The sequence below is a fragment of the Nerophis lumbriciformis genome, linkage group LG21 (assembly GCF_033978685.3).
Source record: "Nerophis lumbriciformis linkage group LG21, RoL_Nlum_v2.1, whole genome shotgun sequence".
NCBI classification, from domain to species: domain Eukaryota; kingdom Metazoa; phylum Chordata; class Actinopteri; order Syngnathiformes; family Syngnathidae; genus Nerophis; species Nerophis lumbriciformis.
The window spans coordinates 20,864,411-20,982,973 of NC_084568.2; the positions used below are offsets into that span (position 1 = coordinate 20,864,411).

The window sequence follows — 118,563 nt, forward strand, 5'->3', positions numbered from 1 at the left end:
ATACATGTTTGTTTTACATGTGTTCATACCTTTGCTTTTAAGTACACATAAGTCCCTCTTAGTTCATATTCACTGGTTCACATCTGAAGCATCTTCTGGAAGCACATTATTATTTTTGTACATCATTTGAGCAGTTGTATTTTATACAAGATCATTTATTTTTAAATAGGTGACTTTGTGAATCATCGGTTGGGTCTTGATAATACATTCTATTAATTATCTTTATTACTCTGTATGAAAACAATTTTGTTTTTTGTTTGTTTGTTTTTCATGTCCCCAGACCTTAATGTAATAAACAATGTATACTTTAACAATACAATTACAATTAAAATAAATGTAGTTAATAATTGTGAGTATGTATTTTGTTCTATTTAACATAGTAGTCATTTTGGGTATTTCTTCTTTATATGATATTTATATAGTGTCCAGCTTAGTTAATCTATAATAACAAATATTATATATTTAATTTTATTGAAGTTAAGTGACAGTTTATTAATGTTAGCCATCTTTTTATGGTCAAGTTCTCTCTGGATAAAATAAAATGGAAGCTAAATCAAGCAGTAATGAAGATGAAGAATGGAAGGTTATTATATACATAATTATATATACCGGTAATTACACTCAGTAGCGGCAATTAAAGACCACTTTCATCCAGTTCTTTGGATGAAAGTGAGCAAAGTAAAATATGCTAAACAATAGAAGAATATTAATATCAGCAGCCAATATTCAAACATTGTGAATGTACTTGTAGAAATGTCAATGGATGAAGTGAAAAAAGAGGAAAGGTGTAAAAATAATATTCATTAGCTTCTCCTCTAAGGTGGTCAGGCTGACAGTAGCCTCGCGCAGCAGTCCCAGCTGCAGTCAGAGAGGAGAGCCCCATTAGTTGAACATGGTTCATGTTAATGAACGTGGCGTGGCGAGAAAAAAACGTTCAGCTGAGTGACCATAATTTTTGTTGACCGCTGTAACACGCTGTATTGCACAGTTACAGATGCTTTATAGGAGACTTTGGACGTTATTAAACGCATTGTTGAGCACAATTGGACGCTATTGAAAGCTTTGGACACTTGAACTTCATGCTGTCTATTGACGAACCAAGTAAGTTTATTTTTGTACTGAAGTGTATTAATTAACTCCTATTATGTTCTACATATGGTGAATGTTCATATTCATCTTGGAGAAAGCAAATCTTCAAGTTTGAGTACAGATTATGGTCAGGGTGCGCTCTCCTGACCCAGCACACACACACACAGACAGGAGGTAGGAATATAGAAGCTGATGTTTTGGCATCTCCAAGGTAGGAGTGCCTAATTTTTGACCTGACCTCCTCCAGAAACTGCGGTCCTGTATAATGACACTCGCTTGTAATAAAGCAACTTTTGGTTCAGTAAAGCGTCTCTGACGTCTCTTTTGATCCAGCCACACTGCCGTGTCACCCCTCTATCTGGACGAGGATGACAAGACCAGAAATACACTACATAACTCACCAACTTGGGTTAAATCAACACTTTGTGAGTTGTTATTAATACTATGTCAGAGTTTCTTCTTTAACTCACCAACTTGGGTTAAATCAAAACTTGGTGTGTTGTCATTAACACTATGTCAGAGTTCCTTCTTTAACTCACCAAACTGGGTGTAACTACTATGGACAAGTAGTTTTGCAATGCATGTTAATGCTAAAACTAGCTCTCCAATCAGCTAAACAGACTCAAAAACTCCACGGTGACGTTTTGGTGAATTTACCTAGGAATTTGTGAGAAACAAAAAAAAAATCATTGCTTGGAGAGAACAATGACGAAATCATGCGAGAAAAAAATAAAGCTATTGACGACAAGGAAATGGAACGAAACTTTTACATTTGGTTCAAAGCACGAAGCAAAAGGAAATTCCCGATTAACCTGCAACACTTGTAGTGAGCAAACTCGACCACAAGATGTCGCCATAGCATAAAAGACAATATGGACTATAGAACCATACTTTACAACCTGTCGCTCATCCTATAAGGTTCTGGATCATCATTTGTCCCAAAGTAGTCTTCCTTATCCCTCATGAAGTCTGCCATGATTAATAGTGTTGTTGTTTAAGTAAACAAACGTTTTGAAATTAATACGCCTCCTTACGGTTAAGATGACTAAAATCTGTAAATATTATACAATATTATGAATGTGCCTGTTACATTACACTTGTATATAAAACATTGATGGATGTTTTTTCTTTTTTACAGTGCTTTATTGGCTAAATAGGGCAAAACCCACTTGTGCCAATGTTAGCTGACTCTTGCTAACATTTATTTATGAGTTAGAATGCATAAACAACTGAAGAACGTGTGTTGTCTCACGTAAGTATTGTTAATGATAGTGCAGGTCTCCTTTAACACAACAGGCAACAGTCCATGTCCTTGCAGCTGTACAGTTTCCCTTGAGAAGGCCAAATTATACGCAAACTTACACATATAGGAACAGGGACCAGACTATGACTGGAGGTAAACTGCTTTGTAGACTCAGATATATATGAAATGTTCATTAAGGTAAGTAACACCTTTTTTAGTTTATTGTTGAAACAGTGAGAAACAACTCCTTGCCCACTATCTCACCAAGAATCTGAGTGACGAAGCCCAAGAAAGACTAAAACAGTTTGAGGACAATTTTCAACAAGCTGGGCAGTTGGAGTTTTTAAATAGACTGTGATTGTTAATTAAAATACATTTGGCCAAAACTTTATTTTTTTTTTTACTACAGAACACATTTTACATGCACACACACACTGCCAGGGTGCTTATGGGTGTTTTTTTCCTTTTCAATGATGGTTATTACTAACTTGAGTATTATTGATTGAGACTGTATTAGTAGACTGCACAGTACAGTACATATTCCGTACAATTGACCACTAAATGGTAACACCCAAATAAGTTTTTCAACTTGTTTAAGTCGGGGTCCACGTTAATCAATTCAGGCTCACGGGATTTATGACATTTTGACACATTGATTCTAGTATCTTACCAACTTTATTCAAGAGTACTTTACAGTAAAGCGCTCCAATACAACAGTTCTTTAAAAAAAATTGAGTGGTTGGAAAAAAATAAGTCTGAATCATTGGAGCCAGGATGTGAAAGGTAAAATATTCAGAGGCTATAAAAGTTAGCATTTTAATGTTAGCATACTAGGAGGCCAACAGCTTTCATGTGTCAACTAGTTGTATTACTCTGAGGTAAATTTGAGTTAACTCGTAGCTTTGGGAGAAACGTGGGTGTACTAACCCAAAACCAGTGAAGTTGCCACGTTGTGTAAATCGTAAATAAAAACAATACAATGATTTGCAAATCCTTTTCAACATATATTCAATTGAATAGACTGCAAAGACAATATATTTAATGTTCGAACTGAGAAACTTAATTTTTTTTTGCAAATATTAATTAATATTTTTACCACTGTGTTACATGGCCTTTCCTTTTAACAACACCCAGTAAACATTTTGGGAACTGAGGAGACCAATTTGTGAAGCTTTTCAGGTAGAATTATTTCCCATTCTTGCTTGATGTACAGCTTAAGTTGTTCAACAGTTCGGAGGTCTCGGTTGTCGTATTTTAGGCTTCATACTGCGCCACACATTTTCAATGGGAGACAGGTCTCGACCACAGGCAGGCCAGTCTAGTACCCGCACTCTTTCACTATGAAGCCACGGTGTTGTAACACGTGGCTTGGCATTGTCTTGCTGAAATAAGCAGGGGCGTCCATGATAACATTGCTTGGATGGCAACATATGTTGCTCCAAAACCTGTATGTACTTTTCAGTATTAAATGTGAGTTACCCATGCCTTGGGCACTAATACACCCCCATAACATCACAGATACTGGCTTTTGAACTTTGCGCCTAGAACAATCCGGATGGTTCTTTTCCTCTTTGTTCCGGAGGACACGATGTCCACGTTTCCAAAAACAATTTGAAATGTGGACTCGTCAGACCGCAGAACACTTTTCCACTTTGCATCAGTCCATCTTAGATGAGCTCGGGCCCAGCGAAGCCAGCGGCGTTTCTGGGTGTTGTTGATAAATGGCTTTGGCTTTGCATAGTGCGTTTTAACTTGCACTTCCAGATGTAGCAACAAATTACAGTTACTGACAGTGGTTTTCTGAAGTGTTCTGTGGTGATATCCTTCACACACTGATGTCGCTTTTCGATGCAGTACCGCCTGAGGGATCGAAGGTCCGTAATATCATCGCTTACGTGCAGTGATTTCTCCAGATTCTCTGAACCTTTTGATATTACGGACCATAGATGGTGAAATCCCTAAATTCCTTGCAATAGCTTGTTGAGAAATGTTGTTCACGCATTTGTTCACAAAGTGGTGAACCTCGCCCCATCCTTGTTTGTGAATGACTGGGCATTTCGTGGAAGCTGTTTTTATACCCAATCATGGCACCCACTTGTTCCCAATTAGCCTGTTCACCTGTGGGATATTCCAAGTAAGTGTTTGGTGAGCATTCCTCAACTTTCTTAGTCTTTTTTGCCACTTGTGTCAGCTTTTTTGAAACATGTTGCAGGCATCAAATTCCAAATGATAACGATTTTGTCGAGCAACACATTTTGGTACCAGGAGTGGGGTTCTGCTACTTTGGTTTAACTGGCATTGTGGCAGTAATTTAGAGAAAATAGATCAATAAAATAACTGCAGTGGCTTTTTTGGCAGTCATCCATTTTCCTCAGCCTTCCCGGTAAGGTCTATTCAGGTGTAGTGGAGAGGAGGCTACGCTGGATAGTCGAACCTCGGACTCAGGAGGAACAGTGTAGTTTTTGTCCTGGTAGTGGAACTGTGGACCAGCTCTATACTCTTGGCAGGGTCCTTGAGGGTGCATGGGAGTTAGCCCAACCAGTCTACATGTGCTTTGTGGACTTGGAGAAGGCTTTCGACCGTGTACCCCGGGAAGTCCTGTGGGGCGTGCTCAGAGATTATGGGGTAACGGACTGTCTGATTGTGGTGGTCCGCTCCCTGTATGATCAGTGTCAGAGCTTGGTCAGCATTGCCGGCAGTAAGTCGGACACGTTTCCAGTGAGGGTTGGACTCCGCCAAGGCTGCCCTTTGTCACCGATTCTGTTCATACTTTTATGGACAGAATTTCTAGGCACAGTCAGGGCGTTGAGGGTATCTGGTTTGGTGGCTGCAGGATTAGGTCTCTGCTTTTTGCAGATGATGTGGTCCTGATGGCTTCATCTGGCCAAGATCTTCAGCTCTCACTGGATCGGTTCGCAGCCGAGTGTGAAGCGACTGGGATGGGAATCAGCACCTCCAAGTCCGAGTTCATGGTTCTTGCCCGGAAAAGGGTGGAGTGCCATCTCCGGGCTGGGGAGGAGATCTTGCCCCAAGTGGAGGAGTTCAATTACCTCGGAGTATTGTTCACGAGTGATGGAAGAGCGGATCGTGAGATTGACAGGCGGATCGGTGCGGCGTCTTCAGTAATGCGGACGCTGTATCAATCCGTTCTGGTGAAGAAGGAGCTGAGCCGGAAGGCAAAGCTCTAAATTTACCGTTCGATCTACGTTCCCATCCTCACCTATGGTCATGAGCTTTGGGTTATGACCGAAAGGACAAGATCACGGGTACAAGCGGCCGAAATGAGTTTCTTCAGCCGGGTGGCGGGGCTCTCACTTAGAGATAGGGTGAGAAGCCCTGTCATCCGGGAGGGGCTCAAAGTAAAGCCTCTGCGCCTCCACATCGAGAGGAGCCAGATGAGGTGGTTCGGGCATCTGGTCAGGATGCCACCCGAACGCCTCCCTAGGGAGGTGTTTCGGGCACGTCCGACCGGTAGGAGGCCACGGGGAAGACCCAGGACACGTTGGGAAGACTATCTCCACCGGCTGGCCTGGGAACGCCTCGGGATCCCCTGGGAGGAGCTGGACAAAGTGGCTGGGGAGAGGGAAGTCTGGGCTTCCCTGCTTAGGCTGCTGCCCCCGTGACCCGACCTTGGATAAGCGGAAGAAGATGGATGGATACATTTTCTACCGTTTGTCCCTTTCGGGGTCGTGGTGCGTGCTGGAGCCTATCTCAGCTGCCTTTGGACGGAAGGCGGGGTACACCCTGGACAAGTCGACACCTATTTGTCCAAAATCTCCCGAATGACCTTCGAAGTAACAACAAAAGTATACACACGTTCCTCCCAAAGCTACGAGTTCAAACACAACTTCCTTTTTCTTGGCTCTCATCCAACGCTCACTTATTCACAGTCTTATGCCTTTGCAAAGTTGCAAACACACCAGATGCCACACTGACCCCTAGTGGAGTCCTCTCGGAAATACATTGTAAAATTCCTTTTTTCCTACCTGGCTACATACATTTCAGAAAAATAGCTAAAAAAGTTGTTAGCATACTAATGTTAACATGCTAGCATAGTAATGTTAGCAAATTCCAAACGGCTCATTTGGAGGAAGTATAAAAGAAGGCAAGATTAATTTATAAATTTATCTGGAGACGAAGTTCTGCTGGGATCATCGGTCTCCCTCCCACACACAGTTGCATTCCCTTAGAGGGTTTCTCTGGCGCATGGCGGTGACTACGGTAATCCTATTGGCCGACATCCCCCGCAGCTGGTTGATGAGCTCTTGCACGGAGGGGCCAGGCCACGGGTGTCCGTTCAGGTAGCCCCTCAGGATTAAGGAGCGCTCCACCAGCAGCTCCAGGCGCTCCAAGTGCCGCAGGCGGTGAAGGTTCAGCAAGTCCTTCTCCGGCTCCCGATGGAAGAACCTGGAAGGCGAGAGAGAAGCGCTCAGAACGCGATGTAAAAAGTCTGATCCCGCTGACTCAAAGGGGTGGGGGCTAACCTTATGCGCAGCGTCCTGAGTTGAGGGAACAACGTGGGGATGCAGCGACACAGGCTGCCGTTGGAGCGGTTCTGCCCAATGTCCAGGTGCTCCAGAGACAGGCCTTTTGGAGCGATGGAGTCCAAGTCCTTGAGAGTGATGGCCACACGCAGCGTCAGGCTAGTCACGCTGGCGGGAATGGTGGTCGTGTAGACGGCCAGAGAGTTCGGGCCTGTCTTGGGAACCACAAAACATTGGTGAGAACGTCCCACAAGGAGGACTCAAATGTAATAAGCACTTATTCATCTGTTGCTTCCGGATGCTCTGTATACTACTATTATAGGTATCGATCCGATACCAAGTAGTTACAGAGGCATATCAGTCATACCAATGCTGATACTGATACCTGAGGATTTTCAAGATCAATAAAACACTGGATAGCGATGAAACAATATCTTGAAACAATATACAGAGTATAGGTTCGCCACCTCCTCTCTGAGCTGCCACCTTATCGTGGTAGAGGAGTTTGCGTGTCTCAATGATCCTAGGAGCTATGATTTCCGGGGGCTTTATGCCCCCTGGTAGGGTCTCCCAAGACAAACTAGTCCTAGGTGAGGGATCAGACAAAGAGCAGCTTGAAGACCTCCATGAAAAATAAAAACAAAAGGACCCAGATTTCCCTCGCCCGGACGCGGGTCACCGGGGCCCCCCTCTGGAGCCAGGCCCGGAGGTGGGGCACGATGGCGAGCGCCTGGTGGCCGGGCCTGTCCCTATGAGGCCCGGCCGGGCACAGCCCGAAGAGGCAACGTGGGTCCCCCCTCCAATGGGCTCACCACCCATAGCAGGGGTCATAGAGGTCGGGTGCAATGTGAGCTGGTCCTGTGGGGCAGCCGAAGGCAGGGCACTTGGCGGTCTGATCCTCGGCTACAGAAGCTAGCTCTTGAGACGTGGAACGTCACCTCGCTGAAGGGGAAGGAGCCTGAGCTAGTGCGGGAGGTGGAGAAGTTCCGGCTAGATATAGTCGGACTCACTTTGACGCACAGCAAGGGCTCTGGAACCAGTTCTCTCGAGAGGGGCTGGACTCTCTTCCACTTTGGCGTTGCCGGCAATGAGAGGCGACAGGCTGGGGTGGCAATTCTTGTTTCCCCCCGGCTCAAAGCCTGCACGTTGGAGTTCAAACCGGTGGACGAGAGGGTAGCTTCCCTCCGCCTTCGGGTGGGGGAACGGGTCCTGACTGTGGTTTGCGCTTACGCGCCAAACCGCAACTCAGAGTACCCACCCTTTTTGGATTCACTCGAGGGAGTACTTGAGAGTGCTCCCCCGGGTGATTCCCTCGTTCTGCTGTGGGACTTCAATGCTCATGTTGGCAGCGACAGTGAAACCTGGAGAGGCGTGATTGGGAAGAATGGCCGCCCGGATCTGAACCCGAGCGGTGTTTTGTTATTAGACTTTTGTGCCCGTTACAGATTGTCCATAACGAACACCATGTTCAAACATAAGAGTGTCCATATGTGCACTTGGCACCAGGACACCCTAGGCCGCGGTTCCATGATCGACTTTGTAGTTGTGTCATCGGATTTGCGGCCTCATGTTTTGGACACTCGGGTGAAGAGAGGGGCGGAGCTTTCTACCGATCACCACCTGGTGGTGAGTTGGCTGCGATGGTAGGGGAGGATGCCGGACAGACCTGGCAGGCCCAAACGCATTGTGAGGGTTTGCTGGGAACGTCTGGCAGAGTCTCCTGTCAGAGAGAGTTTCAATTCCCACCTCCGAAAGAACTTTGAACATGTCACGAGGGAGGTGCTGGACATTGAGTCCGAATGGACCATGTTCCGCACCTCTATTGTCGAGGCGGCTGATTGAAGCTGTGGTCGCAAGGTAGTTGGTGCCTGTCGTGGCGGTAATCCTAGAACCCGTTGGTGGACACAGGCGGTGAAGGATGCCGTCAAGCTGAAGAAGGAGTCCTATCGGGTTCTTTAGGCTCATAGGACTCCTGAGGCAGCGGACAGGTACCGACAGGCCAAGCGGTGTGCGGCTTCAGCGGTCGCGGAGGCAAAAACTCGGACATGGGACGAGTTCGGGGCAGCCATGGAAAATAGACTTCCGGGCGGCTTCGAAGCAATTCTGGACCACCATCCGCCGCCTCAGGAAGGGGAAGCAGTGCACTATCAACACCATGTATGGTGAGGATGGTGTTTTGCTGACCTCGACTGTGGATGTTGTGGAGGGAATACTTCGAAGACCTCCTCAATCCCACCAACACGTCTTCCTATGAGGAAGCAGTGCCTGGGGAATCTGTGGTGGGCTCTCCTATTTCTGGGGCTGAGGTTGCTGAGGTAGTTAAAAAGCTCCTCTGTGGCAAGGCCCCGGGGGTAGATGAGATCCGCCCGGAGTTCCTTAAGGCTCTGGATGCTGTGGGGCTGTCTTGGTTGACACGACTCTGCAGCATCGCGTGGACATCGGGGGCGGTACCTCTGGATTGGCAGACCGGGGTGGTGGTTCCTCTCTTTAAGAAGGGGAACCGGAGGGTGTGTTCTAACTATCGTGGGATCACACTCCTCAGCCTTCCCGGTAAGGTCTATTCAGGTGTACTGGAGAGGAGGCTACGCCGGATAGTCGAACCTCGGATTCAGGAGGAACAGTGTGGTTTTCGTCCTGGTTGTGGAACTGTGGACCAGCTGTATACTCTCGGCAGGGTCCTTGAGGGTGCATGGGAGTTTGCCCAACCAGATTACATGTGTTTTGTGGACTTGGAGAAAGCATTCGACCGTGTCCCTCGGGAAGTCCTGTGGGGAGTGCTCAGAGAGTATGGGGTATCGGACTGTCTGATTGTGGTGGTCCGCTCCCTGTATGATCAGTGCCAGAGCTTGGTCCGCATTACAGAATTTCTAGGCGCAGTCAAGGCGTTGAGGGTATCTGGTTTGGTGGCTGCAGGATTAGGTCTCTGCTTTTTGGAGATGATGTGGTCCTGATGGCTTCATCTGGCCAGGATCTTCAGCTCTCACTGGATCGGTTCGCAGCTGAGTGTGAAGCGACTGGGATGAGAATCAGCACCTCCAAGTCCGAGTCCATGGTTCTCGCCCGGAAAAGGATGGAGTGCCATCTCCGGGTTGCGGAGGAGACCCTGCCCCAAGTGGAGGAGTTCAAGTACCTCGGAGTCTTGTTCACGAGTGAGGGAAGAGTGGATCGTGAGATCGACAGGCGGATCGGTGCGGCGTCTTCAGTAATGCGGATGCTGTATCGATCCGTTGTGGTGAAGAAGGAGCTGAGCCGGAAGGCAAAGCTCTCAATTTACCGGTCGATCTACGTTCCCATCCTCACCTATGGTCATGAGCTTTGGGTTATGACCGAAAGGACAAGATCACGGGTACAAGCGGCCGAAATGAGTTTCCTCCGCCGGGTGGCGGGGCTCTCCCTTAGACATAGGGTGAGAAGATCTGCCATCCGGGAGGAGCTCAAAGTAAAGCCGCTGCTCCTCCACATCGAGAGGAGCCAGATGAGGTGGTTTGGGCATCTGGTCAGGATGCCACCCGAACGCCTCCCTAGGGAAGTGTTTAGGGCACGTCCGACCGGTAGGAGGCCACGGGGAAGACCCAGGACACGTTGGGAAGACTATGTCTCCCGGCTGGCCTGGGAACGCCTCGGGATCCCCCGGGAAGATCTGGATGAAGTGGCTGGGGAGAGGGAAGTCTGGGCTTCCCTGCTTAGACTGCTGCCCCCGCGACCCGACCTCGGATAAGCGGAAGAAGATGGATGGAGGGATGGAGGTTCACCACCACAAGCCAAGGGAGTAGGGATGTATACAGAGTACTGTACTTTTTTTGGAACGTTGCCTATTGTTCACAATCATTATGAAAGACATGACGGATATATTTTTTTAATGCATTCTAAATATTAAATAAATGCGATCAAAAGTCAGCTTACTGTGGAGCCTATTAGAGTCGCTCTATTCTGCCTATAAAACCAGTAAAAAACATCGAAACACCTCATTTAAGTTTTTATATACATGATGTAAGTATTTATGTAATGTAGTAACATTTATAATAACATTTAACATTTACCTATTTTGATCATGTAACGCATACGCAGCGCATTAATTTAAAAAACGCATCACGACAGTCGCTTTTTTTTTAACAACATGACTGATTACTCACTGCAGACTTCGTGAGAGTCAACAAACATAATAAAACATCACTTACTGTACAATGTCTGCTGTCATTGTGATGCTGACTGCTTGGATGCTCATATATTCCCATTTACCGTATTTTCCGCACTATAAGGCGCACCGGATTATAAGGCGCAACTTCAATGAATGGCATATTTCAAAACTTTGTTCATATATAAGGCGCACCTATGCATCCATTAGATGGAGCTGCGCTAAAGGGAATGTCAACAAAACAGTCAGATAGGTCAGTCAAACTTTATTAATAGATTACAAACCAGCTTTCTGACAACTCTGTTCACTCCCAAAATGAATAAACAGCTGTTTTATTATTTTCCCCGAGGTAAAGTCAGTGACGTGGTGTTTTGTTTATCTTTTAACAGCAGCAAGGTATAACATGTAGTGCAACATTTATATCACATAGTGGAGGGGAACTTTTCCCTGATTCAATAAACACGTAAAAAACAGTGATACTGTTACGGTAAATCAAACGTTAGTGCAATTACAATATAGTAACACTCGAAATAGTGCAGAGCAATAACAATATATCAATAACTCAACGTTGCTCAAACGTTAATGTCACACAACACAACACACAAAATAAACATGTAAGGCTCACTTTATGAAGTTATTCCTCATCCACGAATCCCTCGAATTCTTCTTCTTCAGTGTCCGAATTAAACAGTTGGGCAGATACGGCATCTCGTCGAAGTCGTCATTAATCGAGTCAGTGTCGCTGCTGCTCTATTCCCGTGTTCTACTGCGTGACTGATCGTCTTAAGTTTAAACTCTGCGTCGTAAGCATGTCTCATAATAGGAGCCATTTTGGGGTCTTTACATAAACAAACAAATGGAAATCAAAACTGCACGCCGCGCGCAGTCATATATCCCGGCATGCACCGCGCGCTTCTTCTTCTTCTTCTTCTTCTTCTTCTACGGGGGCGGCTGCTTACCGTAGAAGAAGAACTTCTTTTTCTACGGGGGAAAATTAAGTTGGCGGCAGCTTACCGTAGTTGCGAGACCTACATTTTATGAAAATGAAGTTTAGGTTTGTTGTGGCTCAATATTGGTCCATATATAAGGCGCACTGTCAGCTTTTGACAAAATTGGAGGTTTTTAGGTGCGCCTTATAGTGCAGAAAATACGGTAGATGAAGAATGACTCATAATCCTCGCCAAAACGTCTTTTCGTGTCGTTTTCGCCAGTTCCAGGTCCTAAATGGCTGTCACCGTACTAACTTGTCAGAATATGTCCTCATCCTTCTACTGTCCAGGTGAGATGCATTATTTATGATCTACAAAAAAAACTTCCAGGGCGAACGGAAGCGACAGAGCAGCAGACAGCTTGATGATCTAAACATAGCGACACACGGGAAGTGATCAAGTTGCCGCTATAAATAGTTTGTCTGCGTTAGCGCTTATAATAACAATATCACTAATACTTGTTAATATTCAAGTCGCCACATGTAAATGGAGTTTTGTTGGCGCTTTTTGAATGGTTACTTATTTGGTTTTATGGGCGCAAAAGAGGACCTCCCTGTAAGCTGACTTTTATTTACGAGTTCGAATGCTTTAAAAAAATACATCCGTCGTGATGTCTTTCATGATAGTGAACGATTGGCAAAATTACAAAAAAAAGTGCAATTCCCCTTTAAATATGACCAATGTATGATCCTGTAAGTCATTGGTATTGGATCCATACCAAAATGTGTGGTATCATCGAAAACTAATGTAAAGTATCAAACAAGAGAAGAATAACTGATTATTACATTTGAACAGAAGTGTAGATAGAACATGTTAAAACAGAAATTAAGCAGATATTAACAGCAAATGAACAAGTACCGGTAGATAAAAATTTGACAAAATAATAGAATGAGAAATGACACAATGTTAGTGCATACGTCAGCAGACCAAATAGGAGCCTTTGTTTGCTTACTTACTATTAAAAGACAAATTGTCTAGAGTCTTATTTCATGCATAAATTATTTGATTGCAATAGGAAATGCAAGATTTAGGAGGAAACACGATCATTTCAGCTGCTATGTAATTACTGATCACTTATTTGAATACAAAAATACTTATGACCACTAAGTTACTGCTAAAACATGAACTTTTATCATTTTGAGTGGCTGCAAGGCGCTGACGAGCGGTGAGTATAAGGAAATGCATGGGCATTTACACAAATCTGTACAGAAAGACAAGTCGTAGAAGTGGCGCTAAATTCACGTGTAAAAAAACATCTAGTAGAGGATTCCCGCTTCACACACATCTAAATACGCACAGACGCCGATTGAAATACGGACATTTTTTTTAAACACGGACAAATCAGAATAGGGATAGACTAGGGATGTCCCGATCCAGGTTTTTGCACTTCCGATCCGATACCGATATTGTTTTTGCACTTCCGATCCGATACCGATACTGGCCTATCTGCGCATGTATTAAAGTTTAAAGTTATTTAGCCTACTTAGTTGTCAGAATCATGTTGAAAAGGGTTTTAGTACTCTTGATAACAACTAGCCAGCTGAATTAGGTGAGTTTGAATAATACACAATGGTTGGTAACAAGAAACTGACCTGTTTATTCAAGGATAAACACAAAATAGACAAAATTATACATGACAAACAGAAATGGCATCATTGAACTAGGGCTGGGATATATGGCCTTTTTTAATATTGCGATATTTTAAGGCCATATTGCGATACACGATATATATCTCGATATTTTGCCTTAGCCTTGAATGAACACTTGATGCATATAATCACAGCAGTATGATGATTCTATGTGTCTACATTAAAACATTCTTCTTCATACTGCATTAATATATGCTACTTTTAAACTTTCATGCAGAGAAGGAAATCACAACTAAAAAAAAAAAAATCACAATTTTTTTCATACGGTGTTGATCTGGAAATGTTTGCCTCGGCATTTTGATGGTGTGGGCGTGTGGCACCGAATGGAGATAAGCGTCTCGACAGACATTACAATATTTGAACAATGATGACGAAAACTGTTTTCTCTGTCGTGTCCATGTGTCGGAAATTGTTATGCGCTTATTTTTTTATTTGATTTTGTGCGTGGCATAGATTTGCCTTGCGCAGAGGACGCTTGAGCAGTGCGCAATTGCACAGGTGCGCACCTTAGAGAGAAGGTTGCTCGCACGGCTGCGCTAGCATCACAGCTAACGTTAGCCATGCTGCTACCTCTTTGCTCGGAGAGGACGTATGACGTGACAGTATGTGACGTGTGTAAGAAGGTGCGCTTGCTGTCTGTAAGAGGGAGACACAGGAAAGAGTGACAAGAGACTGTAGTGTAATGCCAGCAGCTAAAAGCAACTGCGTGAGAATCCACAGACCTGTGGATGTGTTGAAGGTGTGCTGGAAAATGCGGAACGGAAATTAGGGAGCAGCAGAAAAGTGGAATGTATTATTTAAATCGGTGCGTTGGAAAACACGGACCGGAGTTTTTTTTTTTAAACTGGATCTGGATCGGCATTTTCCCATGCCTTGCCGATACGCATTTTTTTGCAAATATCGGCGGCCGATCCGATCCAAATATCGGATCGGGACATCCCTAGGATAGACTACTTAAAACACGCACGCAGATTTGATTGATCACACACACACACACACCATCAAGTACACACGCATGTGAATTGGATTACACACACACACAGATTGAGATGCACATTTGCAAATAATAGTGCTACAATAATACTTCCAATAGAGGCAAAAAGGGAAATCATGTTTACTAGCCAGTCAGGGGCCAGCACCGGCAGCCATGCATCCTTCTGGGGCCATCTCTCTCTGCTTGCCTCCAAGACACACGGCCATTTCAAACTACCAAACTTACTCCAAAATGCAGACCCCAACAGTTCCCAAATGACTTCTACGTGTCAGGTGATATGCTTCTTTTGCGAATTTGATGACTACCGGTCGTCCAAAAGCCGTGTGAAAAACACAGTGCTAACTAATGTCGGTGCTAGGAAGTTGGTAAGTTGATGACTTCATAGCCTCTAATGCTACAGTTGGACCGCAAGTGTTGAAAAAACATTTGATGCATCGTTGTGTGTGCTTTGTTTTACTGGTAAACAAGTCAACTCAAATGTATTGGTACATTATGTTATTGTGCTTTTTAAAGTGAGTTGATTTATTGTATTGACTTTGTTTTTTGTATTGACTTTGTTTTTTGTACAGACGCTTTAAAGCTGGCAGGTTAAAAACAATATAAAAAAATGGTGATATTAACCGATTAATAATATTTTTTTGCCATATCGCTAGGCCGTACGATCTGACAATCAGCTTGAAATAACCACAAATACGGAAGCAATAATAAAGAAAATAATAAATTGAATAAAAACAGTAATAAAAATGCATATTTTCACATCTCTATTTACACTACATATATTACCGATAAGAGTAGCGATGAAAACTGGTATTGATAAGAATATCGATATCAGTATGGATAAAATCCTTACGATATACATCCCGACCAGGGAGTGTTCATCTTCATCAATGTGCTTCCCTCCTGACAACAACTCACCGATGATGCTGAGAGACTCCAAGTTCTTGAGGGGTCTCAGCCAGGAGTTTAGGCGACAATCCACGCCATCTTGAAAGTATCTGTAGCGCACAGTCAGTGACTTGAGTGAGGTCAAGTTCCACAGGGCTGTCTCGGGCAGGATGGTCTCGGGGTAGACCTCCAGCTCCAAGGTGGTCAGAGCTGGGCCGCTGTACTGAGATCCTGAGGAAGGTAAAGTCAGTTAACTGCTTATCTCTGCCTTGAAATCAGTGTCCGTGATCACATGAGGATTGTGTTTACCTGGGTGCCGAGGATCTGGTGGGCTCGGCCAGTTGTCAGGCAGAGGATCCTGCGGCTTGCCCCTCATTCCCCATGAGAGGTGTTTGAGCTTCTTCAGGTGCATCATCATGTGGTGGAAGTCTTCCAGGGGCACAGGACGAACCTCGTCCAGGTCGTAGCCCTGTTGGTGGAAGAGCAGGTACCGCAGGTTGCTGAGCTGCGACACGGCCTGAATGAAGGAGACGGTGCACGTCAGGCTGACGTTGCACACGCTCATGTGTGTCAGCCGATCCCTCAAGTGGGCGATCAGGCTGGTGCCCAGCACAGGCTCCGTCCAGGTGGTGTCCCGTACGCCCAAGTCTCTGATGTTTGGGAACTGCATCAGGGGGTGCAGGTACTTCTGCTTGTACACATGCCCTCCGCCCACGAACACGATGGCGGTGAGCGCCGGGAGGAACTTGACAAGCCGCTGCCATTCTTTCCGTCGAAGGTGACGCACGGCCACCCGGGTCAGCTTGCGCTGGTGCAGAGTTTCCCAGAAGCCAAAGGTGTAGCGGTCGAGGTCCCTCAGCACCACCGTGTACCTCCTCCACAGGTACGGGTGGTCGACCAGCTTTTTGAAGGCCCTGCAGCAGCAACGAACGGCGTGCTTTTCCTCCGTGCTCAGGTAACCGAACACGGACACCCAGAGCTCTGGTGGAAGACCCAACATCTTCTCCCCGGCCAATCACGGCTCAGTCAGTGGCGGGAATGCGGCTCCCTCATGTGAGCTAGACGTCTAGCGTAATGACAGCGGTAGAATTTACCATTAAGTGCCGTTGTCACGTGATCAAATACTGTCTGAACGTTCCACTGCTGCTCCTTTTAGAATGTGGAATGGTTGACTTTTGTTATTTATAAGCATAATTTTAAACACAGTATTGTACGCCTGCACTACTTCAGCTTCCCTGGCTAGGTCATTTTAGCTAGCCTAGCATGCATTGCCCACTACTATATTCTACACGTAACTTAACTGCTTTTTTCTCTTTTCAGACTACACACAACAATCAACAAAACAAAGTTTCGCAAGCGAGGGCTAAATAACGTTTTTATTTTATTGTAGCAAAGGTCTGGCTTTGTCGCCATCAAGCAATGACAACGTCAGAGGCCTACTGTGGTTGTCACCATAGACATCATACATGAATAGACGCCGCATTGGCGCCTACAGCGCAGGAACTTCAGCCGCTATATTTTATACTTTATAAAGAATCTTAATTTCCTCTCGGGGATTAATAAAATATTTCTGATTCTGATTGTAAATACAGTGGGTAATAAAATGTGTGTTGCAGTGCCTGCTGGTCACCTAACCCTGCAGGAATGTAGCAACAAAATTCACGAAATAAAAACATGTTTTACTGTAAGTTTATGAGCTGGTGTATGTTTAGAACTATAGACAGACATTATTTTGGTTTGTTTCGTCAGAAAAACTAACGTCAAAACGACAGCACACGTCCTTGGTAGCAAACATGGCGCCTCATGTTTAGTTGGCCATACTCTCTTTATACACCACTCTGGCAGTTACCATGAATTGATTTGCGTGGACCCCGACTTAAACAAGTTGAAAAACTTATTCGGGTGTTACCATTTAGTGGTCAATTGTACGGAATACGTACTGTACTGTGCAATCTACAAATAAAAGTTTCAATCAATCAATCAAAAGTTATGTTTGTGTCCGCCGTTACAGTTACCATGTTTTTTGTGATCTTTGTATTACTAACAATGCCATATAAAAGATAACAGACAAAACAAGCGTTATCTAAAAAAATACAGTGTTTTGAAACCGGATGGATGCATATTCAGCAGCCTTAAATTGCAAACAAAACATTTGTTTAAGACTTTTTTTACATTAAATATTTACAATTTAAACGTTTATGTTTTTAAGGATGCAGATAAATATTTGAGTTATAGTAAATGCCTCGTTTAAAAAAAAAATCAACATTTAAGAAAATAAACTATGGGGTGGGAGTCAGTAGCGCCCCCATGCGTCATTCTTTACAATAGCAGCAGTGTGGAAGTGTTTTTTAAATCTACCCCTTGCTCATTTTTATATTCTTTTTTCTTTATACAATACATTCAAATACCAGAGAGCGTGACGTCGCAAAAGCCCCGTCGTTAAATATTGCAAGTCCAAGAAGTGACAATCTTCGCGCATGCGTGTACCGATCGGGATTTTGTACTAGTGACGCTGGTCGCTGTGCTAAAGATGGCGACGTCGGACAGCCTCGCGCACAGCTACCTACGGTTGCTACTTTGAGTAGCGACCCTGCAACTTCTAAAATGGTCTATTTGTTGAACTCAACAGCGGGAAATGGTCAAATGTTAAATAAATTACCACAGGGCCTCTCCCGTCGAGTATGATGTCATCCTCACGTCAGCCGAACATGAGCAGAGTCTGCATCCTTCGCAGTGCACGTTTGTGGGCACTGACGTAAATTCAAAAACGCGTCCTTTGAATAATGTTCTTCCTTAGCTATTTAGTATACATAATATTGAATACTTAAAGTAAATAGTTTTACTTTAAAGACTGCACGTTAACTATCTCGCTCTGCGGTTCACACTCCTCTACCTTGTTTCTATTTCTTCTCCTTTTTCCGGTGTACTTATGAGTCGCATACTTAGCTTGCAAGGTGCGCACCGCCACCTAGTGTGCTGGGGGTATGTACTGCAGCATGTGACGAGTTGCAATCACGTGACCGAGAGGCGCTGGTCGATGGTCTTTTTTCCCCAAAACTTTATTTTAATAACAGTATAATGCAATCATTGAACAAATTAAAGTAACGATTATCAAGTATTTAACAAATTAACAGGAAGTTGGAACACACAAACATAAAGGAAAAACAAATAACAGAAAAAAAACAAGAAACATAACGTGCGACGGATAATACTACAATAAAATAAAAGCAAATAAAAGTATCGGGCTATACACTTACATTTTCTTTGGTTTTGTGATTTTTAGAACGTGGGAAGTTATGGCCTTTTTGTTTTCCTTTGTAATTATTAGTGAGCAGTACATTTGTTTTTAATTCAGAAGAAAACAGATTTGGTTTGTATGCTAATACTCTGGATATATGAATATAACATTTACCTAAAAGACATAATAACAGTTTGATCGCATTCTCCACCTCTTAATGAAGTTTTCAATGTAAAAACAAAACCATTTCTCTTTTTAACTCAAAAATTGTATGCCAACTACTAAACAGAACAAATGAGAGAAGGGACAATCAAAAACAAATCTGTATTTGATTATTTTTCAATATGATGAAATGTGCATTCTGGAGAAACATCCTGCATACATTTGGACAGATATGAGTTACATGGGTAATATGTATGAATAATTTTGATGTGTACTTCTTTAATTTTATTTGGGATGACAAATCTGTTATGTCCAAATGTTCCTGAAATCAGTATAAGGGAAGGACTTCCTCCAGAATGCAACAGCCTTTGATGGACAATTTTTATCTAAATCCAGAGAGTTCCTTCTGTGTTTGTTGTTACATTTGTGATCCGGGAAGTTTATTCCAGCTATCATTAAGCCTGGTAAAACACCTTCTAGCTGTTTATCCTGTAGAGATGATTTAACAAGTTGAAGAAGCTGGACGGGGATGCCATTGAACCATTTTTATAGGCAATAAGACCAATGTCAATAAAAAGTAATATAATCAAATAATTCCTATCAATGAGAAAAAAACATTTTTTCAACCCATTGTTTGTGAAACAACGTTTTGTCTCTGTGTAAAATGTAGTTGTTATTCCAAAGAATGCACTTATGCAGGGAGAAGTTATGTTTATAGGCCAACCTCCATGAATCCAGAGCTTGTTCATAAAAATTAGATAACTTCATGGGTAATTTAGAAGACTTCTAATCAACTTGGTAGAAACTTGAGACCACCACATTTTTCAAATATGCCCATCCATCCATCCATCCATCTTCTTCCGCTTATCCAAAGTCAGGACACGGGGCAGCAGCCTAAGCAGTGAAGCCCAGACTTCCCTCTCCCTAGCCACTTCATCAATCTCCTCCCTCACCCTATCTCTAGGGAGAGCCCCGCTGCACCTGACAAATGAAACTCATTTAGGCCGCTTGTACCCGTGATCTTGCCCTTTTGGTCATAACCCAAAGTTCATGATCATAGGTGAGGATAGGGAACGTAGATAGACCGATAAGTTGAGAGCTTTGCCTACCGGCTCAGCTCCTTTTTCACCACAACGGAACAATGCAGGGTCCGCATCACTGCAGACGCCGCACCAAAACCCCCGTCGATCTCACGATCCACTCTTCCCTCACTCGTGAACGAGACCCCAAGGTACTTGAACTACTCCACTTGGGAAAGGATCTCCTCCCACCCTTTTCCAGGTGAGAACCATGCACTCGGACTTGGAGGTGCTAATTCTCATCCCAGTCAAATATAAGGTTGGGAAAAACTAACCTTGGTTTTTTTTATTGCATGCATATCAGCCATTTTTTGATCCATTTGATTTTGAATACATGATTAAGCGTTTCAAAGTCTATAGCAGGACTATTTAACTATATCATGAAGAGATCCGCAGTTTCGAGAGTCCAAGGGCTCAGGGGCCGTACATCAAAATGTGGATGTTTCGTCAGAAAGTGCCTTCGCAGGTTATATTCCTTTGTAAAATGCGTTTACCTGATTGCAAAGTAAACACAATGTCCATTGTGTATTTTACATTAAAAAAAAGTTAAAAGTTAAAGTACCAATGATTGTCACACACACACTAGGTGTGGCGAGATTATTCTCTGCATTTGACCCATCACCCTTGATCACCCCCTGGGAGGTGAGATGGAGCAGTGGGCAGCAGCGGTGGCCGCGCCCGGGAATCATTTTGGTGATTTAACCCCCAATTCCAACCCTTGATGCTGAGTGCCAAGCAGGGAGGTAATGGGTCCCATTTTTATAGTCTTTGGTATGACTCGGCCGGGGTTTGAACTCACAACCTACCGATCTCAGGGTGGACACTCTAACCACTAGGCCATTGAGTAGGTCCATTGTCCATAATGTCCATTGTGTATATTACACAAATGAAATAGAACGTTTTGTGTTGATACATTCACACAATAAACTACAAATCTTTACGCATATTGAAATTAAACAACATCCACAGCAAACATTGCACACCATCAATGGCTCAAAACAATTAAAATGTAATATGTAGCATTATCGCCCTCTACTGGACAATTTTAGCGCTACATGCATTAAACATACTTTGATTGCCGGAGTTACTCTCAGACAAAAACAACACAACCACGAATACAAAAGACATCACAAAGTCAGCAAGTTCAATATAAAAACTAAATATCTTTATGCACAATATCTACTTTCAAAGATCTGACCAAGTTTTGTGACGATTCTTACTGCTTGTCAAGAACACTGTGTCCGTCGCTTAAAAGGTCCGACAGGAAACAAAGACTCAAGCACTTGCTCAGGGTAGGACATTCATACTTTGTTGTCCGGTTGTTGTTAAAAATCAGAATTTTGCAATTTATTAAAAAAATAATAATTCATGGTTGAATGAGTAGTCTCCTTCTATTCACCCCACTGCTGCTTCATTGTGACATATGCCTCGCTGTTGCCCCCTAAGGTGTGGATGGAATACTGCATACATGATCATCTATCCATCCATTTTTCTACCGCTTGTCCCTTACATGATCAACCCTAGTTAAATTGGTTTCATCAAGCCTATTTGGCTGATGTTCGGCGGGCCACGTGAAAAGCTTTGGCGGGCCGGCTGCCAGTGGAATAGACCTGGTCTCTCACATTGAAACCTCCATCGGCGTAGTGTCTAATCATTGTATATCGTTTAACATACTCTGTTTTATTCCGCCATATAAATTTAAATAGAGTATAATTCATTGTTAAGGATGATTTTTATTAACATATAATGATAGGGCAGGATCCACCATCCTAGAAATCTCTTCAGCCTTGGAGAACATTATCCTTCCTTGTAAGGGGAGGTCCCTTTAAAGCCAACAGTTTGATTTCTGTATATTTAAAGATACGTTTTCATCTACGAATAGACTTGTTAATAGTAATTCCAAGATGTCCTTGTGGCTTGTGCAGCCCTTTGAGACACTTGTGATTAAGGGCTGTATAAATAAGCTTTGATTGATTGATTGATTGACATCCGAGAGAGTTTTAACAGTAATTCCACCAACAGATTTTAGTTAGTTTAGTTTATTATTTTTTCGGTCAGTGGTCAACAAAATAAACAATCAGTTTTACATTCATCAATTGACAATTTTGCAGAAAGGGTTTAGGCTGAAGTTGAGCACTTATTTTGCCTAACCTTATAAACAATCTCAAATACCAGGAGACACCGGGCTCTCTCTTGAGCTTCATAGAAATATGAAATTTCCTTTACACATTATATCATAAATACACCTTGTGCACAACATAAACACTGTTCAAATATATACACAGTAAAGACATAGACAGATTTCTCATCTGTTTCATTATTTCACACTTCTTCCTATTAATTACCAAACCAGAAGCATTTGAAAAGTCCTATAAAGCAGTTGCGTGCAGTGAGGTTTGAGGTTGGGGAGGCACTGCCACTGACCCACTAGTCAGATTTACAAACATACAGTATGATGCTACGTCACTGACTCACAAGTCAGATTTACAAACATGACAGTATGATGCAATGGCACCGGCTAAAAATCACAAAAACACACAGTATGATGCTAGAATAAAACATTTCAACACACTTAGCACACAATTAACACAGCAACTGCAGAGCAGACAACTTTTTGACTTGGGTTTGGGCATTGGATTAAAACAATTTGTATATATATATATTCCTCGCGCACTAATTGACCGACACTGCAGCGCGAGCGCAATGATGTCTCGATTTTCGATGGGAAAATGCATTTTTAGACAATATGCTATGCCTGAGCGGCTTGGAGACACCAGGAGTAACAAGCGGTGGAAAATGGATTAGAAAGGACAGATTTTTAAATATAATAATTAAAAAAATATATATATATTTTGGGGACCACTGTACTTGACAGTATATCTTACCTTTACTTGTAAATGAAGTCCATTCGCCTTTCCTTCTGGACAAAGATCTCTATGACTTTGTTGTAGAAGTCCTCCTTTTTCTCTTTTTTTTTGAGTTTTAAAAGTCTCTCTTTCTTAATTGAGATAATTGCCACCAAAGCAAGCTCCTTTTTCCCCAAGAAGCAAGTGGCGTGTATCAGGTCTTTTAATACCTCACAATGTTCCTTTACATTGGCATTGTGGATGTTGTTATTTAGTCTCATTTAGAGCCAGATCAATACATGATATTCCAAACGTTTTTAAAGAACTCTGACCTTGAATGTGGGCAGATGAGCGTTCATGTTTTTCGAGGCTTCTTGGCAGGTTTTTCAGTTCCATCCCATCCATCCATTTTCTACCACTTGTCCCTCACGGGGTTGCGGGGGGTGCTGAAGCCTATCCCAGTTGCATTCGGGCGGAAGGCAGCGTACACCCTGGACAATTCGCCACCTCAGTATATCCCATTTGGGTCCAAACACTGCCACTCGTTGAGAATAAAAGGCAGGGAAAGCAATAAAGACGTTTTTTGTAGCACAGCCACAAAGCCATTCTTTTCCAGTATACCAATCCTTTTGAAATGAACGTGTTATTTTCTGTCCTCGGACCACACACACGTTTGAATCAAATCTGGCAGCTCTGGCGTTGTTCTCCCAGTGTTAATGACTTCATGCATTGATTGAAAGTCCAGTCTTGAAAAATTCCTTATTTTATAAATCAAATCCACCATTTTTAGGGCGAAAAGCAGTTGTTGTCTGTTGTTTTCTTCTCCTACTTTTTAAGGGTTAACCGGTGTTGGCAGTTCATGACCTCTTGATATATCGCCCCCTACCTCGAGGCAGAGGTACTTGCTTCCTCATGGCCTGCCTTTTCCCGTGGCAACAAGCACGTGCCCCCTCGCACACACACGCTCAATACACTTTGTGTGTAGCCGTGGACATAGACATCTTATAAGTAGATGCAGCATCGACCCTACTGCCTACTGGCGCTGACGCATACTTGCCAACCCTCCCGGATTTTCCGGGAGACTCCCGAAATTCAGCGCCTCTCCTGAAAACCTCCCGGGACAAATTTTCTCCCGAAAATCTCCCGAAATTCATGCGGACCTGAGTGACGTGTCGACAGCCTGTTTTCACGTCCGCTTTCCCACAATATAAACAGCGTGCCTGCCCAATCACGTTATAACTGTAGAATGATCGAGGGCGAGCTCTTGGTTTCTTATGTGGGTTTATTGTGAGGCAGTTTCATTAACGTCCTCCCAGCGCGGTTACAACACACAACAACAGCAGTCACGTTTTCGTCTACCGTAAAGCAGTTCGTCTGCCGTAAACAGCAATATTGTGACACTCTTAAACAGGACAATACTGCCATTTACTGTACATGCATATGTGACAATAACATCTAGGGCTTTTAGAGAGTGCAGTGCACAACTGCGCACACAACAAAGAGACGATGCAGAATGCATCATCAGAGAGGGTGTTCAGCATGGTTAGAAAAATAGTGACAGAAAATAGAACAAGGATGGACAATTCAACCCTTAACTCAACAATGAGTAGATGAGTGTTATGTGTGTGTATATGTGTAAATAAATGAACACTGAAATTTAAGTATTTCTCTTATTCATATATATATATATGTATATATATATATATATATATATATATATATATATATATATATATATATATATATATATATATATATATATATATATATATATATACATATGTATATATATATATATATATATATATATATATATATATATATATATATATATATACATATGTATATATATATATATATATATATATATATATATATATATATATATCAATATATATATATATATATATATATATATATATATATATATATATATATATATATATATAGCTAGAATTCACTGAAAGTCAAGTATTTCTTATATATATATATATATATATATATATATATATATGTATATATATATATATATATATATATATATATAAGAAATACTTGACTTTCAGTGAATTCACTGAAAGTCAAGTATTTCTTATATATATATATATATATATATATATATATATATATATATATATATATATATATATATATATATATATATATATATATATATATATATAAGAAATACTTGACTTTCAGTGAATTCTGCGATGAGGTGGCGACTTGTCCAGGGTGTACCCCGCCTTCCGCCCGATTGTAGCTGAGATAGGCTCCAGCGCCCCCCGCGACCCCAAAGGGAATAAGCGGTAGAAAATGGATGGATGGATGGATATATATATATATATGTATATATATATATATATATATATGAAATACTTGACTTGGTGAATTCTGGCTGGAAATATACTCCTCCTCGCCCCCCACCCCGAACACATATATTAACCCCCCGCCCCCTCACACACACGCACACACACACACACACACACACACACACACACACACACACACACACACACACACACACACACACACACACTCACACAATCTCGACTGTGCATGGTCCTAACTTTTACCCCTGTTGGCTTTTACAATCTTTATCTTCATCATTTATTTCAACTGTATGTTATTCAAGTATGACATTTTTAATTGTAATTAATTTCATTGACAAGCAATTCTATTATGGTCATACTCTTGTTTGCTAGCGGCTACGATTTCAGTACTATCAGTACTAATCTTTTGCTCCTTCTGAACTCTGTGGTAAAATTCTTTTCACAAAATACAACCAATAGTACGTTAATATTATATCTTACTTGTGAAAAGTAATCCCCCGATTCCTATTTTCAACAGTCCGCTCATTTGAGCAACTGTCAACTGTCAGTTTAGGCTGCTCGCCGGCTCCTCATCATCACTTCAAGATGGCGGCCGAATTTCTTGCGTCACAGCAGCCAATGCTGTGTCTGCTTATAAGATGTCTATGGCCGTGGAGGCACCACCTGTGTCTGCCTCACTTCTCTTCTGCCACATTATTTTGTTAAGGAAACACGGAATTTCCGCGATTTTGACCATGAAAATGATCAAAATATACAGGAACCACACCAAAATCACATAGAAAGCATAGACCAAAAGAGAAATATTAAAACTTATTTTATTTTATTAATTCGTTTTTCTAACATCTCATGTTTAAGCACTGCCTCACTTGCCTCCCCTGGCAGCATGTCACTGCTGTAAAGACTATAAAGACAGTTGGGACATAATGGTAATTTTAAAGAAAGATGCATATATCGTCTGATTATTAGATTAAGACTACCTAATGTAGTGTGGGCCATATCACAGAACGAGGAAATCCCGTTAAGGACCTGTTGATGGCAGCAATACGCCGAAAATGCTCTACTAGTCTGCTGGAAATAAAATATGAAGAAGAACGAGGAAAAAGCAAAATGGCGTTTGACGGAGAAGGTCTAAACGTGGCCATTACAGTTCTGTATTTTTAATTAGTGTATACATATACACATGTATGACGCCTAAGAGATTAAACATTGTTAGTAATTGTTTGTATTCGGATACATTAGTCACTTTGACGCGTCTCGTTCTCGCTTAGCTTGCTAGTTAGCTTAGCTTGTTAGCCGCTACCAAATAGACGCGGAAGTTATCAACACATCGCTAAGCAGAGATCAAGTGTGAGTGTAAAGTGTTGTGATTGTGTGAAAATGTGCGAAAGAACGATAGCAGAGTACGAGGAGGAACTTTGTCCAACAAAAGAGGAGAAGGAGCGACAACATCAACTACTGGACGCTGTTTTCAAGAAACATCAAGTTGTTTTACACATAACGGGTTTGTTTATTTCTTACTCTCACGTGTTTACTAACTTTATATTTGATTATTAACAGCATTCTGTAATGTATTGTTTATAGGAAGGTGAATTGTCTTGTGACGACGATGCACTGCTTTGTTTTTATATTGTTCATGAAAATGAGACCGTTTCAGACACATCAAGGGTGATGGGTCAAATGCAGAGAATAATTTCGCCACACCTAGTGTGTGTGTGACTATCATTGGTACTTTAACTTTAATAATTAATTGGCTTACTTTACACCACGGAGGATACAATTAAGAATGCCTCAATCAATGCTGGCTCGTACTTATAAAGACTTTTCAAATTGCCCCTTAAATTTCCAAGCATCTTGTAGTACTGACTGTACCTCTTTTACATTTAGTGGCTGTAACAAAAGAAAATCTTTCCCATGTTTTTATTGGTTGTTTAGTGATACACTTTTAACACAACATACAAAAGAACACATTTTATCTCATTGTGTTAACAGTATCAGTCATAAACTATTTCTATTCTCTAATAATTGTATTTACTTATTTAACCAACAGACGTCCAGCAGCCCCCCCACATTAAAGAGGAAGATCTACATCCCCCTTGTGTTAAACAGGCAGAGGCAAAGCCATCCCACATTAAAGAGGAAGAGGAGGAAGTGTGGATAAGTCAGGAGGAAGAGTGTCTTCTAGGGCAGGAGGAGGCTGATCTCACCAAGTTTCCACTGACTGTTGTCTCTGTGAAGACTGAAGACCATGAAGACAAACCACCTGAGTCCTCACAGCTTCATCACAGTCCAAGTAAGCACAACATCCAGATATAATTTTATTCTCAGGGCATTCAATCCATCACAACTGGACTGTTCAGTTTGTCTTGGAAGACATTTGGCCTCTCATCCAAGTTGGATTAATCAATTCGTGCTCACAGAATTACAATCTTAAATCTTATCATTTCAATTGAAGGCCTTGGAATGTATTGAATTATATCAACATTTTGCAAAAAATCTTAAACACGTCCTAGAAAGTTCCCAAAAATTATAGTAATATTTTTATTTAAAGAAATACGCAAACTAATTATCTGTACAGCGCACTCAGAATTTCTGGAGCAGGACGAGTGTGTGGTGCTGTGTATGTTACAGCAGTGTTTAGCTAGCAGCGCATATTAGGAAAGCCCACAGCAAAGCAGTTATTTGTGTAAGATGGTAAGTGCAAGTTCAACCATTTGTGGCTGTAGTATAAATCATGTGGAGGACAACGTTTGTAAACATTGTGGTGAAAGGGAATGGAAAGACGATGAAAAAGTTTAAACCCTAACCCGAGGACTGCAACTCACCACTACGTTGATAGTTGTCATTGACTAGCTTGAAGATTACTAATCGGAGTGGCTCTAATTTAGCCATTGGCTCTTAGATTGATTCATAAATATCTATTTATACTGTTAATGTGCTGCTCATTAGGCTGTTACAAAAGAACTATATTCAATTGTTGTTCATTTAAAAGCAAGGATCGGAAAAGTGCTGATAAAAACAGAGAATACATTTTTAAGGCCAACAAAAGACCGTCAAAATAGTGTCAAACAACACAACAAGACCAAAGCTTAATTGCTTCCTCAGAAAAATATATATATTGTAATGATGATATGTTTAGACACACAAGTATTCTTTGTATTCACCTGACGTCACGTGCGGCTCATTAAATATGCGAGACTCAAAGTAGTGGTCCAGCTAGCGTCTGTTGTCAAAGCGTTCTGGATGGCATTTTGCCTTTCTCGATGGCATTTCAAGCTGAAGGAGTCCTATTGGGTCCTGTTAACTCATGAGACTCCGGAGGCAGCAGACAGGTACTGACAGGCAAGTGGTGTGCGGCTTTGGCGATTGCAGAGGCAAAAACTTAGACATGTGAGGAGTTCAGAGAAGCCATGGAGAACGACTTCCGGGCGGATTTGCAGTGATCCGCCACCTCAGGACAGGGAAGCAATGCACTGTCAACACCGTGTGTAGTGGAGATGGTGTGGATTGGCAGACTCGGTTGTGGGTTCCTCTATTTAAAAAGGAGAACCGGAGGGTGTGTTCCAACTATTCTTGGATCACTCTCCTCAGCCTTCCCAGGAAGGTCTATTCAGGTGTACTGGAGAGGAGGCTATGCCGGATAGTCGAACATAGGATTCAGGAGGAGCGGTGTGGTTTTCGTCCTGGTTGTGGAACTGTGGACCAACTCTGTACTCTCGGCAGGGTTCTCGAGGGTGCATGGGAGTTTGCCTAATCAGTCTACACGTGTTTTGTGGAGTAGGAGAAGGTATTCGACCGTGTCCCTCAGGAATTCTGTGGGGAGTGCTCAGAGAGTATGGGGTATCGGACCATCTGATTGTGGCGGTCCTCTCCCTGTATGATCAGTGTCAGAGCTTGGTCTGCATTGCCGGCAGTAAGTCCAACCCGTTTCCAGTGAGGGTTGGACTCTGCTAGGGCTGCTATTTGCCACCGATTCTGTTTACAACTATTATGGACTGAATTTCTGGACGCAGTCAGGGTGTTGAGGGGATCAGGTTTGGTGGCTGCAGGATTAGATCTCTGCTTTTGCAGATAATGTGGTCCCGCTGGCTTCATCTGACCAGGGTTTTCAGCGCTCGGTTCGTAGCTGAGTGTGAAGCGACTGGGATGAAATTTAGCACTTCCAAGTCTGAGTCCATGGTTTTCGCCCGGAAAAGGGTGGAGTGCCATATACGGGTTGGGGAGGAGATCCTGCCCCAAGTGGAGGAGTTCAAGTACCTCAAGGTCTTGTTCGCGAGTGAGGGAAGAGTGGACAGGCGGATCGGTGCAGCGTCTGCAGTGATCCGGACCCTGTATCGATCTGTCGTGGTGAAGAAGGAGCTAAGCCAGAAGGTAAAGCTCTCAATTTACTGGTCGATCTATATTCTCATCCTCACCTATGGTCATGAGTTTTGAGTTATGACCAAAAGGACAAGATCACGGGTACAAGCGACCAAAATGAATTTCCTCCGTCGGGTGGCGGGGCTCTCCCTTAGAGATAGAGTGTGAAGCTCTGTCATTCGGGAGGAGGTCAGAGTAAATCCGCTGCTCCTTCACATCGAGAGGAGCCAGATGAGCTGGTTCGAACGCCCATGAACGCCTCCCTGGGGAGGTGTTTAGGGCACGTTTGACCTTTTATAAGACCACAGGGTAGACCCAGGACACCGTGGAGAGACAATGTCATCTGATCACAGAACTTTCCTCCAGAAGGTCTTATCTTTGTCCATGTGATGACCGATGAAACAAAAATTTAGCTGTTTGGCCACAATACCCAGCAATATGTTTGGAGGAGAAAAGGTGAGGCCTTTAATCCCAGGAACACCATTCCGAACGTCAAGCATGGTGGTGGTACTATTATGCTCTGGGCCTGTTTTGCTGCCAATGGAACTGGTGCTTTACAGAGAGTAAATGGGACAATGAAAAAGGAGGATTACCTCCAAATTCTTCAGGACAACCTAAAATCATCAGCCTGGAGGTTGGGTCTTGGGCGCAGACAATGACCCCAAACACACGTCAAAAGTGGTAAAGGAATGGCTAAATCAGGCTAGAATTAAGGTTTTAAAATGGCCTTCCTAAATAAATAAATGATAAATGGGTTATACTTGTATAGCGCTTTTCTACCTCCAAGGTACTCAAAGCGCTTTGACAGTATTTCCACATTCACCCATTCACACACACATTCACACACTGATGGCGGGAGCTGCCATGCAAGGCGCTAACCAGCACCCATCAGGAGCAAGGGTGAAGTGTCTTGCCCAAGGACACAACGGACTTGACTAGGATGGTAGAAGGTGGGGATTGAACCCCAGTAACCAGCAACCCTCCGATTGCTGGCACGGCCACTCTACCAACTTCGCCACGTCCTGACTTAAACCTGTGGACAATGCTAAAGAAACAAGTACATGTCAGAAAACCAACAAATTTAGCTGAACTGCACCATTTTTGTCAAGAGGAGTGGTAAAAAATTCAACCAGAAACTTGCCAGAAGCTTGTGGGTGGCTACCAAAAGCGCCTTATTGCGGTGAAACTTGCCAAGGAACATGTAACCAAATATTAACATTGCTGTATGTATACTTTTGACCCAGCAGATTTACACACATTTTCAGTGGACCCATGCTAAATTCATAAAAGAACCAAACTTCATGAATGTTTTTTGTGACCAACAAGTATGTGCTCCAATCACTCTACCACGAAAAATAAGAGTTGTAGAAATTGTTTTTTTAGGAGTTTATGTAAACTTTTGACCACGACTGTAATGATAAATGATAAATGGGTTGTACTTGTATAGCGCTTTTCTACCTTCAAGGTACTCAAAGCGCTTTGATACTACTTCCACATTTACCCATTCACACACACATTCACACACTGATGGAGGGAGCTGCCATGCAAGGCGCTAACCAGCACCCATCAGGAGCAAGGGTGAAGTGTCTTGCTCAGGACACAACGGACATGACGAAGTTGGTACTAGGTGGGGATTGAACCAGGGACCCTCGGGTCGCGCACGGCCATTCTTCCACTGCGCCACGCCGTACACAATGTTGACATCTATAGTTATATTTTGATAAACAATCATAAATGAATCTTTCAGCACTTACACAATGTTGAAATCTTTAGTTATATTTTGATACATCCATCCATCCATCCATCCATCTTCTTCCGCTTATCCGAGGTCGGGTCGCGGGGGCAGCAGCTTAAGCAGGGAAGCCCAGACTTTCCTCTCCCCAGCCACTTTGTCCAGCTCCTCCCGGGGGATCCCGAGGCGTTCCCAGGCCAGCCGGGAGACATAGTCTTCCCAACGTGTCCTGGGTCTTCCCCGTGGCCTCCTACCGGTTGGACGTGCCCTAAACACCTCCCGAGGGAGGCGTTCGGGTGGCATCCTGACCAGATGCCACCTCATCTGGCTCCTCTCGATGTGGAGGAGCAGTGGCTTTACTTTGAGCTCCCCCCGGATGGCAGAGCTTCTCATCCTATCTCTAAGGGAGAGCCCCGCCACCCGGCGGAGGAAACTCATTTCGGCCGCCTGTACCCGTGATCTTGTCCTTTCGGTCATAACCCAAAGCTCATGACCATAGGTGAGGATGGGAACGTAGATCGACCGGTAAATTGAGAGCTTTGCCTTCCGGCTCAGCTCCTTCTTCACCACAACGGATCGATACAGCGTCCGCATTACTGAAGATGCCGCACCGATCCGCCTGTCGATCTCACGATCCACTTTTCCCTCACTCGTGAACAAGACTCCTAGGTACTTGAACTCCTCCATTTGGGGCAGGGTCTCCTCCCCAACCCGGAGATGGCACTCCACCCTTTTCCGGGCGAGAACCATTTTGATACAGACAGGGAAAAACATGCGCACTTGCAACGACGCGTGCAACAACATCAAGGTAACATGGCTGAAACTTGCCTGTTATAGTTGGCTGTGATTACACTTCCGTCATTTTCACAACCAGCCAGGTCTTCAGTGGTGTCAGCGATTATCTTTGAGTTGTTAACAGTGGGAAAATGAAGAACAGCGAATCAAGGCTATCAAGTGCTACCTGCAGTTTGTTTACAAGGACGAGTTCTAGCAAGACGTGAAGTTAAGTCATGAAATGCAACCTTACCTGAGCGAAAACTATGCATATTTATCAGGGAGAGTCTTGATACCTATGTCCTTGACCCAGCCACACACAAAGAAGTTGTAGACCTCCATGCTTTTCCAAGTTTCCATCTGTTCTGTCTAGGGCTGCAACAACTAATCGATTAAAATCGATTATAAAAATAGTGTGCGATTAATTTAGTCATCGATTCGTTGGATCTATGCTATGCGCATGCGCTGCGGCTACGTCTCATGAGGTGGCAGTAAGCCAGCCAATGATGTGTCATGTGCAGCTCACGTGACGACGCCTTCTCCTTTGCCTGGAAACATTTGAAAAATGGCGGATGAAAACAGTACGGATAGTTCGGCGGAGAAACATCTTGAGGTTAATGCTTCAATGGAGAAAAGCGTACGACCTAATCGTCAAAAGTGTGGGAACACTTTACTTTAAAGACTTCAAAGAAGACTGTTTCCTGCAAAATGTGCAGCTTGGACCTCGCATGGCAGGGAAGTACAACATTGCTTCGGGAGCACCTGAAGAGGAAACATGTTGGAGCCATGGATGAAGGGAACTCACGGTACGTAACCTTTTATGTCCATAGTCCGGGTACATTGATCCGTTGTGTCCGTCTTTGTGTGTTTTTAATCTTTTGTTAACGAGGAGATGCTCTTTAAGGAAGCGCAGCAGCAACTGTTGTGTATTAACTTTCAGAGTGTTATGAACGTTTTGGAGAGTGCGATGACTTCATTTTCTGTGTTGTTTTGAGTCGCAACAGGCATCCACAAATTCAGCTTTTTTGTGAGTAACGTTAACATTATCCCTTTGTTGCAACGCGGGGCTAATAATGTGTCTCTGGCAGATTTGACTCAGTTTTGAGAGAGAAAACGCACGGTTACCAATTCCGAAATAAACGTAACGTACAGAAATATCTCAGGTTGGTTTCATAATGGATCAATGTAGCCGGGCCCAATAAAGCTATATAAATATATTTAGATTTGAGTGACGCTTTAGTATAACTAAACGTTATGAAAGTGCTGGAATATTTCATGCTATTATCAGAGGCAGACTAAAATGAATACTTTATTATTCACAACAGAAACATGTACAATATCAGATTCAGTTCTGATCTGATGAGTTACATTTCTGTGTTATTATTGGTGTATGCTGCATCCCCAATGTCCATTTATTTAATTTAGCATTTTTTAATGTGGTGGCATATTTGCCTTTTACATCAGAAATTATTAATTAAATCAACTAGGTATGTATTAAGTTACATGTAAATGATGCTACTATGTACATTCATTATATGGTTTCTCTCATTTCAGAAAGAAACAACCCAGCATTAGTGACTTGGTACAAAGGAAGGTCTGCACACGACAGCAAGCGGCTGCATTGACTGATGCTATCCTGAATATGTTGCTAACTGACATGAGGCCACTATCAATCATGGAGGATGAAGGTTTTAGACAAATGATTCACGTCCTCAACCCTGGTTACACTCTTCCCTCGAGGACCCATTTTACCAAAGTGATGGAGAGGAAGTACGAGCAGACATTCCAAGCAGTGTAGACTGACATAAAAGACACCCAGAGCAAAATTGCTCTCACTACTGATGTGTGGACAAGTGTAGCTACGGAACCCTACCTTGGCAATACATGCCATTACATTGAGGAGTGGAACATGAAGTCAATGCCACGACCATGCCACTTGAGGAAAGACCATCAGCATCCAACATTGGTTGGAATAGGTTTGAAATTCCCCCAAGCAAAATTCTTGCTATTGTGCATGACAATGGTGCACTTTATAAAAAAAAAAAAACATTTTTGCAACATTTGCCTTGTTTTATCTGGCAAGTTGAAAGAACATGGTGCCAGTATGCTGGTTTTTTCTCTCTCAATTAAATACTGGAAAGGATAGAAATTTAGTTTGTCTCTTTTATCCGATTATTAATCGAAGCAATAATCGACAGATTAATCGATTATCAAATTAGTTGTTAGTTGCAGCCCTAGTTCTGTCGTGTAGAATGATGTCTGGAGCACTATAGTTCCATATGTCTGGGAACGTGACCGACGTATAATCCTTGATATCACTCGACAAATCTTTTTTTTAATAAAGTATAGGGATCTATTCCATTGCGTAGTTAGATGTTTTTGCACATATCTGCTTTTACTGGTAAGATTTAGGCTCCTTGCTTACTCAGGTAGTAAGCTACACAATAGCCATGTTGGTTTGGTTGACCAACACTTCTTTCACCGAAAGTAAACATCTCAGAAAAAGTCACGTGACTAAATACAATGAATACTGCCCCTGTTACTACTTGGTATTGGATCCATACCCGCATGTTTAGTATCACCCAAAACAAATGTACCGTTTCAATAGGGCTGGGCCAATAATACGATATCAATATATACAGTGATAGACACATAATCGATATCAATATAAAATGTGTTCGATAAAATATTCGATATATACTGATATGTTTTGGTCGGAAGAAACCAGAAATTATGAAGCAAGATTTGTTTTATGAAGTCACTTGTGCTTAGGGAACCCAGCAAACAGGAAACAGGAAGTGTCACTGCCCCCATTACTACTTGGTATTGGATCCATACCCACATGTTTAGTATCACCCAAAACAAATGTACAGTTTCAAAAGGGCTGGGCCAATAATACGATATCAATATATACAGCGATAGACACATAATCGATATCAATACAAAATGTGTTCGATTAAATATTCGATATATATTGATATGCGTTGGTCAGAAGAAACCAGAAGTTATGAAGCAAGATTTGTTTTATGAAGTCACTTGTGCTTAGGGAACCCAGCAAACAAGAAACAGAAAATGTTACTGCCCCTATTACTACTTGGTATTGGATCCATACCTTACCCCGACGGGATCACCACCTTATCGTGGTGGGGTGGTTCGCACCTCCACGACCTCTAGAGCTATGCCGGCTGGAGTCTAGTACTCCTGGCAGGGTCTCCCATGCCAAACAGGTCGAAGGGTAGGAACCAGACCAAGAGTGATCCCACCGGTCCTCCAGGTTGGGGGTTGGGCTGAGGGCCAATAACCCGCTCCCGTAAAAAAGAGTTAATTATAGAAACCCACAGCAGAGCAAATTCACTACCGGTAAACGCTGTAGCCAGTCCTCGAAATGAGAGAGACACCATGACGCCCAAGGGTCAAAGCCAACAGAACCAACGAGACGCCCTTGGGCCGAAAAAGCTACTGCTGCACCCCAGAAAAATTATGAAGAATGGAAATTGGAATGTCAGAACACTTTACACAAGCGGCAATATAGCACTGGCAGCAAAAGAACTAACCACCAAAAGAATTAACATCATAGGAATTAACGAAACACACTGGACAGGACAGGAAAAAGTAGAATTGGGAGAAGCAGAAACAATCATTTACTCTGGAAGAGACGACAACAACCACAGGCAAGGCGTAGGCATACTAATGTCAAAAACTGCAGCAAGAGCCCTGATCGATTGGACACCTGTCAACGAAATAATTATTCAAGCCAGGTACCATTCCCAACACATCAAACTGACTTTCATACACACCTATGCCCCAACAGAAGTTCCAAAAGAACAAGCAAAGGATGAATTCTACATGCGACTACTAGACGTACTTGACAGGAGGAACAAACCCAACATGTTAATTGTGACAGGAGACATGCATACTAAAGTGGGAAATGAGCGCCAGGGTTATGAAAGAGTCATTGGCAAGCATGGGCTCGGAAGAACGAACAACAATGGAGAACGGCTCTGCGAAATGTGTGACATGAACGAGCTGGTCATAACTGGGACTCTGTTCCCACATAAAGACATACACAAGGCAACATGGGTATCTCCAGATTGGAAGACCAAGAATCAGATAGATCATATACCGTATTTTCCGCACCATAAGGCGCCCTGGGTTATAAGCCGCGCCTTCAATGAACGGCATATTTCAAAACTTTGTCCACCTATGAGCCACCCCGTGTTGTAAGCCGCATCTAACTGCGCTAAAGGAATGTCAAAAAAACAGTCAGATAGGTCAGTCAAACTTTAATAATATATTAAAAACCAGCGTTCTAACAACTCTGTTCACTCCCAAAATGTACGCAAATGTGCAATCACAAACATAGTAAAATTCAAAATAGTGCAGAGCAATAGCAACATAATGTTGCTCGAACGTTAATGTCACAACACACAAAATAAACATAACGCTCACTTTCTGAAGTTATTCTTCATTCATAAATCCTTCGAATTCTTCTCCTTCGGTGTCCGAATTGAAAAGTTGGGCGAATGTGGGATCCAAAATGGCCGGCTCCGTCTCGTCGAAGTAATCGGAGTCAGTGTCGCTGTTGTCCAGCAGTTCTGTGAATCCTGCCTTCCGGAAAGCTCGGACCACAGTTGTGACCGAAATATCTGCCCAGGCATTTACGATCCACTGGCAGATGTTGGCGTATGTCGTCCGGCGCTGTCTCCCTGTCTTGGTGAACGTCACGTGTGTTCGCCTTCTGTCATCTACTGTTCCCACGCAGTTAGCAGTCTAGCTTCGAATGCCCTGTTGACACCAATATCTAGCGGCTGGAGGTCTTTTGTCAATCCACCCGGAATGACGGCGAGTATTGAATTAAGCGCGTAAGCGTGTCTCTTAATGTGATGTTATGAGCTAGCAAAAAAGAAAAAAGGGAAGACCAATGACCACCTGGAGGCGTATTGTTGAGAAAGAAAGGAAAGCGGGAGGATGGAACTCATGGTCGGAGGCGAGGACTGCAGCAGCCGATCGTGACAAGTGGAGAAGCTCCGTGAGGGCCTTATGTGCCATGAGGCACGAAGTGGATAGGTAACAGGTAATTGGATACATACCCAAATTTTTAGTATCATCCAAAACTAATGTACAGATTCAAACAACAGAAGAATAAATGTTTATTACATTTTAACAGAAGTGTAGATAAAAACATGTTACAACAGAAAGTAACCAGATATTAACAGTAAATTAACAAGTAGATTAATAATTGTTTTGAAAAAAATAATACAACTGTAAATTATGTAGTATGTTACTGCATATGTCAGCAACTAAATTTGGAGCCTTTGTAACCCCCTTTAAATTGTTTTTATTAGAGTGTCCGCCCTGAGATCGGTAGGTTGTGAGTTCAAACCCTGGCCGCGTCATACCAAAGACTATAAAAATGGGACCAAGTACCTCCCTGCTTGGCACTCAGCTTCATGGGTTGGAATTGGGGGTTAAATTACCAAAATGATTCCCGCTCTCCTCACCTCCCAGGGGGTGATCAAGGGTGATGGGTCAAATGCAGAAACTAATTTTGCCACCCCCAGTGTGTGAGTGACAATCATTGGCACTTTAACTTAACTTATTAAATGATATTTTGGAATATAGATTTTAGGCCATATCGCCAATCTTAGTAAAATGTAGCCCCGCCCCAGGTTGGTCTCTTTATCCTCTAAGTATTGTTAAGTCTTGCTCTAAGATTACCGGAGTAAAACTAAGAGACTTAAACTTCTTCTGCAACCAGCAAATCCTCCGAAAAGCAAAAAGCATTTTAGCCTCCCCAAGCCATGTCCTTGCGGGTGAATTCTCTTTGTTGCCTTCGGAGCAATGTTATGCCCTTCCATTGCGTAAAATAAATCGCTTTTCCAAATTATTCGTACCCTCTGCACTCAGACTTTTAAACTCTATAAACTCTTAAATGTTTCAGAGTGTTGTATTGTTGTACTGTTCATGTATTTATTGAATATTTATTTTTTGTGGGCCGTGTGTAAGCTTTGTGAACCACAACAACCTGATGCTCAAAATTAATTGTTTGAATTGAATAATGTAAAAAGTGGCATTTTTCTTCCCCCACATAGATTTAGGACCAGTTCATACAATAAGTTCTTCGGGTTTTTATTGATACATGAAAAAACGTACTGAATGCCTCATGTGACTGAACAAAGCTGGACTTTTCTATAGCATGTGTTTGTCTTCTTGTGTCATGCAGACATATGTGAAGAACATATTCTCCCTGAGCAGCAGGAATGGAGCGTCTGGATGGAGCAGAAAGAGCCACAGCCCTCCCACATTAAAGATGAAGACGAGGCGCCAGAGACCCCTCACATTAAAAAAGAAGAGGAGGACCCACTGACCCCCCATTTTAAAGAAGAAGAAGAAGAGGAGGCGCCACAGCTCCAGCACATTAAAGAGGAAGAGGGGGAACACAGTATCAGTCAGGAGGGAGAGCATCTTGAATGGTTGGAGGAGTTCCCAGTGATTGGTGTGATTGTGAAGAGTAAAGGTAATGAGGTCAAAGGTGAAAGTGATAAGAATAGAGAGTTAGAATCTCCAAGCAGCAGCTCAACTCAATACATGACAACAGAAGCTGATGGGGACCACTGTGGAGGATCACGAGCAGACAAGCTCTTAGCTCCACTGTCAGATAGTGACGACACAACGTCACACTCTCCTGACACTGATAAGGAAGACTCTAAAGCTGGTAAGACATGTCACACTGACAACACTCACTTTAAATGTTCTCACTGTGACAAAATGTTTAAATATCGATGTAGTCTGAAATTACACATGAGAATACACACTGGAGAAAAACCTTTTTCTTGCTCAGAATGTGGTAAAAGTTTTGGCCGAAAAAATGTGTTGAAAGAACACATGCACACGCATACTGGAGAAAAACCCTTTTCCTGCTCAGTCTGTGGTAAAGGTTTTGTGCAAAGTCAAAATTTGAAAGTACACATTGGAATACACAACGGACAAAAACCTTTTTCCTGCTCAGAATGTGGTAAATATTTTGTCCAAAGACGGTATTTGAAAAAACACATGAGTATACACACTGGAGAAAAACATTTTCCCTGTTCAGCATGTGGTAAAGGTTTTTCGCAGAAATTTTGTTTGAAAGAACACATGAAAATACACAGTGGTGAAAAACATTTTGCCTGTTCAATCTGTGGTAAAAGTTTTGTACAAAGTCAAAATTTAAAAGTACACATGAGAATACACACTGGAGAAAAACCTTTTTCTTGTTCAATCTGTGGTAAAGATTTTGTAGAAGGTAACAATTTAAAAGTACACATGAGAACACACACTGGGGAAAAACCTTTTACCTGTCCAACATGTGGTAAAGGTTTTGTAACAAGTCAAAATTTGAAAGAACACACGAGAATACACACTGGAGATAAACCTTTTAACTGTTCAGTCTGTGGTAAAGGATATGTAAACTATCGAAATTGTAAAGTCCACATGAGAAAACACACTGGTGAAAGTGTTGAGTTGCGTGTGTGATGAAAGATTCTCTTATAAGTACCAGTGTAAGAAACACAAGTGTGCTGGTCAGAACAGCAGCAGCAAATTAAGTCACAACTTTGATAACTATGACTTTCTAACAACATCAGTACATAAAACATGTGTGACGACAATGTGTGTGTGTGTGACACATACTTGTTAATATGCTTCTTACATTTATAGGTTATATATTTTATATTATTGTTGTTTTTTTTGTCAAGTATTGGTACATGCATTAATATACAACATTGTGTACTTTCTTTTAATTGAACGGAGAACTTTGACTGAAAAGGTGAGAGTAAACAGTACAAAACATATGTGACATACAATAAAAATTTTGTGTATATGGATGTTCATAATTCACTTTTGTACAGTAATGTTTTTATACAATAACAAAATAGAAGGGTTAGATATGTTCACTTCTAATTGTAAATGATTCCATCGATTAATAATATTTTATATCATATACATACTTGTGTTCATACCTTTGCTTTTGAGTACACATACATCCCTCTTAGTTCATATTTACTGATTCACATCTGAAACATCTTCTAGACCACTTCTGGAAGCATATTATTATTTACTTTATGCATCATTTGAGCAGTTATGTTTTATACAAGATCAGTTAGTTTTCTTTTTAAATGTATGCTTCAAATAAAGCTGGGTACGATACATATAGTTAATAGTTGTTATGTATGTATTTTGTTGTTGTATATGATTTACATGTAGTTTCCAGCTTTGTTCAACTATAATTACTCCTCAAAATGCAATTACCTTTACTGTTTTTATTTAAATATTATCCATTATAATTTGTGTTTTACATGTTTACAATATTCAAAAAAGATATATTTAGTTTTATTGAAGTTTAATTACATTTTATTACTGTCAGCCATCTCTTCATGGTCAAGTTCTCTCTGGATAAAATAAGATCAGAGCTAAATCAAGCAGTAATGAAGATGAAGAATGTAAGGTTATTATATACATAATTATTTATATTTACACTCCGTAGCGACAGTTAAAGACCACTTCCAGTTCCTTTGAGCTAAGCAAAATATATGAAGAAAGTGAAATATGCCATCCATCCATCCATGTTCTACCGCTTGTCCCTTTCGGGATCGCAGGGGGTGCTGGAGCCTATCTCAGCTGCATTCGGGCGGAAGGCGGTGTACACCCTGGACAAGGCGCCGTCTCCTCACAGGGCCAACACAGATAGACAGACAACATTCACACACTAGGGCCAATTTTAGTGTTGCCAATCAACATATCCCCAGGTGGATGTCTTTGGAGGTGGGAGGAAGCCGGAGTACACGGAGGGAACCCACGCAGTCACGGGGAGAACATGCAAACTCCACACAGAAAGATACCGAGCGCAGGAGCGAACCCAGGACCTCCGTATTGTGAAGCAGACGCACTAACCCCCTCTGCCAATAGAATAATATTAATATCAGCAGTCAATATTCAAACATTGTGAATGTGCTTCTAGAAATATCAATGGATGAAGTGAAAAAAGAGGAAAGGTGTGAAAATAATATTCATGAGCCCCTCCTCATAGGTTGTCAAGCTGACAGTAGCCTCGTGCAGCAGTCGTAGCTGCAGTCAGAGCAGAGAGGAGAGCATCATTAGTTGAACATGGTTCATGTTAATGAGCCAGTCAATAGATTCTGTTCGTTCATCAATGTCACAACCCTCCAGTCTTTGGATCCCACGGCGTGGCGCAGTGGGAGAGTGGCCGTGCGCAACCCGAGGGTCCCTGGTTCAATCCACACCTAGTACCAACCTCGTCATGTCCGTTGTGTCTTGAGCAAGACATTTCACCCTTGCTCCTGATGGCTGCTGGTTAGCGCCTTGCATGGCAGCTCCCGCCATCAGTGTGTGAATGTGTGTGTGAATGGGTAAATGTGGAAGTAGTGTCAAAGCGCTTTGAGTACCTTGAAGGTAGAAAAGCGCTATACAAGTACAACCCATTTATCATTTATTTATCATTTAAATGTGTTATTCTAACATTAAACAATGCAGAACGAATTATTTACATTTAAAGATAAACTAAGACTCCTCTCTGAGCTGCCACCTTAACGTGGTGGAGGAGTTTGTGTGTCCCAGGATTCCTATGAGCTTCTAGGCCCCTGTTTGGGTCTCCCATGACAAACAGGTCCTAGGTGAGGGACCAAACAAAGCAGCTCAAAGACATCTATGAATACACAAAATTAAGTACCAAGGTTTCCCTCGCCTGGACGCAGATCACCGGGCCCCCCCTCTGGAGCCAGGCCTGAACGTGGGGCTCAATGGCGAGCACCTAGTGGCTGGACCTTCCCCCATGGGGCCCAGCCATGCACAGCCCAAAGAGGCAATGTGGGTCCCCCCTCCAATGGGCTCACCACCCAAAGGGAGGGGCATACAAGTCCTTCTTCAACTGCCGCCCAGCTCACAAAGCTGGGCGGGAGTTGAAGACAAAGCCCTTGGCGGTCCAATCCTTGGCTAAAGAAGCTAGCTTTTGGGACATAGAACATCACCTTGCTTGGGGGTGGGGGCTGAGCAATGGCGGTCCGCTTCCTGTATGATCAGTGTCAGAGCAGTAAGTCGGACCCGTTTCCAGTGAGGGTTGGACTCTGCCAAGGCTGTCCTTTGTCACCGATTCTGTTTACAACTTTTATGGACAGAATTTCTAGGCGCAGTCAGGAAGTTGAGGATATGGTTGGGTGGCTGCAGGATTACGTCACTGCTTTATGCAGATGATGTGGTCCTGCTGGCTTCATCTGACCAGGATCTTCAGCTCTCACTGGATTGGTTGGCAGCTGAGTGTGAAGCTACTTGGATGAAAATCAGCACTTCCAAGTCCGAGTTCACGGTTCTCAACCGGAAAAGGTTGGAGTGCCAGCTCCAGGTTGGAAGGTTGGATCCTTCCCCAGGTGGAGCAGTTCAAGTACCTCGTGGTCTTGTCCACAAGTGAGGGAAGAGTGGATTGTGAGATCGGAAGGCGGATCGATGCAGCGTCTCAATTTACCGGTCAATCCACGTACCTATCCTTACCTATAGTCATGAGCTTTGGGTTATGACCGAAAGGACAAGGTCACGGGTACAAGCGGCCGAAATGAGTTTCCTCCGTCGGGTGGCAGTGTACTCCCTTAGAGATAGGGTGAGAAGCTCTGTCATTCGAGAGGAGCTCAGTGTGAAGCTGCTGCTCTTCCACATCGAGAGGAGCCAGATGAGGTGGTTTGGACATCTGGTTAGGGTGCCCCCTGAACGCCTCCCTGTGGAGGTTTTAAGGGCATGTCCAACCGGTAGGAGGCCACGGGGAAGACCCAAGACACATTGGGGAGATTATGTCTCCGAGCTGGCTTAGGAACGCCTCTGGATCTCAAAGTAGCTTGAAGAGGGAAGTCTGGGCTTTTCTGCTTAGGCTGCTGCCCCAGAAGATGGATGGATGAACGAACTAAGAATCAACAGAAGATAGTTTATTTGCAGTTCTAATCATACATGTCTTTTTTTTAAAGTTTTTTTCAATCCCTATTATGACATTATTCCTCTCTCCTACAACAATGCAATGGATTATGTCAATGAGTTGATGATGTCTTCTGGTGACTTTTAGGACAGCCAATAGTTGCTTTCGTTACTGAGGAGTTGGCAACACTGATGCTACTAAATGTGGCATCAGGCATATATGGCAACTGGCATTTATCGTCGTTTGGCATATTTTAGGGGGCAGAAGCCCCCCCAAAATATTCTTAAATTACCTGAATAATTTGGTGTGATTTTTTTTTTTTTTTTTTTTTTACAAAACAATGCAGAAAATTCAATATAAATATGAAGGAATATGAGTTCAAATAAATAATAGTGTAACCTGTCATTATTCATTAAGATTATAAATCATTTGAAGACCCTTTGTCAGCGCTTATTATCCAATCCAATCCGTTCCATCAGTAATGCTCGCATTACTCGACTGAAAATCCACTCCACGTTTTCACTGTTACCTTAGCAAGGTGGAGCCAGACCACAGCAGCATTAAGGCTACATTCAGTGCAATCACAACACTGCAGGGTAGGATGCCCAATTCAGTTTTTATTTGTCAAATCTAATCTTTTTAATGCAGTCGTTCACATTACAAAAAAAATGTGTCCAGACTCCAATGTGAATGCAAACTGACCCGAATACAGACATGGCATCATGACATTGCACATCCTGCAGCGTTCACAGAAGTAAACCGGGAAGTAGACATTAAATTCTTGTTGTCTCAGTATTGGCACATTTGTTGCAATTTCCAGGATTCTGTGCAATCAAAGTCAACATTTTCTGAACCGCGGAGAAGATAATGACAGAAGACGTCTCCCGCAATTTTGGGGACATTTAAAGGTGTGATGGCGATCAGTGGTGGAACATTGATTGACGAGAGGTCCTAAAACATAATCGTTGCCTGTTTCTGCTCATTTGTCAACTATTTAATTTGTAACCGTCTATTTCGGTAAATAATGATGACGTATATAACAGGACACTAACAATATTGCTTTTCAACCATTTCCATTTGTTCAGTATTTGCTGTATCATTCTGATACAGTAACAACAAGTTGTAAGCAAAACAATCTTGCAAGTTTCCCTGTTTTTAAGTTGCCTGCTTGCTTTTCCATGCACTGTCCTGATGTGTTTGGGCCATCTCACGCTTACTAATGATGACTTAAGCTTTCTTACACTTCTACGTTCAACCATTTACATGTATTCAGTGTTGTGTCATTCTAACACAGTGCCAAAAAGTTGTGAGACAAAAGATCTTGCAAGTGCAAAAATGTTCACATCAAGAAACCTCCTGCGAGCTAAGCCCCCCTTGTCTTTCAAACCTAGTGACACAAGTGGTGGGCCGTCAGGGCCCACAAGGCCTTGTCTGCTGGCCTAACATAACCAGAAATCATGATCATAATTAAAGATAAAAATATTTTTTTATTTACTTTCCCTAAATATTTAAAAGTATTCATATTCTCTTTCATGTCATATTATGCTCCGTCCAGCGATGTTGTTTTTAGGTTATAGAGTTTTTAACCAATCAGAATTCAGCTAGCTTATGTTGCCATGCTGTACCAAATCTGCTCGAAGCCTTCAGAATCCTTAATGCGGGCGTCCGTTCACTTACAGTGCACGGGCACATACAGTTGACAGACAGTTGCGATAGCCAATCAGACCACAAGTTGTTGTCAGTAAGGCCTTCTAGATGGCCTAAGGCAGATATATTTAGTGATGTTATGAGCTATGTAACATAAGAACTCCATTACCCAGCATGCCACAGTAGTGAAGCGCATGCGCAGTAGCCGCATTTAGCCACAGCCACAGCGGGATGTTTTTGATGAGTACCCTGTGGAGTAAACTTTAAGAACTCAGCCAACAGGCCTCGTCTGCATCTTTTATGATGACACAAGACAACACATATATTTGCAAGGCCATTTTCAAGAAGGATATTTAAAGAGAAACTACATCTTGTGAGACGATGTCACCCAACCTCGGAAACTCGAATGGGTGTAACAGATAGAGTTCAGATATTTGATTTCTTAATTTTTTCATGTTTAATATCTTTTTTGCAATTTTAATTTTTACTGTACCACATAAGATATGTTTTAATTGCTGATGCGTGTTTATTGATATTTAAATGCGCCAGAAACTAACCTGTTAGGTACACTGTTGGTGGTGATTCAATGCCCAGTAGTGCGTAAATGTGTTTCTGCATAGTATTTCTCCAGCAATTTTCATGTGGTGACATAAATTATAGTATTTTGAGAGGTAATCATTGAAGTCATTGGGGCAGCACGGTGGTACAGAGGTTAGTGCATGTGCCTCACAATACGAAGTAGTCCTGGGTTCGATCCTGCGCTTGGGATCTTTCTGTGTGGAGTTTGCATGTTCTCCCCGTGACTGCGTGGGTTCCCTCCAGGTACTCCGGCTTCCTCCCACCTCCAAAGACATGCACCTGGGGATAGGTTGATTGGCAACAGTAAATTGGCCCTAGTGTGTGAATGTGAGTGTTAATGTTGTCTGTCTATCTGTGTTGGCCCTGTGATGAGGTGGCGACTTGTTCAGGGTGTACACCGTCTTCCGCCCGAATGCAGCTGAGATAGGCTCCAGCACCCCCGCGACCCCAAAAGGGACAAGCGGTAGAAAATGGATGGATGGATGGATGGATCATTGAAGTGGGACATCATTGAAGGCCTAGTGGGAAACGCACGGCCCGCCACTCAGTGACATCCCTGCTTTCCATGTGAATAAGGTCCCTTGAAGCCAAAAGTTAAACATCGACTTTAAATTCTGTATATTTATAGATACATTTTTATTTAATCTATCACTTGTATACTTGGTAATAGTTGTTCTTCCCTGCATGTTTTGTTGACAGGAGGTTGACAATTGAAATGTACCAGGGTGTTTTATTTTGACAGCGTTTGGGGAAGTCGCAAAATATGATGGGAAACTAAGCTTCCGGGGTCTTGCAGAATGTTTCTATAAATACACAGTCGATGTTGGAACTTGCCGTCGAAGGCAAAAATATAATTGGATTGCAGTGGCAAATAATTTGGGGAAATGATGAAAATGGAAGGCAGTTATTTTCTGTTCAGAACCAGGTCCCGGTTCTAAGATGGAAAGGGATTGTAAGGAAACACCAAGTAATAATATGCAGAATTAGGATTGTGCATAGCTATTTAAATGATACATTTGTTTTTAATTGGGAAAAAAAAAACATACAGGAATGTGTGAACAATGTAAACACACGTTTTTTGGAATGTACTAAATATAACGTAGAAAGACTGGCTATGACGGGACCACAAAACTGAAGGTACTGGGACACGCTGGAGATCAATCTGGCGGACACTGAAAATGGAAGGGAAATAGTATGGGAGTTTTTTTAATAATACTGGACTCAAGCAGAGACTGTAATGTATTTATAAAATGAAACTGAAGATAGCAGTAATGCAACACAGATGGATGCCAGCTGCTGTAAAACTGAAAAGAAGAAGAACTTAGCGTCGTGTGTTTAGCCTTCACGCTTCAGAAAGCAATATCTGTAAGTAAATAAATTGTTTAAACGGTAAGGTGACAAGATTGTGTAACTTTTAAGTGTCTTATGTGCAGAGGTGGGTAGAGTAGCCAGAAATTGTACTCAAGTAAGAGTACTGTTACTTTAGAGATTTATTACTCAAGTAAAAGTAAGGAGTAGTCACCCAAATATTTACTTGAGTAAAAGTAAAAAGTATGTTGTGAAAAAACTACTCAAGTACTGAGTAACTGATGAGTAACATACACACACATATCATATATATATATATATATATATATATATATATATATATATATATATATATATATATATATATACAGTATATCATTTATATTTATTTATTTTGCCGTTTTTGTTTACATGTTAAAGGCGTTTTAATGAATATACATGCATGTTTAACACATATAGATTCCTTTCTTTCATGAAGACAAGAATATAAGTTGGTGTGTTACCTGATTGTGATGACTTGCATTGATTGGAATCAGACAGTAGTGATGATAGCGTCCACGTTTTCAAATGGAGGAGAAAAAAGTTCCTCCTTTCTGTCTAATACCACATGAAAGTGGTTGATTTTTGGCATCTTATTTGTCCAGCTTCCATATTCGTTTTTATACACTTTACAAGAAATACATTGGCGGCAAACTCCGTAGCTTGCTAGCTTGTTTGCGCTGGCTTTCGGAGACTCTTGTTTTGAAAGCGCAGGCGCGATGGAGCGGCACTTTTATTGTGAAGACAGGAACTGTGCAGTCAGTCTTTAGGCTTTTGACGGGATGTACGGTTGAAATAAAAGGGTCTTTTTTCCTTCACACTTTTGATTGATTGATTGAAACTTGTATTAGTAGATTGCACAGTACAGTACATATTCCGTACAATTGACCACTAAATGGTAACACCCCAATAGGTTTTTCAACTTGTTTAAGTCAGGTCATGTGACCGCCTGGCTCTGTTTGATTGGTCCAACGTCACCAGTGACTGCATCTGATTGGTGGAACGGAGTGAACGTCACCAGTGACTGCATTTGGTAAAACGCAGGCACTATGAAGGTCTGTCTGACAGACCAAAACAAACAAAGCGTGCATTAACAGATCGATAAAAAAATAGTAGCGAGTAGCGAGCTGAATGTAGATAAAAGTAGCGGAGTAAAAGTAGCGTTTCTTCTCTATAAATATACTCAAGTAAAAGTAAAAGTATGTTGCATTAAAACTACTCTTAGAAGTACAATTTATCCCAAAAGTTACTCAAGTAGATGTAACGGAGTAAATGTAGCGCGTTACTACCCACCTCTGCTTATGTGCATTATTAGAGATCGTTTTGTGGCTCGTTGTCACTGCTTTTTGAATGGGTGAGTGTATCTACAATGTGCGGTCGTTACTATCTAGTGGTCATTTTGGGTATAGCAATCTGCCTGTTTGCCATATATGGACCCCGAACGGGACAAGCGGTAGGAAAGGGTTCATACTTGCCAACCTTGAGACCTCCGATTTCGGGAGGTGGGGCGGGGGGAGTGGTAAAGATATATATATATATATAAGAAATACTTGACTTTCAGTGAATTCTAGCTATATATATATATATATATATATATATATATATATATATATATATATATATATATATATATATATATATATATATATTTAAATTTATATATATATATATATAAATAAAAGAAATACTTGAATTTCAGTGTTCATTTATTTACACATATACACACACATAACACTCATCTACTCATTGTTGAGTTAAGGGTTGAATTGTCCATCCGTGTTCTATTCTCTGTCACTATTTCAGAACACACACATTATACAAATATACATTATAAAATCAATAAGAAAACGGGAGCTCTAATTTGGGAGTCTGAATTAGGATCAGAAGTTCCTATATAAACATTGCGTACTCACGTCGCCATTTTGTATTGATTACTGCAGCTGTGCACTGGATTCATTCACAAATACAAACTACAACTCACAAACACTTTAGAGTTAGGCTCCACCATCAGAATGTTTACTTAAACTTATAAAGATCACATGGATATTATTCAGTGAGTTGATTCACCAAAACTAACCTGTTATACAGGAGGAAAAAGCACACAGGACGTTTCAATTGTTCACAGACTGGTCGCGCTCATCAGAATGACAAGACAAGACACTTCCGGTCTGCAGGTGATAGCATTCAATTGGGAAGAAACGCCCTACTGCCCCCTACTGACCAATGTGAATACTGATAAAAGTGTAATGACAGCTCCAAAAACGAATTCAAACCACAAAATAAAATAAATAAATCGACACAAAAATGTGACACATTATGGGTGGGTCACATATGCATGTACAGTAGATGGCAGTATCGTCCTGTTTAAAAGTGTCACAACATTGCTGTTTACGGCAGACGAACTGCTTTCGAAAACTTGACTGCTGTTGTTGTGTGTTGTTACCGTGCTGGGAGGACGTTAATGAAACTGCCTAACAATAAACCCACATAAGAAACCAAGAACTCGCCCTCGATCATTCTACAGTTATAACGTGAATGGGCAGGCATGCTTTTTTTGTGGGAAAGCAGACTGAAAACAGGCTGTCAACACGTCACTCAGGTCCGCATGGAGCTGGAGGGGGCGCTGAATTTCGGGAGATTTTCGGGAGAAAATTTGTCCCGGGAGGTTTTCGGGAGAGGCGCTGCATTTCGGGAGTGTCCCGGAAAATCCGGGAGGGTTGGCAAGTATGAAAGAGTTGGATGGATGGATGGATTGGTAACGTCCTTACGTGATACTGCAATTGCTTATGCAAATTATGACATAATATTTGTGATTGAATACGAAGTGATGCATAATGATATGTGTATTATTTGTTTTTCTGCTTGTTGTTGTAGTTTCACTGGTAATTTTTCTGAGCCATAAAAGTGTCAACAGTAGCATTTGTCGACAATAAAGGGATCAATACGTGTTGACCCTGCCTCGTTTAACCCGAGTTTGGCTTGCTGTTTATCTACGGTAACATAATAGAAGTATACAACATGTAGTGGGAACAGCACAATAATAATTCCAAGATATCGAAGAGAGTTTTAAACAGTAATTCCAACAACAGATTGCTTATCTGTTTCGTGAATAAATATTATTTCACACTTCTTCCTATTAATTACCAAACCAGAAGCATTTTAAAAGTCCTCTATGACAGTTGGCACATACTTGAAGAAAGAGGCATTGTATCGTCTGATTATTAGATTATTAGACGAGATGTAGTGTTGGCCATAGATCATAACGAGGAAATCCCGTTAAGAACCCGTGGAGGACAGCAATACGCCTAAAATGCTCTAATAGTCTGCTAGAAAAACAAAGAAGAAGAAGAAGAAGAAGAACAAGGAAAAAGCAAAATGGCGTTTGACGGAGAAGGTCTAAACGTGGGCATTATAGTTCTGTATTTTTAATTAGTGCATACATGTACACACATGTGCAGTCTAATAGATTAAATTCCTTTAGTAATTGTTTGTATTCGGATACATAAGTCTGAGCGTATTTTGACGCGTCTCTTGCTAGCTTAGTTTGCTAGTTAGCTTAGCTTGTTAGCTGCTACCAAATAGACGCGGAAGTTATCAACACATCGCTAAGCAGAGATCAAATGTGAGTGTAAAGTGTTTTGATTGTGTGAAAATGTGCGAAAGAACGATAGCAGAGTACGAGGAGGAACTTTGTCCAACAAAAGAGGACAAGGAGCGACAACATCAACTACTGGACGCTGTTTTCAAGAAACATCAAGTGGTGTTACACAGAACAGGTTTGTTTACTTCTTACTCTCACACGATTACTAACTTTATATTTGATTATTAACAGTATTCTTAATATATTGTTTTTAGGAAGGTGGATTGTCTTGTGATGATGACGATGCACTGTTTTATGTTATATTTATACTGGAGACAGTTTCAGACACAATATTTATGAGAGGTTGATATTCCTCTCAGTTTGTAACAATGTGTATCAACATCTTTACACAAAACTCACACAGTCACCAAATATATTTGACATTGTAATCAATATATTTCATAGTTTCATGCCTAAGTTCACTTCCTGATTCTGACCTACATGCATCAATAGGTGAAAGTAAACATTTATTGTCAATCATCTTTCAATAAGAAAATTAGTCAACAGATTATTTATGAGAAGAACATAAAAGTGACTGACTTTCCTTCAGCGTGTCGTAGATGGTCTCCAAGTGAATGTGGGAGCTGTGCTCGAAAGAGGAATTGTTAATGGACACCAGCCAACAAAATGACCATAAAGAATAGCATTTTAAATAATGATTAAAACCTAGTATGGCTGCTTTTAAGTAGTTTGGAATGCACATTTTTTATTTCCATTATATTTAAGTTATAGTTATGACTATGCTATTACAATGTTGTGGTTAAGGTTAGATATAAGGTTTAGGTGTAATAGGCAGACATGTACACATAATTAATTGGTTACTCACTTTATACCAGTGAGGGTAAAGTTAAGAAGGCCTCGATCAATACTGGCTCGTACCTATAAAAACGTTTTAAATTACCCCCCCTCAAATTTCCAAGCCTGTTTTTTACTCGCTATTCCTCTTTTGAAGTCATTTTAGTGGCTTGGATTAAAGGAAGTATTTCCCTTGTTTTTATTGGTTGTTTAGCTACACACCTTGGACACAACACACAAAATAACACAAATAATATTTCTATTCTCTAATAATCTTATTTACTTATTTATCCAACAGACGTCCAGCAGCCCCCCTACTTTAAAGAGGTAGAGGAGGAGCCACAGCCCCCACATATTAAAGAGGACAAGGAGGAAGTGTGGATCAGTCAGGAGGGAGACTGTCTTCTAGGGCAGGTGGAGGCTCATCTCACCAAGTTTCCACTGACTGTTGTCTCTGTGAAGACTGAATACCATGAAGACAAACCACCTGAGTCCTCACAGTTTCATCACAGTCCAAGTAAGCACAACATCCACATATCAGTTTATTCTCAGGGCATTCAATCCATCACAACTGGACTATTCAGTGTGTCTTGGAAGACGTTTAGCCTCTCATCCAAGTAGGCTTCATTACTTCATGCTCACAGACTTAGTCTTAAATCTAATCATTTAAGTTTAAAGCCTTAGAATGTCTTAAATTCTATCAAAATCCTGTAAAAAAAAAGTTTTGAATACGTCATTGAAAGGTCTCAAAAATTATATTGACAATATTTTAATTTGTAATAAATACATCAACTAATTATCTGTATTGGCCGGTCAGAATTCTGGAGCAGGACGAGTGTGCGGTGCTGTGTATGTTACAGCAGAGTTTAGCTAGCAGCGGATATTAGGAAAGCCTACAGCAAAGCAGTTATTTGTGTAAGATCGTAAGTGCAAATTCCACCATTTGTGGCTGTAGAACAAATCATGTAGAGGACAGTGTTTGTCAACATTGTGGCGAAAGGGAAAGATAATGAAAAGGTTTAAAATCCTGGAGTAGTCTGTGTCAAATGACGTTGAAACACCTGCACAACTGTGCATGGTCAACCAACCTCCCAAAGGACCATGGTTGACAAAGGGATTGATAAATGCTTGCAATCAGAAGAATGCATTGTATTAAATATTTTTGAGACAAAGATCAATAAAAGCAGATAATAAGTATAAAACAAATAAAAATAAGCTAATCAACCTCGTAAAGGCCTACTGAAATGCGATTTTCTTATTTAAACGGGGATACCAGGTCCATTCTATGTGTCATACTTGATCATTTTGCGATATTGCCATATTTTTGCTGAAAGCATTTAGTAGAGAGCATCGACGATAAAGTTCGCAACTTTTGGTCGCTGATAAAAAAGCCTTGCCTGTACCGGAAGTAGCAGACGATATGCACGTGACGTCACAGGTTGTGGAGCTCCTCACATCCGCACATTGTTTACAATCATGGCCACCAGCAGCGAGAGCGATTCGGACCGAGAAAGCGACGATTTCCCCATTAATTTGAGCGAGAATGAAAGATTTGTGGATGAGGAAAGTGAGAGTGAAGGACTAGAGGGCAGTGGGAGCGATTCAGATAGGGAAGATGCTGTGAGAGGCAGGTGGGACATGATATTCAGCTGGGAATGACTAAAACAGTAAATAAACACAAGACATTTATATACTCTATTAGCCACAACACAACCAGGCTTATATCTAATATGCCACAAATTAATCCCGCATAACAAACACCTCCCCCCTCCCGTCCATATAACCCGCCAATACAACTCAAACACCTGCACAACACACTCAATCCCACAGCCCAAAGTACCGTTCACCTCCCCAAAGTTCATACAGCACATATATTTCCCCAAAGTCCCCAAAGTTACGTACGTGACATGCACATAGCGGCACGCACGTACGGGCAAGCGATCAAATGTTTGGAAGCCGCAGCTGCATGCGTACTCACGGTACCGCGTCTGCGTATCCAACTCAAAGTCCTCCTGGTAAGAGTCTCTGTTGTCCCAGTTCTCCACAGGCCAATGGTAAAGCTTGACTGTCATCTTTCGGGAATGTAAACAATGAAACACCGGCTGGGTTATCCGCCACAACAGTCAGGGGGTGCATTCTACGGCGGGGGTGCGTTATCCGGCACAACACCTGCCGCAATACACCGCTTCCCACCTACAGCTTTCTTCTTTGCTGTCTCCATTGTTCATTGAACAAATTGCAAAAGATTCACCAACGCAGATGTCCAGAATACTGTGGAATTTTGCGATGAAAACAGACGACTTAATAGCTGGCCACCATGCTGTCCCAAAATGTCCTCTACAATCCGTGACTTCACGCGCAGGCATCATCATACCGAGACGTTTTCACCAGGATATTTGGCGCAAAATTTAAAATTGCACTTTAGTAAGCTAACCTGGCCGTATTGGCATGTGTTGCAATGTTAAGATTTCAGCATTGATATATAAACTATCAGACTGCGTGGTCGGTAGTAGTGGGCTTCAGTAGGCCTTTAAGAACAAGTAGAAAATAATATTATTGTCATTTATTAGACAGGAACAAAAACAATATGAGAGCAACATGGGGCATCCTAAATAGTGTTATTAAAATGGTGCTAAGAAGGTTTATCCTAAATACTTATCAGATGGAAATGCAAAAAATCACAATATGTACGAAGTAGTTGAAAGTTTCAATAAGTACTTTGTGAACATTGGACCAAATCTGGAGGAAAAGATTCAAAATACTGGGTCAGTTGAAGACTTGAATGACACCATAGACAGAAATGTCAACTTGAGGTTCTTTGTTAATGTGACAAAAGAAGAAATACCGTATTTTTCGGACTATAAGTCGCTCCGAGTATCGCACCGGCCGAAAATGCACAATAAAGAAGGAAAAAAACATATATACGTCGCACTGGAGTATACAGTAAGTCGCATTTTTGGGGGAAATTTATTTGATAAAATCCAACACCAAGAATAGTCATTTGAAAGGCAATTTAAAATAAATAAAGAATAGTGAACAACAGGCTGAATAAGTGTGCGTTATATGACGCACAAATAACCAACTGAGAACGTGCCTGTTATGTTAACGCAACACATCATGGCAAGAGTCATTCAAATAACTATAACATATAGAACATGCTATACGTTTACCAAACAATCTGTCACTCCCGATCGTAAATCCGATGAAATCTTCTTCCTCGGTGTCGCCTCTGGTATGCGCCCCGCTAGCGTCCTTTCTTTCTGTTGCTCGATTGCTGTTCTCTGCAGCATATTTCACTACGTCCAGCTTGTAATCTGGAGTATGTGATTTCCTTTTCGGTGCCATTTTAGTTCAGTCCTTTTCAGTTTTTATAAGTTACCTCCAATGTTGATGTGATTCATTTTAATAGCTCCGGCAGTAGCGTATAGCAGTTATTATATCATGGCCCACAATGCACTTCTGTTATGACCCGCCCCCGCCAAATTCTTATTGGTTGGCGTGTGAGTTACGATTGCTGACATGTGTGTGACGATTGCGGACATTTTCTTTGTGGCTCATGCGAATGAGATAAATAATATTATTTGATATTTTACGGTAATGTGTTACTAGTTTCACACATAAGTCGCTCCGGAGTATACGTCGCACCTACGACCAAACTATGAAAAAAACGTCAAACTTATAGTCCGAAAAATACGGTAATCAAAATTGTAAAGAAATGTAAATCCAAGACCTCAACTGGCTGTCCTTAGGTAGATATGAAAGCCATAAAAAAGTTATTGAAGACATTTCAGAACTTTTAAAATATATCAGCAACCAATCATTTCAAACTTGCAAATTCCCAAACAAAATGAAAATGGCCAAAGTTGTTCCTATTTATAAGACTGGAGACAAACGCAAGTTAACAATTTATAGACCTGTTTTTGTACTTCCACCATTTTCTGAAATCATCAAAAAATTATTAAACAACAGATTGGACAAGTTCATTAATAAATGTGGAACACTTGCAGAGAACCAATACGGATACAAAGTTAACATTTCAACAACAATGGCATTAGTTAAAATAACAGAGGAGATATGCAATTCAATATATGTTAAACAGTGTGCAGCTGCAGTGTTTATGGATCTAACAAAATCATTTGACACAATTAATCATAATATTTTAATGAACAAATTAAAACGGTATGGCATCGGAGGGCTGGTCTTGAACTGGGTAAGAAGCTACTTAAAGGGGAGCTGACCTTTTTTGGGAATTTTCGTTCACAGTCATTATGAAAGACATGACGGCTGGATTTTTTTTCAATGCATTCTAAATATTAAATAAATGCGAACCAAAGTCTGCTTACAATGGAGTCCATAGGAGTCGCTCTGTTCTGCCTATAAAACATAAAAAAACATCCAAACATTTCCATTAAGGTTTTATATACATATTGTAAGTATATATGTAATGTAGTAACATTTATAATAACATTTAAAATGTACGTATTTTGATCATTTTAAGCTTACGGGGCGCATTCATTTAGAAAAACGCATCACGATGTTAGCTTTTTTTTAACAACATGACTGATTATTACTCACTGCAGACTTCATGAGAGCCAACAAACATGACAGCACATGCCTAGTGGTTAAGCACATGCCTAGTGGTGAGAGTGTCCGCCCTGAGATCGGTAGGTCGTGAGTTCAAACCCCGGCCGATTAGTACCAAAGACTATAAAAACGGGACCCATTACCTCCCTGCTTGGCACTAATCATCAAGGATTGGAATTGGGGGTCAAATCCCCAAGAATGATTCCCGGGCATGGCCACCGCTGCTGCTCACTGCTCACCTCCCAGGGGGTAGGGTGATGGGTCAAATGCAGAGGATAATCTCACCACACCTAGTGTGTGTGTGACAATCAGTGGTACTTTAACTTTTAACATACACAATGTTGACATCTATAGTCATATTGCGATAAAAACATGCTACTCGTAAATGGCGCGTGCAACAACAACAACAACAACAAACATGGCAGTAGACGTTAAGTTAAATCATGAAATAAAACTTTTACCGAGCAAAAACGATGCATATTTATCAGGGAGAGTCTTGATACCAATGTCCTTGACTCAGTCACACACAATGAAGTTGTAGACGTCCATGCTTTTCCAAGTTTTCATCTGTTTTGTCGTGTAGAATGATGTCTGGAGCACAATAGTTCCATATGTCTGGGAACGCTTCCCACGTATAATCCTTGATATCACTCCACAAATCTTTTTTTGATAAAGTATAGGGATCTATTTCATCGCATAGTTAGATTTTTTGCTCGCATCTGCTTTTAGTGGTAATATTTAGGCTCCTTGCTTACTCAGGTAGTCTGCTACACAATAGCCATGTTGGTTTTGTCGACCACCACTTCTTCGTTCACCGGAAGTAAACATCTCAGAAAAAGACACGTGACTAAATACAATTAATACTGCCTTTGTTACTACTTTGTAATGGATCCATACCCACATGTTTAGTATCAGCCAAAACAAATGTACAGTTTCAATAGGGCTGGGCCAATAATACAATATCAATATATACCGCAATAGACACATAATCGATATCAATATAAAATGCGTTCGTTAAAATATTAAATACAAATTTATATGTTTTGGTCGGAAGAAACCAGAAAATATGAAGCAAGATTCGTTTTATGAAGTCACTCGCGCTTTGGGAACCCAGCAAACAGGAAACAGGAAGTGTCACTGAGCAATGGGAGGGAGACGCTAACAGCCAATTATGTAGAGTTACACCTTTCCTACTCTTCGGCTTCCTGTCCCAGACCGTAGTTGAGGAGCGCAGGGGAGACGTTCCCTCCAGGGCTGATGTTTTCGTCGGGGGTAACATCCCTTACTTTACCCGCTTTCGGGTCAGAATGACCCAACACACTGCCATTCTTAAAAGAGCACACACACACATCAATACTCTCATAACACTAGTGTGGTTGCGCCGTCTTTCTGTCTTGCTGTGGGTTCTCTGCATAGAGTGAGAAGAGAAACTGTAATATGTTGATATATCAGACGATTAATGCAGGCGGTGCGGCAACAGTCGGACTCTTCAAATTTGTGGGTTTATTTAGTTGCTTCTCAAACTACTGTAGTGTTCAATAGCTTATACACTCCTGCCATCCCGTGTCTCAAATCTGTAACTACCTTCAAATCTACTTTAATTACTTTATTACCTTAGCCACACTCATCCTACCTGGCTAGCAGACACTCTCTCCACTGATGAATAGCAGCCTTGGTAAGTTGGAAATAGTTTTACTGTATTTATTGGCAGGCCTAAATAAGGCACAAAAAGTATCAATAAATATCAATATTGATCAATTTATAAAACGTATAGTTTTCTCAGCCTTTAGTTTCAAACAACAGAAGAATAAGATGCTTATTACATTTAACAGAAGTGTAGATAAAAACATGTTACAACAGAAAGTAACCAGATATTAATAGTAAATTAACAAGTAGATTAATGATAGTTTTGAGAAAATAATACAACTGTAAATGATGTAATAGGTTACTGTATATGTTGGCAACTAAATTCAGAGCCTTTGGAACCCCTTTTATAGTGTTTTTTTTAATCAATTCTGTATCAATATATTGCAATATAGCTTTTAGGCCTTATCGCCAATCCCTTCTAAAAAAAAAAATTAAAAAAAAAAACTCAGCCCCAGCTTGGTTGTCTTATCCTCTAAATAATTGTGTATAGTTTGGCGTCCCCCCGCCCCCACAAAGATTTAGGACCAGTTCATACAATAGCTTGTTATTTATTTTTGATACATTTTATCCGGGCCGCGGCATGAGTTTGCTAAGTATAAAAATGAGCCAAAGTTTTTGAATGAAAGAAACTGCTGTTCTAAATGTGTCCACTAGATGTCGCAATAGCGATTATTTGTATCTTTGTAGATTATGCTACGTATGTAAAAGATAATAAACCACATGATGTTAGTGCACCAGTTGAGGAAAGTTAGCAAACTACCGTATTTTCCGCACTATAAGGCGCACCTAAAAACCACAAATTTTCTCAAAAGCTAACAGTGCGCCTTATAACCCGGTGCGCTTTATTACGATTAATTTTCATAAAGTTTCGATCTCGCAACTTCGGTAAACAGCCGCCATCTTTTTTCCCGGTAGAACAGGAAGCGCTTCTTCTTCTACGCAAGCAACCGCCAAGGAAAGCACCCGCCCCCATAGAACAGGAAGCGCTTCACCCGCCCCCGGAAGAAGAAGAAAAAACGCGCGGATATCACCGTACGTTTCATTTCCTGTTTACATCTGTAAAGACCACAAAATGGCTCCTACTACGCGACAAGAATCCGGTTCATAAAAAGACGCAATCTCTCCATCCGCACACGGATTACTACCGTATTTCACAGCAACTGATATTCCTGTGAACTGCACTGTGGAACGGGAGCACGTACGGTGAATATTCGCACCACAGGGAATGAGGAGTCATCCTTCACTGTGGTTCTAGCTTGCCATGCTAACTTCCACCCATCCAAAAGAGACCTTTCCAGCCGGCGTCATCATAAAAGCTAACTCGAAGGGATGGATGGATGAAGAAAAGATGAGCGAGTGGTTAAGGGAAGTTTACGCGAAGAGGCCGGGTGGCTTTTTTCACACAGCTCCGAAGGCGAACACACCTTCACTAAGACGGGCAGATAGCGCCGGTCGACATACGCCAACATCTGCCAGTGGATCGTAAATGCCTGGGCAGATAGTTTCGGTCACAACTGTGGTCCGAGCTTTCCGGAAGGCAGGATTCACAGAACTGCTGCACAACAACAGCGACACTGAATCCGATGACTTCGACGAGGCGGAGCCGGCCATTTTTGGATCCCACGCTTGCGCAACTTTTCAATTCGGACACCGAAGACGAAGAATTCGAAGGATTTACGAATGAAGAATAACTTCAGAAGGTGAGCGCTATGTTTATTTTGTGTGTTGTGACATTAACGTTCGAGCAACATTATGTTGCTATTTATTGCTCTACACCATTTTGAATTTTACTATGTTTGTGATTGCACATTTGCGTACATTTTGGGACAGAGTTGTTAGAACGCTGGTTTTCAATATATTATTAAAGTTTGACTGAACTATCTGACTGTTTTTTTGACATTCACTTTAGCGCAGCGTTTTTTTTGACATTCACTTTAGCGCAGCGTAGGCGCGGCTTATAGTCCGGGGCGGCTTATTGGTGGACAAAATTATGAAATATGTAATTCATAGAAGGTGCGGCTAATAATCCGGTGCGCCTTATAGTGCGGAAAATACGGTACATAAATACCATCCTGTAATTTGATTTTGATATTTTTTATCTCGATAGATTGAAAATTAACACCAATGAGTTGACTGATGAACATTATCCCATAATTTATTCAGAAAGTATAAATAACGACAAATAAAGATGGAATACTATTAACCGCAACATGTAAGTGTAAAAAACAACAACAACAACATCATGATTTGTACCTTTTCAGAATGTGCTTGTTCTATTTTTAAACAAAGAAAACAATCTAAAGTTGTCTTTATTTTTAAGTTATCGTGCCGTGATTTTATCAGTCCGGCCCACTTGGGAGTAGATTTTTCTCCCCGATCTAAAATTAGTTTGACACCCATGATGTAAACGTACTGAATGTCTCATGTGACTGAGCAAAGCTGGACGTTTCTAAAGCATGTTTTTCTTGTGTAATGCAGACGTATGTGAAGAACATATTCTCCCTGAGCACCAGAAGTGGAGATTCAGGATGGAGCAGGAAGAGCCACAGCCCTCCCACATTAAAGATGAAGACGAAGTGCCAGAGACCGCTCACATTAAAAAAGAAGAGGAGGACCCATTGACCCTCCACCTTAAAAATGAAGAGGATCCACTGACTCCCCATTTTACAGAGGAAGAGATGCCACGGACCCCTCACCTAAAAAAGGAAGAGAATGAGCCACAGCCCCCCCACATCAAAGAGGAAGAGGAGGAACACAGCATCAGTCAGGAGGGAGAGCATCTTGAATGGTTGGAGGAGTTCCCAGTGATTGGTGTGATTGTGAAGCGTGAAGATGATGATGTCAAAGGTGAAAGTGAGGAGAAGAGAGTGGTGGAATCTCCAAGCAGCAGCTCAACTCAACACATGACAACAGAAGCTGATGGAGACCACTGTGGAGGATCACAAGCAGACAAGCTCTTAGCTCCACTATCAGATGGTGACGACACAACGTCACACTCTCCTGACACTGATGATGAAGACTCTAAAGCTGATAAGACATGTCACACTGACAACACACGCTTTAAGTGTTCTCACTGTAACAAAATGTTTAAATATCATTGTCGTCTAAAAAGACACTTGATAATACACACTGGAGAAAAACCATTCTCCTGTTCAAGCTGCAACAAAAGCTTTTCTGACCCATCAGCACTGATAAAACACATGAGAACACACACTGGAGAAAAACCTTTTTCCTGCTCAGACTGTGGTAAAGGTTTTACACAAAAATTTAGTTTGAAAGTACACATGCAAATACACAGCGGAAAAAAAACATTTTCTTGTTCAATCTGTGGTAAAAGTTTTGTACAAAGTAATAATTTAAAAGTACACATGAGAATACACACTGGTGAAAATCCTTTTACCTGTCCAATCTGTGGTAAAGGTTTTGTAACAAGTCAAAATTTGAAATTACATCTGAGAACACACACTCGAGAAAAACCTTTTACCTGTTCAATCTGTGGTAAAGGTTATGCATCTAGTCAATATTTAAGACTACATGTGAGAACACACAGTGGAGAAAAAGCTGTTACCTGTTCAATCTGTGGTAAAGGTTATGTAACGAGTCAATATTTGAAATTACACATGAGAATGCACACTGGTGAAAAACCTGTTACATGTTCAGTCTGTGGTAAAGGTTATGTAAACAATCAAAGTTTGAAAGTACACATGCGAATACACACTGGTGAAAAAACATATTCCTGTTCAAACTGCAAGAAAAGCTTTTGTAACCAAGCAAACTTTGTAGCACACATGAAAACACATACTGGTGAAAAACAATATTCCTGTTCAAGCTGCAACAAAAGTTTTTGTGACCGATCAGCACTGGCAGCACACATGAGAACACACACTGGCAAGAAAGTGTTTAGTTGCAGTGAGTGTGGTGAAAGATTCTCTTATAAGTACCAGTGTAAGAAACACAAGTGTGCTGGTGAGAACAGCAGCAGCAAATGAAGTCAAAACTTTGATCAATTTGAATTTCTAACAACATCAGCACATACAGTACAACATGAGTGACATCACTGTTGTGTGTGTATAACACCATCCATGCATCCATTTTTTTTACTGCTTGTCCCTTTCAAACTTGTTAATATGCTTCTAACAATTATAAGTGAGATATTTTAAATTGATTCTTGTTTCACTCAAGTACATCCTTCAATATACAACATTGTGTACGTTGTTTAATTGAACAGCAATTTAACTGCAAAGATGAGTAAACACTACAAAACATACTGTATGTTACATACAATAAACATTTTGTTTATTTATAATTCACTTTTGTACTTATTCACAATAATGTTTTATATATGTTTTTAAAATATTGAAGTGTTAGATATTTTCATGTCTAATTGTAAATGGTTCCATAGATGAACTCATTTGATATATTATACATATTTGTTTTACATGTGTTCATACCTTTGCTTTTGAGTACACATAAATCCCTCTTAGTTCATACTTACTGGTTCACATCTGAAACATCTTCTGGACCACTTCCGGAAGCATATTATTATTTACTTTATACATAATTTGAGCAGTTTTGTTTTATACAAGATAATTTACTTCTAATATGTGAGACTTTACTCACTCTTGTAATGTGAATATTGTTTTGTGATTGTTTTATATGTATATCCCCAGACCTTTTATGCAATAAGTAGTGTATGCTTCAAAAAAGCTGGGTACAATAAATGTAGTCAATAGTTGTTATGTTTGTATTTGTTCTTTATATGATTTAAATGTAGTTTGTAGCTTAGTTAATCAACTATGATAACTCCTAACAATGTGATTACCTTTACTCTTTTTATTTCAATATTATCCATCATCTTTTTATGAATGCACCTGACACTTATTTGAAAAAACTGGATACTGTATATCACTGTGCCTTACGTTTTATTACTAGTTGTGGTCAACTGTCCATCTTTGTCAGTTCGCAGATGGATGTTTTTTTTTAATATAAATCACTTCTTGGTCTGGTTCCCCCTAATGGTGTACTTATATGTGTAGATTCCAGTCTCTACAATTTAAGGTTGCAGGACATACTTAGCATGTTTGTTCCTAGAGCCAACTCAAGTCTAAAAAAAAAAAAAAGCCGTCAGATTTGCTGCTCCATGGTCATGAAATGACTTACAGAAGGATCTGAGGTTGCCTGAGCTCATCACTTTGGGAGAATTTCAGGCCATTTTAAAGGATGATGAAACTGTTTCTATTGGGCACTGTATTTGTTTGAAGTTGTTTTTACTGCAACATTTTATATATTTTTTGACCTATCACATGTTTTTATGTTTATGTTAATCTACAGCATAGTTCATATTTGGTTACATGTCCCATGGCAAGTTTCACTGCAATAAGGCACTTTTGGTAGCCATCCACAAGCTTCTGGCAAGCTTCTGGTTGAGTTTTTGACCACTCCTCTTGCCAAAATTGGTGCAATTCAGCTACATTTGTTGGTTTTCTGACATGGACTTGTTTCTTCAGCATTGTCCACACGTTTAAGTCAGAACTTTGGGAAGGCCGTTCTAAAACTGTCATTGTAGCCTGATTTAGCCATTCCTTTACCATTTTTGACGTGTGTTTGGGGTCATTGTCCTGTTGGAACACCCAATTGCGCCCAAGACCCAACCTGCGGGCTGATGATTTTGGATTGTCCTGAAGAATTTGGAGGTAATCCTCCTTTTTCATTGTCCCATTTAAAGCACCCGTTCCATTGGCAGCAAAACAGGCCCTGGGCATAATACTACCACCACTATGCTTGACGGTAGGAATGGTGTTCCTGGGATTTAAGGGCTCACCTTTTCTCCTCCAAACATGTTGCTTGGTATTGTGACCAAACAGCAAACTTTTCAGGTTTGTTGTGAGGTTGTTCCATTCCTTTATCGCTTTATATTAAAAGGCTGATTGTGCAAAAGAGGTTTTACATCTGGGTATGCTACACTGCCCCCTGGTGTAGGCACATGTGTTTCTAGTTGTCACAGCAGCAGACGATGGCGTGGAACACCGTAGAGGCCACCACAGTGTATATGTTTGTTTTTGTTGTTGTTATTTTACTTTTGTGGCTGTGTGTAGAAGTGGCTGGTTGCATCAGCTTTGCTCTTTTAATGTATTTAATGTTTCCCTCTTACACACGTTTATGTGTGTTATGGTTATGAGGTTTTTTTCCCTTGGCCTCAGTCTGGACCCCCTCTCCAGGGGCCCAAACGTACACAGAATTTTTTTTTTCTCACGCCCCCTCCCCTGTTTCTCCCCTTTTTGTAAGGGTGCCGGAAGTTGGCAACCCTGTTCTGTCTCCCTGTAATGTTTGTCTGCTTTTGAATGGGATTGTGCTGAAAATCTTAATTTCCCCTTGGGGATTATTAAAGTATTTCTGATTCTGATTCTGAATCTGACTGGACAAAGGGTTTAAGTGGCGCTGGTGCGTTTTTTTTTTTTTGTTTTTTTTTTTAATCAAGGATTAATTCGTTCTGATGCTAATCTTTGAAGTAAACAAGGTAGGAGTCCAACTTTCACATACTCTTAATATTACATATATATATATATATATATATATATATATATATATGTGTGTATATATACACACTTACTGCTTCTTCACATACAGTCATCTTTTTTAGCCCAATGCGGCCCCAAGTCAAAAATGTTAGACACACCTGGTCTAAACAAGATCTTTGTTTACACAATATTTAAAGGGGAACTGCATTTTTTTGGAATTTTTCCTATCTTTCACTGTCATAATGAAATACATCACGACGGATATATTTTTTATGCATTCTAAATATTAAATAAATGCGATCAAATGTTCGCTTACAATTGAGCCTATAGGAGTCACTCTATACTGCATAAAAAAACCCTTGAAAAAACTTCCAAACAACTCTATTGAGGTTGTATATAAATGATGCAGGTATATATGTAATGTAGTAACATTTATAATAACATTTAATATATATTTTGATCATTTTAAGCATACATGGCACATACATTTCAAAAACGCATCACAAAATGTGCTTTTATTTTTCTTCATCACCGATTATTACTCAGTGCAGACTTCATGAGAGCCAACAAACATAATAATCACTCACTGTACAATGTCTGCTGTTATCAGGACGCCAACTGCTTGAATGTTCATATATTCCCATTTTGATGAGTGACTCACAATCCTTGCCAAGAAAAGGGGGTCGTTCTTGCCATTACCAGGTCTAAATTGGCCGCAAAGTTTGCCAACTTGTCGGAATACCTCCTCAGCCATCGCCTTTCCAGGTGAGATGCATGGTTTATGATCCAGTCCTGTTCAACGGACCATCTCTCAACTTGAGGTCCTGGTTTTTGTTTGTTTTTATCTTACTTTAATTTAGTTTCATTATTATGTTTATTGTTTTAATTTGTTGTTTATCCAACTATTTTTGTTGAGGCCAAAATGCAACACAATGTTGTTCTGCAAACACATCAATGATGCTATGCTTGAATGACAATAAAGAATCTTCATTTAAATTCAATACGTAATTATGGCTGATCAAAAGATTGATAAACAAAAAAAGTGTCTTTATGAAGTGATTCCTGTTTTATTTAACAGACTTTAAACAAATGCTGTCTTAGCCACTTACCACAATAAAACATCAGGTCAATATAAAATGCTGATGTTAGCACATTAAAAACAGTAAAAACAATTTCCGGAGAAATACAAACGCAAGTTTTGAACATTGACCTATGTTACTTTTTCAAAATAATAATTTAGTGAATAAAAGAGACCCATCAATCACAGCGGGCGAGGAAACCGACAGAGTCGCAGGCATCCAGAGAAAATAATGTTATATATTTAACATTTAATTAACATAATTAAAAACAAAAAATTAACTGATTAATAATTCACAATTAATGCCATAATTTGACACTCCTCATTATTTCAACAGTTATATTTAAGGGGGATTTTTGCAACCTTTAGGACCTACACCTTTAGTCAATACAGCTTCATCCAGCTCATTAAATATACGAGACTTGAAGCAGTGGGCCAGCGAGCGAGTGTTGTCATAGCGTTTTGGGCGGCATATTGTCTTTCTTGAAGAAAAATGACCCATCCTTGCGTTATTTTAGGCTGTTGGAAGCGTTCAAATCGTGAATATTTTCTTCAGAGTTCCTTGAGAGGTAATAAAAAATGGTGCAAGACTGCAAGATTTAAAAAAAGACGACAAGAAAAGTATCTCACACTCCAGTCGAAAGGAAGCAGAGTCGAAGAATGCACTAGTTTGATGTGATCACTTCGTTAAAGGTTTGTTTGATATACTTTTAACGTGAAGTATTGTCTTGATATTATTTGCATTTTATCTTGTTTCAGAGTTCTTAAAACACAGTTTCGAAAAGCACCAACTGGCGAGTCTAAATAAAAGAAAGCAAATGTGAGTAAAACCTAAAAGAGTTAAGTTTTTACCAAAGACAACAATCATAAATGAATATTTCAGCACATACACAATGTTGACATCTATAGTTATATTTTGATAAACAATCATAAATGAATCTTTCAGCACATATACAATGTTGACATCTATATATTTATATTTTGATAAACAATCATAAATGAATCTTTTAGCACATATACAATGTTGACATCTAGTTATATTTTGATAAACAATCATTAATTAATCTTTCAGCACATACACAATGTTGACATCTATAGTTATATTTTGATTAACAATCATAAATGAATCTTTCAGCGCATACACAATGTTGACATCTATAGTTATATTTTCATAAACAATCATAAATTAATCTTTCAGCACATACACTTGACATCTATAGTTATAATTTGATTTTAAAAAAAACATGCTACTCGTAAACAGTGCGTGCAACAACAACAAACATGGCAGTAGACGTGAAGTTAAATCATGAAATGCAACCTTACGCCGGCAAAAACGATGCATATTTATCAGGGTGAGTCTTGATACCAACGTCCTTGACTCAGCCACACACAAAGAAGTAGTAGACCTTCATCTTTTTCCAAGTTTCCATCTGTTTTGTTGTGTAGAATGATGTCTGGAGCACAATAATTTCACATGTCTGGGAACACCACCGACGTATAATCATTGATTTCACTCGACACATCTTTTTTTGATAAAGTATAGGGATCTATTCCATTGAATCGTTAGATTTTTTGCTCGTATCTGCTTTTAGTGGTAAGAGGTTGGCCACTTGCTTTCTCAGATAGTTTGCACTCTGTTTGCTGCACAGTAGCCATGTTGGCCCACCACTTTGTTTACTTCCGTTCTAAAGTCACTTGACTGAATACAACTTATAAGTCCACTCAAAGAGGACTTCCAAAAAAGGAAAAGTTATTTTCCTTTGTGTGTTCTCTTGTGTGAATGCATATTACTTTTGTCAGAGAATCTTTTACCACACACTGAACAGTTGAAAGGTTTTTCTCCTGTGTGCATTCTTATGTGTTTTTGAATATTACTTCTGTCCGAGAATCTTTTACCACACACTGAGCAGCTGAAAGGTTTTTGTCCTGTGTGCGTTCTCATGTGTGATTGAATATTACTTTGGTCAGAAAATCTTTTGCCGCACACTGAACAACTGAAAGGTTTTTCTCCTGTGTGTGTTCTCATGTGTCTTTGAAAACTATATTTGTCAGAGAAACTTTTACCACACACTAAACAACTGAATTGTATATCTCCTGTGTGTGATCTCATGTGCTTAGACAAGTTAAAGTTTTTAACAAAGCCTTTTGCACAAACTGAACAACGAAAGGGAGTTTCTCCTGTGTGTGTCCTCATATGTATTTGCATATGACCTTTGAGAGAGAATGTTTTACAGCAAACTGAACAACCGAAAGGTTTATCTCCTGTGTGCGTTTTCATGTGTGTTTGCACATGGCCTTTGAGAGAGAATGTTTTACAGCAAATTGAACAACTGAAAGGTTTTTCTCCCGTGTGTGTTCTCATATGTCGAGTCAAATTACATTTTAAAAGAAACCCTTTTGCACAAACTGAACAAGCAAAGGGTTTTTCTCCTGTGTGTGTTCTCACGTGTGATTTCATATTACTTTTTACAGAGAATTGTCTACCACAAAATGAACAACTGAAAGGTTTTTCTCCTGTGTGTGTTTTCATGTGTGATTCCATATTTACATAAACGTCTGACGTTATGTCGTCACTGTCTGATAGTGGAGCTAAGAGCTTGTCTGCTTGTGATCCTCCACAGTGGTCTCCATCAGCTTCTGTTGTCATGTGTTGAGTTGAGCTGCTGCTTGGAGGCTCCCCCTCTCTCTTCTCCTCACTTGGACTGTGATGAAGCTGTGAGGACTCAGGCGGTTTGTCTTCATGGTCTTCAGTCTTTACAGAGACAACAGTCAGTGGAAACTTGGTGAGATCAGCCTCCTCTTGCCTTAGAAGACACTCTTCCTCCTGAGTGATCCAGAGTTCTTTCTCTTCCTCTTTAATTTGAAGGGAATATGGCTCTTCCTCTTCAACATGAAGGGGACGTGGTTCCTCTTCTTCCTCTTTAAAATGTGGGGGCTGTGGAACCTTCTGCTCCAAAGGGAAGCTGCCCCCCTGCATTTGAGGGACACGTTCTTCTCGATGTCCAATTAGCTGCTGGATGTCTGTAGAACAGACAAAGTTGGTTTTGCATAACAGGGTCCCTTTTATATTGCTACACATTACATCTACTATGACTCTTGTCACCGTGGTGATATTTCCAAGCAGACATCAACAACCAATAATCATCAAGTGTGGCATTAACACAAGTTCTGTTCCCAGGACAGGATTTTCTTCAGGTCAAATCCTGCTGGGCTTCTGTTAGATAAGTAAGTAGGGATGAGAATCACAAACCGGTTCTTGTTCAGCATTGGTTCCCAGTGTATCAATTCCTGGGAATCGCTTTCCCATTTTTTAAACGATTCCCTTAACGAACCCTGCAAGCGGGAATGACGTTGTTATGCAATGTGCGTAGTCGGTACACAATGTGCGTAGTCACTTCAGACAGCGAGAAACATGGCGACCAGGCGGCAGAAACACTCCGAAGTCTGGCTATATTTTACCAAAAATTATTGCAACTGCGCGACTTGCAACTGCGCGACTTGCAACAGTTGCGAAGTTGCTGTTCCGACAAAAGGAGGAAACACGAGCAGAGACATTTGAACTCACAGCATGTAGAATGTCGCATGTTCAAACCGCTCCGATCTCATGCTAGCATCTGCCGTAAATACAACAGGTACTAACTAACACCGACTATCATGTTAGCGCCATTGGCCTAATTGTCACAGCTGCTGTTAAATTGAAATGAATGCCTTTTCATTTAGAAGAGCAAGATACATTTAAAAATATTTCAGAAGGACAAGCCAGCACTGATAAAAATATTCCTAAAAGTTATATCAGAATTTTTTAAACATCCAGTGTAAAGTGATGAACCATTTTCTTCTGTCCACATGTTGACCTATTACACCTAAACCTTAGTCCTAACCTTCATCTTGTCATGACATAGTCACAATCATGACTTAAAAGATGATTGACAATAAATGTTTACTTTCACTTATTGATGCATGTAGGTCAGAATCAGGAAGTGAAATTAGCTATGAAACTATTAAATATATTGACGCCATGGTCAAATATATTTGGTGACTGTGTGAGTTTTGTCTAAACATGTTGATACACATTGTCACAAACTGAGAGGAACATCAACCTCTCATAAATATTGTGTGTCTGAAACTGTCTCGTTCTCATGAACAGGTTTTCATTATGTAAATCATAACTGACTAAGCTATTTTTTGACTGTAAGAGAACTGTTGTGTTTAGATTGAGTGATGGGAACTGTGGAACAAACTGACAACAGGAAGTGAACCACAAACACTAACGGTGTCAGTAGTTGCTATAAAGTGGAAAGGGGGTAGGATTAAATAAGATCCGCTTCTTCCTTCTCCTTTTTGGACATATTGTAAAAAATAATTGAAAATATGTGATGTATCATGTTGAAATGGTATACATATTCGAAATAACCTTCAGCCAACCAATAGTGTAATGATTTTTAGGAGTTTTTGTGTAGTTTATGTAATGTGTCTGTCTTGGTAGTTTGAGAAGTGGCACATGTGTAGGCAGAGTTACAGACAGTTGTGGTAAGAATGAATTGTGGTCCGGGCCCTCTACTCCTCCTACGTATAGCGCACACAGTCACACATATATAGGACTTTGGGGATTGTCCTGCGGGGAGGCATGGCGGGGGGTTGAGGATGCCTCCAATGGGGCTCCAGTCCTCCTGTCTTGTCCCCTGCTCGTCCATCCCTCAATCTTAGCTGCATATTAGACACTTAGGATTTGGGGGGCTTGGCTTGGTTGGGACCCACCATGACCTTGATGTCCCCCAATTTTAATCGCATTATTAGTTCCCACAAGCATACATATCTCACTCACGCTACAGTACACACATCAATAGGGACTGGAGGTCGGCTGTAACGGCTGACCTCCTAATTTTAACTACACAGTAGACACTCTGGGGGCCTTGTACACATGCATGGGGGGATGGGGTTCGGCGCACCCCTCATTGCCTCGTCGGCCGGCGGGGACTGCGGTCTGGTGGCCTGCCAGGCTTTTATTCATTTATTATTGTTATATTTATTTTTTATTTTTAATGTATTTATTATTTTTATTTTTATTATTTACTTATTTTTATTTTATTTTATTTTTTAATTTTTTTTTAAAATCTTATTATTTATTTGTGTGTGGCGTCGCGCGGGTCTCACTTCCTGTTGGGTGGGGTCCGTGCCCGTGTGGCCCGACTTTGCGCTGTGGGGTCTCTGTTGGTGACTTGATGTGGTGGCGGCGCAGCCCCCGTGTCTGGTCTGGATGCTGTGTCTCGGTTGTTTGGGCGGTGGTGTGTTTGTGCGGGTTTGGGTTGGGGTGGGGGGCCTTTTGGTGGGGGGGGGGTGTTGGTGTCTCTTGTTTGCGTGTTGGCGTTCGGGCTGACTGGCGGGCTGGCGCCGGCTGGTCTCCGTGGTCCTGGTGGCGTGTGGTTGCTGGTCACGGTTTTTTTTGATCGCTTTGATTTGATTGGCTGGTGCTGGCTGTCTGGGGTTATTGCGGCTGCTGTTTCTGCTGCCGTTTGTTTGTGGTGTGGGCGCCCGTGGCTGCTGGGTCTGGTGCAAGGGTGTGGCTGATGTTGTGATTGGTGGCAGCGCGCGCGCGTGATGGCTGTCGGGGCTGACGAACTGTGTATATGTATGTATATGTGTGTGTGTGTATGTGTACATATGTGTATGTATATGTATATATGTGTATGTGTGGGTATGTATACATGTATGTGTGTATGTGTATGTATATGTGTATGTATGTATGTATATTTCTGGGGGTACGCTCTGGGCCTGCCTGTCAGACGGGGGTCGACGGCTCAGGCTACTGCATCCGAACTGCGTGTCTGGAGCTCCTGGGTCCCGCTGTCCATCCCTTCCGGGTGCCCGTCTTGGTTGGGGCCTGTTGGGACTAGTCCCTGCGTCTATTGTGGTAGCTTGGTGCTGCAAGGTATTCCGAGGTGCTACGAGTCGGCCAGTTGCTGGGGTAGTGACCTTGTTTGTCAGCATGTCTGTGATCTTCTTTTAATTCTTTTTTTAAATTTTTTAATTTTTTTATATATTTTATTAATATTATTTTTTAATTTTTCCCCTCCCTCAGAGGGGGGGCTCGGCGGGGCGGTTGCTGGTTGTTCCATCTCCATCGTTGGGGTCCCTGCGGGTGGGGTGGGTGGTTCCCGTGGCCCTGTGCCTGGGTGGTCCTGCGGCGGCCGATTTGCGTGGGGTGGCCGGGGGCTGGCCTCGCCGCGCTCTCCGGGGGTGGGGGGTGGGCTCGTGGGGGCCCGGTTGCCGGTGGGGCGGGGGCGGTCTTCCCGTCCGGTTGCGGGGAGTCTCTGGGTCCCTCGGGCGGGGCGTCTCGCCTTTCTGCCCGTGTGGGGTATGGTCTCTCGCTGGCTTGGGGTCTGGCTGTCCCCTGCTTTTCTCGTGCCCTGTCCTCTGCCGGGTGTGTCTGTCTGCGGCCTGCTGCTGGCCCTTGTGGGCGGTACGGTGGGCCGGGCTCTGGGGTTCCTGTCGCTGGCCGGCTTGGCTGCGTGGGGGCGGTGGTCCCTGGTTTCCTGGGCACCACGCCTACTGTTTGTGGGTTGGGCTCTCGGGGGTGATGGGGCCGTGCTCTGGCTCCCACGCACTCTGGGAGTCGAATGTACTGTACATGCAAATTCACATATGCTCACATACGTACATAGGTACCTACGCTCCCACATACATACACGAATACAGTACATATTTACCTACCTAATGTTCGTACATCCACACGCACATTCAATATACAAACATACACATACACATACTGTACATATACATTCACTGTACAAACACATATACACATTCTGTACATATACATTCATTGTACAAACACATATACACATTCTGTACATATACAAGTACATATGCATACTTACACTCATGCACATAATCACGTTTCATCAAACATATTAACGTTGTTGCCCTAGGGTAAACTGGGTGTAACACATGGCACACTGACAAAGCTTAACCTATTGTGACTATAACAATCTACAAGGTTAATGTAGGTTGCTTCTCTTTCTCCCCCTCCATTTTTCTGCATTCTTTCGTATCTCAAGTTATCATTACGTATATGTATTGTTGATAATAAAGGTAAATTATTGGTATTGTTCATTATCAATAGCGCTATTTCTATTGGTATTTGTATTGATCCATTTGTAGTGTAATAATGCTCATTGTCATTTCTGTATTATTTTTTTATTTTTCGCTAACTGCTTATTTGCTATTACTTTTACCATCATATTTGTACATGTCATATTTGCTGATGTTGCTCTATTGTTGTTGTTGTTGTTTGCTGTTGTTGTTTTTGTCTCTCTGTCTAATCCCCCTCTTGTCCCCACAATTTCCCCCTCTGTCTTCTTTTTTTTTCTCTTTCTATCCCCTCCTGCTCCGGCCCGGCTGCACTAAATGATAATATAAATACATTTAATAAAGTCAAATACAAATAAGGCAACAAGAGAAGTATCCTACACTTCTCTTTTGTAAAGTAAATCTGAACAGCCGACATGGGCATCTACATCAACTATATGATTTGCCTGAGAAGCTGGACAGGACACAAAAAAAAAAAAAGAAAAAAAAAAAGAATGAATTGTGGTCGATAACAGCAGACTGTGAATGGAGTTTGTGTGTCTTACTGCAACTTGCAACACTGTTTAGAAAAAGCCAGAGTCGCAACAGAGGACGGGCGAATTTGCAACGCTATTCGGCAGTTTGGGACATGGGACAAGAGAAAGCTATGTACCGTGTTTTCCAGACATCCATCCATCCATCCATCCATCCATCTTCTTCCGCTTATCCGAGGTCGGGTCGCGGGGGCAGCAGCCTAAGCAGGGAAGCCCAGACTTTCCTCTCCCCAGCCACTTCGTCCAGCTCTTCCCGGGGGATCCCGAGGCGTTCCCAGGCCAGCCGGGAGACATAGTCTTCCCAACGTGTCCTGGGTCTTCCCCGTGGCCTCCTACCGGTTGGACGTGCCCTAAACACCTCCCGAGGGAGGCGTTCGGGTGGGTCCTGACCAGATGCCCGAACCACCTCATCTGGCTCCTCTCGATGTGGAGGAGCAGTGGCTTTACTTTGAGCTCCCCCCGGATGGCAGAGCTTCTCACCCTATCTCTAGGGAGAGCCCCGCCACCCGGCGGAGGAAACTCATTTCGGCCACTTGTACCCGTGATCTTGTCCTTTCGGTCATAACCCAAAGCTCATGACCATAGGTGAGGATGGGAACGTAGATCGACCGGTAAATTGAGAGCTTTACCTTCCGGCTCAGCTCCTTCTTCACCACAACGGATCGATACTGCGTCCGCATTACTGAAGATGCCGCACCGATCCGCCTGTCGATCTCACGATCCACTCTTCCCTCACTCGTGAACAAGACTCCGAGGTACTTGAACTCCTCCACTTAGGGCAGGGTCTCCTACGCAACCCGGAGATGGCACTCCACCCTTTTCCGGGCGAGAACCATGGACTCGGACTTGGAGGTGCTGATTCTCATCCCAGTCGCTTCACACTCGGCTGCGAACCGATCCAGTGAGAGCTGAAGATCCTGGCCAGATGAAGCCATCAGGACCACATCATCTGCAAAAAGCAGAGACCTAATCCTGCAGCCACCAAACCGGATCCCCTCAACGCCCTGACTGCGCCTAGAAATTCTGTCCATAAAAGTTAATAACAGAATCGGTGACAAAGGGCAGCCTTGGCGGAGTCCAACCCTCACTGGAAACGTGTCCGACTTACTGCCGGCAATGCGGACCAAGCTCTGACACTGATCATACAGGGGGCGGACAGCCACAATCAGACAGTCCGATACCCCATACTCTCTGAGCACTCCCCACAGGACCTCCCGAGGGACACGGTCAAATGCCTTCTCCAAGTCCACAAAGCACAGGTAGACTGGTTGGGCAAACTCCCATGCACCCTCAAGGACCCTGCCGAGAGTATAGAGCTGGTCCACAGTTCCACGACCAGGACGAAAACCACACTGTTCCTCCTGAATCCGAGGTTCGACTATCCGGCATAGCCTCTTCTCCAGTACACCTGAATAGATCTTACCGGGAAGGCCGAGGACAGATTGCAGATAAAACTTTTCTTTTCTTTTGTTGTTTTGGAGCTTCTGCCATGATTGGCAGGTAGGCGTTCTTCGTGTTATTTTAGTTTTCTGGCGGCACGCAGGCTTTCGCATCGACTTCCATCTGTTTAACGAATGAGGAAAGGGGGAGTGAAGTATGCCGTTAAGCAAGGCAGCACATTTGTAGTTTTTTGTGTGGCAGGGTTCCTGCCACCCTCCATAGAGTCGTTAAGTGCCAATGAGAGCGATACAGACCCCCTCAGGTGTCATTCAACTAGTTGTAATTCCATGTATCATCCCAAAACTTATCACAATATTTTATCAGGATTGGAAAAAAACACTCCTACTAGAAAGGTTATTATTTTGTTATTTATATGTTAGAGAGGTAGCACATTCTGACAGGCATATTTTAGCCATCAAATAACGCTCCCACTACCAGTCGGTAGTCGGGCACAACAACTCTTATTGTCCTAGTTCCTGGTGCACACTTAACCTTTGTTGTCACTCAAATTACTATTCCGATCTAAACTGGGATGACAACGAAAATGCAGGCTACTATTATTAGCGTCAGTGTGAACATTTTCGCGCTGTTTTTGTTTACATGCTTACTCGTCAGAAGACACTATGGAAATATATTTTAAAATAGTTACTTACTTGTAGCGCCAGTGACAAAAAAACTCTAGCTACGCGAGGTACCTCATTTTGATGGGTATTTAACGCGCAAAAAAACATGTAGCGCTGATGTGCATGCGTGCACATGAGCAGGGGCTTTAGGGAGCTAATTTTGACGGGTCGCTCATTTCTTCTTTCTTTCTTTAGTTTATTTCGATCATGAACACACTTACAGCATAATACATCACACAATTTCATATCATTTCACTTTACATCATGCCCGAAAAGGAGTAGGAAGAAGCAAAACTTATTTAATCCCACCCCTTTACCACTTCAGAGCGTTTACTAATATATACATTCATTTACTGACTTTTTTTTTTATAGTAAAATGACATCCGTGAATGAGTAATAAAACAGTTTTGTAATATATAATTAAGTCAGTCATTATTAACATACTGAGATGAAGAATATGTTATTTTCAATAAGGTTGAAAGTATTTCTCATAATCCTTCTTTGTACTTTGTAAGCACTATTAATTTGAACAACCTCTTAAACTGGATCATATCAGTACAATGTTTAACTTCTTTACTTAATCCATTTCATAATTTAATTCTACATACTGATATGCTAAAGGTTCTAAGTGTTGTACGTGCATACAAATGTTTTAAATTAGATTTTCCTCTAAGGTTATATTTCTCCTCTTTAGTTGAGAAGAATTGTTGTACATTCTTTGGTAGCAGGTTATAGTTTGCTCTGTACATCATTTTAGCTGTTTGCAATTTTACCAAATCATCAAACTTTAATATTTTTGACTAAATAAATAAAGGGTTTGTATGTTCTCTATATCCAACATTATGTATCAGTCTAATTGATCTTTTTTGTAACACGGTTAACGAATGTAGCGCACATTTGTAGTTATTTCCCCATATTTCTGCACAATAACTCCGATATGGTAACACAAGGGCAGCACGGTGGAAGAGGGGTTAGTGCATCTGCCTCACAATACGAAGGTCCTGAGTAGTCTTGGGTTCAATCCCGGGCTCGGGATCTTTCTGTGTGGAGTTTGCATGTCCTCCCCGTGACTGCGTGGGTTCCCTCCGGGTACTCCGGCTTCCTCCTACTTCCAAAGACATGCACCTGGGGATAGGTTGATTGGCAACACTAAATTGGCCCTAGTGTGAGTGTGAATGTTGTCTGTCTATCTGTGTTGGCCCTGCGATGAGGTGGCGACTTGTCCAGGGTGTACTCCGCCTTCCGCCCGATTGTAGCTGAGATAGGCTCCAGCACCCCCCGCGACCCCAAAGGGAATAAGCGGTAGAAAATGGATGGATGGATGGATGGTAACACTAAGGAGCAGTAGAGAATATGAAGTGATTTTTTTCCACAGAACATATGGTACTTATGCCTTGCACGGAATGTTACTGTAGAGGGCTACTTTTGGCTAAAGTCTCTCACAATGTATTGTTAATAGTCAGATATAAAGTTAGTAAACATGTGAGAGTAAGAAGTAAACAAACCTGTTCTGTGTAGCACAACTTGATGCTTCTTGAAAACAGCGTCCAGTAGTTGATGTTGTCGCTCGTTCTCTTCTTTTGTTTGACAAAGCTCCTCCTCGTACTCTGCTATCGTTCTTTCGCACATTTTTACACAATCACAACACTTTACACTCACACTTGATCTCTGCTTAGCGATGTGTTGATAACTTCCGCGTCTCTTTGTTAGCAGCTAACAAGCTAAGATAACTAGCAAGCTAAGCTAGCACGAGGAGCTTCAAAATGCGCTTAGACTAATGTAACCGAATACAAACAATTATTAATCATTTTTACTCTATCAAACATCATATATGTGTACAGGTACGTAACGATTAAGAACGCATTACTATAATGGCCACAGTAACGTATACTCCACCAAAGGCCATCTTGCTTTACTTCATTTTGTTTTGCAGTTTTGTCAGATCTCGCGAGAGAAACAACCAACCAGCTCTTCTTCTTGTAGTGTGGCATAACGAAATCCCGTTAAGAACCTGTGGAGGGCAGCAATGCGCCTAACATGTTCTACTAGTCTGCTGGAAATAGAAAGAAGAAGTAAAACGAGGAAAAGGCAAAATGGCGTTCGACGGAGAAGGGCTAAACCTGGGAATTATAGTCCTGTATTTGTAATTAGTGCATACATGTACACATATATGCCGTATAAAAGATTAAATATAGTTAATAATTGTTTGTATTTGGATACATTAGTCTGAGCGTACTTTGACACGTCTCGTTCTAGCTTAGCTTGCTAGTTAGCTTAGCTTGTTAGCTGCTAACAAAGAGACGCAGAAGTTATTAACGCATCGCTAAGCAGAGATCAAGTGTGAGTGTAAAGTGTTGTGATTGTGTGAAAATGTGCGAAAGAACGATAGCAGAGTACGAGGAGGAACTGTGTTCAACAAAAGAAGAGAATGAGGTGGACGCTGTTTTCAAGAAGCATCAAGTTGGTAAGCACAGAACAGGTTTGTTTACTTCTTACTCTCACATGTTTACTCATTTCATATTTACATATTAACAGTATTATTAAATACATTGTTTTAGGAAGGAATTTCTTCTCATCTCTCTTCATCTTCCAGTGTTAACTCCTCAGTAAGGACAGTAGCTATTGGCTGTCATACAAGTTGGTAGAAGTTGATATTTAACATCATTGGCTCATTTGCATAATAGTTTACAATGGTGTAGGAGAGAGGAATAATGTGGTGGGAGACATAAAATGTGAGTAAAAAAATAAGAAGCAACTTTTGATTAGAACTGTAACTGAATTTTCTTCTGTTTATTCTCAGTTTAGGTGTATTTTTCTTTGTTCTACATTGTAAATGTTTTAGTAGTGTACTACTAGTGGTTCTCGGGCTCCATAGCAGCACTGTACAGTGTGAGCATTTTAGTCACATTTGCTACTAAAATTAGGTCGTGTGAGTTTTGGAAGAAAAAAAAAAGTAACACATAAAATACGATGAATTGATTAACGTGGACTCTGACTTAAACTAGTTGAAAAACTTATTTGGGTGTTACAATTTAGTAGTCAATTGTACGGAATATATACTGTAATGTGCAATCTACTGATAAAATTCTCAATCAATCAATCAAACACATGCGAAGACAGATTTGAACCCTTTCATCACATTTTACTCCCAAAATAAATCCATCAAAAGTTGATCAAGACCGAGTAAAATTTCACCCTATCAGTATAGCATGTTTGAAATAAACGTAAACCTTAACCATAACCAAATGGACAAGTAATTGACGTGGAAGTGTCACTCTGGGTGCGCTGCAAATCTGTGTCCCCCTCCTCCTGCTCCTCCATGCACAGAGGGGAGTGGTGCTCCAGTAGCTCACACACAAAGTCTTAGTTGGAGGAACTGTTTTTTTTTCACCATCCTAAAACTTGACTGTACTGCACGTTAGTAACTCGAGGGTTAGTTTGTTATTTTCAGTTTTTTCGAAGATGCCATACAATTAAAATGGAGGGAATATTGAACAACAAATCAATGACTGAAGTGTAAAACTTGCCGTCCAAACAATACTCCGTTTGTTGACAAGAACATGCAGCCATGAAAGCACATTCAATCTATTTATTAAGCAGAGGTAACACAAACCACTGAAAGATTCAAAAGAGCTTTCAACAAACTGCTGATGCTATTCTGCTGAGCTAACAAAAACAGCTCAAGCTATGTGTGAGACACCGAGCATGGACTTGCTGACGTCACTCGCCAACAAGCACCGTTTTTTAAAACAGACACACTGCTCTCATATGGTAAATGGTAAATGTGTTATACGGGTATGGTGCATTTCTAGCTTCACGGTATTTTGACACTATTTCCACATTCACCCATTCACACACACATTCACACACTAACGGCGGGAGCTGCCATACAGGGCCCTAACCACGACCCATCAGGAGCAAGGGGGAAGGAAGTGTCTTGCTCAAGAACACAACGGACGTGACTAGGATGGGGGAAACTGGGTTCGAACCTGGAACCCTCAAGTTGCTGGCACGGCCGCTCTACCACTCAAGCCACGCCACAACCCTTATATATTAATATTATGTCTATGTCCATCCATCCATCCATTTACTACCGCTTGTCCAGTCCTATAATATTGTTTATTGTTAAAGGTCAATTATTTTCATTTTGCTGCTGACCTTTAAACATGTGCTCTTGAACCAGGGCATTTTATTTCACATGTTATAATTTTGTGTTTTTGTTTCCTGAAGAATTGAGAATAGCTAAATGTTGTTTTAAAGAAGATTGGAGATTACATTTGTCTTTTTTATATTATTTCCAAGATGTTTTCTTTTTTCTTATCTCAAAACATCTCTTAAGTTAGGCTCCATTAAAGAACACCTACTTTTCTTACTTGTTTGTACCTGTTTTTGTGTATTTGGGATCCCCATCATTCTTGAAAACGTAAAATCAAGGCATGGTGGAGATATTTAGTAACGTCAACGCATATTTCCAGGTATGGGTTATTTTATGGGCCAAACTATATTGGGGTATGAGTTTTGATCCATATGGTCCAGTCCTACACTCGTGTTAGCGACAGTGCTAGCACACTTTAGGGATGTTCTCTGTGTTTAATTGAGTGTTACAGTAGGCCTTATGATGGCATTGTGTTTATATGTATGTACATGTATACCTTGTTTGAGTGTTAATAATGAAATTGTGATATTTGAGACGTTACGTATTGCTACTAAATTTGTTTTGTGCTACTATTTTTTTTTTCATTTAGTAGCACTGATGCTACGAGGGAAAAAGCGAAGCGTACAGCACTGCACTAGTGGTATGCCAAATAATCACTTATTTTCCTATATTCAAACTGAGTGTTTTGTGGCCAAAAAACACCTACAGTACTTGTAAAATAAAACTTCTGCCTTATTTTTAATGACTATTTAGGCCTACTACGCTACTGTATTTTAATGGTTGTCATTATGGTGGTACATGGAGAGCCAAGTGTTTTTTGAGGTGGTACTTGGTGAAAAAAACGTTTGAGACCGTTCGAGTATCAAATATGATCAAACGACTGAAGGATTGTGATATTCACGAACAAACCAGATCTGTGACTAACTCATTAACATGAACGATGGCTTTGTGTTTATTTGAACCGTGACCGTGATGAAACATTTACATTTACATCGCACTCTGTACACCAAGGCACAAACAGCGGAATCTTTGCAGTGGGTGAGCGTCTCCTCTCTGCTCTGACTGGAATGGAACTTTATTGTCATGGCACTTAAAAGTACAACGGAATTTGTTTTCAGCACCAAGCTGTCCAAGAGCAGAGACACAGTTAGGGGACCACCTGGGAGCAGCGAGGACATTAACTGCAGAGTTTTACGCGCGTTCATGTCTCCAAAACATCCCCAAAAGTCGCTAGATTTGTCGCTAGTTGCTTAGGAGAATGAAAGTCACTAGATATAGTGAGAAAGTCGCCAAGTTGGCAACACTGCGCTGAGGCGTGTGAAAGAGAGACCCCAAGACCCGCCTTACGTTGTTTCTGATTGGTTTAAATTGCGTTGTGTCTGTTGTGATTGCTTTAATGTAGGCGGAGAGGATTGATGGCTTGGTGCGCGGTTTGGTTATCTCCATCAACCAATCATAGTCACTCGAACTACGGGAAGTTGTGAGGACCAAAGTTTATTATGAAAACAAAATGTAGAGTTGTGAATGGGGAATATAAGCGTGAGAAATGGCAAGTGTGGCGTGTACCGTGAGAAAGGGTTAAATTGCGTGTCTGTCACGCTCAAAGCGTGAGGCTTAGCAACTCTGCATATCAACAGTTGATTTATGAAAAGAACATAAAGGTGACTGACTTTCCTTCAGCGTGTGGTAGATGGTCTCCTAGTGAATGTGGGAGCTGTGCTCTAAAGACGAATTGTTGATGGACATACTCCATAAAAACGCCACTTGGTAAAACATGTTTTGTTAGAGTTCCTTTTGGCCTAGCCAACAAAATGACCATAAAGGAAACATTTTTATAAGATGATAAAAACATAGTATACATGTTTTGGAATGCACATTTTTTATTTCCATTATATTTAAGTAATGAATATGACTGTTATTAAAAGGTTGTGGTTAAGGTTAGAGATAAGGTTTAGGTGTAATAGGCCGACATGTACACATAACTACTTAGTTACTCACTTTATACCAGTGAGAGTAAAGTTAAGAATGTCTCGATCAATGCTGGCTCGTACATATAAAAACTTTTCAAATTACCCCCTTCCAATTTCCAAACCTGTTTTTTATTCACTGTACCTCCTTTTGAAGTCATTTTAGTGGCTGGGACAAAAGGAAGTATTTCCCCTGGTTTTTATTGTTTTTTTAGCTCCACTTTTTAACACAACCCGCAAAAGAACACAAATAATCTCATTGTGTTAACAGTGTCAATTATATCCTCTAATAATCTTATTTACTTATTTACCCAACAGACGTCCAGCAGCCCCCCCACACTAAGGAGGATGATCTACATCCACCCTTTTTAAAAGAAGAGGATGCAGAGCCATCCCACATTAAAGAAGAAGATGAGGAAGTGTGGATTACTCGGGAGGAAGAGTGCCTTCTAGGGCAGGAGAAGGCTGATCTCACCAAGTTTCCACTGACTGTTGTCTCTGTGAAGACTGAAGACCATGAAGACAAACCACCTGAGTCCTCACAGCTTCATCACAGTCCAAGTAAGAACAACATCCACATATCAGTTTATTCTCAGAGCATTCAATCCATCATAACTGGACTGTTCAGTTTGTCTTAGAAGACATTTGGCCTCTCATCCAAGTACCGGTAGGCTTCATCACTTTGTGCTCACAGAATTAAAGTCTTAATCTAATAATTTCAATTTAAGACCTTGGAATGCCTTTAGTACCATCATAATCTTGTAAAAAAAATCTTAAGTACGTCCTTGAAATGTCCCAAAAATTATAGAAACAATATTTTTATTTAAAATAAATACATCAACTAGTTATCTGTACAGCCCGGTCAGAATTTTTGGAGCTGGACGAGTGTGATGTGCTGTGTATGTTACAGCAGAGTTTAGCTAGCAGGGCTTCTTAGGAAAGCCCACAGCAAAGCAGAGTTATTTGTGTAAGATGGTAAGTGCAAATTCAACCATTTGTGGCTGTAGAACAAATCATTTAATGCGTGGTTGAACCCAGTGAACAGAAACGTAGAACATTTTTTCACCAACGTCACAACTCAAGCCATCGTAAAGGACGGCGTTTGTAAACATTGTGGTGAAAGGAAGTGTAAAGATGATGAAAAGGTTGGAAATCCGGGACAAGTCTGTGTCAAACGATGGTAAAACACCTGCACATTATACAAAACCCAAAACCAGTGAAGTTGGCACGTTGTGTATTTCGTAAATAAAAACAAAATACAATAATTTGCAAATCCTTTTCAACTTATATTCAATTGAATAGACTGCAAAAACAAGATATTTAATGTTCGAACTGAGAAACATATATTTGTTTTGCAAATAATCATTAACTTAGAATTTAAGAGCAAAAAGTCTTGCTGATCAAAGTTGTCCCATCAGGTGGAGGTTCGACGGGTATCATATCCAAAACAGCTGAATGTCATTCGTGCCAGCGAGAGTGTCGCAAAGCCTGTTTTGAAGTGTCTTTTGTATTATTGTTGAGTAAAAATAGCAGCATGTTTACATTCAAACATACAATAAATCCTCTTATAGTGTGTTTAAAGCCAGCAAGGCAGTGTTGTTGACTTTTGGAAATGCCAGCGCACAACCGTGACGTCATCACAAGTCTCCGTTTGTGCCGCGTACACACATACGCTAAGCGGAGAGTTTTGGAACTCTACACATTGGCCAGCGTTTGTAAAAGTCTGCGTTTTTAAAGACAAAAGTATGCGTCTGCGTGTGTACAAGAGGCATAAACGCAGAGATAAGTATGTTTTATTAAGCATCCGTGTTCGTGTGGACATGGCCTTAGAAGTGTGTTTGCACTGTGGAGGAATATTAACCGCTATGTTGAGGGTGCATTCGTTAGCTTGTCCCTGTGAAATTAGCGGAAACAGCTAGAATGTGTCATCAACATGCATTATTACGATATCAAAAGCCCTATTGTTGGCCTAATTTGTATCGTATATATCGTGCAACCTTAATGAGATCAGTTTTCCCCAGCTTGCCAATACACTTGCGGTGTGTATAGGGGGCGTGGTCAATATGACGGTACCATACAATTAACATAACAGTCGAAGATGTATATATTTTCTTGAAAAAACGCTAAAAAATGTACATACATATAAAAACATACAAAACAAAAATGTGTTATTAGTAATGAGCACTGACATATTTTTGCTTATATCGATTTGCTCTATCTTTTCACATGTTATTATTGTACAACGTAACACAGGCTGTATACCAGCGGCGGCTGCTGGTATTTTGAGTTGCGGAAGCTCATTTTCAGCTATAGTCTAAACATGAGTACATTGTCCAATTATACCTATAAAGGTTCTCATTCATGCAGGTCGTTGTCATCTCAGGGCGGTCAATCGTTTGCAACTGGACTGCTTGGTTTGTCTTGGAAGACGTTTCGCCGCTCCTCCGAGTAGGCTTCATCAGTTCGTGCTCATAGACTTGGATTGGTCACTCAGATCTAGTCCTGAGGATGAGCCGCGAAGCGTCTTCCAAGACAAACCAAATTGTCCAATTATAGATGAAATATGTAAAAATGCTAGATTGTACAAAGAAAAAGTCACTTAAAAGATTATACAATTCTCCATATCAACAGGAACAACTGAATTAATATTAAAACAAATGTTTTAGCAATGTTTTATATTTCAAGATCGCTGATTGACTCATTTTGAGTGTAGGAAGAAGAAACCGTATACCAAAGTGCAAAAGAAACCATTTCAAATTGTCATTTGTTCTAGCTTATATCAAGCTGTTGAACAATGCAACAAAATTGTGCGATAGAGCAATGAACACAAACTTTTCTGGCACTTTATATTGAACCGTATGTCCCTGTTGCCATTGAAAATTCTATATTTTCCGGTTTTAGCCCTGCTTTGTTATTGTTTGTTTTAATGCCTTACGATCTTTTATGCCTTAGGAAGCAATAATGTAACACAATGCAATGCACAAGATACATTTCCTTAACGGGACAATAAAGTTTACTTACTTACCGTACCGCGCATCCAACGCAAGTCCTCCTGGTATTTGTCTGTTTTTGTCCCAGTTCTCCACAGGCCAATGGTAAATCCACAAAAAAGTTAAAAATAAGGAAAATAATCCAGTTCATTTACATTAAAAACCATAATTATTCGATGTGCCTGAAACAGTTCATTTTTATTCATAAATGAATGACATAAGTCTATATTATCTTATTCTCAGCTAAGCCCATGCTAATTGTGACTGGCAATACAAAGTATCAATATCAGCATTGGTATGACCAATACTGCCCCAGTGACTACTTTGTATTGGATCAACACCCACATTTGTAGTATCGCCCAAAACTGATGTAAAATAGCCAAACTACAGAAGAATAAGTCATTATTACCTTTGAACATAAGTGTAGATAGAACATGTTAAAGGGGAACATTATCACAATTTCAGAAGGGTTAAAACCATTAAAAATCAGTTCCCAGTGGCTTATTTTATTTTTCGAAGTTTTTTTCAAAATTTTACCCATCACGCAATATCCCTAAAAAAAGCTTCAAAGTGCCTGATTTTAACCATCGTTATATACACCCGTCCATTTTCCTGTGACGTCACATAGTGCTGCCAACACAAACAAACATGGCGCATAGAACAGCAAGCTATAGCGACATTAGCTCGGATTCAGACTCGGATTTCAGCGGCTTAAGCGATTCAACAGATTACGCATGTATTGAAACGGATGGTTGTAGTGTGGAGGTAGGTAGCGAAAACGAAATTGAAGAGGAAACTGAAGCTATTTGAGCCATATCGGTTTGAACCGTATGCAAGCGAAACCGACGAAAACGACACGACAGCCAGCGACACGGGAGAAAGTGAGGACGAATTCGGCGATCGACTTCTAACCAACGATTGGTAAGTGTTTGTTTGGCATTAAAGGAAACTAACAACTATGAACTAGGTTTACAGCATATGAAATACATTTGGCAACAACATGCACTTTGAGAGTGCAGACAGCCCAATTTTCATCAATTAATATATTCTGTGGACATACCCTCATTCGCTCTCTTTTCCTGAAAGCTGATCTGTCCAGTTTTGGAGTTGATGTCAGCAGGCCAGGGAAGCTAGGGTCGATATTCTTCTCTTGATCATCTTCGGTGGCATAAGGGACGGTGTGAGCCAAGACATCCAGGGGGTTTAGCTCGCTCGTCTGCGGGAACAAACTGCCGCCATTGCTTGCCGTGCTACCGAGGTCCTTTGTCCCTGAATTGCTCACACACTCCGGCAGATTCAATGGGGGTCTGGCGGCAGATTTCTTTGACTTTATCGTTGGAAATGCATCTGCTTTGAGTGTCGCAGGATATCCACACATTCTTGCCATCTCTGTCGTAGCATAGCTTTCGTCGGTAAAGTGTGCGGAACAAACGTCCAATTTCTTGCCACTTTCGCATCTTTGGGCCACTGGTGCTACTTGAATCCGTCCCTGTTCGTGTTGTTACACCCTCCGAAAACACACCGACGAGGCATGATGTCTCCAAGGTACGGAAAACAGTCGAAAAAACGGAAAATAACAGAGCTGATTTGACTCAGTGTTTGTAATGTGTTTGAGAAAATGGCGGATTGCTTCCCGATGTGAAGTCACGTTGTGACGTCATCGCTCCGAGAGCGAATAATAGAAAGGCGTTTAATTCGCCAAAATTCACCCATTTAGAGTTCGGAAATCGGTTAAAAAAATATATGGTCTTTTTCCTGCAACATCAAGGTATATATTGACTCTTACATAGGTCTGGTGATAATGTTCCCCTTTAAAACAGAAAGTAAGATGATATTAACAGTAAATGAACAAGTAGATAAATAAAAGTTTTGATAAAATAATACAACTGTAAATGGTGTATGTTACTGCAAATGTCAGCAACTTAATTAAGAGACGTTTTAACCTGTTTTAAAATGGTTCTAATATTGATTCTTTGTAGGGTCTGTTCCTGTCTCTGAATCAACTACATCAAGCTGTGCTCTGCAAGTTTGCCTTCCGAAGATAGGTATCGATCCAACAAAAGGCAATGTATCAATTTTATCGATACTAGAAAAAGGAAAACATTGGATTTAAGAACGACAGGCTTTATATGAAGTTAAGCACTTTTAATGATAAGGACATTAAACGTTACTCAAGTCTGTCTGCCCTTCTGTAGCGTCATCGCCATCAGTCGGCAAAAATAAAAATGGCAGATACCTGCGGTGGTTGAGAAAGGTCACAATAAAGCCACAACACGACAACTTTCGGCTACAGCATGATTGCAAAAGCTTCAACAAATACAAACGCCACAACACTATATCATAAAGCCGCAAGAAAGGACACAACGGACAAAACGGGAGTGGCAGCGGAGCAAGTTTTGCTGATGGACCGACTTCCTGAGCGAAGTTAGAAAATTAAGTTCCGTCTTTATATTGTTGTGTTTTGGCTTACAGCCGTTGCGTTGTGGCTTTATGTTGTTGGGTTGTGGTGTTTACATGTGTTGTGACTTTTTTTGACTACTGTAGCTGTTTATTGAAATGAGAGAAGTGGCAGGTCAAACCACTGCTTATTTAATCGGAAGGGATGATGATTGCACTTTATTTTAGATATTAATATCGTGTTAATTTTATTTGAAAAACAAAAGCAAAAGTAGGAGGTAAATCTACTGTTAAATAGTTGTTTACTGTACTTTTTTTTTTAATTATTCTTGGATGTTGAAAATGTGAGCAGAAAATGTTTCTTCTTGTTAATTGAAGCACTTTATTCAAATAAGATGTGAATGCATTGGCCATTAATTGTTGTTTGTATCATAATTAGTTGATAGGTAATTCCCTTACAAGAAATAACAGCAATATAGGAAACTTCACCTGCAGTGTCCAGTATTTTTTTCAATCTCACACTGGTTTAAATTTTTTGGTTGAAAAATACTGAATCAATTTCAACTCACTGAATCGTTTCGTATCGTATCTTTCTAAATAAACTAAAATTGTACATCTTAACGATTCAATTTGAATCATAATTATATGTTGCGATGCAATTTAGGTACAAAACCCAAAACCAATGAAGTGGGCACATTGTGTAAATCGTAAATAAAAACAGAATCCAATTATTGGCAAATACTTTTCAACCTATATTCAATTGAATACACTGCAAAGACAAGATATGTAACGTTTGAACTGAGAAACTTTGTTATTTTTTGTAAATATTAGCTCATGTGGAATGTGATGCCTGCAACATGTTTAAAAAAAAGCTGTCACAAGTGGCAAAAAAAACTGACAAATTTGAGGAATGCTCATCAAACACTCATTTGGAACATCCCACAGGTGAACAGGCTAATTGGAAACAGGTGGGTGCCATGATTGGGTATAAAAGCAGCTTCCATGAAATGCTCAGTCATTCACAAACAAGGATGGGGCGAGGGTCCCCACTTTGTGAACAAATGCGTGAGCAAATTGTCGAACAGTTTAAGAACAACATTTCTCAATGGGCTATTGCAAGGAATTTAGGGATTTTACCATCTACGGCCCGTGGTATCATCAAAAGGTCCAGAGAATCTGGAGAAGAAATCGCTGCACGTGAACGTAATAAACATTGAATGCCCGATACCTTCGATCCCTTAGGCGGTACTGCATCAAAAACCGACATCAGTGTGTAAAGGATATCACCACATGGGCTCAGGAACACTTCAGAAACCCACTGTCAGTAACTACAGTTTGTCGCTACATCTGTAAGTGCAAGTCAAAACTCTACTATGCAAAGCCAAAGCCATTTATCAACAACACCCAGAAACGCTGCCGGCTTTGCTGGGCCCGAGCTCATCTAAGATGGACTGAAGCAAAGTGGAAAAGTGTTCTGTGGTGTGACGAGTCCACATTTCAAATTGTTTTTGGAAACTGTGGATGTTGTGTCCTCCGGAACAAAGAGGAAAAGAACCATCCAGATTGTTATAGGCGCAGAGGTCAAAAGCCAGCATCTGTGATGGTATGGGGGTGTATTAGTGCCCAATGCATGGGTAACTTACACATCTGTGAAGGCACCATTATTGCTGAAAGGTACATACAGGTTTTGGAGCAACATATGTTGCCATCCAAGCAACGTCTTTTTCATGAATGCCCCTGCTTGTTTCAGCAAGACAATACCAAGCCACATTCTACACATGTTAAAACAAATTGGCTTCGTAGTAAATGAGTGCAGGTACTAGACTGGCCTGCCTGCAGTCCAGACCTGTCTCCTATTAAAAATGTGTGGCGCATTATGAAGCGTAAAATGCGACAACAGAGACCCCGGACTGTTGAACAACTTAAGCTGTACATCAAGCAAGGATGGGAAATAATTCCACCTGAAAAATTTAAACAATTGGTCTCCTCAGTTCCCAAACTTTTACTGAGTGTTGTTAAATGGAAATGCCATGTAACACAGTGGTAAAAATGCCCCTGTGCCAACTTTTTTGCAATGTGTTGTTGCCGTTAAATTTTAAGTTAATGATTATGTGCAAAAAAAAAAAGGAGTTTCTCAGTTTGAACATTAAATATATTGTCTTTGCAGTCTATTCAATTGAATATAAGTTTAAAAGGATTTGCTAATTATTGTATTCTGTTTTTATTTACGAATTACACAACATGCCAACTTCACTGGTTTTGGGTTTTGTACCTAAATTGTATCGCAACATCAAATGATGATTCGAATTGAATCGTTAAGATGAATCATTACACCCTATAGTCTATGCATGGTGCAATCGTATGTGCGCAATATGTATTATTTATTGCAGAGTCTTTGGTCTTTTGTTGTGTTTTACTTTGTAGCTGTGCTTTTTCAATGTATTTATGTACTTTAGTGTTCTTTAATGTTTCCCTACTGTTGGCATGTGTTTTTACCTAATTTGTTGTGTACTTTTTGTATCTGCACACCAACCACATAATTTCCCCGTTGTGGGATGAATGAAGCCTATATTATCCTATCCTATATTAAATGATATATCGCAATATGAATTATAGGTCATATTGCTCATCCCTAGTTAAAAGTCCCCTCGCCCTGGCTTGTTCTTTTTTTCTGAATGTCTCATGTGACTGAGCAAAGCTGGATGTTTCCAAAGCATGTGTTTGTCTTCTTGTGTCCTGCAGATGTCTGTGAAAATCATCTTCTCCCTGAGCATCAGGAGTGGAGCTTCGGGATGGAGCAGGAGGAGCCACAGACCTCCCACATTAAGGAGGAAGACGAAGCGTCACAGACTCCTCTCGTTAAAAACGAAGAGGAAGACCCACGGACCCCCCATGTCAAAGAGGAGGAGGAGGAAATTAGCATCAGTCAGGAGGGAGAGCATCTTAAATGGTTGGAGGAGTTCCCAGTGATTGTGAAGAGCGAAGATTATAAGGTCAAAGGTGAAAGTGAGGAGAAGAGAGAGGTGGAGCCTCCAAGCAGCAGCTCAGCTCAACACATAACAGAAGCTGATGCAGACCACACAGAGGATGAAGACTCTAAAGCTGATAAGACATGTCACACTGACAACGCACGCTTAAAATGTTGTTACTGTGACAAAACTTTTCAACGCCCTAGTGATCTTAAAAGACACATGAGAATACACACTGGAGAAAAACCTTTTGCCTGCTCAGAATGTGGTAAAAGTTTTGCACGAAAATATGTGTTGCACGAACACATGCTGACACACTCTGGAGAAAAGCCTTTTTCTTGTTCAATCTGCGGTAAAGATTTTGTACAAAATCACTATTTGAAAGTACACATTAGATTACACACCGGAGAAAAACCTAACACCTGTTCAATCTGTGGTAAAGGTTTTGTAAGACGTTCCAATTTGAAAGCACACATGAGAACACACACTGGAGAAAAACCCTTTTCCTGCTTGTTATGCGGTAAAGGTTTTGCTCACAAAAATTTGTTGAAAGAACACATGCAAATACACACTGGAGAAAAACCTTTTTCCTGCTCAGCATGCAATAAAGGTTTTGCACGGCAACATTTGTTGAAAGAACACATGAGAATACACACGAGAGAAAAACCTTTTTCATGCTCAGAATGTGGTAAAAGCTTTACCCGAAATAAATTGTTGAAGGAACACTTGAGAACACACACTGGAGAAAAACCTTTTTCCTGCTCAGCATGTGATAAAGGTTATGTACGGAAACATTTGTTGAAAGAACACATGAGAATACACTCGGGAGAAAAACCTTTTTCCTGCTCAGTATGTGGGAAGAGCTTTGCCCGAAAGAAATTTTTGAAGGAGCACACGAGAACACACACTGGAGAAAAACCTTTTTCCTGTTCAATCTGTGGTAAAGGTTTTGCACGCTCAAATGTGTTCAAAGTACACATGAGAACCCACACAGGTGAGAAAGTGTTGAGTTGCAGTGTGTGCGGTGAAAGATTCTCTTATAAGTACCAGTGTAAGAAACACACGTGTGCTGGTTAGAACAGCATTAGCAAATGAAGTCACAACTTTAACTTTGACGTTCTAACAACATCAGTACATTAAACGTGTGTTATTGCCTCGTTCAGTCAAGTACATGGATTAATATACAGCATTGTGTACTTTTATTTCAAATTGAACAGAGCAATTTAACTGTAAAGGTGACAGTAAACTGTACAAAACATATGTGACATACATTAAACATGTTATGTGTATATAGATATTCATAAATCACTTGTTTTATATATTTTTTTGAAATAATGAAATGTTACATATTTTCAATTCTAATTGTAAATGATTGCATAGATTAACTCCTTTATTTGATAAACATATTTGTTTTCCTTTTTCAATTGTATTATTGAGTGAAAAGGACTGCATTTTATTTCCATGGAGAGGTCTGAAATCACAGGATGCCGATGATGCACGTTCCATTTTGTTGTTTGTCCTCAAAATAAAAATGACATCAAAAATCGGATTTCTTTATTGTATTTCTATCATTTCATCAATGCGACGAGACATAATACATTACTATTGTAGTAGACTTAGACTTAGACTTCCTTTTTATTGTCATTCAAATTTGAACTTTACAGTACAGATAAGAACGAAGTTTTATAACCCATTCACTGTACAAACATACATACTGTATATACATACTGTACATATACAAGCACACACTGTATGTATACATACAGTCACGCATATGATCACGTTTAGCCACTTTATTCAAATAACATCTGAATGCATTGGCCATTAAAACAAAGTCCCGCACAGGCATCCTCCATAAAAGGATACACCCATACCTTCCCGGTAAGGTCTATTCAGGTGTACTGGAGAGGAGGCTACGCCGGATAGTCGAACTTTGGATTCAGGAGGAACAGTGTGGTTTTCGTCCTGGTCGTGGAACTGTGGACCAGCTCTATACTCTCGGCAGGGTCCTTGAGGGTGCATGGGAGTTTGCCCAACTAGTCTACATGTGCTTTGTGGACTTGGAGAAGGCATTCGACCGTGTCCCTCGGGAAGTCCTGTGGGGAGTGCTCAGAGAGTATAGGGTATCGGACTGTCTGATTGTGGTGGTCCGCTCCCTGTATGATCAGTGTCAGAGCTTGGTCCGCATTGCCGGCAGTAAGTCGGACACGTTTCCAGTGAGGGTTGGACTCTGCCAAGGCTGCCCTTTGTCACCGATTCTGTTATTAACTTTTATGGACAGAATTTCTAGGCGCAGTCAAGGCGTTGAGGGGATCCGGTTTGGTGGCTGCAGTATTAGGTCTCTGCTTTTTGCAGATGATGTGGTCCTGATGGCTTCATCTGGCCAGGATCTTCAGCTCTCACTGGATTGGTTTGCAGCTGAGTGTGAAGCGACTGGGATGAGAATCAGCACCTCCAAGTCCGAGTCCATGGTTCTCGCCCGGAAAAGGGTGGAGTGCCATTTCCGGGTTGGGGAGGAGACCCTGCCCCAAGTGGAGGAGTTCAAGTACCTCGGAGTCTTGTTCACGAGTGAGGGAAGAGTGGATCGTGAGATCGACAGGCGGATCGGTACGGCGTCTTCAGTAATGCGGACGCTGTATCGATCCGTTTTGGTGAAGAAGGAGCTGAGCCGGAAGGCAAAGCTCTCAATTTACCGGTCGATCTACGTTCCCATCCTCACCTATGGTCATGAGCTTTGGGTTATGACCGAAAGGACAAGATCACGAGTACAAGCGGCCGAAATGAGTTTCCTCCGCCGGGTGGCGGGGCTCTCCCTTAGAGATAGGGTGAGAAGCTCTGTCATCCGGGAGGAGCTCAAAGTAAAGCCGCTGCTCCTCCACATCGAGAGGAGCCAGATGAGGTGGTTCGAACATCTGGTCAGGATGCCACCCGAACGCCTCCCTAGGGAGGTGTTTCGGGCACGTCCGACCGGTCGGAGGCCACGGGGAAGACCCAGGACACGTTGGGAAGACTATGTCTCCCGGCTGGCCTGGGAACGCCTCGGGATCCCCCGGGAAGAGCTGGAAGAAGTGGCTGGGGAGAGGGAAGTCTGGGCTTCCTTGCTTAGGCTGCTGCCCCCGTGACCTGACCTCGGATAAGCGGAAGAAGATGGATGGACAAATAAGGCAGCAAGAGAAGTATCCCACACTTCTCTTTTGTAAAGTAAATCTGTACAGCAATATGATTTGCTAGCGCGAGGAGCTTCAAAGTGCGCTTAGACTAACTAATGTATCCGAATACAAACAATTATTAATGTGACAATAGGAGCTACTGATAAGATATGCGTTCCCTAGGAACTATTGTTTGTGTTTCAACAGGGACATTATTCAGTGATGCACCGGCAAATGGAGTCGAACTTGTGATGTACTGTTGTGAACGTGTCTGCCGAAGTTGAACAATAAATTACGGTCCAGTTTGGTCTAAATAATACATTATGTAGTCCGTGTGGGATAGAGAACATAATTTAACAATTAACAATGTTTACTCTATCAAATGTCATATGTGTGTACATGCCTCCCACCTCCAAAGACATGCACCTGGGGATAGGTTGATTGGCAACACTAAATTGACCCTAGTGTGTGAATGTGAGTGTGAATGTTGTCTGTCAATCTGTGTTGGCCCTGTGATGAGGTGGCGACTTGTCCAGGGTGTACCCCGCCTTCCGCCCGATTGTAGCTGAGATAGGCTCCAGCGCCCCCCGCGACCCCGAAGGGAATAAGCGGTAGACAATGGATGGATGTACATAACGATTAGGAACACAGTACTATAATGGCCACAGTGACGTCTTCTCCATCAAACGCCATCTTGTCGCAACCTATTAATCAGATCTCGCGAGAGAAACAACCAACCATCTCTTCTTATTATTATTATTTTTCATCTTACTGGCAGTAAAGGTTCATAGCGCCACCCACTGTACTGTAGAATGTAGTGTGGGCCATAGCGCATAACGAGGAAATCCCGTTAAGAACCTGTGGAGGGCAGCAATGCACCTAACATGCTCTACTAGTCTGCTGGAAAAAGAAAGAAGAAGAAAAACGAGGAAAAGGCAAAATGGCGTTTGACGGAGAAGGGCTAAACCTGGGAATTATAGTCCTGTATTTGTAATTAGTGCATACACATACATGCCGACTAAAAGATTAAATATAGTTAATAATTGTTTGTATTCGGATACATTAGTCTGAGCGTACGATGGCACGTCTCGTGCTAGCTTAGTTTGCTAGTTAACTTAGCTTGTTAGCCGCTAACAAAGAGACGTGGAAGTTATCAACACATCGCTAAGCAGAGATCAAGTGTGAGTGTAAAGTGTTGTGATTGTGTGAAAATGTGCGAAAGAACGATAGCAGAGTACGAGGAGGAACTGTGTTCAACAAAAGAAGAGAATGAGGTGGACGCTGTTTTCAAGAAGCATCAAATTGTTACACACAGAACAGGTTTGTTTGCTTCTTACTCGCACATGTTTACTAATTTCATATCAACAGTATTCTTAAATACATTGTTTTATGTAGGAATTTATTCTCATCTCCCAGTGTTTAATCCCTCAGTAAGGACAGTAGCTATTTGCTGTCATACAAGTTGGTAGACGTTGATAGTTGACATTTTGATATGAGGGGCCGTTAGGGACATTATTCAGAATTACCTCTTACATACACTACTGAAATGCTCTCACATAAACAACTGGAATGTTTTTCTCTCACACACCCTACTGAAACACTCTTATACACTACTGAAATGCTCAGGGACGGCGTGGCGAAGTTGGTAGAGTGGCCGTGCCAGCAATCGGAGGGTTGCTGGTTACTGGGGTTCAATCCCCACCTTCTACCATCCTAGTCACGTCCGTTGTGTCCTTGGGCAAGACACTTCACCCCTTGCTCCTGATGGCTGCTGGTTAGCGCCTTGCATGGCAGCTCCCGCCATCAGTGTGTGAATGTGTGTGTCAATGGGTGAATGTGGAAATACTGTCAAAGCACTTTGACTACCTTGAAGGTAGAAAAGCGCTATACAAGTATAACCCATTTATTTATTTATACAGCTGGATATTATACATACACTACTGAAACACTCTTATAAACACTACTGAAATGCTCTTACATACACTACTGAAACACTCTTATAAACACTACTGAAACACTCTTATAAACACTATTGAATCACTCTTACATACACTACTGAAATGCTCTCACATAAACAACTAAAATGTTTTTCTCTCATGCACACACACACACACACAGACACCTGGAATTATTTTCTTACTACTGAAATGCTCTTGCATACACTACTGAAACACTCTTATAAACACTACTGAAACACTCTTACATACACTACTGAAACACTCTTATAAACACTACTGAAACACTCTTATAAACACTACTGAAACACTCTTATAAACAGTACTGAATCACTCTTACATACACTACTGAAATGCTCTCACATAAACAACTAAAATGTTTTTCTCTCATGCACACACACACACACACACACACACACCTGGAATTATTTTTCACCAGTATGTATAAACGGATTTCACCTGTGTGTGTGTGTGTGTGTGTGTGTGTGTGTGTGTGTGTGTGTGTGTGTGTGTGTGTGTGTGTGTGTGTGTATGTGTGTGTGTGTGTGTGTGTGTGTGTGCTTTTTACACATGCATGTGAGAGACAACAATTTCAGTAGTATGTGTGCAAAGATTTCAGTTATGTGTATGAGCGCATCTTACCATTGTGTATGGGAGCATCTTACCACTGTGAATGAGAGCATTTTACCAGTGTGTGTGAGCGATGTTGCATTCCAGTTCCGGTTACCAATAATGCCCGCCCCTTTTCAGACAAGTTTTTTTTAATTTTTTATTTAAAGCCAAGTTACAATATGTCTGCCTGACTGCCGACAAGTAGCTTAACTGAGGCAGGAGCTCTACTTCATAATTTGAGGGCTTCAGCGGAGAATATAAAAACACTTTCAATGTAACAAGGGTTGGGCTGCTTGCACCTGCGTGCTGCGGCACCTGAGAGGCCTTTCTCCCCCCGACAGCCAAGCAGCCTGGAGCACTCGTTCCATTGCGAGTTTACACCGCAGCATCATCAAGTGCAACGTTCCAGCTCTTGGACATCGAAGCAAGGAGGAATAAAAGGTAATTAGACATTATTTATTTCTAAATGATTGTTGAATCACACGAAATGTACGACAATATGGCATCGTAGTGAGCTAAACAGTTAGCCTTAGTCTGCCTCCACTACAAACAAGTTAGTAACTAGTGTTTCCGCGGCTCCTAAGAGTCTGACGTCTATTGCAAACTTGCCGTTTGTCTCGGAGGAAGCGGACAAAAGTACACAGTCAAATCAGCTAGTAATGTTTGCAGCGTTGTTGCTATGGTAACATGTCGAAATGTGAGTCACGTCGTGGTACGTCAGTAGCTAATCATATACTAATAAGAATGGATTACATTTATTTAGCCCTTTTCTATCGACTAGATAAGGGGTGCCCAAATTACGGCCCGCGGGGTGGAAAAATATATATTATTTTAAATCTGACTTTTCTAATCCATTTTTTGGTGTCTCCTAGCCGCTCAGGCAAATCGTATTGTCTAAAAATGCATTTCCCTGTATGACTTACATTGTCTTAGCTGTTTTCATGTGATCTGATTGTTACATTCTTATTTCAGAGTCACCACACAGCTGTATGACCATTTCAACAAGGATGGAACAAACAACCTCTGGATTGTGTTCCTCGACTAATTCCAAAGCATGATGCAATTATTTGCCATGATATAGCGATGGACACACAGTGAGAAATGTGTTCAGTGGCTATACTGGATCTGGGCCCGACCTGGGTGGCCAGTCATGGGTGTTGGAGGTGCCGAATTTGGCTCTCTGTCTGGCCTCATGTTCATGCAGCACATTGCGAAAACATCTATACAATGATCCTAGAAGGTTCCGGACATCCGCATCATCAAACACACCAAGAAAGGCAGATACAGTTTGAGTTTGCTCATTAAGCTCTCGATAAAGCCTCTCTTGATGGAAGTTATCAGAGTCCTCTTTTTGCAGCCTCTCAATGCAGTGCAGAACACTAGTAAAAAAACAGAAAACATCCTCTACATTGCCTGTCACTTCCAAAAATAAAGCTTGAATCAGAAAAATATCATATGAACATATGTTGTGGATGAAGCAAGAAGTGCTTGTCACCATATTCCATCGTTACCGGAATACACGGTCAGTCCATGCGTGCACGAAGACGACGTCGCTTCCATCAAATTGTTTTACGCAATTATGATTGTGCCCGTCATACCAGTTATCATGGTTTTTACTTTTGTAATCATTATTCGAATAACAATAAAATATAAAAGATTACATACAAAACAAATGTTACTTAAGAATACAGTATTTATTTTGAAACCGTACAGCAGCCTTAAATAGCAAATAAATATGTTTTACTATTACATTAAACACATCAATTCACAATACTGATCATTTAAAAGTCTAGTTTTTGTTACACCACAGATAGATTTTTGTTCAAATGCGTTGTTTAAAAATAAGTATGCGATGAGTTAGTGGTGCCCCTGTGTGTCATTTATTGCGATGACAGAAAAGTAAAAGTGGTTGAAAATGTGGCGATAATACTCCCTTTTTTAAATGTACATTCTGTTAATTTGTATATTATTGTTCCCTTTTACTCCTTGGTAAGCTATAGTTTTATACAAAACATTAAAATAACACAGAACATGATGTAGCAGACTCCGTTGTAAAATGTTCAAGTTCCGGAAGTGACGTAGTCTACACGCATGCGTGGACATATTGTGTTTTCTGCTATCAATGGAGTAGTGTGCTGCAAACTTAGCAAAATTATATGTACTTCACTGTTTGGAGGAAAACAAAAGGCCATCGAACAGCAATGACTAGAATGGTGCATTTTTCTTTAAAGCTATTTCCATAACAAAGCTATTTGATATTAAACATTTTCAAATGAAGTATTTACAAATAATTTTCGTCATAATTTTCAATCATTTATCAATATATTTAAACAACACTAACAAAAAACAAGAAATGTAAGAAATAACAGTTAAAAGTATAAAACAAAAATCAAATAAAAGCATCATATGCTGGGCGTACTGACAGAGGCAGAGGCAGTGCGAAGCGTAGCAGCTTGTTAAGACTTTAGTTTAGCACCAAATGATAATATAAATACATTTAATAAACTCAAATACAAATAAGGCAACAAGAGAAGTATCCTACATTTCTCTTTTGTAAAGTAAATCTGAACAGCCGATATGGGCATCTACATCAACTATATGATTTGCCTGAGAAGCTGGACAGAACAGAACTAAAAAAAAAAAAACAACAACTTTAGTTTAGGCGGTGGCTCTTTGTTGTTAAGGCGGACGCCTTAACAACAAAGCGCTGCGGGAAACCCTGATTTACATCACACTCTGTACACCAAGGCAGAAACCGCGGCAGCTTTTCATTTTAGTGGCTGGGACAAAAATAAGTATTTTCTTGTTTTTTATTGTTTTTTTAGCTACACATTTTAACACAACCCACAAAAGAACACAAATAATCTCATAGTGTTAACAGTGTCAATCAAAAACTTTTTATATTCTCTAATTATGGGACGGCGTGGCGAAGTTGGTAGAGTGGCCGTGCCAGCAATCGGAGGGTTGCTGGTTACTGGGGTTCAATCCCCACATTCTACCATCCTAGTCACGTCCGTTGTGTCCTTGGGCAAGACACTTCACCCCTTGCTCCTGATGGCTGCTGGTTAGCGCCTTGCATGGCAGCTCCCGCCACCAGTGTGTGAATGTGTGTGTGAATGGGTGAATGTGGAAATACTGTCAAAGCGCTTTGAGTACCTTGAAGGTAGAAAAGCGCTATACAAGTATAACCCATGTATCATTTATCTTATTTACCCAACAGACATCCAGCAGCCCCCCCACATTAAAGAGGACGATCTACATCCCCTTTTTTTAAAAGAAGAGGATGCAGAGCCATCCCGCATTAAAGAGGAAGATACGGAAGTGTGGATCACTCAGGAGGAAGAGTGTCTCCTTGGGCAGGAGGGGGCTGATCTCACCAAGTTCCCACTGACTGTTGTCTCTGTGAAGACTGAAGACCATGAAGACAAACCACCTGAGTCCTCACAGCTTCATCACAGTCCAAGTAAGAACAACATCCACATATCAGTTTATTCTCAGGGCATTCAATCCATCACGATTGGACTGTTCAGTTTGTCTTAGAAGACGTTTGGCCTCTCATCTAAGTAGGCTTCATCACTTCGTTCTCACATAATTAAAGTCTTAAATCTAATCATTTCAATTTAAGACCTTGGAATGTCTTAAGTTCTATCACAATCTTGTAAAAAATCTTAAGTGCGTCCTTGAAATCTCCCAAAAATTGTAATAACAATATTTTTATTTAAAATAAATACATCAACTAATTATCTGTATAGCCCGGTCAGAATTTCTGGAGCAGGACGAGTGTGATGTGCTGTGTATGTTACAGCAGAGTTTAGCTAGCAGGGCTTCTTAGGAAAGCCCACAGCAAAGCAGTTATTTGTGTAAGATGGCACTTGCAAGTTCAACCATTTGTGGCTGTAGAACAAATCATTTAATGCGTGGTTGAACCCAGTGAACAGAAACGTCACAACTCAAGCCATCGTAAAGGACAGCGTTTGTAAACATTGTGGTGAAAGGAAGTGTAAAGATGATGAAAAGCTCAAAAACCCAGGACAACTCTGTGTCAAATGATGGTAAAACACCTGCACATTTTACATTATACCTGATATCGCTAATGTAGATATTTGTATCGATCCGCCCACCTTTGTTGTTTACATTCAAGAATTGTAGTTTACGGTTAGCATAGGTAGGGTTAGGGTTAGTGTAGCGTGTTTAGCTATTCCTTTTCCTGTAGTAATTGTGTAATGGCAAACCTAATATTTAAGTAATCTCTTGTCTAAAACCACACTTTGAGTCTAAAAGATTGTGTGTGCGGCATTGTCTTCAATACATTGGAATGTTTTTGTCCTAAGGTATGAGACTTATATGGCCTATCCTATGCATCTTTAGGGCCCTTGCGGGATGTCTCCAAACGCCCACTCTCTCTAAAGACAAAGAATGGTGTGATGTTTGTTGATCACTAAATTATGTTTTCAGTCAAATGTTATCCTCTAAATAGGTTTATTTTATGATTGATGTTGTTGAGCTTTGGAAATGACAGCGCACAACCGTGACGTCATCACAGGTCTCCGTTTGTGCCGCATAAAAGCATACGCTAAGCGGAGAGTTTTGGAACTCTACACATTGGCCAGCGTTTGCAAAAGTCTGCGTTTTTAAACACAAAAGTATGCGTCTGTGTGTGTACAAGAGGCCTAAAAGCAGAGATAAGTATGAGTTTATTAAGTATCTGTGTTCGTGTGGACATGGCCTTAGAAGTGTGTTTGCACTGTGGAGGAACATTAACCGCCCGCGAGGATGCTACATTGAGTCGAGGGTGCATTCGTTACAAAAAAGATCAGTTAGAATAATACATACTTTTGAATATAGAGAACATACAAACCCTTTATTTATTAAATCACAAATATTGAAATTCAACGATTTGGTGCATTTGCAAACAGCTAAAATGATGTACAAAGCTAACTATAACCTGCTACCCAAGAATGTACAACAATTCTTCTCAACAAGAGGAGAAATATAACCTTAGAGGAACATCTAATTTAAAACATGTGTATGCACGTACAACACTTAAAACCTTTAGCATGTCAGTATGTGGAATTTAATTATGTCATGATCCGTGGTCCGGATCATGTTTTGTTTAGTTATGTTCTGTTAGTTTTGGACTTCTTTAGTTCTCGTTTAGGCTTCCTTGTTTGCTTTTGTAACCATGGCGACTTATTGTGTTCACCTGTCTCTGATTAGTGCTCACCTGCTTCCCGAGCACTAATCAGAGGCATTATTTAAGTTACCTTGGCCAGTCAGTCGGCCTGGCTTCGTTGATTATGTCTTACTGTTTACGTCTCGTCATGCCAAGTAAGTTTTGTCCTTGTCCAGGCCATAGCTTCTGCTAAGTAATAGCTTTACCTGTGTTTTAGGCACGCTTGCCTTTTTTGTTGTTGTATTGTTTGTGTTTGTGGTAGTTTGGACTATTTATGTTTAATAAATCCAAGCCTACCTTCACGCTGTCGTCCGGAGCCGCCTTTTGCACTGAAAGAACGAACCGCAGCAAGCTGCAACCCCCACGTGCCAAATTATGGAAATGATTAACCAAAGAAATCAAACAAAGCACCAATATGAATCAGTTTAAGAGATGGTTCAAACTACAAGTGTTCACAAAGTACACAGAACAAGAATTATGATGAACATCTTGAACCGTTTTTTTTCTTCTTTTTTTTTCTTTTGAGATAAAGATTATTTATGTATTTAATATTGGTTTACATACTATGGTATATTATTCATTTATTATTTATTTATTCACTGTGCTGTTGCAGAGAACAAGGAAATGAGATAAAATTGCTAAGGTATGAAAAGGGGTAGAATTAAATAAGCTCTGCTTCTTCCTACTTCTTTTCGGACGTGCTGTAATGAAACAACTGGAAATATATGATGCATTACATTGTACCGTATGCATGTTCGAAATAAACTGAAACTGAACTGAACTGAACTGAACATTCAGTTCATTTAAATTCTTAATAATACCATTATTTTTATTATTTGTTTTTATTCATAAATGAATGACGTAAGTCTATATAATTTTATTTCCAGCTAAGCACAAGCTAATTGTGACTGTCAATACAAAGTATCAATATCAGCATTGGTATGACCAATACTGTCCCAGTAACTACTTGGTATTGGATCCACACCCAAATTTGTAGTATCGCCCAAAACTGATGTAAAGTATCCAAACTACAGAAGAATAAGTCATTATTACCTTTGAACAGAAGTGTAAATAGAACATGTTAAAACAGAGAGTGAGATGATATTAACTAGGGATGTCCCGATCCGATATTTGGATCGGATCGGCTGCCGATATTTGCCAAAAATTGCGTATCGGCAAGGCATTGGAAAATGCCGATCCAGATCCAGTTTTTAAAAAAACTCCGGTCCGTGTTTTCCAACGCACCGATTTAAATAATACATTCCACTTTTCTGCTGCTCCGTAATTTCCGTTCCGCATTTTCCAGCACACCTTCAACACATCCACAGGTCTGTGAATTCTCACGCAGTTGCTTTTAGCTGCTGGCATTACACGACAGGCTCTTCTCACTCTTTCCTGTGTCTCCCTCTCACAGACAGCAAGTGCACCTTCTTACACACGTCACATACTGTCACGTCATACGTCACATACTGTCACGTCATATGTCACATACGTATACGTCCTCCCCGAGCAGAGAGGTAGCAGCATGGCTAACGTTAGCTGTGATGCTAGCGCAGCCGTGCGAGCAACGCTCCCTCTAAGGTGCTCGCCTGTGCAATTGCACACTGTTTAAGCGTCCTCTGCACATAGCAAATCTATGCCACGCACAAAATCAAATAAAAAAATAAGCGCATAACACTTTTCGACACACGGACACGACAGAGAAAACAGTTTTCGTCATCATTGTTCAAATATTGTGACTCTGTCGAGACGCTTATCTCCATTCGGTGCCACACCCACACCATCAAAATGCCGAGGCAAAAATTTCCACATCAACACCGTATGAAAAAATTAGTGATTTTTTTAGTTGTGATTTCCTTCTCTGCATGAAAGTTTAAAAGTAGCATATATTAATGCAGTATGAAGAAGAATGTTTTAATGTAGACATGCAAGCCTTGAAAGAAAATTTTGAAAATCAAGACTACATTTCCTGCAAATGGGTGCATTTCTACCCTATATTTTAACTTTAGATTTATTCTCATAAACTCTTTTGGCTGTCTTTTTGACACTTACATCCGGCGCCCCCCTCCACACCCTGGATTATAAATAATGTAAATAATTCAATGTGATTATCTTGTGTGATGACTGTATTATGATGATAGTATATATCTGATAGCATATATCTGTATCATGAATCAATTTAAGTGGACCCAGACTTAAACAAGTTGAAAAACTTATTCGGGTGTTACCATTTAGTGGACAATTGTACGGAATATGTACTTCACTGTGCAACCTACTAATAAAAGTCTCAATCAATCAATCAAAACACATAGAATCATCATACTGCTGTGATTATATGCATCAAGTGTTCATTCAAGGCTAAGGCAAAATATCGAGATATATATTGTGTATTGCAATATGGCCTTAAAATATCGCAATATTAAAAAAAGGCCATATCGCCCAGCCCTAGTTCAATGATGCCATTTCTGTTTGTCATGTATAATTTTGTCTATTTTGTGTTTATCCTTGACTAAACAGGTCAGTTTCTTGTTACCAACCATTGTGTATTATTCAAACTCCCCTAATTCAGCTGGCTAGTTGTTATCAAGAGTACTAAAACCCTTTTCAACATGATTCTGACAACTAAGTAGGCTAAATAACTTTAAACTTTAATACATGCTCGGATAGGCCAGTATCGGTCAGTATCAGTATCGGTCAGTATCGGTATCGGATCGGAAATGCAAAAACAATATTGGTATCGGATCGGAAGTGCAAAAACCTGGATCGAGACATCCCTAATATTAACAGTAACTGAACAAGTAGATTAATAAAAGTTTTGATTAAATAATACAACTGTAAATGGTGTATATTACTGCAAATGTCAGCAACTCATTTAGGAGCCTTTTTAACCTGTTTTAAAATGATTCTAATATTGATTCGTTCTTGGGTCTGTTCCTGTCTCTGAATCAACTACATCAAGCTGTGCTCTGCAAGTTTGCCTTCCGAAGATAGGTATCGATCCAACAAACGTTGTAAAAGGCAATGTATCGATTTTTTGGATACTATAAAAAGAAAAACATTGTTTTTAAGAACGACAGGTTTTATATAAATTTAAGCACCTTTAATGGTAAGGACATTAAACGTCACTCAAGTCAGCCTGCCCGTCTGTGGTGTCATTGTATTTTTCTAAATAAACTAATATTGTACCTAGAATTGCATCAGCAACATCAAATTATGAGTCAAATTGAATCGTTGTTAAAATGAATCATTACACCCTATAGCAGGGGCCGGCAACCCAACATGTTGAAAGAGCCATATTGGACCAAAAATACAAAACACAAATGTGTCTGGAGCCGCAAAAATTTAAAAGCTTTATGTAAGTGTTATAATGAAGACAACACATCAAGTAAGTATCTCAGAGGGTTAGATAACTCCTGGAAATTACTGGTGTGTGTGGTAAATTAGATGGGTGTGTCCAAGCTAAAGGAAAGGACAAGCTGTCTTCTTCTATTGGATTTATTACAATCCTTGCAAGCTGGGTAATGTTTGCTGTGGTCTAAAAACAACATGGTAGTGTTTGCTGTGGTCTAGAACAACATGGTAATGTTTGCTGTGGTCTGGAACAACATGGCACACAACCAGAAATGCAGTCCAAATTACATACAGATAATGTGTCATGAGACATGCAAATATAAATTAAATACACAGAGGACATAAGTAAAGGACATTAAATGAGCTAAAATATACGTACAAACGAGGCATAATGATGCAATATGTACACACAGCTAGCCTAAATAGCATGTTAGCATGGAATATTAGCACTCCACGCAAGTCAATAAAATCATCAAAGCTCACATTTGTGCATTCACGCACAGCATGAAACGTTTGGTGGACAAAATGAGACAAAGAAGGAGTGGCATAAAACACGTCTTTCTGTAGCAGCGACGGAGAATGTTGTACACGTAAACCAACTACGGTGAGTTCAAGGACCGCCAAAAATAGTAGGACAAAACGGCGCTGGCCGAATACTATCATCAGTGAAGCATAAACTCAAACATATTAATCAGTGGTCTTTGTAACAATTAGGAAGGTTTGTGTCATGTTTGTCCTCCTACAGAAACATTATTAAAACAACAAATATATTTTTCTCGCATCGTTTTCCATTTTTTAAAAAGCTCCAGCGAGCCACTAGGGCGATGCTAAAGAGTCGTATGCGGCTCGAGAGCCGCGGGTTGCTGACCCCTGCCCTATAGTCTATGCAATCGTATGTGCACAATATGTATTATTTATTGCAGATTTTTTGGTCTTTTATTGTGCTTCACTTTGTAGAAATGGCGACGCTGAAGTGGCGTCAGCGCTGTGCTCTTTTAATATATTGCCAACCACATCATTTCCCCATTGTGGGATGAATTAAGCCTATATTATCCTATCATATTTTAAATGATGTATCGCAACATGAATTATAGGTCATATTGCTCATCCCTAGTTAAAAGTCCCCTTCTTTTTTTCTTGTGAATAATTTTGTGAAGAATGGTGTGTTTGTCCCCAACGGAGATTTCGGGCCAGGGCATACAATAACTTGGTTTTCTTTGGTACATGTAAACGTACTGAATGCCTCATGTGACTGAGCAAAGCTGGGCGTTTCTAAAGCATGTGTTTGTCTTCTTGTGTCCTGCAGACGTCTGTGAAGATCATCATCTCCCTGAGCACCAGGAGTGGAGCTTCAGGATGGAGCAGGAGGAGCCACAGACCTCCCACATCAAGGAGGAAGACGAAGCGTCACAGACTACTCTCGTTAAAAACGAGGAAGAAGACCCACGGACCCCCCACATCAAAGAGGAAAAGGAGGAAATCAGCATCAGCCAGGAGGGAGAGCATCTTAAATGGTTGGAGGAGTTCTCAGTGATTGGTGTGATTGTGAAGAGTGAAGATTATAAGGTCAAAGGTGAAAGTGAGGAGAATAGAGAGGTGGAGCCTCCAAGCAGCAGCTCAACTCAACACATGACAACAGAAGCTGATGGAGACCACACTGAGGATGAAGACTCTAAAGCTGATAAGACATGTCACACTGACAACACACGCTTTAAATGTTCTCACTGTGACAAAACTTTTCAACGCCCTGGTGATCTTAAAAGACACACGAGAATACACACTGGAGAAAAACCCTTTTCATGCTCAGAATGTGGTAAAAGTTTTTTACGAAAATATGTGTTGAACGAACACATGCTGAGACACTCTGGAGAAAAGCCTTTTTCTTGTTCAATCTGCGGTAAAGATTTTGTACAAAGTCACTATTTGAAAGTACACATGAGATTACACACCGGAGAAAAACCTAATACCTGTTCAACCTGTGGTAAAGGTTTTGTAAGACGTTCCAATTTGAAAGCACACATGAGAACACACACTGGAGAAAAACCCTTTTCCTGCTCGTTATGTGGTAAAGGTTTTGCTCACAAAAATTTGTTGAAAGAACACATGCAAATACACACTGGAGAAAAACCTTTTTCCTGCACAGCATGCGATAAAGGTTTTGCACGGAAACATTTGTTGAAAGAACACATGCTGAGACACACTGGAGAAAAACCTAACACCTGTTCAATCTGTGGTAAAGGTTTTGTAAGACGTTCCCATTTGAAAGAACACATGAGAACACACACTGGAGAAAAACCCTTTTCCTGCTTGTTATGTGGTAAAGGTTTTGCTCACAAAAATGTGTTGAAAGAACACATGCAAATACACACTAGAGAAAAACCTTTTTCCTGCTCAGAATGTGGTAAATGCTTTCCCCGAAATAAATTGTTGAAGGAACACTTGAGAACACACACTGGAGAAAAACCTTTTTCCTGCTCAGCATGTGATAAAGGTTTTGTAAGGAAACATTTGTTGAAAGAACACATGAGAATTCACACGGGAGAAAAACCTTTTTCCTGCTCAGTATGCGGTAAAAGCTTTGCCCGAAATAAATTGTTGAAGGAACACACGAGAACACACACTGGAGAAAAACCTTTTTCCTGTTCAATCTGTGGTAAAAGTTTTGCACGCTCAAATATGTTCACAGTACACATGAGAACCCACACAGGTGAGAAAGTGTTGAGTTGCAGTGTGTGCGGTGAAAGATTCTCTTATAAGTACCAGTGTGAGAAACACACGTGTGCTGGTGAGAACAGCAGCAGCAAATGAAGTCAAAACTTTAACTTTGACGTTCTAACAACATCAGTATATTTAACAATGTGACATCATTGTTTTGTGTGTAACACTTTCCATGCATTAATTGTCCACCGCTTGTCCCTTTCAAACTTGTTAATATGCTTCTACCATTTATAATTGGATATTTTAGATTATTGCTTCTTTCAGTCAAGTACATGGATTAATATACAGCATTGTGTACTTTTATTTCAAATTGTACAGAACATTTTAACTGTAAAGGTTACAGTAAACTGTACAAAACATATGTGACATACATTAAACATGTTATGTGTATATAGATATTCATAATTCACTTGTTTTATATATGTTGTTTAAATAATTAAGTGTTACATATTTTCAATTCTAATTGTAAATGATTGCATGGATTAACTCCTTTATTTGATAAACATATATGTTTTACATTTTTAACGGTATTATTGAGTGAAAAGGACTGCATTTTATTTCCATGGAGAGGTCTGAAATCACAGGATGCCGATGATGCACGTTCCATTTTGTTGTTTATCCTCAAAATAAAAATTACATCAAAAATTGGATTTCTTTATTGTATTTCTATCATTTCATCAATGCAACGAGACGTAATACATTACTATTGTAATGGAAGTTACACTATCTTTTTTTATTTATTAAGTTTTTAAACGTACAGCAGTGCCGTTAAGTGGTTCAGGTCATTCTTTCCAGGATGCTCTACAGGGAAAATAAACATTTAATCATGAGCGCTCATGTAATTGTAGCCCAATTAGTCACTTTGATAGTAGGCTAACAGACACTTGCAGCGTGTCTTGCCTTCATTGTGTAATAATAATGGCTTTAGGAGCCTGCCAGTCAGGGCTCAGGGTTAGCTGCGCTGATAAAAGGCGCAGCGTGAGGATTCAACCGCTCTCTGGCAGCTTCCGGTTTAAATCGCTGCTTGAGTGGAGCGCGTGGGATGCCAAAACCTCTGAACTCTGATGCAAATGTAAGTTGGCATCTGTATGGAAGTAGAATTGTCTCACATCAACTTATATATATCAATATGATATCAATACATATATGAATAAATATACAAATACAAATGTGATATATAAATAAATAGATAATTTGTATAAATAAACGTGTATTTGTAAATTTATTTTTGAGATTTGAAAATATATACAAATAAAATTTATAAATACAAAAATGTGACATACAAATAAATCAAGAATTTGTATAAATAAGCGTGTATGTGTAAATATATTTTTGAGATTTGAATATAAATGTGCTTGATTTTGTATTTGTATTTGTATTGAATTTGCATATGTGGATCGCTATCTGTGTTGGCCCTGCGATGAGGTGGCGTCTTGTCCAGGGTGTACCCTGCCTTCCGCCTGATTGTAGCTGAGATAGACTCTAGTGCCCCCCGCGACCCCGAAGGGAATAAGCGGTAGAAAATGGATGGATGGATCGCTTTTTTGCTTTTGTGTAGATGACACATTCTTCCCACAAACCAGATGCACAAATAAATGTCCATATCCTACCAAGTCAGACCTACACTGTTCCAATATCCATTTCTCTGTTCTCAACTGTTGATGACTGATGATAACAACCAAACCTACCCCCCCCCCCCCCCCCCCGCCCCCCTCCACACCCCGGATTGTAAATAATGTATATAATTCAATGTGATTATCTTGTGTGAAGACTGTATTATGATGATAGTATATATCTGATAGTATATATCTGTATCATGAATCAATTTAAGTGGACCCCGACTTAAACAAGTTGAAAAACTTATTCGGGTGTTACCATTTAGCAGAGGTGGGACCAAGTCATTGTTTTGCAAGTCACAAGTAAGTCTCAAGTCTTTGCCCTCAAGTCCGAGTCAAGTCCCGAGTCAAGACAGGCAAGCCCCGAGTCAAGTCCAAAGTCAAGACTGGAAAGTCTCAAGTCAAGTCCTAAGTCCTGCATTTTGAGTTTCGAGTCCTTTCAAGTCCTTTTAACCACAGACTAATATATTAACACAGATTGTGTATGCTTTTCAAACGCTGTATTTATTTATTAAAACAAGTGCATTTTAAATTGCAGGAAAGAAATTTGTGCTGACATTGCACTTTATAATAGCACTATTAACCAGTCATTTTAAACATTAACTCATTCCTTTACAGAACAAACACAATCGAAAAATAAAGTGCAAATGTACTTATTTGTACAAAAGTGTTAACATTGAAAAAACATGACATATACGTGAACATAACAAAAAAGTTGTACTTTTTATATGTCAGGGCCCTATGCTGCATTGCATCTGCAAAAGACCAAATTAGCCAAGAGTCTGTCAGTCATTTGTGCACGATGGGGGCGTAGTATGATGCCACCATGGCTGAAAACTCGCTCCACTGGAGCACTGGAGGCAGGCACTGCCAAGACTCTCATGGCCACTCGGAACAGTGAAGGAAGAGTCTTCATGTTCAATGCCCAGAACAAAAGGGGGGAGAGAGTTGTTTTGGGTTGGTGCACTACTTGTAAGTGTATCTTGTGTTTTTTATGTTGATTTAATTAAAAAAAGAAAAGAAAAAAAAATTATTTCTTGTGCGGCCCGATACCAATCGATCCACGGACCAGTACCGGGCCGCGGCCCGGTGGTTGGGGACCACTGAGGTAAACAACCAACAGTATGTCAGAAAGCTAGCTAAAACGGTACACATATTCATAATATAGTATACATTTTAACTGACCTTTATTTGACTATTTTTGTCTTTTTTTAGGTGGCTAAAAAACGCGGTGCTGCTGACCGCCGTCTAACGTTACGTGTGATATATTGACTAACGTAACCCTGCTTAAAAAAAATCACTGAACAAAAAGTATGAATAAGGTAGTGAACTGCAACAGATTCCCGTGTTTGCAATAACGTTATAACGTTAGCAGTGAGTTTACAGCCTCACTGATTTAACTACACAGCAAATAAAAGTCACGTTACTTAGCCAATAAACGTTATCTTACATTCAAAACTTACCGTTCTTTGTGTAACTTCAAATGCCGGCCGAAGTTGGAAGTTGTTGCCTCTCCATCAGTAATTTTCGAACCGCATGTGTTGCATACTGCAAACCGTTTTGTGTTGACCACCTCGTAATTTTTATACCCAAACAAAATTATTTTAGGTATCATTTTTTGTTCACTGGCGTGTGGTTTGGACATGTCTTCTTCGTTGGTTGTCCTGCAATTTGATTGGATGAATGCTGTGTGATGAAAACAAAGTAGATCTAATTTGATTGGCTGTTGTACTGAGACCACACCAGCTGACACACGCAACGCTGATAGACAAGTACACAATGAAAAATACGGAGCGCTCCCGAATAACTTTTTCATCTTTGGGTTTTGGGGAAAGTAGCAAGTCATGTCAAGTCATGTCAATTCAAAAGGCTCAAGTCCAAGTGAAGTCACAAGTCATTGATGTTAAAGTCTAAGTCGAGTTGCAAGTCTTTTTACATTTTGTCAAGTCGAGTCTAAAGTCATCAAATTCATGACTCGAGTCTGACTCGAGTCCAAGTCATGTGACTCGAGTCCACACCTCTGCCATTTAGTGGTCAATTGTACGGAATATGTACTTCACTGTGCAACCTACTAATAAAAGTCTCAATCAATCAATCAATCAAGACTACACACTCCCCTAAACAACCAGCAGAGAGCACTGCAGCCAGAGCGATTTCGGTCATAGACATGGTCAGACACTGGCGAGCCAATCAGAGGCACACTAGGGAGGGTCATATGATGATTGATATATGATGATGATTTGACACACACTGCACTGATAAGAGATCAGTATCTACATCTAAAACGGCATTTGTTAACGTGTTTGAGCTTCGTGGAGTTCTTTGTGCGTGCACATAAACGACACTTTCATCGAGTCTGATGATCAACGGCCTCTCACACGAGGAGACTGTATTCTTCTTCTTCTTGAACATAACACACAACTGCACCAGAGCGCCCCAAGTGGGGAACATGCGCTATAACAGCCAACCTACACAAAAAGCACACAGAGTAAGAGCGCAGATCAATCTTAACACCCCCACTCGCTATTAGCTCACTGTGTTAAACCAATTTTTAAACAATACCTCAAGAACATCTTCTATCATCCTGTTTTGTTAAGATCCCTTGTTCTGATGTACCTTTTAGGTATCTGAATACATGTTTCACTGTATTCCAATGTTCCATAGTAGGTTCATTAAAGTGTTGAGATAATTTACTCACAACAAAGCTTATGTCAGGTCGAGTGCATGTTGATAAGTAAATTAAACTTCCCACTGCTTCTCTGTACTGTCTTGGTTGTTTCAACTTTTCAGCATTTTCTGTGTAATCAAGTTTTGGTTCACAAGGAGTTTCTCTTGGTTTACAATTTTCCATATCAAACCTTTGTAAAACCTTTTTCACTTATCTCTCTTGTGACATTTTGACTAGTCCATTTGTTTGTGCAAAGTCTATTCCTAAGAAATGTTTTAGGATTCCCAAATCCTTCATTTTGAATCTCTGAGTTAACATTCTTTTTACATCCTGCATTGATTTTTCACTTGAAGCAGCTAAAATAAGGTCATCTACCCAAATAATAAGTATTACCGTTTGACCATATTTTTCTCTTGTGTACACACAATGATCTGCTTCATTTTGCACAAAGTCATTTTCACATAAATGGGTGTGTAACACTGTATTCCAGTTTCTGCCCGACTGTTTGAGTCCATACAATGATTTGTTCAGTTTACATACCAGTTTTTCACCAGTGTTAGAGTTTTTCTCGTATCCTTGTGGTTGTTCTAAATAGATTTCACAGTCTATGGGTGCGTGCAGATACGCGGTCTTCACGTCCATCTGATGTAAGATTAGGTCCTCCTGTGCCGCCTTCTGCATGAGAATTCTTACACTTAACATGTCAGCTGTCGGTGAAAACGTCTCTTCGTAATCAGTTCCTACTTTCTGGTCGTATCCTTTGGCAACAAATCTCGCTTTATATTTATTAGATCCATCTGTGTCTGTTTTGAGTGCATAAACCCACTTTGCTTTTAAAGCTCGCTTACCTGGTGGTAAGTCAGTCAACTGGAATGTGTCATTTTCCACTAGTGAGTTCATCTCCTCATCCATGGCGTTTTTCCAGTGCATTGACTTGGATGATAACACGGCTTCCTGATAAGTTTCTGGAATGTCACAAACTGCTCGATAACAGAAATCAACGCATGTTTGTAATCTGTCCAATGAATCATCAGTCTCAAAATCTTGTAAATAAACTGGCTTTTGTTTTATCCTGAATGGATTCTTTCTGATTTCTGTTTCGGCATTTACCGCTGACTGTTCCACATCTTCCTGCTCATTTAAATCCTCAGTTCTGTTTTCAGGTTGAACTCTGTCCTCATCCTTCTGGTCACTGTCACAGACTGCATTGTCTCTGTTGCCAATGTCATGTCCTGCGTATGGCTCCAAAGTTTGTGTCTCTCTCTCTACACTTGTTTTGGTTGCGAATCTCACCAATCTGATCTTTTGGACCTTTTCCATTTCTGGATAATATACAAGGAAGGTTGGGCTGTTTTTATCATATCCTATGAAAATGCCCTGCTCACTTTTGGAGTCTAGTTTTCATTTTTCTTGTTTGTAACTAAAACATGTAGACCCAAACTTTTGCATTTGTGACACATTTGGTACTTTTCCTGTAAGTAACTCATATGCTGTTTTCTTTGTCCGTCTATTGTAACACCTGTTTCTAACATGAGCTGCTGTTTGAATGGCATAGTTCCACAAATAGTTTGGTAGTTTGCTTTCTATCAGTAAGCATCTAGCCATGTCAAACAGTGTTCGCCATTCTCTCTCTGCTGTGCCATTTTGGTGTGGTGAATAAGGCGCTGACGTCTCATGTCTTATTTTGTTCTTTGTTAGTAACATTTGGAACTCTCTGTTTGTAAACTCAGTGCCGTTGTCTGAACGTATACACTTCACATCTCCATAGGGTGCTACTTCTGCTAAGAACTTTTCTGTTGCAGCTACTGCATCACTTTTTGACTTAAGAAAATATACTAATACAGCACCTGAATAGTCATCTGTGAAACATTGTGCGTATTTGTGTCCTTCTATGCTTTCAGTTTTCATTGGCCCTGCTAGGTCTGAATGGATTAACTCCAGGGGTTTATTTGCTTTAGCATCTAGCTCCCTATTTCTCGTTTGGGTAAACTTGCCTTTTGTACATATTTCACACATCTGATCTGGCTTAACAACATTTCCCTTAATTACCATACCTTTGACCACAGTTTGGAGTTTGATTACATCATCATAGTTGCAGTGCCCTAGAATCTCGTGCCATGTTTGTACGTCATGACAAACTTTACACTGATCTTCATTTGCATCAACAGTTGGTAGATAATATAGCTTCTCATTTTCGTTTATGTTAAATCTGTTACCATCTTTAGTGATCATGTGGCTCTCTCCTTTCTTGAAAGTTATGGTTGCTCCTCCGTCGGCTGCTCTTGCCACTGAAAAGATGTTGTGGGGATATGAGGGCATGTACAGAGCATTTCGTAGTTGTGCCCTGTGCTGTCGTCCATCGCTGTCCACTAGATGTATCGTTGCTGTTCCTCTTCCTTGGGCCATTCCACTGCATCTTGTCCCATCAGCTAGTTCCACTGAATGAGTCTCTGGTTGAAAAGTGTTGTCAAAGCTTGTAAAGTTATTTACATCATTTACAATGTGGGATGTCGCTCCTGCATCCACCATAATGCCTTTCATCTTTATTTTGGGTGCTGACTCTCTTTCTTCTTGTGCTGCTTTGAAGAGGTAATCATTGGATTGTTCATCAGTAACCTTTCTGACATTGTCTCGTTTATCTTTCTTTTTGCATATGGTTTCTTGGTGTGTGTTGCTCTTACAAAAGTTGCACCACACTTTTTGGATACACATTCTTGCTCTGTGTCCTTTTAATCCACATTTGAAACATGTCAGATCTCCATCTTCACTTCTACTTTGAGTGCTGCTGGTGTACTTCTTCTGGATATTTCTATCCTGTTTTGTGAGCGTTTTCATCACATTGTCTGTTGGCTCAGCAGTACTAATTTTCTCTGACTCTTCATAAATACGTAATCTTCTTTTGAAATCTGTAAATGTCACATTGTCTTCATTTTGCGTTACATGTACAGCTAATGGCTTGTAAGAGTCAGGTAGGCCTCCAAGAATCATGGCTATGATCAGACTATCACTGAGAGTCTCACCGGCATCACGAAGTGCTGTAATCAGGTTTTCTGCTCTGATGATGTAGTCCGTAGTTGACTCTCTGTCTGCTTTCCGTAGTTTTGTCAAGGACGTGTACAGGTTGATTATTCGTGGCTTGCTTTTTCCTGAGTAATGGTCCCTCAGTATTTTCAGTGCTTTCCTGCCATCGTATGTAGCATCATGTCTTATTAAAGACAAGCTTTTATCATCGATCAACCTGATGAGCTCTGCATAGCAGTCTGGATTCTTTATTCTGTCCGCTGCTGCTTGCTCTTCTCCTACTGGTTCATTTAGAACAGTGTCTTTCAACTTTAAAATATGTAAGTGTCCCAAAAATCTTGCTTCCCAAAGGTCATACTTGCTTTCGGATCCATCAAAGTACAGTTGCGGGGATACTGCTCCAGTAGTACGAGCCGCCATATTTGTTTAAGCTCCACACTTTAGCACTATGCTATGCTAATTAGCTCAAACTTTACCGCGGTTACTTCTTCTTCGAGGGTACACGCTACTTTATTGGCTAAAGTCACTTTTATGCTCCGTGTAATACTTCACGTTTGCAATACCTTTATCCTTGGTCAAGCAGTTCTCCTCTGTTAGCTCAAGTCCACACCTGCAAACTTTCTTGGCTTCTCTGTCCGTGCGTCGACTCAACGCTACCTGGCCTTGTTTGCTTGAGTTGGCTGGAATCTCTGGGGCTCCTGGGCACCATAACCTGTTAAGGTGTTTGAGCTTCGTGGAGTTCTTTGTGCGTGCACATAAACGACACTTTCATCGAGTCTGATGATCAACGTCCTCTCACACGAGGAGACTTTATTCCTCTTCTTCTTGAACATAACACACAACTGCACCAGAGCGCCCCAAGTGGGAAACATGCGCTATAACAGCCAACCTACACAAAAAGCACACACAGAGTAAGAGCGCAGATCAATCTTAACAGCATTGATACAATAAAATAAGCGGCTAGCACGGTATTTCAGATTAACTGGATGAATTAGCATTATCTAATACAATGCTAACGTTAGCAAGCTCAGCCCCGTTGTGCGTTCTCTCTGTAAAGACGTGGATTATTTTTGTGCAGAGAACTCCGGGCATTTTGCATATAATGCATATATATAATGCTCTGTGACCGAGACCGCTCTGGCTGCAGTGCCCTCTGCTGGTTGTTCATCAGAGTGTGTAGGTCACATTCATTTGTGCATCTGGTTTGTGGGAGGAATGTCTCATCGACACAAAAGCAAAAAAGCGATCCACATATGCAATTTCAATTCACATACAAAATCAAGCATATTTATATTCAAATCTCAAAATTATATTTACAAATACATGTTTATTTATTAAAAAAAAATCTGGATTTATTTGTATGTCACATGTTTATATTTATAAATTGTATTTATATATATTATCAAATCTCAAATATATATTTACAAATATGCGTTAATTTATACAAATTATTTATTTATTTGTATGTCACATTTGTACTTGTATTTGTATATTTATTAATACATGCATATGTATTAATATCATATTGATATATATAAGTTGATGTGAGACAATTCTACTTCCATACACCTGCACTTCAGTGTGATCTGTTTTAAACTCGTCTGGTGTCACTTTCTAGTAAAATATGTGATGGACAAGAGGAGTGATCAATCAACAATCGATATTGACCAAGGTATTTGTCAATTACATTTTTGTATTCACTAGGTTTTAGTTGATTATCTGCCTAATTTAGGATGTTTTTTTTGTAAGATTGTTTTACTGTGCATCATTTTAACCTGTGATTGTTCTGATTCCAATATTTTGTTATTTTTATTCAACATAAAATGTTTTACAAACCATTTTTATCTTAATCACTTAGCACGTTAAATTACTGGGTTTGTGCAATAGTTTAACTTATTATCCGGTGCTGTAATTTTCAGGCTTTTTTTTTTATTATTTTGCTGTGTATTCCCTTATATTTGCAATGTGTGTGGGAACATTGGTGATTTTATTTTATTTAAAGCAGCAAAGTATTTCTTCAAGTTTGATCAAATATTGTCATAAGTTTTGAGATGATACATGGACTTCCAACTAGTTGAATGACACCTCTGTAATGGCTGGAGGGGGTCTGTATCGCTTTCACTGGCACTTAGCGACTTTGAGGAGGGGGCAGGAACCCTGCCACACAAAAAACTACAAATGTGCTGACTTGCTTTGTGGCATATGTCACTTCCCCTTTTCCCATTCAGTAAAATGACGATGCGAACGACTACATGCCGCCAGAAAACTAAAAGAAAAAGAAGAAGAATAACGCCTACGTGCAATTACTGCTATTATGGCCGAAGCTCCAAAACAACCAAAGATACGAAAAGTTTTGTCTGAGGTGACAAAAAAGATAAAGGAGGGTACTCGAATAAAAGGACAGTCAGGATCAACATTGCCCCGCCTTTCACTCGCTGGCGTGAGCTCAAAGACGAGGAATTCCAGACCGATGCTGCCTTGGCAGTGTTCCTGCTAAACAAGTCATTTACAGCGCAGCTTGGTTGGTAGAACGGCCATGCCAGCAACCTGAGGGTTCCTGTTTCGAGCCCCGTCTTCGCCATCCCAGTCATGTTCGTTGTGTCCTTGAGCAAGACACGTCACCCTTGCTCCTGATGGGTCGTGTTTAGGGCCTTGCATGGCAGTGTGAATGTGTGTGTGGATGGGTGAATGTGGAAATAGCGTCAAAGCGCTTTGAGTACCTTGAGGGTAGAAAAGCGCTATACAAGTATAACCCATTTACCATTTAATGTTAATTTTAGCGTGGAAATGTGCGTGCTAGCAATAAATTGACACTAGCGTGACAGTTCCACTACTTTTTCCTTCGTAAAAACGTTCTTTGCTTTCCGACTTGCATCCGCCCCAATACCTTCTTGGTCGTCATGTTTGTAGCGCAATCCAAGATCATTTCTTGACAGTGTCTGCTATTTAACATCAGCATAGCCATTAGGGACAGAATATTTGTGACAAGATTACAGCGGACGTCATGTCAGTGTGATGCTTTATGCGCTAGGCATCATGGGAAATGTGGTCTTTTGGCAAAACACACCCGCTTAAGTGGGGCTTTAAGTTTTTATAATAGTACTGGTTTTAATTCAGAGCTAATGTTGAAATATTCCCTTTGAGCTACTAAGTGCCTTGTGTTTCTTTATACCTGTCATGACTTGGTCCTGGGGTTTAGTTTTTCTAGAAGGCAACGGAAAGTTGGCTCGGGTGAGACGGGAATGTGAGAACATATTTATTTAATTTTATCAAAAAAAAGGAAGTAAACAAAAGGTGCGCACAATGGCGGAGAACAAACTATGAAACCAAAAAGACTATAAACATGGAACAAAAACTTACTTTGGCATGGGACATGAAGCAGGATCTAAGAGGATGAAGAGTGTGTGATAATTGTGGGATGTCACCAGAAAGACAAACTGAAAACTATGAACTTAAATACTACAGATATGATTAACGAAAACAGGTGCGTGACTCAAAACGTGAAACAGGTGCGTGACGTGACAAGTGAAAACTAATGGGTTGCTATGGTGACAAACAAGAGTGCACAATGAGTCCAAACGTGGAACAGGTGAAACTAATGGGTAATCATGGAAACAAGACAAGGGAGTGAAAAGCCAGAAACTAAAGAGTCCAATAACTAAACAAAACATGACTAAAACAAAACATGATTACACAGACATGACAATACCAAACTAACGTTCAACCTCTTCCGGTTTATTCTGGCAAGCTGTTTTATAGTTCAAGCTGCTTTTGGTACGCACACCCACTTCGAACTACTACAATCAGAAGGCGTATCTAAGATTTTTATCTTTATGCAGCTCCAGACAGATTTGTTTGTTTTGGTCCAATACGACTCTTTCAACATTTTAAGTTGCCAACCCCTGGACTCTACCAAAGCTTTTGGCAGAGTGCATTCCAAAATAGTCGAATGTCTGTGAGAAATGGGCATCTATGTGGGAAATACCTACAAACCATCCAAAATATGTACAGTCGTGGTCAAAAGTTTACATACACTTGTAAAGAACATAATGGAACAGAACTTTCCTCCAGAAGGTCTTATCTTTGTCCATGTGATGTCAGATGAAACAAAAATGGAGCTGTTTGGCCACAATACCCAGCAATATGTTTGGAGGACAAAATGTGAGGCCTTTAATCCCAGGAACACCATTCCTACCGTCAAGCATGGTGGTGGTAGTATTAGGCTCTGGGCCTGTTTTGCTGCCAATGGAACTGGTGCTTTACAGAGAGTAAATGGGACAATGAAAAGGAGGATTGCCTCAAAATTCTTTGGGACAACCTAAAACCATCAGCCTGACAGTCCTGACTTAAACATGTGGACAATGCTGAAGAAACAAGTCCATGTCAGAAAACCAACACATTTAGCTGAACTGCACCAATTTTGTCAAACGGAGTGGTCAAAAATTCAACCAGAAGCTTGCCAGAAGCTTGTGGATGGCTACCTAAAGGGTCTTATTGCAGTGAAACTTTCCAAGGGCCATGTAACCAAATATTAACATTGCTGTATGTATACTTTTGACCCAGCAGATTTGGTCACATTTTCAGTAGACCCATAATAAATTCATAAAAGAACCAAACTTCATGAATGTTTTTTGTGACAAACAAGTATGTGCTCTAATCACTCCATCACAAAAAAAATAAGAGTTGTAGAAATGATTGGAAACTCAAGACAGCCATGACATTATGTTGTTTACAAGTGTATGTACACTTTTGACCACGACCGTATTTATACGATTTGCTGATGACACATCCTTATTAGCACTGAACACAAGTTGCCTCCAACAATTATCAGCTGTACTGAATAATGAGGGCAACATATTTGGAATGGCAGTGAGCAAAAGTCTAACCGTTCCTCAAATAATTCTTACAGCAGACGGCAGACCTGTAGAACAAGTTTCAAATATGGTATCTTGGTCAGATGCAGTTTGAAAATGGAAGAACTGGTAATTAAATACAATGAAGATTTGAAAAGAGGAACTCATATGGAAATATATAAAATTTAATAACACCTAAAAATTAAATATTGTGACAAAGAAAAGAAAGCTAAAACGCTATGTGTGGGCTACCCTACTGTATGGTTCCGAGATGAAGACCTTAAAGGGGAACTGTACATTTTTGGGGGGAAATTTGCCGATTGATCACAAATATTATGAGAGACAAAAAGACAAAATGTTTTTTGTTTTTTTTGCATTCTAACATGTAGAAATCGGCTGGTTCTTGGTGGCTTGTAATGCAGCTAATGTTAGCAATCAATTCTACCTCTAAATCACTTTAAAAATGCCTTAAAAAACCGTCAACAATACTTCATTTATGTTCTGTA

At 40.8% G+C, this 118,563-nt stretch overlaps 5 protein-coding genes across 12 annotated transcripts; 3 read left to right on the forward strand and 2 right to left on the reverse strand.

The window, feature by feature from the left end:
• Nucleotides 1-2,994: 2,994 nt before the first annotated feature.
• LOC133620971 (uncharacterized) lies at nucleotides 2,995-18,381 on the reverse strand. 2 transcript variants are annotated; one of them, XM_061982696.1, is made up of 5 exons: nucleotides 18,128-18,381; nucleotides 15,778-16,534; nucleotides 15,499-15,699; nucleotides 6,817-7,027; nucleotides 2,995-6,739 (listed from the first exon to the last, which is right to left on the reverse strand). In XM_061982696.1, exons 2-5 carry the CDS (start codon nucleotides 16,466-16,468, stop codon nucleotides 6,484-6,486), a joined length of 1,359 nt encoding a protein of 452 aa, XP_061838680.1. In that variant the 5' UTR covers nucleotides 16,469-16,534; nucleotides 18,128-18,381; the 3' UTR covers nucleotides 2,995-6,483. The 2 variants fall into 2 exon arrangements, with proteins under 2 accessions (XP_061838680.1, XP_061838679.1); XM_061982695.1 differs by having other exon boundaries at nucleotides 15,778-18,381.
• Nucleotides 18,382-26,195: 7,814 nt separating this feature from the next.
• Nucleotides 26,196-40,021, forward strand: LOC133620967 (uncharacterized). Of its 2 annotated transcripts, XM_072915570.1 has the most exons (4): nucleotides 26,196-26,627; nucleotides 27,174-27,416; nucleotides 32,705-32,794; nucleotides 33,543-36,115. In XM_072915570.1, exons 1-3 carry the CDS (start codon nucleotides 26,504-26,506, stop codon nucleotides 32,752-32,754), a joined length of 417 nt encoding a protein of 138 aa, XP_072771671.1. In that variant the 5' UTR covers nucleotides 26,196-26,503; the 3' UTR covers nucleotides 32,755-32,794; nucleotides 33,543-36,115. The 2 variants fall into 2 exon arrangements, with proteins under 2 accessions (XP_072771671.1, XP_061838673.1); XM_061982689.2 differs by lacking the exons at nucleotides 32,705-32,794; nucleotides 33,543-36,115 and adding an exon at nucleotides 38,212-40,021 and having other exon boundaries at nucleotides 26,198-26,627.
• A 9,760-nt stretch (nucleotides 40,022-49,781) lies between these two features.
• LOC133620964 (uncharacterized) lies at nucleotides 49,782-62,203 on the forward strand. Its single transcript, XM_061982678.2, has 3 exons — nucleotides 49,782-50,291; nucleotides 51,249-51,467; nucleotides 59,660-62,203. The coding sequence occupies exons 1-3, from the start codon at nucleotides 50,168-50,170 to the stop codon at nucleotides 61,168-61,170; spliced, it is 1,854 nt and encodes a 617-aa protein (XP_061838662.1). The 5' UTR covers nucleotides 49,782-50,167; the 3' UTR covers nucleotides 61,171-62,203.
• Nucleotides 62,204-62,513: 310 nt separating this feature from the next.
• Nucleotides 62,514-76,380, reverse strand: LOC133620969 (uncharacterized). 2 transcript variants are annotated; one of them, XM_061982693.1, is made up of 2 exons: nucleotides 75,968-76,380; nucleotides 62,514-67,798 (listed from the first exon to the last, which is right to left on the reverse strand). In XM_061982693.1, exons 1-2 carry the CDS (start codon nucleotides 76,089-76,091, stop codon nucleotides 66,528-66,530), a joined length of 1,395 nt encoding a protein of 464 aa, XP_061838677.1. In that variant the 5' UTR covers nucleotides 76,092-76,380; the 3' UTR covers nucleotides 62,514-66,527. The 2 variants fall into 2 exon arrangements, with proteins under 2 accessions (XP_061838677.1, XP_061838678.1); XM_061982694.2 differs by having other exon boundaries at nucleotides 62,514-71,399; nucleotides 75,968-76,054.
• A 133-nt stretch (nucleotides 76,381-76,513) lies between these two features.
• LOC133620965 (uncharacterized) lies at nucleotides 76,514-106,477 on the forward strand. 5 transcript variants are annotated; one of them, XM_061982682.1, is made up of 5 exons: nucleotides 76,514-76,926; nucleotides 79,208-79,258; nucleotides 80,904-81,146; nucleotides 85,555-85,620; nucleotides 88,715-90,458. In XM_061982682.1, the coding sequence occupies exons 1-5, from the start codon at nucleotides 76,833-76,835 to the stop codon at nucleotides 90,016-90,018; spliced, it is 1,758 nt and encodes a 585-aa protein (XP_061838666.1). In that variant the 5' UTR covers nucleotides 76,514-76,832; the 3' UTR covers nucleotides 90,019-90,458. The 5 variants fall into 5 exon arrangements, with proteins under 5 accessions (XP_061838666.1, XP_061838667.1, XP_061838669.1 ...); XM_061982683.1 differs by lacking the exon at nucleotides 79,208-79,258 and having other exon boundaries at nucleotides 76,514-76,941; nucleotides 85,555-85,638; XM_061982685.1 differs by lacking the exon at nucleotides 85,555-85,620.
• The last annotated feature ends 12,086 nt before the right edge of the window (nucleotides 106,478-118,563 follow it).

Bases quoted from the DNA above. Each gene is read 5' to 3' on its own strand.
- LOC133620965 (XM_072915567.1), top strand. From the start codon at position 93,302: ATGTGCGAAAGAACGATAGCAGAGTACGAGGAGGAACTGTGTTCAACA. The intron at 93,411-97,877 runs GTTTGTTTGCTT...TTTACCCAACAG, and splicing joins AATTGTTACACACAGAACAG to ACATCCAGCAGCCCCCCCAC. The intron at 98,121-104,487 runs GTAAGAACAACA...TGTGTCCTGCAG, and splicing joins ACAGCTTCATCACAGTCCAA to ACGTCTGTGAAGATCATCAT.
- LOC133620971 (XM_061982696.1), bottom strand. From the start codon at position 16,468: ATGTTGGGTCTTCCACCAGAGCTCTGGGTGTCCGTGTTCGGTTACCTG. The intron at 15,700-15,777 runs GTAAACACAATC...TACCTTCCTCAG, and splicing joins ACCAGATCCTCGGCACCCAG to GATCTCAGTACAGCGGCCCA. The intron at 7,028-15,498 runs GTGAGTTGTTGT...TTCCCAAGACAG, and splicing joins GGAGTCTCTCAGCATCATCG to GCCCGAACTCTCTGGCCGTC.
- LOC133620967 (XM_061982689.2), top strand. From the start codon at position 26,504: ATGTGCGAAAGAACGATAGCAGAGTACGAGGAGGAACTTTGTCCAACA. The intron at 26,628-27,173 runs GTTTGTTTATTT...TTTAACCAACAG, and splicing joins AGTTGTTTTACACATAACGG to ACGTCCAGCAGCCCCCCCAC. The intron at 27,417-38,211 runs GTAAGCACAACA...TGTGTCATGCAG, and splicing joins ACAGCTTCATCACAGTCCAA to ACATATGTGAAGAACATATT.
- LOC133620964 (XM_061982678.2), top strand. From the start codon at position 50,168: ATGTGCGAAAGAACGATAGCAGAGTACGAGGAGGAACTTTGTCCAACA. The intron at 50,292-51,248 runs GTTTGTTTACTT...TTTATCCAACAG, and splicing joins AGTGGTGTTACACAGAACAG to ACGTCCAGCAGCCCCCCTAC. The intron at 51,468-59,659 runs GTAAGCACAACA...TGTGTAATGCAG, and splicing joins ACAGTTTCATCACAGTCCAA to ACGTATGTGAAGAACATATT.
- LOC133620969 (XM_061982693.1), bottom strand. From the start codon at position 76,091: ATGTGCGAAAGAACGATAGCAGAGTACGAGGAGGAGCTTTGTCAAACA. The intron at 67,799-75,967 runs GTTTGTTTACTT...TCTGTTCTACAG, and splicing joins AGTTGTGCTACACAGAACAG to ACATCCAGCAGCTAATTGGA.